General features: G+C 41.9%; 1 protein-coding gene across 20 annotated transcripts; it reads left to right on the forward strand.

Annotated features, from left to right (window-relative positions):
- The first annotated feature begins 1,553 nt into the window (after nt 1–1,553).
- On the forward strand, nt 1,554–112,519 carry TRIM9 (tripartite motif containing 9). Of its 20 annotated transcripts, none has more exons than XM_065872664.1 (13): nt 1,722–2,543; nt 63,877–63,972; nt 66,221–66,343; nt 79,884–79,994; nt 81,123–81,276; nt 89,311–89,468; nt 90,660–90,798; nt 102,799–102,987; nt 105,527–105,568; nt 105,996–106,019; nt 106,847–107,150; nt 109,455–109,617; nt 111,625–111,687. In XM_065872664.1, exons 1-13 carry the CDS (start codon nt 1,722–1,724, stop codon nt 111,685–111,687), a joined length of 2,388 nt encoding a protein of 795 aa, XP_065728736.1. The 20 variants fall into 20 exon arrangements, with proteins under 20 accessions (XP_065728748.1, XP_065728736.1, XP_065728741.1 ...); XM_065872669.1 differs by having other exon boundaries at nt 106,847–107,096; XM_065872667.1 differs by having other exon boundaries at nt 102,835–102,987.
- The last annotated feature ends 18,876 nt before the right edge of the window (nt 112,520–131,395 follow it).

Here is a 131,395-nt window from a genome sequence, read left to right on the forward strand (position 1 = left end):
CCTAGTTTACGGACTATTTCTCCAAGGGCAGGGTTATAAAAAGTCCTTTTTTTTTTCTGCACAGTAGAGTGATTTAAGTGAGCTGCATATAATCAAGTTATCTCTTTTTTGGAAGGCGGAAAATTAGAAGATTTGTTAAAACTTGGAAAGAAATTTTGTCATTTACTTCATGAAACACTCAGCAAAACAGCCATGTGCAACTTCAGATAAGTTATTACCTCAGAATATCACTAAGTCACTTAACATAAATATGAGTTTTTTGTTTTTTGGATTTTCTTGTTCGCCATCATCAAATCAACAGTTCTGCAGGCAAGGGGCAGGACCAATTATCTCCAGCGATGTTTGGGGAGAGGGAGAAGAATGGAGCTTAATATATGAGGACTAACACTAGAACTAGGCCCCCACCATCACCATCACCTCTCGCACTTCACTAGAAGAAACAGAAAGAATCCATCATTCTGGAAGCTGTGGTAGATGCTCGGGCCACATAAGATTGAATAAAGCTATTTGGAGTCACACACTGAGACTCGACAGTGACACAGTGATTCATCTACAGAGCTAGTTTACTAAACTACGGGCACTCAGAAATAAGCAACGCATTCCTGCCTCAACTGAACCAAAGGTTCTACTGGCCTTGTGAAAGCTTAGCCAGGTGCTGAGAGCTCCGGTGAGAGGACAGCTTTGGGGGGAGGAGGACTGAAGAGGGGACAGAAGCTCTTTTACATGAAGAGGGGATATAGAGACACGTTCACACCGCAAGGTAAGAAGCCTCTGGGCCAAGCCTGAATTGAAAGCGTGAAATGAAGGGGGCATAGATTTTAACTAATATATTGAGCCTTTACGTGGGTCGCGTAGTTTAAATCTCACAGCAACACTAGGAAATCGATACTGTCAATCCCCTTTTAGACACCAGGAACAGGGAGAAAAAGAAGCAAGAAGCCTGTTGCCAGGCCTGCGCCGTCAGACCCCCGGGATGCAGGAGCGCAGGGGCCGGCTTTCGCGAGTTCCTGAGCGGGAGAATGGCCCGGCTCGGGTACAGAAACCTAGGCCTGGGTGAGGCGCCAGCAGCGGAAGAAGGTGGGGTCTCCCGCGCGGCGCAGCACTGGCGAGCGGAGATCGGCGCGGAGACTACAGCTGCAAGCCAAACGCAGACTTCGGCGCCAGGCACCAGCCCCTCTACCAGCCCCCTCGCAGCGCGGAGGGGTTTCTCACGCCCCGCTCTTGGGCGACTGAGCCGGAGGTCGGAAGGAAGCGGGGCGAGGGATGAGTCATCCCGCCTAATCCCTCCTTCCCGGTCCCCTCGCCTCCGCACGCCGGCCCCCTCCCGAGATTATGCAGCCCGAAACGAAGACTCCCCTCATCCTCAGAATCCTCCACCAAACCCCCCGTGGCCTGCGGAGGAGAGGAGAAGGACGGGGCGTGTGGCCAATGAGAGCTTTGCTCTCTCGCCCGCCGTCCAATAAGCCGCTGCTTACAGGCTGGGGCGGGACTAGAGGGGCAGGAGGGGGCGGTCCCGGGTTGGCGCTCGGCGCCGCGGTTCGGTGGCTCACAGAGAGAGCGCCTCACGGGGAGTCGGCGCCTAAGCGACGCGGGAAGGCGCCACTGCCAACGCCACCGCCGCCGCTGCTGGCCAAGGTGCTGGACACGACAGGCCGGCCGGCCACCTCGTCAGTTCAGGATCCAGTTGCAGCCGCCGCTGCTTCGCTCCCAGCCAGGTCCCCATGGAAGAGATGGAAGAAGAGTTAAAATGCCCCGTGTGCGGCTCCTTCTATCGGGAGCCCATCATCCTGCCTTGCTCTCACAATATATGTCAGGCGTGCGCCCGCAACATCCTGGTGCAGACCCCGGAGTCGGAGTCGCCCCAGAGCCGACGGGCCTCGGGCTCCGGGGTCTCCGACTATGATTATCTGGACCTTGACAAGATGAGCCTGTACAGCGAGGCGGACAGCGGCTATGGCTCCTACGGGGGGTTCGCCAGCGCCCCCACTACCCCGTGCCAGAAGTCCCCCAACGGCGTACGTGTGTTCCCCCCGGCTATGCCGCCACCGGCCACACACCTGTCACCGGCCTTGGCCTCGGTGCCCCGCAACTCCTGTATCACCTGCCCCCAGTGCCACCGCAGCCTCATCCTGGATGACCGGGGGCTCCGCGGCTTCCCCAAGAACCGCGTCCTGGAAGGGGTAATTGACCGCTACCAGCAGAGCAAAGCGGCGGCCCTTAAGTGCCAGCTTTGCGAGAAGGCACCCAAGGAGGCCACCGTCATGTGCGAACAGTGCGATGTCTTCTACTGTGATCCGTGCCGCCTGCGCTGCCACCCGCCCCGGGGGCCCCTAGCCAAGCACCGCCTGGTGCCCCCGGCCCAGGGCCGCGTGAGCCGGCGGCTGAGCCCGAGAAAGGTCTCCACCTGCACAGACCACGAGCTGGAGAACCACAGCATGTACTGCGTGCAGTGCAAGATGCCCGTGTGCTACCAGTGCTTGGAGGAGGGCAAACACTCCAGCCACGAAGTCAAGGCTCTGGGAGCCATGTGGAAACTGCACAAGGTGAGTCCTAAGAAAACCCACCCCTAACTCCCCGCGCCTCCGATCCTCCGGTTTTGCAGCAGACGGTCCCCCTCTTCTACGCACAGAGCCTCCCAACTGGGGCGCAATGCAGGTGCCTCCAATATCTGCTTCCCCCGTCTGGTGCATTGCAGGAAGCGCAGGGGACCGTAAACGGCGCACAGGGGAGTTGAACCTCTCCAGAGAGTTGAACCTCTCCAGAGAGTTGTTTCGGGGATGCGTAGAGCGGGTCTCCCGGTGCACGCTGCCTGCGAGCCAGGCTTAGGGCGCCCCCTCCCCGCCGCGGACGTGCAGCTCTCGGCGGCCACCAGCGTGCGGGAAGGCGATGAGTAGCTGGGCCGATCCGCGACTGTGCTCAGGGCCGCCAGGGAAGCTCCAGGGCAGAGCCGGTTGTGGGGCTCCGGCCGTGGTCCCCGGGGAGGAGGTGGGCGCGGCTGGACGGCGCGGACCGCTGGGTGCTGGAGCTGCTGGATAGGCTGGAGCCTGGATTCTCAGAGGGGGCGGGGAACACGCCGCGAGCTGAATGCTGATAAGTCGGCGCTGGCCCAAGCCCAGCGGCAGCGCAGTAAGGATGCGGGTCCGGGTGCTTTGCGCACAGAGGTGTGCGAATGTGGAGTGGGGTGGAGAAAAAGAAAGAAAGAAAGAAAAAAAAAAAATCCTGTAGTCGCCATGGCAACACGGCCTGAAGGCTGCGGCCCTGACCCTCGCGGAGGGGATCTGGGCTGGAGTAGCAGGACTGGAGGTTTCTGCGCGTTCGCGGCCTGAAAGCTAGGCAGGTGCATCTCCCAGTCTCCCAGTGTAACCCCCTCCTATCGATCACCCACACACCTATTTGTCCAGAGTCCAACCCTTTTCCTCACAGTCAGTAGTTGTCTGTGAAAATTTGGGGACACCTGTTACCAAATTTATCTTTCTGATGTCATTTGATAGTACCTCCGCCAAAGCTAGCCTCCGGAACAGGGCCTTTAACGACTTGTTAGGTGATGCCACTCCTCTGTTCAAAATCCTCCAACTGCCCCCCGCGTTTCTTAGATGGTCCTTAGGGTAGTCCACCAGGACCTCACATGACCTGTTCCCACTTGGCCTCATCGCCCTCATTTCCTCCCATTCCCTCTGCTTCAGCCACGCAGTCCCTCTTGCTGTTCCTCCACCAACACCAGGCCCCTTCTGAACCCGGGGCCTTTGCATTTGATGTTCCTTCAGCCTGCATCTCAACAGTTCACTCTCTTGCCTCCTTCAGATCATTATTCAGATGTCACCCTTGCAGTGAGACCTTTCTGAACCCCTTGGTTCCCTCCCCGCTTTATTTTCCTCAGTAGTACTTACCACTAACTGGGATGCTATACATTTTAACTATCATGTTACTTTTGTATTTATCTATTGCCCTCCCGCACAACATACACAAACAAAATAGGCTTCGTGAGGAAAGAGATCTTTATAATGTTATTGCCCACACTGCTTAGGAGGAAGGGAACCACTTTTGAGGAGATGTACATGAATTGGACTTTTACTTTTTAAATAATCGACTTAGTTGGGTGTGCAAAGGGCAAGGCAGGGGTTCAGGACTCTTGTAGGGAGGTTTTCTTCACATCATTGCGTTGCAAGCCCCAGGATGAGGCAGGGCAGTAGAGATGGTGTTCAGGCATCAGCTCTGCCCCACTCAGGGTTTCCTGGCATTCCTTGGAGACTAGAAAGGCTAGCCTTTGAGAGAGGCCTTGGGGTTAAGGAGGAGAACATTGATATTTTATTTGCAGCAAGAAAAAATAAAATAAAATAAAACATCACCATATTCAGCCATCTGGGAGCTCAACTCAATACTGAATGGGATCCATGTTTACAGTCATTTATGCTCTCACATATAGTCTATTAAACTGTATTAGTACTGATGGAGAGACTTAATTCAGCACAAATTTGAGCTCCCCTCCTAGGTACATGCCACTATTTTTTAAACACTTCAATTTGTTTAAATGATGTTTAATTTTGAAAGTTTTCAGAACTTTAGTTCATGGCCAATTTTTTCTTCATATTATGATTTCACTCTTAAACTGCTAACTATAGCCTATGTTAAATTGCCCTACAAAACTCTCCTTGGAACTAAGAAACTAATCACCTGTCTGGAAAAAGAACTTAGAGGCACATGCTAATTAGGATGGTCAAACCACTGCATTATTCTTCTATGAAGAAGAGCCTATACTTTATCCATTAAGACCAAAGGCAGCCTTTAAATCTCCGCCAAGCCCCATGTAGATTTGAAATGTTAAACCATTTGTTTTATCGGTAATGGACATTGTGAGTAGACACTGTGGTGTGGACAGGGTTGAAATTTGGATGTCTGCTAAAAAAGAATAATGTAAAGCCCTTCAGACATGACATAAGTAGGCTAGGAAGGGAATATTGGTTCATTTTTTAAAAAGACCATTTCTTCTCTGATCTTTTGCACATTTTTTCAAAAGAGTAAATAGTTATATTTTTGTTCAGTCAATATCAAGATTATTAAACTGCCAATAAATATAAGGCAGAAGGATGACAGATTTTAACATTTACTTATCATCTGTTAGATGAACAACAAACATTATTCCCCCACCTTAACTCCTTAATAAGGTAATGTGATAATGTGCGATTTTCTCCTATGTCTATTTATCTTCCATCCTCACAAAAAGCTTATGGGCCAGAGTTTCTATGTCCTTCAAAACATAGGAGAGCAAAGAATTACACTAAGTAGTTCTCCCAAAGTTGGGCAGTTAGTTATCCACACAAGTTATCACCAGACCTGAAAGTTTTCATTAATATTTAGTCATTTCCAGGGATAAAGAAAACCCTGTAAATAACTGTTTCCCTCAGAAAGTCATCATCTTACACATTTAAGACAAAATGGCTGAAGTTTATCTTTTAAATGGTATTAAAAACAACTAGTTGAAATTCATTAGTTGTCAATTGACTAAATTTAAATACGTTTCAGATATAGATGGCCTTCAAAATCCATGAAAAATGATGCAGGAAGTGGCCTTATAGGGCAAATATCTGGTGACACTTTTTATTTAGTATCAGCACTTGCTCTATTCCTTATCAAACTTGGGTTGGTATAAAGAATTGCTACTCACACAAAAAAAGATTTTGTAGACATTTTCATATAGGCAATTGGAAACATTATTATTACTTTGTAATTTTGGCAATTCATATTTCTAAATCTAACATTATCCTTGAATTCTTGGTGTATTTTATCCATCACTGAATCAGTAATACATTTGTAACCGTTCCTTTGTGTTTGTACTGTTGAGCAAGAATTTTCTTTTCCTTTGTACTCTAAACACTGACTATTCATTCTGAATCTTGTCTCAAATGTTATTTCTCTATTACCTTCTTTTTTTTAAACAAAGATTTGCAAGTTAAACATTTTAAAATAAATCATCAGTTATTATGGTTTCACCTTCGAAGACTTCTGGAAAAAATACCTGCTTTGTAGTATGGTGGCATCTCATCAAAAATTTGTGTAGTAAATGTGTTATTTAATGTAACCAAAGTGGTGTTCAGTTTTATATATATATATATATATATATATATAAAATATATATTATAATTATATATTATGTTATTATATATATTATTATAATATATTACATATATTATAATATATGTAATATATATCAGCAGTAAATACAATATAATCTAGATGTCTGTATGGTAAATGTAACAGGTAACATATGTTCATGTTTTTAACTTCTTAAAAATTTACTTTTAGTATAATCAGAACGTTCTGTGAGCACTGTAAATATTCTTACAGGTATTAAGGAGAATGTTGAATTCAGAAGAATGAATTGTTCCTCTTTGTGCTGAGGCAGAAATAGAAAGAACTAGATGAGGTTCTGGGTTCCAGACCAGATGCTGCCACTTACTCGCTGGTAATTTTAAGCAAGTCTATAACCTCTCTGTGCTTCCTACACACAGGATGTAAAGCACCTAAAACTATATTTGTGAAAATATTTTGAAAAAGTAATTTAGATGTTTATAACTTACTAATTTCAGTTGGCAAAATAGAAAGTTTTTGCATAAAACGGAAGTTACTGTCTCACTAGTCAACAGTTACTGCATAAAAATCTCATCCCCCAATTTGGGATAATTTGCTTGCTCCTTACAGAGCACAAGGTGCCATACAAAGGCTACTCTTAAAGGTGGCCTAAAAGAGTGAGCCAGATCCTCATGCGTCCTTGGAGAATAGTCAGTTGAATTAACCCCAAGGAACAAGGACACACACAAAGATTTTTTTGTTTTTTTGTTTTTTTGCGGTACGCAGGCCTCTCACTGTTGTGGCCTCTCCCATTGCGGAGCACAGGCTCTGGACACGCAGGCTCAGTGGCCATGGCTCACGGGCCTAGCCGCTCCGCGGCATGTGGGATCTTCCTGGACCGGGGCATGAACCCGCGTCCCCTGCATCAGCAGGCGGACTCTCAACCACTGCGCCACCAGGGAAGCCCTTATTTGTATATTAAACAAAGGTATTTTGTTTTTCAATTACAAAGCTAAAATGATAACTGATATGATTCAGTTTTGAAGATATTATCACTTTTGAAGCAGCAGAAATTTTTCTTCCTGTATATACCATGAAAAGATGCTATTAACTGGAATTTCAGATCAACTCACAGTTTTCATAAAATTAGAGAAAACTGTCACAGCCATCTGTCATTGAGTAATAAATATAATGCACAGGCAAAAATTATCCTTACCATGAGTACAATAAATTGCACTTCTCTCACCTAAGCACCTTTCAAAGTGTGTGTATTCGTATAACTTAGTCTTGGCACAGAGGAGGCTAGAACCTATTGTATGATAAATGTTTAAGAAAAAATAGTTCTAAATAATATTGTTTTTTATCAGTTTTATCAGAGATTGTTGGTAGTAAGGAACAGAAACCCACTTAGGGGATCTCAGAGGATTTCATGGGAAATAAGATCAACTCACAAGGAGACTGGAACTGGAAATCTAGAGATTAAATTCACTTCTGTGTATCAGTCAGCTTGGACTAAGTTATGCTGCAGTAACAAACAATTTTTTTGTTTTAAAAAACAAAAAAATAATTTTTTAATTAAAAAATTAATTTTGTAAATTCTCAATGAATTACAACAATATCATATAATTTCTTACAATAATACCCACTGAAAGTCAGCTCTGGCCCTTCTCCACATCCTCCTTATTCTTGAACTTAGGCAGAAAGAGCATGTTTGGAACACACCAACCTTAGGGCAGAGAGAAGGGAGTAGAGCAGAACCACTCAATAGCACTTAAAGTTTCCACTCAGACATTGCATGTCTCTTCTGCTTACATTCCATTGGCTAAAACAAACCATGTGACCAAGACTGACATCGGTGCTACAGGAAATTCACTCTTCCAACAGAGAAAGGCACCGAGAAGAGCCTTGTAGAGGAGGACAGAGAATATTTTGAACAAATAATACAGTCTGGTGTATGCCTAACTCTCTCATGCCTGCTTCTCTCTCTGGATGGGCTTCGTTGGGCTGCACGAGGCCTGACATGACTCCTCCAGCCCCAGTGCACCATGACCTTTCTGTTCAAGTATCCACTCTCATCTAACGACTGTCTCTGTGTCTCTTAGGCCACATTTTGAAGTTTAGAGAAAGAGTGTGATTGGCCCAACTTGAGTCAGGGGTCTACTGATGACTGCCTAGGTCACAAGCCTACCCCTTTAGTGAGGTGTATGCAGAAGACTTGGGTGAGACAAGTGAGGCACTCACCTTGGGTGAAAAACATAAGGGGGTACCAAAAACTCAGTAATCAGGATAAAAAATATTGTAAGGCAATGTCTTAAAAAACAAAGATGAATACAAAAACTCCATGATGAGCAGAATATCAACATTTTAAATGTTGATCAGTAACAGTGCCATGCTAAAGCCATATTGGAGCCTGAGTCTGAAGGGAAAATCAGTAGTATTGATCCTATCTTTGTTTAAGATTTTGCTCTTCTGTTCATCATGTATTTTAGGGCATTCATTTTTATTTTTAAAAATATTCCATTAAAATATTAGTGTCGACTACTGAGGTTTTTTGGCACCCTTTTAAATTCTGCATCAAGGAGAGTGCCTTACTCCCCTCACCCTAGTCCTGGCCCTAATGAACAGACACTTGATACAAACCTGGCTCCTGGTTTCACTGTTCAGCTGGAGGAAAGCCCAGGGCAGAATGCCTTTGTGAGCAGCAGGGACAGGGAGGCACTGACCGGCGCCTCTTGTACAGTCTAAGAGGAAACCATTCTGAGTGCAGAAGAAAGCCTTTTTGCTCTCCCTGGATCTTCTGCATTTTAAATACAGCACTAATTTCTTGAGATGCTTCAAAAGTGGAGCAACAGGGGCTTCCCTGGTGGCGCAGTGGTTGAGAGTCCACCAGCTGATGCAGGGGACACGGGTTCGTGCCCCAGTCCGGGAAGATTCCACATGCCGCGGAGTGGCTAGGCCCGTGAGCCATGGCCCCTGAGCCTGCGCGTAAAAAAAAAAAAGTGGAGAAACAGAGTTGATGAAGAAAAAGAAGACAGAAGAGGGTAGAGAACACTGATAGCTATAGCTCAGTGCTTCCTCTCCCCAGTAATGCTCCACCACCAAGCAGCTTGTGTGGTTATTCCTACTGCTATTATATATTATGGTAAATGTGGCCACCTAAGAGCAAAGTGATCCCTCACTTGGCTTGTGTATGAGTGAAGGAAGGAGGACAGAAGGTGCCAAAACACAATTTTGCACTAACTTCAGGTGCCTCTTGAAAAGTATGTGATTGGGTTGGGAGTGGGGGGAATCATATAGTTTCATTTCAGTAATTCCATCTATTTGTTAGAAGAAAAGCGTGTATAGCAACCATAGAGTTTAGTGTTTTGTGTTGTTTATGTTTTGGTCTCATAACGGCAGTATTCTTCTTACTTAGTTAAGTGCTTCCCCACACCACCACATTCCTGCCTCTGCTCAGTCCTTGTGATTCTGGTGGGCTGCCAATCCAGTGCTCTGCCTTACCTGGCCAAGTGGGAGGACATGTGACATAGGCCTGACCAAGTGTCACACCCTATCCCACTGGCCAAAGTGATTAATTCAAAAAATGAGCACATGAAGAAAGCCAATCCAATCAGAGTCCTCTTCTGAGGTTTATAGATACTGAATCAGGGACAGAAGAGCATTGCTTTCCTCTGGGCTTGTTGCAGCTAGAATAAAAGCCAGAGGTGTCTGTGTCCCTGACTCTTCCTCTTCCTCTTCCATTAGTAGAAGAAAGTAAGGCAATCCCCAGAGTTACAGAGGTAAGAAACAGAGACTTCTGAGAACACTGTTGAGTCCCTGGAACCCTTCATAACCCCTTTCTACCCCCTCCTGCCTTTGCAGTTAAGTGAGTCAGCAAACCTCCCCCTCCTTTTTCTCTTTGGCTAGTTTGTATTGGTTTTCTGTCACTTTCAACTGAGATTTAGCACGTATAAACATTTGTATCTGAAGATACTAATTCTTATTCATTTTAAGTATTATCTGTAGAATACTATAGTTGGAAGGCTGCATTCTGATGCCATAAATACAAAAAAAGCAGTTTTGATTCAATGAAGCAGAAATTATATAATATTTAATCTAACTCTGTCTACTCGTTGACCACTGTGTAATCTTCACTAGTTTTTGGCTAGTCTCCTCTATTCTTATTGAGAGATTGCTTACAAAGAAGCCTCAGGGATTTTTTTTTTAACCAATTCTAAATTTCTTGGCATATATGGTGATGTTATGGTTAAGACCAACAGGCTGGACAGGGAGGTTCTGAAATCAAACTTCTGCCCAAAATCAATTTTGTTTTCAAAGGCAAGAAACTTCTGAAGACATGCATGTTGTTTTGACCCATTCTCTAGGTGGGAATTTTTTTAAGTGTATTCCCTCGAAGTTTCCATAATTAAATAAGTTTGAGACTCTCTACTCTACACATGCTCTTGGTGATCCACATTCTGCATTGTTATATCCATATACCGATCGATCCTGAAACAAAGAAACCTGCTTGGTTCAACCTAGAATTTTCCAAACTTATTTGACTTTGGAAACTCTTTTCTGTTTGTTCGTTTCCTTTTTTTTCAGCTTTATTGAGACGTTATTGATATATATATAAATTTAAGGTGTACAACATGATGATTTGATACATGTATATGCTGTAAAATGATTACCACAGTAAGATTAGTTAACACGTCCATCCCCTCGCATAATTATCATTCTTTTTTTAACTTTCAATATATAATACAGCATTTTGAATTATAGTCACCATGCTGTACGTTAAATCCCCATAACGTTTATCCTATAGCTGGACATTTGTACCCTTTAGCCAACATCTCTCCACTTCCCCCCACCCCCACCCCACCCCCAGCCCCTGGCAACCACCATTCTACTCTCTACTCCTTTGGGTTCAGATTTTTTAGATTCCACATATAAAGTGAGAACATACAGTATTTGTCTTTCTCTGTCTGACTTACTTTACTTAGCATAATACCTTTGAGGTCCATCCATATTGCCACAAATGGCAGGATTTCCTTCTTTTTATGACTGAATAATGTTCCATTGCATGTATGTGTGTAGGTGTGTGTGTGTGTGTGTGTATATATATATATATATATATATATATATATATATATATATACCACATTTTCTTTATCCATTCATCTGTGGATGGACACTTAGGTTGTGGAAGCTCTCTTTGCTTCCACACAAGTTTGGGAGACATCATTCTAGGCAATGACTAGCCAATAAGTCAGTAAGGAGGTCAGTGTTCTTAATTTCTTGTGTGTGCAGAGTAGACTACTCTAAAACTCCACCCTGTGGATAAATGTCCCTAATTAGCCTATCCTTAAATCTTATGTTAAATCTAAAATATTAAAAGTTAAATTTATATTATTCCTTAAATATTAAAGTCAAAGACAAAGAGGTAAAGCAATTATATAAATTTTGTAGTATGTATGTACATATATTTAATATATGTTGCTTCTCTTTCTATTATAAATAACTAAAAAATGATTTTGGACATCAGTAATACTAATGTAATATAATTAAAAATAACTGCTTTGATCTACTTCTGACTACTTTTACACTTTGTATACATGATGCCCAATGACTGGCTCGATTGAGTTTTTCATTAAATTGTGATAGAAATAGATTGTTTTAAACATTCTATAAAGCAAAAAAGGACAATTTTTTTTTTTTTTTTTTGCGCTACACGGGCCTCTCACTGTTGTGGCCTCGCCCGTTGCAGAGCACAGGCTCCGGACACGCAGGCTCAGCGGCCATGGCTCACAGGCCCAGCCGCTCCCAGCAGTATGTGGGATCTTCCCAGACTGGGGCACGAACCCATGTCCCCTGCATCGGCAGGCGGACTCTCAACCACTACTCCATCAGGGAAGCCCAAAAGGACAATATTGAAAGGTCAAAACTGGTGCTGCTCTTGTAACAACAGAGCAGAACAATGTGTGAAAGTTAAGAGTAGTACTTTGCCTGTTACATCCCAGCCTTTCTAATATTTTCATATTGACATTCAGGATCAATTTTTAACCTTGGAAAAGGAGTTACTATAAAATGGCCACCAGCAGAGAACCTAGATTATCAGAGACCATCTAGGTTTTGTCAACAGCATGTCTAATTCATCCCCTAAAACATCTCAAAGCCAAAAACCACTGTCCTGGGGTGTTCTCACAGCAGTTTTATCCCTAACCTGAAACTGGGCCCCTGTCTTAAACTGAGAACTATCTCAGAGTAAGATTACTAGGAAAAACCCAAGCGGAATGCACAGAAGGCACTTGACATCATTGTCAGGGAAATTTTCATTTCACTTCTGTTTGGCCCAGACTTTGCCATCTTTTTAACTTTTCTGGTTTATGTTGCAGATACAGCCATAGTCCCACCTGCCTGTCTAAGTTACCTCTTCCTTCTTGACCTTCATGGCCTTCCAGCTTCCCCACCAGCCCTCTCCTGGTCCACCAGGACTCCCTCCACCATTTTCTTAGACTAGACCTTCAAATCACCCCACTAAGCTTGCCAGGCCCAGCTCACAGGAGCCAGCCTCAATAGCCTTGCCCCAGAGCAGCATGCCCACCGGGAACCTGGGTGCAGCTCTGTGTTCCAGCAGAGCCTCTCCTGCACCAGCAGAACTCCCACCCCAGCTGGGTTTAATTACAGACACTTTTTTTCCTTAACTGTAGAAAGAGTTTTCTTCATTTTGACTGATTGATTTTAAGCTGAAAGAGCAAGAAAACTCATCTTGAATTTCTAGTCATGAATAAAGAAACATCACTGACTTTTCTGTTCTCAACACACCTGTCTCTAGAGACTCATCTACCCCATGGCTTCAACTCCCACTTGTACCTGCATGTCTGGAACAGAACCGGTCATTTCAGTGCCCTGCCCGTCCACAGTGTGGTCCCAAACTCTGTTCTACCTTCTGTGCGGCCCACCCACCAACCCCCGCAGAGCTCCCATCTTTGTGTTCTAACACTGAACATCCTCCCACTGTATTATAATGGCATATTTTAGAATCTCCCATTGGACCCTGATAACTCAAAGTCATAGACTTTTCTTATATATCTCTGTTTTCCCCCATTTCTGCACTCAGAAGATGTTTTAAAAAGGTTTGTTTAATAAAAAAAAGAATCAGTACGAAAAAGATTAATGATTAGCAACATATCCTAATATTTTGTTTCTCATACGAGCCTGACTGTAATAATTAGACTTGAAAACCTGTATTTCACACTTTTTGTTAAAAATGTACTGAACACTGGGACTTCCCCGGTGGTCCCGTGGTAAAGAGTCCGCCTTACAATGCAGGGGACATGGTCAGGGAGCTGGTCAGGGAGCTAAGATCCCACATGCCGCGGGGCAACTAAGCCCACGTGCCACAACTACTGAGGTCTTGCGCCTCAACTAGAGAGCCTGTGTGCCGCAAACTACAGAGCCCACGTGCTCTGGAACCTGCGTGCCACAACTAGAGAGAGAAAACCTGCAGGCCACAACTAGAGAGAAGCCTGCACGCCGCAATGAAGAGCCCGCGTGCCGCAGCTAAGACCCAATGCAGCCTAAAATAAAATAAATAATAAATAAATAAATTATTCTCTTTAAAAAAGATGTATTGAGCACTTACTACATGCAAGGCACTGTTCTAAGCCCTTTCTAGCCACTTTCTCATTTAATCTCCAGAATTCACATATTTTCCTCTGAGAAAACTGAGGCACTGGGACTTTAAAGGTTATAAAGTCCTACCGGTTGTAAGAAGCAGAGCCAGAGTTTGAATCCAGGCTGACTCCAGAGCTCCTGTGTGGAACTGCTTTTCTGTCCTACCTTCTGATAATCCCAGGAAACATATGACTGCAAAGCACAGTTTTATGTTCTTACAAATTCAAAGACATAACTGAGATCTTTTAGTTCTCGTGTATGAAAATTAGTGAGAAATTAAAAGTCATTTGTCTCCTAAGTCCCCTTGTGACAAAATAAATTTAAAGAGCAAAATAGGGGGTAGAGGGAAGGGAGAGACAAGTACGTTGAGTGTTCCATAGACCAGATCATTGGAAGTGTGCTGGATACCTCGGCCTTGTCAGAACCAAGCAAGCGACAGATAGGCAGTAAGGTTCTATCAGCTCAGCCAGGGGGTTCATTGTGCTCTTCTAACAAAATAATCATCTTAAAATTTATAGGCAGAAATGATATAAAAGAACAAGTAGATATTTTGGCATTTTAAGTATATTTCTGTAAATCTAAAACATTTATAAGTCTATCCTGGAAAACATCAAAATGCATTCAAACCTGTAAGCAGTTATTAATTCTGTTTACTTTCAGTTTTTTCTTGCACCTTTTGCCAAGATGGTTAAAAAAAATTATGTGTATTCCTGTTCAGGAAAAGACCTAACCTGCCTTTTACCATAAATATAGAAAGGAATATGTGACCTGGAAAAGCCTATTGTTTAAGAATGGATTAAAGCACAACCAAATAAAACGGTTTTTCATAAGCCTTGCATAGAACCAGAACTGCACATTTTATCCTAATAGCTCTGATCAAAGAAGAAACTGTTCCTTAAAAAATTAGCTTGGGAAGTAGAATGCTGAACCTTGTGCTTTGGTATGGGAATAACTACCTTCTGTCGTTAGCCAGTACACATAGATGGTTCATCCTCATCTACTGCTGATTTATTCATTGAAGCTGACTGAGATTTTTCTTTATCCTCTCTTTACTCTTACTTTCCTTGCAGCTTGCATGTTAAGAAGCAACTGTTTGACACCAAGCACTTATCACTCCCTGCCACGCTCCAGGAAGAGCCTGCGAGAGGGCCGTGCTGCTCTGACCTGTGTTGTATATCAGTCTAAGACATTATCTAGTCTCTGAACAAAGCCAGTTGCAGAGAGAAGTAAATGTGAACGTGGGGGATTAAACAGTTTCTACCTAAGGCAGGTCTTCATGACAGGCTTTTTGATTTTGTAAGGAACAAATGCTCAGAAGGTCAGATATACACAGATTCAGCTATAATTATAACTCACCCAAAGCCCAAGGGAAGTGACTTTATAACATAATCTACCAGTTTTGATCATCTGTACTTTAATTTCTTTTCATCAGTGCACATAATCAACAGCTGATTTTACTATAGATGTGCTACTTACTGAGGGTATTTATGCCATCACCCAGACACACCAATTCATGAACTTGAGAAGATGGTGTCACTTGTGCTGTGCCATCCCTACCCCCACGTCTATGAAATGTTATCCCAAGAGCATTAGTCACATAAAATCAAATGTAATATTGGACTTCCATCCAATCTAATAAATCTTACATGGCACGGATAAATCTGTGGTGCTTTTAACAAGCAGTTATTATTGATTTTATTGACCATCAATCATCTGGCCCAGACTCAGCAAGGAAATACGATAAACAGCTTTTAGCACACAGTCAGTGCAGTGTGAAGAAGCTCCATGTTTACATTCAACTTGTGTTACCTGGCTACCTTCTGCCATTATGGAAGCAAATCTCCCATTGGTGGAACTAAAATATTATTCAGAATTTAATAAAATTTTCTCTACATTCTACTTGGAGGAACAAAAAATATGGAATATAGGAACTTGTATGAGCACTGAATTTCCAGGATAGCTTCAAGAAGCATGATAAGCAAGTGTAGAGTGTAACTACCATTCCCTTACCATTCAAAAATGACACCTTTCCACGTGAACTAAGAATGGCTGCTCTGGTCACTGTATATAGAAATTTTGTGGAAAAGTTTGACTTGACAGTAAGGTCCTGCTATGTAGGTTAAAAAACATATTAATAAATATTGGTATTAATTGGCAAGTCAACACACAAATATTTTACATTAATTTAAAAAAACAGCAAGCCAAAGAGAAAGTTAATGCTTCCAGCATTGAGAATATCCTTGATTCTTGTTTTCCAAAGAGGCTGCATCATCTTACATTCCTACCAGCAATGGATGAGGGTTCCAATTTCTCCATATCCTCCCCAACACTTGTAATTGCCTGGTTTTTTGCCTAGAGCCATCCTAGTTGATGTGAACGGGCGTCTCATTGTGGTTTTGATTTGCAATTCCCTAATGACTGTGATGTTGGACATCTTTCCATGTGTTTACTGGCTATCTTTATACCTTTTTTAGAGAAATGTCTATTCAAAGCCTTTACCCATTTTGAAATTGGGTTACTTCTCTTTTATCGTTGAGTTGTAAGAATTCTTTATATATTCTGAAGTTTACTCACTTTTTGAATGAAAGGAACAGAGGTGTGAGCCTCTCATCTCTCAGAGACACAGGAAAAAAAAAAATCAGACACAGATATGAGTGGGAGAAAAAACTTGTCAAGACTGGCCTACCAGGACCTACTGCTGCTTCCTTTCCCAGTAACCTCTATCAGCCAGTTCTGAAGCAGAGCTCAGATAGGCTCTACCAGGATTGGCTCATGACAAATAAGAAACATGGAGAAATCCAAAAGCGGGGGGAGGAAATAATTTCGTTATCAAAATCCCTGAATATGATGGCTGTGTCTCCTCTTTACCTCAAGTTCTACTCCTCCCGACTTTAGTGATGGAGTTCACTTTAGTACAATATCATAAAGTTCCAGTGGTTCTGCGGTTCCTGTTACTTACAGGTTACCATTGTGGTATTCAAACAAGTCACTTCAGGGTGTCAAAGTGGTGGACGTTTCCCCTATATTTGAGAGTTATAAAATGATAGAATCGGGATCATTTGCCCAACCCCCTCAACAGTCAGAGAAATAAATCCCAGAGCACTTCAGTAAATTATGTACAGTATGTATTACCAAAAATGCCTTTGATTTCTTAGAACTTATATTAATTGTTCTGAACAACCAAGGACCTATTTTCAGTTGCTTCTGTGTGTATGTGTGTGTTTGTGTGTGTGTGTTTGCACGCACATGCGTGTGAAGCTCAATTGAAACACCTTTTCTCTCTTTTGGAGGCCTTCCCATGCCCCCAGACAAGCATAATCACAGTTTTTTTCCCACACTCCATGACTACAACTATCAAAGTTTACCTTAACCTTGTTGTTCCCTCTTGAAGGGGAAATTATATATGTCTGTACTATTGAATAATGTTCCTTCATTATAAATGATAGTCCTTTTTTAACATTTGCCTTCAATACGCAGTGCCTTTGCTCAAAGCATCGATCTAATGGTAGGAATTTCAGCATAAAGGCTGGAAAAGGAAGAATTTGTAGGCAACAGGCTTTCCTTTGTCCCTCTCGCAGGGAGAACTGCTGCATTGCAGCATGGCTGTCCCCTGATTGGCTCCTGCCCTGGCCAAAAGCACAAAAGAAGTTTATGAGACGATGCGAAAGAGTCTCCTGTTGCCCCTCCCCCCCTTCTGGTGCACTGCTTGCCAGCTTTGTTGGCACCTTACTGGCCACCACCCCTTTCTACTCCTCCCCCCCTCCCACTCCCACTGTGGTCTCCTGTGAATCTCCTGGTTTCTGCTCACCTGTCTGGGGGCCCAGCTTTGGTTTCAATGTTTGTCCCTTCCTTCCAGCCATCTCCATGCCTTGCTCTGACCAGTGTGTTTCCAGTCCGCTCATCTAGCTTCAGACCCTTGATAGCAACTTCCGGGGAGTCTCTCTGCCCAGCCCATCCGGCCTGTGCACCCTCTGCCTCCAACCTAACACTGACTTTCCCAGCCCTGGCTTCCTTCCCAGTAAACGTCCCAGTGCTGACAGCTCCTCAGCTCATACCACGTGGGTAGCAGCTGCAGGGCCGGCACTGATCCCAGCAAAAGATTACTGTAATGTACTTGGCCGATCACCTGTAATGTTAAAATAAGATTACAACGTATACATCTGGGTTGTATAAAAATGAACTCACATGACACTTTTCTTTCGAAACATGCCATAAAATGATTTAACTAAATACAAACACAGAATCCATTGACTTATAGCCACCACTGAAATGAAATATGGCAGCTCTTTAGTAGAACCTGGAAGCTCTGCTTACATTGAAGGCAGGAATTAAAGAATAATTTATAAATTTTATCTGCAAAACTGGGAAGGAATGAATTAGTAGGTAGAAGATTATTACCCAGTTTGGAGGCTGGCCAAAGACTGGTCAATTACTCTCTTCTGAGTGGAGCCAAATAGTTCAATTATATTACAATTTCACTCCCTTAGGTCTTATATTTACTTTTATAAGAACAAAGTCATCAATTTGCAATTCACATTATTTAATTTGCATGTTATGAGGGCTTTTGGGTTATGGTCAGTTATTAAGTTTTCTAAAACTATGTATAGAAGGTTATTATTGTGAGATACAGCCATCAAAAATTAACCCAGTGTTTTTAGAGAAATTCTATAGTTAGTATATCTGAAGGGATTGGTATAAAATTTGCATAAATATTAGATTTGAAAATTAATTTCATTTAGTATTTGTTCGTATCACATGATTTTCTTCAGGGATTAAATCGTATTTATCAGTGGTCTACTAAACCCACTACGTTCCTACTGTTCTTTAATCTTCCCAGCCATGTTAAGGAGTTTCGATGGTCTGTATTCAGAGCTCAATCCTCACTGTAACTTCCTCAAGGCCGAGTGTGGGCTGAGTGAGGACCTTACTGTTGTTGAATCAAGTTCAGGATACTGATGGTGCAGCGTGAGACCACTGGCTGTTTAGCCAGCTCTGAGCTCCGGGTTTATTCAGCTGCTCAACTGGGGAAACTCATACAATGAGGGAGATTTCCATTTTGATCATAAAAACAAAGCACTTTTATGTACCCAGAAAGAGGAGTGGATAATGGTTACACAGATAATGGCGTGTGACCATTTTAACTCCCAAGCACCTCTGAGAAGAACTGGTTCTTGTAATGTATTAAAACAAAGGTCACGGAACAGTTGTTGCTAGAACAGGATTTGCTGTGTGAACTGTGCTATGAGATGTGATGTCGCATCAGTGTCTTTTCCACCATGAACTATTTCTTTGGTTTAACAGTGATCATCAGTATAACTGGGTTAGGAGGGCTTCATCCATGTTGAAGTTGAGACTCAGGGCCAGGACTAAAGTCTGACAGCTCATGATCACCTTACCTCAAACCTTAAAATACCCTATTGAGGCCACCATGTCACCTACCAGAAACATGAGACTCCTTCCTCCCCACTCCTAAAAGCAGTTGACCATGTATGCCATTGTGAAGTTGCCACATCAATGCCTTGTTGGCTGAGAGCAAATGATGGCAAGCATTTTAAAACTACATATAAACTAGAAGAATCTGAGTTGCACAGCAGGAATTCAGGTAACAGACAATAAAATAGGAGAAACAGGAAATAGAATGAGCATGGCGGAATGTAAAGACTAGTCTCTGGTTAAGCCCTTTTATAGTAAGCGCTGTAACGGGAGTTAGAACCAAAGGACTAGAGCCCAGCTGAAGAGGCCTTTTCATGATAAAGCTGTAGTGGAAGTGCCTGCATGGTACTGGGCCAGAAAAGTTAGTATAGGGCCAGAAGAGCTGTGTTCTGTTCCTGGGTCTGCTATTATTCAGGCAACACAATGGAGGAGTTAAGAACACGGACCTTGAAGCAGACTGCCTGGGTTTAAACCCTAGATTTTCTACCATTTAACTGCATGAACTTGGGTAAGTTACTTGACCTCTCTGTGCCTTGGTTTTCTCATCTGTAAAATGGGGATAATAATCAGATTGATCTCCAAGGATTGTTGTGAGGATGAAGGATGAAAGGAATGGTAGATACAACACCCTTGGAACAGAGCCTGACCAGAATAAGTGCATGATTAATGTGAGCTATTGTTACCTATTAAATAGGACAGGAAATAATAATAAGTCATATATGTATATGACTTATTTTTAGGAATTGGCTCACACAGTTGGAGGCTGAGAAGTCCCATGATCTACCAGCTACAAGCTGGAGACACAGGCAAGCTGGTGGTGTAGTTCACTCTGAGTCTGAAGGCCTTCGAACCAGGGGAGTTGATGGTGTAATTCCCAGTCTGAGGGCAGGGGAAGAGCAAGGTCCCAGCTCAAGCAGCCAGTCATAGAGAGCAAATCCTCCTTTCCTCCACCTTTTTGTTCTATTCAGGCCCTCAGTGGATTGGATGATGCCTGCTCACACTGGGAAGGGCAATCTGCTTTACTCAGTCTACCAATCCAAATGCTACTCTCATCCCAAAACATCCTCACAGGCACACCCAGAAATAATGTGTAGCCAAATACCTGTGATCCAGTCATGCTGACACAGAAAATTAACCAGCACATTGGGTTAGTCAGAAGCTGGCCAAGAGCAGTGAGAAATTCAGATAGGCTTGAGAGTGAGGGTAGCGCAGCCATCCACATTGCCGTCTGCTCTTCCCCAATGGCTGCTCCAAGGATTCCTGACTCTCTCACTCACCTCTGGGTGTTTGTGAGGAATTCGGGCCATGACTTCAAGGAGGACAGCAAAAATGGAAAAAAAGATTGACAGGCAACAAGCTGCTAAGGACTGCTTCCAAAATGCAGCCCCAAGTGGGCATGTGTTCCTGTAAACTTCATGTAAACAAAACCATATTTAAAAAAATTTTTTTAATTAATTAATTTTATTTTATTTTTGGCTGTGTTGGGTCTTTGTTGCCGCGCGTGGGCTTTTCTGTAGTTGCGGAGAGCAGGGGCTACTCTTCTTTGTGATGCGCGGGCTTCTCATTGTGGTGGCTTCTCTTGATGTGAAGCACGGGCTCTAGGCACGCAGGCTCAGCAGTTGTGGCTTGCGGGCTCTAGAGCGCAGGCTCAGTAGTTGTGGTACATGGGCTTAGTTGCTCTGTGGCATGTGGGGTCTTCCCAGACCAGGGTTCGAATGCTATCCCCTGCATTGGCAGGCGGATTCTTAACCACTGAGCCACCAGGGAAGCCCAACAAAATCACATTTTAAATGTACTAGAAACATTTCCTACAAAGAAATCTCCGGTATATATTTTTCAAATGTAAATATCTGTTGTAAATCTACATTGCCTAGATTCTAGGACACCAACAAGTTAATAACAGGCTTTAATTTATTTCTAGGAAAAAAATGATAAACAAGAAAAAGAATTTTAAAAAGAATTACAAGGTACATCCCACATTCAGAAACATTAACATGGGCTTTCCTGGTGGCGCAGTGGTTGGGAGTCCGCCTGCCGATGCAGGGGACACGGATTCGTGCCCCGGTATGGGAGGATCCCACGTGCCGTGGAGTGGCTGGGCCCGTGAGCCATGGCTGCTGAGTCGGCGCGTCCGGAGCCTGTGCTCCGCAACGGGAGAGGCCACAGCAGTGAGAGGCCCGCGTACCGCAAAAAAAAAAAAAAAGAAACATTAACATGGAGTAGGAGTGGGGGAGAATTCCATCAGGAATTTATGAAAGTGGCAACCAAGTCCCAATATAAATAGAAAAAGCAAGAGACACAGAGTTAGAGGCCCCTGTTCTGACCTTGTGTCTACCTCTTGGGCAACCCACTTGGCTTCTCTGGACATCCAGCTTCTTATGTATAGAATAAGAATGTAAGATTAGACGAGAGCTAGAGTCACCGTCAGTGTCAAATTTAATTGGGATCTAGGTTTATTGATGTTTCTCTGGTTCATTTCCTGACAAGAGTTTCTTGGATAAAACTGTCTGCTGCCTGCTACTTGTGCCTTTGTGAAGAGACACTTTAATTTTCCTACTGTTTCAAGTTTCTCAGTTGGGGGCTTCAATATTTGGGGATCAAAAGAAGATGGACCGGGTAGCTGCAGCATCTTCCGTTCCCCTCATATTACCCTGGCCTTGGAAGTGCCCCAGGGGCTCCAGAGCCGTGTGAGAGGGAGGCTGACAGCACAGGGTGGAATGGGCAGAGGCAGCTAGGCGGGGAGAGGGGAGCACGCGTCACCCAGCTTTGACTTCTGCTTCTCTATCCTGAGTGGGACAACCCACTGGCGGGTCTGTAATGACCCCTGTCTACAGACGACACTCACTGTCACCTCCTTGCAGAGAAAGAAAAGGGCAGGGCGGAGGGGGTGGTCAAAAAGGAACAAAAAAGCTACTTTGATTATTTACTTCCTAAAATGAGAAGATTTGATTGAGAGAGATAAAAGGTGAAAACAAAATGGGTAAATGTGCTTTAGCCTTCTCCCTTACCCACCATGAGGATTTTGAAGTTTGAGTCTTGATGTGGAGTTCCTTATCTCAGTGCAAGAGCCAGTCTGGTGCTAATCTTCTAAGGGGAATGTTCATTTTAGATGCCAAATTTCTTCAATTTCAAGTGATTATTATTTATGCAGAAGAAATTTATCACTGCTGTGGTTCAGTGGCACACTGGAAAAGAAAAAAAGTAAAGCCCTGATTTTTAGGGTTTGCCATGTCTGACTTCAAGCTATCCTGATGTGAAAGCAATGACCTTGGAGCTGGGATGAGAGTCAGAACAAGCCAGCTCCAGCACACCACCACTCATTGTTAGTGCTTTTGCTTTATGTCAGACCCAGGAAGTGCCAGATTGCAAGTTTTCTGAAATTACTTCTAAAATTATTTGAGTCTGCAGCTGCAAAAAAAAAAAAAAGGAAACGTTACAGCAAGTTTTAGTGGAGAAATCGTGAATGTACAACTCAATGAATTTTCACAAACTGATCACACCTGTGCCTGCCAAGGGTCCAAGTATCCTGGCTTCTGACAGCATGTTAATTGTGCCCGGTTTTGTATTTCACATGAATGTAATCAGACAGCACACGCTCCAACATGGCTTTGTTTTTTGTTTTTTTTTTTTGCTTATCTTTATGTTTGTTGGATTCATTGGTATTGTTGCCTGTAGTTTTAAATCATTCATTTTCATTGTTTTATAGTATTCCATTTTAGGAATATTCCACAATGTATCCATTCTACCATTGGTGGACATCTGGGCAGTTTCCAGGTATTGGCTATTACGAGTAGTGCAGTAAACATTATACTACATGTCTTTGGGTGTACGCACGTAAGCAGTTCTGTGCGTTATATCCCTAGGAAGGGAGCTGCTGGGTCATATTGTACACGTAAGCTCACCATTAGTCCATGCTGCCAAACAGTGTTACCAGGTGGCGGTACCCTAGTGCGTTCCCACCAGCAGCACCCCCTCATTCTCACCAACACTTGCTATTAATTGTGTTTGCATTTTAGCTATCCTGGTAGGTATATAGCGGTATCACAGTGTTGTGATAGCCAATGGTATTGAAAAGGTTTTCATATGTTTTCTGGTCATTTTAATATCTTCTTTTACATGTAGTCAGCTAAGTAATTTGCCCACTCTTCCACTGAGTTGTCTGCCTTCTTATTACTCACTTGTCTTTTAAATTTCTTTTCTTTCTTTTTTTTTTTTTTTACTCACAGATACTAAAAGAACCCTAATTCTGAAATAAGCTGCTTTTCCTTGGGGCCCAGAGGTGCTAATTAGAAAAGATTTGCCACCTGCTTTCTCTACACTGTACATCTCCCTATCAAGTCATCAGATTTTGTGCATATTTCATAGTGTCACTTAGCAGTATTATGAAGCAATTTAGGGAGAAGGGCAAATGCAAATACATTTTCAAAAGAGAACAATTCTTTCTTAAATGAAAGTAAGAGCTATTCAAATAGTCTGTTAGAAAAAAATGAGTTGAAACCTAAATAATCTCAAAAAAGTAATTCTGATTCCATATTAAATATGAATTTTTTTAAGTTTCCAGAGGTAAGGCTTCTTTTTCCTCTCAATTATCTCTATATAAAGGCTTTGTTCCTTATCCTCAGTCTTTTTTTTTTTAGAACCTTGTCCACTAAAAATTGAATTCCTCTTACATATTGTGTGAGCTGTCTTATTTTTTAAATCCTTATTTAGATATGGGAGTGCAATCTATTAATCCATAGCTGATTCTATGGCAAGAATATAGAAAATTATAAAGAATAGTTCACTATTTCAGAGCTTAGGGAACTTTCCTTGGATGGCTGGATGTGGGACAGATATACCAACAGGTTTGCCATAGAAGCCTAATTACTTTATCCTCCTTCAGTATTTTTTCTCATGTAATAAGACAAAGTATGAAGGTAACTATTTTGGGAGTGAGAGTTAAGTTTCCCTATGAGAAGGCAGAAATAAATTTCTTGAAATATTTCAGAAAGAATTGGGGATATTCCCAGTAATTTGAATTGGATCATAGACCTAAAAGTATAAGTTGGAACCATAAAGCTTCTAGAAGAAAATGTAGAAGAATGTATTTTCAGTTTTGAAAAAGCAAAAATTTCTTAAAGAGGACACAAAAAATGCTAACCATAAAAGAAAAAAATATAAATTAATGTCATCAAAATTTATAATTTTTCTACAAATCAAAAGGCATCAAGATGTAGACTAGGAAAAAATAAAACATATATCAAAGAATTTGAATCTGGTATATATATTCCTGTAACAAAAAGCAAACAATCCAATTTTAAAATGACAAAATACTTGAATAGACACTTTACCAAAGAAAATAGAGGAATGGCCATTAAGCACATGAAAAAGTACTCAACATCATTAATCATTAAATAAATGTGAATTAAAACCACAATAAGATACAATTTTATATTATATTATACATTATAATTATTTTTTACATTATATTATATTTTATATAATTTTTATACAATTAAAAAGACTGACAATACCAAATACTAGCAAAGGTATGAAGCAATTAGAAATTTCATCCATCACTGGTGGGAGAATAAATGATTTTTGGAAAGCTGACAATTTCTCATAGATTTAAACGTGAATCAATAATGAATTGATCACTATTACACTATGAATCAATAACACCACTCTTAGGCATTTACCCAAGAATAATGAAAACATATGTCTACAAAAGACTTGTGCAAGAATATTTATAGTAGTCATATTCATAATAACCTAAAACTGGACACAACTCAAATGTCTATGAATAGGCGCGTGGATAAACAATTGTAGAATATCCACATAGTGGAATACTACTCATCAACACAAAGGAATGAACATGCAACAGAACGAATGAATCTCAAAAACTTGATGTTGAGGAAAAGCAACTGACACAAAAGAACATATACTTTATGGTTCTATAAAAAAAAAGAAAAGTATGATATGTGCAGAGAATGTTATGATGTTGACCTAAGAAGTAATGAAGGAATAAAGAGGTTGGCAAGGTGGTAACAGGAAGATTGGCTGATATAGGACTTTGAAGGGTAGTCTAGAGAATGAGAATTGACTAAACAAAATAATAATATTTAGACTCTTGACAGGTAAGTAATATGATAAAAATGCTTTCTGAAGACTATCCTACCAGTCAAGTGCATTTTTCTTTATAGAAGAAAGAAACAGAAAGCTAGAAAACCCATTACAAATTCTGAAGTTTTCCAGGCAGGAGGTGATTCGTCTGTGTATTCCAGTTTAGTGGAATTTTTTTTTGAGTGAAAGAGCCATAAAAATCTTGAAACTGGGACAAAACATTTCTTTTACAGAATTTATTCCACATTTTCCACTTAATGAATTATTTGGAACCTGGTTTTAGAGCCTTGCTAGTAACCAGTATTCTAAAGAACCTACACTGATAGCTGTAGCTAGAGGAATATTAAATTCCCTAGTAAAGCTGTATTTTTTCCCCATTCTTCTCATTGTGCCCCCAATTCTATGTCCCCAATTTGTGGTGAACAATCGAAAGTAAATTTTGAAAGACAGGACTACCCCATCATGTATTTTTAGCAGATGGCCTGTAACTTCCTATTACTAAGGAAGGCACCTGGGTAAACGCTATGCTTATGGGGTCCACTATTGCTCTTTCTGTAGAACTTAATTCAAAAGTCATGTGGTAACCATGGTAACATCAGGCAAAGTTGTAGAAGTGGTGATTAGGGGAAATGAAAAATCCCAGCCTTTCTTCTTATCTCTGATTTTCTGTGCTCCACTGTTTCCCTCCTTGGAGGAAAGAGCTGATTTCCCAAAAACCATTATGGGGAGGATGGGCATTGGGCTGGTCCTAGGCCTAGCTAACTTAGCCTCCATTTCATCACTTCTTCCTTAAAAACACATTCTGGGGGACTTCCCTAGTGAATCAGTGGTTAAGAATCCGCCTGACAATGCAGGGGACATGGGTTCGAGCCCTCGTCCGGGAAGATCCCACATGCCGCGGAGCAACTAAGCCTGTGTGCCACAACTACTGAGCCTTCACTTTAGAGCCCACTAGCCACAACTACTGAGCCCATGTACCACAACTACTGAAGCCCGTGCGCCTAAAGCCCGTGCTCTACAACAAGAGAAGCCAACGCAATGAGAAGCCCGCGCACCACAACGAAGAGTAGCCCCCGCTCGCCGCAACTATAGAAGGCCCGCGGGCAGCAATGAAGACCCAGTGCAGCCAAAAATAAATAAATAAATACATTTATTAAAAAAGAAAACAAACACATTCTGACCTGCCCTACAGAACTTGGAGACCTGTGCAGTCAGCCCATGAGTCCCAAAATCCTTGTTTCCTACTATGATCTCCGAAGAAAAATGCAAATCATCACGAGAATTCTTACTTGTATGTGGAGAGCTAAGAATATAATTTTTAAGCTTAAGAAACAGCAATATTTTTCTTATTCTTTAAGCATCTTATAACAAATCCCATCCAGAATTTTCAGGGCATAGGTCATTCATATTTAGTGTGATTGGGACACACCACATGCAGCTGAATTGAAGGCACTTAAACATGATGGGAATTTTCTTCTTTTACATGAAAGTCTGAGCTGAGTATACCTGTTCTGCTGAAGGAGTCATCAGGAATGTAGGTCCCTTTGGTCTTGCTGCCATTATCCTCACAGCCCAGGATTGCTCACCACCACACCTGCATTCTCACCACCACCATGGCCAGAGTTAGTTCTAGGGCGACACCCAGAGGCTAAGAAATACAGTCTTTATTCTCGTGGAAAGAATTCACATGCAGCTGAATCAATAACCTAATACATACGTGATCTCATTTAGTCTTCCCAACCTGTAACATTGATAGAATAGGCAACGCAGGAATAACTCTTCCCATTAGGTGGATGTGAGACTCATAGCACCGCAGTAACTAGCTCAGGGGCACTCAGATAATAAGTTGTTATGTCTGAACTAGACTAGCATTTCAGCTCTGAGTTCCAGTGCAAGACTGTGTTGTGCTGTAAGTCCAGGACCCTCTCAGCCGTACTGAGGAAGGTTGAAATGTGCTAGCCCAGGCCCCTAGATCACCGTGGGACTTTTCTTCATTTTCACTTGTTTTTCAAGTCTCTTTACTAGGCTATCAATTGTTGCCTCTTGCTGTAATCTGTTTATGGAAACGTTACTTTCAGTGAGTCGTAGACTTTGAAACAAAACAATCAAGGTTGTTAGAATTTAATTTAAAATCAGAGTAAATTATCTTGGAATCAGGGCCCAACTTTCTCTCCTTTGAGTAAATTATCTTGAATTGATCTTTAGCAGATAAATTTGTGTATCAACTTGGCCCTGTCGACATCTTTTCCAACCCACCTCTTCTTTCTTACTGAGTTCCAGAGAGATGGTTTAGCCTTGTACAAATGTTTTGGTCTCAAAAGAATTTTTTTAATTTATGGATTTTATAACCTTGGTGATTTTTTTAGTCAACAGAGTATATTACTAGAAGAAAGATTAGTAAATTCAGATTAAAATACCATGATTTTTATTTTATAACAAAAATAAAACATGATTTTCATATATTCTGAAATTTGCTGATGTGCAATGCTATTCTGCCCATGTACTGTATGTCATATTTTCAGTGGGTCACAAATGAACAGTTGACAAGCAGATTTTAAAGACAAAATCTAAGAAAAAATTTCAAATCTGACAAAGCAATATTTTTAATTTAATGTATTTTATTTTAGCAGATAGAATATTACTCTAAAAGATAGGAGACTCAAGTTTTAATAATATTAATTATTATGACTTCCCAGAAAACAAATCCCTTGATCTTTAAGAGGAAATAGTGTGACTTGCATTATAACCTTCCTGAAGACAGATAAAAGAATATTTGTAAATTTCTTTGGGTTATTTTAGAAAACAGAAACATTTCAATTCTGTAATATGAGCAGCACTTCTAATAATCAGGCTAATAACAATAATAGAACAATTCATTGGCTCAGTCATTTGCTGTTGAGACCACCCAAGCAATTTGCTTCCCATTGAAAGTGTGAGCAGCAATTCCTGTCAAAGTGGGGGGTGGCGGTTAGAGTGATGAAATAAGGATCAGAAGACTTAGAGCATAGCATCAATGGCCATGCAGGTATAATATGTCTGAAACCCCATGCTGGCTTCCCAAAGAGCCTTATCAATAAGTGCTCCAAAAAATGAACGTCTCCAGAATGATTCTGTTAGTGAATGGGAAGTGGGTTCATTTACTCATTTTTTTATCTGATGGGCAGAAGCTAAGCCAAGCCAGATGAATATTAAGGTACAAAATATTGCCTTAAATCTCTATTTCACCGTAATAAATATTTGCTTTCTGATCCCAGAAGCTGGAAACACTGACCTTCGATTTGAAGAGGATCAGGGAAAGGGTTGGGAAAATTGCATTGTGTATGACAAGACAACAATGATAGAGGAAACAAAGAAATAAAAAGAAAAAAACTTTTGGCCAGAAAAAACAAGATCTTGGCCCAGTAACAATTAAGATCCTTCCTGGAATTGTGAAACTTGAAGGATAATGGCATAAGAATAACAAAAGAATAATTTTCTTTGATGGTTTGCTGAGCTGGTGCTCCAAACCAATGCCTAGGTCATCTATTTTGTACTCAGAGTACTGTGCCCCCTGAGGGATAGCTCACTGTGCCCAGGTGAGGTGACATTTCCAAATTGCCTGAAAAATGTTGGACTCATTTGTTTAATGTCAAGGTTTTATACATGAGATTATGAGATCTGGGATCTAGAGTGTAGTAGACCTGGTGCTGGGGATTATTCAAAGATTAGTTTGTTTATTTTGTTTTTAGGAATTCAGCTTTGGATTTAGGTAGTACAGTTGCAAATTATACATTTGTATAGAATGAATGTATTATGTGCTAGACTGAGGGCTAACACAAAGAATTTGATATTTAAAAATTTTTGAAACCAAATAAATACCAATTAATGTTTTTCATTCCATTACATGATAAAGATTCACTGACTAAAAACTAATATCTGATCTGGTTAGAGAGGTTTTAATACTCTGGAATATTCTAATGTTTTAGCTGGATCAGTGATTATGAATGCATAGGCATTATTTTGTCCCATTGTAAAGGGTTTTTTCCCATGTCTGTAATAAATAGAAGCGAGCAAAACATCAGAGACAAGTGAAATGTTGAGTGGTAAGGTTGATTCCTGAACGTGTTTATCTGAATTTATACATCCTAATGAAGGTTGTCCCCTATGGGGAAGGAGTGCATAATTAATCTTTTCAGGCTTGTCTAAAATTGTTTATGAATAACAATGGATAAGTCTCACGAATTTATATATCTAGTAAAATATAAATATTATAATTTCAAATTTGTACAAGTTACATTCATGGATTCTAAGATGTACATTGTATTAGCTTCCTATCCCTGCCATAAAAAATCAAACAAACTCAGGAATTCCCTGGCAGTCCTGTGGTTAGGACTCCGCACTTGCACTGCAGGGGGCACAGGTTTGATCCTTGGTCGGGGAACTCAGATCTCACATGCCGCACGACCAAAAAAAAAAAAAAATTAATTAAAATAAATAGTAAACGACAACTCACTAAAAAAAAAAAATTGTACAAACTTGGTGGCTTGAACAATCACAGGTTTATTACCTTTTACAGTTCCATGGGTTAGAAGTTCGATACAGATCTCTCTGGGCTAAAATCAGGGTGTCAGCAGGGCTGCATTCTTTCTGGAGGCTCTAGAGGGGAATCTATTTCCTTGCCTTTTCTAGCTTCTAGAGGCTACCCACCTTCTTCACTCATAGTTCCTTCCTCCATCTTCAAAGCCAACAACGTTGCTCCTCTCTGACGATTCTTCTGTAATCACATCTCCCTCTGACCCTTCTGCCTCTGTCTTCCACTTCAAGGACCTTTGTGATTATAATCCAGAATAATCTCCCCATCTTCTGATTAGCAGTGTTAATTCCATCTGCATGTATTCATCTATATGAATACCTAACATGTTTGTGGGTTCTGGAGATCAGGTTGTGGACATGTTTGGGGGCCATTATTCTGCCTACCACACACATTTTTTTTCACACTTCATCATTTCTGCAATCAGGATATGACTTACAATTAATGTGATTTTAAACAATTGCTTCATAGTTTAACTGGCAATGCTTTTCTTTCTTACTGGAACATAAAATGATGGTGTTTTTAGGATCGATGGCATTTAGACCTAATGAAATAACTTATGGTAACTTCAAAGTAATATGCCAAATGAGTACAAGTAATGTTTAATCCTTTCTTTTCTGTGTGAGTCATAAATCATACTCTCAAAATGATGTCAAACTTCTTTCTAGAGAAAGATGAACTAATTCTGTGATGGTCCCTGGACTTCAATTACTAAATTTTAAGATAATGAATTTTTAAAATTCAGGTTGACCATTCATCTATCTTTAGAGATGATGGCTGATTAAATTGACAACTTCTTTTATTAAAGATTTTAAGAAAGCAAATGCTTGTAGGTTCATTTTTGCCCATAAATATTTCCTGTACATTTGATAGTCTTTATCTTCAGGTGACAATTTGTAACCCCTCTCATCCCTAAGAATACTCGTTCTGATCAATCTTGCAGTTGAGCTTGTGTGTCTGAGAAACTCCCAAAGAGTGTGAAGTATGAACTACAGACTGAGTGTTGAATGAACTTTTCTGCATTTGAATTGAATGAAGCCTCATCCCTTGTTGTCAGTGTGTACAGGGCATCGCTTCTCATCAGTAAGAGCCTCCCCAGCTCCATAAAGACTAAGCTCTTTAAAAGAAAGTACCAGGAAGAAACAGATGATTTCCCTCAGGACTTTGGGAGGAAATGGGCTTGACAACTTGACTCATCTTGGGACCCTTAAGAGTCTGATAAATAGTGTGAGAGTACCTGAAATAAAGCTCATCTAATTATTATTAATAAAACATTTCATAAATGTGAAATGAGTGCTCAGTGCAAGGTATTTTTCAAGATTCTTTTCAATTCTTAGTTTTTTGTTGGTTTGTTTAGTCTACAGAGAGTAAAATGACAAGTTCTTTCCATCAGTGTCAGGAATGAGGTATGGGGCTTATACTGTGCACCAATAAAGTGATGTGACCTGTGAATCTTAACTCTCAACACTTAGAGATTTACAGCCAACCATGTCTGTATCTGGGGTCAAAAATGAGGGTTAAAGAGGAATCTGCTTAAGTAATGGAGTCTGAGTGCATAGTGGCATCCGCTAAACTGAATTATAGAATCTTGGCGATCTCTGTGCCTATGTCAAAACTCTGCTTTGAAATCGGGGACTTGTATCAGTTGAAGAGTGTTGACATTTCAGAGTACGCTGCTTCAGGCAACAGAATCAGTGTCTCCTTCCCATTCAAAATAAAATCCATAGGGATTAAACACAAATTAAATGTTGCTAATAGCAACGATAGCCAAAATACTAAGGGACGAGACTGTTGATGATTAAATTTAATTCTCCCGAGAAGAGGAATTCCAGCAGACACACAACAGGGGGTAAAAATGTTTTGAAGACTCTTTATTAACTATAAAGCAATTCCTAATCTTTTTCACAGACCTTGGCTCTTTTGTTATTTGTACAGTGTCTCCTCAAGTGTTAGGGAGTTGGCAGTTTGCTTTACAACATTTATAGATCTTTTTTCCACCATACTAATGATCTTGGAAAAATACATGTTGAGAGAATTAACTTAATGACAAGCCACATAAGGTATTAATAGAATTCAGTAGCTGGATCATTGTGCCTGTTAGATAAAAAGACCGTAAGTATGGCTTGTTTGACTGCTCCATCTTTTCTTCAGGGAGCCTACGTTTATACCTCACTATTAACCCAACTTTAGGATGACTTAGCTATTTGCATTCTACTCCTCTGCTAATTACACCCACACTGGCAAGTCAGGCGAATGCATCTCTTCCTGGGTGTTTTCTGTAAACGTCTCTCAATCTCAATGTGCGGCAGAGGACTGCCTCCCCCTCACCACCCCACATTCCTCTTCAATCCTTTCCTCAGCGGTGGTTTGGCTAAGAGAATCACAGCTCCCCCGAGTGCCACTGGGGAGGCCAAGGAGGGAGGGAATGCGAGTAACTGAGAGAAAGTAAAGGAGCAACAACAAGAGAGAGGGGCATTAAAGAGACAGCACGGGTGAGAGAGATGAGATAAAGCGACAGGAGGAGGGAGAAAAGATAGATACATGTTCAGGGACAAAGAGGCTTTCCTGTAGTTATCTGGTTATGATAATATTTTTTTGTAACTGGCAAATCAGAGCATGTCAGTTCCTTACTAAAAACCTTCCGATGACTTTCCATCGTACTTAGAATTAAATCCAGGCTCCTTACCATGACCTGCAAAGGCTTACATGATCTAGCACTTAGTGACACCACTTAGTGACTAAAAACAATTCGTCGTCTCTCACAGTTTCTGTGGGTCAGGAATCAGGAGTGGCTTGGCTTCGTGATTCCGGCTCAGAGTCCCTCATGAGGTTGCAGTCAGATGTTAGCTGGCACCAAAGTCATCTGAAGGCTTGTGTAGGGGTGGAGAATCCATATCCAAGGAGGCTCACTCATATGGCTGGCACATCGGTGCTGGTTGTTTGCAGGAAGCCTCAGTTCCTCTCCATCAGCTTCTCCAAGGGGTCTGGTCTTCCTCACAACCTGTCAGGTGGGTTCCTATGGGTGAGCACCTCTGGAGACGGGGAGGGAAGGAGGGAGAGAGAGAGGAGAGAGAGAGGGAGAGAGAGGAGAGAAAGAGAGGGAGAGAGAGATTGGAAGCGAAGCAGAAGGAAGCTTTATCCTCTTTATGACCTAGCCTTGGAAGGCACATAAGATCACTTCTGTCACACTGCAATGACTGGGACAATCCCAAGCCCCTCTCTAGCTTCAAGGAGAGGGAACATAGACCACTTCTCTTGGTGGGTCACGTTGTTAGAAGTACATCTAGGAAGAGATAAGTATATAGATACGGCCATCTTTGAAAAACACAGTCTTCCATGGGGAGGGTTCCCTGTGGTTATACGGTTATAATAACTATTTTATGTAAATGGTAAATCAGGTAATATCAGTTGGTCTAATGGCTCTCCATCAGTTACTTTCAAGAGCTCATTACCTAAAAATCCCTACATGACCTAGCCCTTCACTGTGAACCCTTCTTCTACTCCCCTTATCCCACCCACACCCCTCTCCAGCCACGCTCATCTTTTTGACACTTCTCACACCTGCTAAGCACATTCCCTCTCCGCGGATTGGTTTTCTCCCAAATTGTCACATGATTTGCTTCCTGGCTTTATTCAGGTCTCTGTTTAAAGGGTACCTTCTGAGAAAGGCCATCCCTGTGACCCCTCACTACATGCCGACATACACACTCACTTTCTGTCTCTCCTATCTTTCCCCTTACCTCACTCTACCTTTCTTCAAGGCACTTGTCACTACCTGACATCATGGATAGAGAGATAGATGGATAGATGGATGGATAGATAGATGGATAGAAAGAGAGAGAGATCTATATCTATATAATGTCATATATTAGATACAGATACAGCTTTGTTCTCTTGCCTCTCAGCAGAATATGTGTTCGATGAGGGCAGGAACTCAGTTTGTTCACCAAATGAGTTCCAATACACAGAACAGTGTCTACCCCAGAGTAAGTGCTCACTCTGTGCGTGTGTGTGTGTGTGTGTGTGTGTTGAATGAGTGAATGAAAATAAAAAGGGATGGCACCTCTTCCTGAAGGCCATTCCCAGGTTCCTCTGATCAACGTTGGCAGCACCATAACGAGTGTGTCTGGGAGGATCAGGAAAGGCAGCGCTCCACAGCATGTACACCTTCTAGCTGCTAAGTCACAGTGAGACCCAGTGTAATCTTTTCAGTCTTGATGAAAGAATAAGAAAAGCCCATCATGGTGCTTACACTAAACTAAGTTAACGTAAATGATAAGACTGAGACGGGATGACTTTTAATTTGTGGATTCAGAGTCCAACCCAGCCCTTTGCTTTGCTTTTGAGTTTGTTGATTGTGCCAAAATCAACAATCTCTGAGGCTTTTTGCAGTAGTGGAGCACTGTCTTAATGATGATATATCAAAGAGTTAAAACTTCAGGGTAAGTAGCATTCCGTAATGGATTTTAAAGGCAGGCTTGCCTTGCGTATCACCGGGTTCAAGGGAAATGGTACTGCTAAGGAGCTGAGAGTTCAGACCTTTTCTGAAAGCCAGCAGAATAAAAGCAAGAATAATGCCTATGCTTACTCATTTAAGAAATTTGGCGACAACTTGATCAGTGATGGGAAGCAGAGAAAGCATCAGGATATCTCTGGACCAGGTCTCCTCACTGCTGTGCTGCAGCCATGCCGAAAGACTCACAGTTCCCAACTAAGCCGGGCCATCTTATCCCTCCACACCTTTGCTCACTGGGAACGCTACAGCTCTTGAGCTTTACCTCCTGACGCTCTCTTAACCCACACCCCCCAAAGTAGAACCAGGTGCTGCATTCTGTTAGGCCCACAGTAGCCTGACGCACACCTCTCACAGCACCATAACACTTTTTTGCCTTTATGTAAGTTCGCATGCCTGCCTCCTCTCCTGGATCACCAGCTTCTCCAGGACAGTCTGGGGTCATGCTGGTCTTTGTGTCCCTACTAACTAACCAATGACTTTGACATAGGACACAGTAGAAGGATTTGATGGATGGACAGGCAGACAGACAAGTGCGTGAACTTTCTTAACAGTACTCTGTTGAGAGCGGCTCTCGAAAAAATGAGCACCCTGCTGTCATTCTCACTGGGGAAAAGCATTAGTGGCTCTCTTCCTAGACTGTCACGTTGAATGTGGCTCCTGTCTGTAAAGTCTGTGAGATGAGAATTCTCAGGACAGGCCTTCGGGGGCAGAGCTGCGCGACCTCTATATCACCTGCAGTCAAACCTTCACGCGGCAGGGACTTCCCATGTGATGATCCTTCCCTAAGCTGCCAGACATCCAGTTTAACCCTGAAAACCTCTGCATGTGCAACAGTTGGAGAATTTAATTTGGTATAGCTAGATATTCATTTTTCTAACTTTAACGATAGAGCCTTGTGGGAGTAAAATTTAGGAAATGGCATCTTGGAGCAAGCTATTAATCAGGAAGGAAAATATTACCTCTCAGGGCCTGAATGAAGCACGGACTGTACAATGATAAGATTAGCTAAGGGGACTTTTTAAAATGAATAAATTATGTAAGAACATATGTATGCGAAATAGATTGTTCTTTTAGGTGTTTCTTTAAATTACAATGAAATATAAATATTTGTTAAAAGCTATGTATTTCCATTGAAAATATTTTTATATGAAATGTTGCTAAAAGCTATATACTTCAATTGAAAGCTTAGCTCTTGTTCTCTAAAATGTGTTGCATTATTCTCACTTGGGGGAAAAAAAAATGAATCTCTCAAGATTTTCCCATAGTATTTGGTTGGTACCCTTCTTTGGCCATTTTTCTTACCAGATACAGATCATATGTGCAAGTCTTGCCTATACTAGATCTCATGTCCCTTGTCCTGTTTGTGTTTGTACAGCAGGGCCTAGACCAGTGCCTTGCACATGTTAGATGCATCTGGAATATTTTAATTAATTACCAATCAAATAACTTGCTGCAGAGTGTTAACCGTCCTCTCTTGCTTCCTGACTTTGCAACACTGCTGGTAACAAATCAGCCCCATGATTTCATCATCCTACAGGATGGTTTTCTAAGCATTATGTTCATTCCTCAATATTCAGCCATTGCCCAGTGGGCCTGACCTTGCCATCAAGGAGCTCCGGTGGGGACACAGCCATGGAAGAATGAGTGCTGAGGCAGGGGTAGATGAAGGTGCTGTCTGAGTGTGACTGATGGTCTCACCTGGGGCAGGGCAGTCAAGGACAGCATCTCAGAGGAGGCGATGTTTGAGCTACAGGACTCAAGAGATAACACACTATGCAGACAAATGATGCTCTCAATATGTGCCTCCCCAGGGACATTCCTTTCCCCGTTATCGGAGGTGACTCTGTCCTGAATTTGTATTTATCACCTCCATGCATTTCTTTATAGTCTTACTATAAATATACGTATCCCTGTTTTCCACCTTTATATCAGTGGTACCATAGTGTCCATGCAATAAGAACCAATGATTTACTAGGCACCTAAGATACGCCAGCACTGTTGTAAACACTGTACATATACTGAGCCAGTTAATCCTCACAACAACTCGATGATGTGGGTGCTATGGTTATCCCATTTTTACTAAGAAAGAAACAAAGGCTCATAGTCTTCCATTTGTCCAGGGTTTCACAGATAATTAGTGGGAAAGCCAGGATTCAATCAGGCACTTGTAAGAAGTAATATTGAGAAATCCCTTCTACACTTTTTCCAGTTTCCTCAGTGGTAACATTTTGCAAAACAGTAGTACAATATCACAATATAACAGGATATCGACACTGATACAATACACCAATTTTATTCTCATTTCCCAATTTTACTTTTACTTTTGTGTGTGTGTGATTTCTATATAATTTTAGCACTAGTATAAGTTTGTATAGACACCATCACACTCAAGATGATCAATAGGTTGGACCCCACAAGTCTCCCTCCTGTTGTACTTTTAAAACCACACTTTCTTTCTCACCATCCGACCCCCAACCTTCTCCAACCCTCACCTCTAACCCCATTCCTAACCAGTGGCAACCTCTAAACTGTCCTTCATTTCTAAAACATTAGCATTCCAAAGCCCAAATTTTTAACCTCTCTATTATATTACAATTTGCTTTTTTTCCAATGAATATTTTATTTTCAAGATTGATACATCGTTTTTTATCCTCTTGTTCATTCATTGTAACTGTGGTGTGCATACTCGCTGACTTACTTAACTTTTCTTCTGTTGATGGACATTGAGGTTGGTTCCAGGATTTTTTTCACCAGTACAAACAATTCATGAATATATCTCCTTGTGCAGACTGTTGCTTCTTCACACTTGAATTGGGGTCTGCTTTTGATGACCAAAGAAAGATGAATGAGAAAAATTATTTGTTACAGACAATGCACCTATTTGTTATAATCAAACTCACCAGAACTGTCTTATCAGAGTCATTCACTGTCCTCTTTCTCACAAATATCCAAATTACTAGCTCACTTCTAATGAAGGTGTTTGAGTTAAGGCAAACAATGTCACAATACAATGACAGTAGCGTCACATGTCCTCTATTTTAATGGGGATTTATGTTACAGTCTCCTTAGTCTGGACTACCTGGAAGGTCCATCTAGTTGGAAGGGACCTTCCAGGTAGTCCAGACTAGTTAGGTCTTGAATGCCCTCTACAATCTTCCCATCAAAGCTTGACATCCTATACCAAATCTCCAGGGTCAGGTAACTCTGCCTCTCTCCAGGCAGCCCATCACACCTCCTGATAGCTCGGAGAGTTGAAAGTCCTATTTGACATTAAAATGAAATCTGTCTAGGCGCAGCACTGCCATCACCGCAGCTGTCGGCGCCGGAGACCATGGCTCCACGCAGGCTGCGCTCGCGCCTCTGCTCCCCGGCCAGCCCGCGCCCACCCAACTGCCAGGGCTGTCTCCAGGCTCCCGCCGCTGCCGCCGCATGGTCAGCAACACCGCTGCCGCCGCATGGTCAGCAGCGCTGCTACTCGCCTTCCAGTCAGTAGTGAATCAGGCTTCTGCACCACCCATTACAGATAATATTCTCAGAGGACAAAAGTGTCCTTCTGGCAGCCAAATCCAGTGTCTTAGAAGCAAGAAAAACTACAGTCCTGTAGCCTGTGGAACAAAAACCACATTCACAGAAAGGTAAACAAGATGTAAAGGAGAGGGATATGTACCAGCTGAAGGAACAAGATAAAACCCCAGAAAAACAACTAAATGAAATGGAAATAGGCAACCTTCCAGAAAAAGAATTCAGAATAATGAAAGTGAAGATGATCCAGGACCTTGGAAAAAGAATGGAGGCAAAGATCGAGAAGATGCAAGAAATGTTTAACAAAGACCTAGAAGAATTAAAGAACAACCAAACAGAGGTGAACAATACAATAACTGAAATGAAAAATACACTAGAAGGAATCAATAGCAGAATAACTGAGGTAGAAGAACGGATAAGTGACCTGGAAGACAGAATGGTGGAATTCACTTCTGTAGAACAGAACAAAGAAAAAAGATGAAAAAAAAATGGAGACAGCCTAAGAGACCTCTGGGACAACATTAAATGCACCAACAGTCACATTATAGGGGTCCCAGAAGGAGAAGAGAGAGAGAAAGGACCCAAGAAAATATTTGAAGAGATTATAGTCGAAAACTTCCCTAACATGGGAAAGGAAATAGCCACCCAAGTCCAGGAAGCACAGAGAGTCCCATACAGGGTAAACCCAAGGAGAAACATGCTGAGACATATAGTAATCAAACTGTCAAAAATTAAAGACAAAGAAAAATTATTGAAAGCAACAAGGGAAAAATGACAACATACAAGGGAACTCCCATAAGGTTAACAGCTGATTTCTCAGCAGAAACTCTACAAGCCAGAAGGGAGTGGCATGATATACTTAAAGTGATGAAAGGGAAAAACCTGCAGCCAAGATTACTCTACCCAGCAAGGATCTCATTCAGATTCCACGGAGAAATCAAAAGCTTTACAGACAAGCAAAAGCTAAGAGAATTCAGCACCACCAACCAGCTCTACAACAAATGCTAAAGGAACTTATCTAGATGGGAAACACAAGAGAAGAAAAAGACCTACAAAACCAAACCTATAACAATTAAGAAAATGGTAATAGGAACATACATATCGATAATTACCTTAAACATGAATGGATTAAATGCTCCTACTAAAAGACACAGGCTCACTGAATGGTTACAAAAACAAGACACATATATATGCTGTCTAAAACAGACCCACTTCAGACCTAGGGACACATACTGACTGAAAGTGAGGGGATGGAAAAAGATATTCCATGCAAATGGAACTCAAAAGAAAGCTTGAGTGGCATATCATATCAGACAAATAGACTTTAATACTAAGAATGTTCTGTGCACACTGAGACAAGGAAGGACACTACATGATGATCAAGGGATCAATCCAAAAAAGATATAACAATTTATACATATATATGTTTCCTTTTAATATTATTCTGTTTGGATGATCTGATACATTGGCCTGTAACAGCTATAAAGAGGAAATCGACAGTAAATATAGTGGGGGCTCACTTACACCAATGGACAGATCATCCAAACAGAATATTAATAAGGAAAAACAAGTTTTAAATGACGTATTAAACAAGATGGGCTTAAATGATATTTATAGGATATTTCATCCAAAAACAGCAGATTACACTTTCTTCTCAAGTGTGCACAGAACATTCTCCAGGATAGATCACATCTTAGGTCACAAATCAAGCCTCAGTTAATGTAAGAAAATAGAAATCATATCAAGCATCTTTTCCGACCACAATCTTTTCTGAAATCAATTGCAGAGAAAAAAACATAAAGAACACAAACACATGGAGGATAAACAATTCGTTACTAAATTACCAACAGATCACTGAAGAAATCAAAGAGGAAATCAAAAAATATCTAGAGACAAATGACAATGAAAACATGATGATACAAAACCTATGGGATGCAGCAAAAGCAGTTCTAAGAGGGAAGCTTATAGGAATACAATCCTACCTCAAGAAACAACAAACATCTCAAATAAACAATCTAACCTTACACCTAAAAGAACTAGAGAAACAAGAACAAACAAAACCCAAAGTTAGTAGAAGGAAAGAAATCATAAAGATCAGAGCAGAGGAATTCTCTGGTGGCGCAGTGGTTGAGAATCTGCCTGCCAATGTAGGGGACATGGGTTCGAGCCCTGGTCTGGGAAGATCCCGCATGTCACGGAGCAACTGGGCCCATGAACCACAACTGCTGAGCCTGCGCGTCTGGAACCTGTGCTCCGCAACAAGAGAGGCCACGACAGTGAGAGGTCCATACACCGCGATGAAGAGTGGCCCCTGCTCGCCACAACTAGAGAAAGCCCTCGCACAGAAATGAAGACCCAACACAGCCATAAATAAATTAATTAATTAATTTAGAAAAAAGAAAAAAAGATCAGAGCAGAGATAAGTGAAATAGAAACAAAGAAAACAATAGCAAAGATCAATAAAAGCTGGTTTTTTGAAAAGATAAACAAAATTGACGAACAATTAGCCAGATTCATCAAGAAAAAGAGGGAAAGGACTCAAATCATTAAAATTAGAAATGAAACAGGAGAAGTTACAACAGACGCTGCAGAAATACAAAGCATCCTAAGAGACTACTACAAGCAACTCTATGCCAATAAAATGGACAACTGGAAGAAATGGACAAATTCTTAGAAAGGTATAACCTTCCAAGACTGAACCAGGAACAAACAGAAAATATGAACAGACCAATCACAAGTAATGAAATTGAAACTGTGATTAAAAATCTTCCAAAATTCCAGGACCAGATGACTTTACAGGTGAATTCAATCAAACGTTTAGCGAAGAGCTAGCACCCATCCTTTTCAAACTCTTCCAAAAAATTACAGAGGAAGGAACACTCCCAAACTCATTCTATGAGGCCACCATCACCCTGATGCCAAAACCAGACAAAGTTACTACAAAAAAAGAAAATTACAGACCAATATCACTGATGAATATAGATGGAAAAATCCTCAACAAAATACTCACAAACAGAATCCAACAACACATTAAAAAGATCATACACCATGATCAAGTGGGATTTATCCCAGGGATGCAAGGATTCTTCAATATATGCAGATCAATCAATGTGATACACCATATTAACTAATTGAAGAATAAAAACCATATGATCATCTCAATAGATGGAGAAAATGCTTTTGACAAAATTCAATACCCATTTATGATAAAAACTCTCCAGAAAGTGGGCATAGAGGGAACCTACTTCAACATAATAAAGGCCATATATGAGAAACCCACAGCAAACATCATTCTCAATGGTGAAAAAGTGAAAGCATTTCCTCTAAGATCAGGAACAAGACAGGGATGTCCACTCTCACCACTATTATTCAACATAGTTTTGGAAGTCCTAGCCGTGGCACTCAGAGAAGAAAAAGAAATAAAAGGAACCCAAATTGGAAAAGAAGAAGTAAAAGTGTCACTGTTTTCAGATGACATGATACTATACACAGAGAATCCTAAATATGCCACCAGAAAACTACTAGAGCTAATCAATGAATCTGGTAAAAATGAAGGATACAAAATTAATGCACAGAAATCTCTTGCATTCCTATACACTAATGATGAAAAATCTGAAGGAGAAATTAAGGAAACACTCCCATTTACCATTGCAACAAAAAGAATAAAATACCTAGGAATAAACCTACCTAGGGAGACCAAAGACCTGTATGCAGAAAACTATAAGACAGTGATGAAAGAAATTAAAGATAATACCAACAGATAGAGAGATATACCATGTTCTTGGATTAGGAGAATCAATATTGTGAAAATGACTATACTACCCAAAGCAATCTACAGATTCAATGCAATCCCTATCAAATTACCAGTGGCATTTTTTATGGAACTAGAACAAAACATCTTAAAATTTGTATGGAGACACAAAAGACCCCAAAAAGCCAAAGCAGTCTTGAGAGATAAAAACAGAGCTGGAGGAATCAGACTCCCTGACTTCATACTGTACTACAAAGCTACAGTAATCAAGACAATATGATACTAGCACAAAAACAGAAACATTGATGAATGGAAGAAGATAGAAACCCCAGAGGTAAACCCACACACCTATGGTCAACTAACCTATGACAAAGGAGGCAAGGATATACAATGGAGAAAACAGTCTCTTCAATAAATGGTGCTAGGAATACTGGACAGCTACATGTAAAAGAATGAAATTAGAACACTCCCTAACACCATACACAAAAATAAACTCAAAATGGATTAGAGACCTAAATGTAAGACTGGGCACTATAAAACTCTTAAAGGAAAACATAGGAGAACACTCTTTGACATAAATCACAGCAAGATCTTTTTTGATCCACCTCCTAGAGTAATGGAAATAAAAACAAAAATAAACAAATGGGACCTAATGAAACTTAAAAGCTTTTGCACAGCAAAGGAAACCATAAACAAGACGAAAAGGCAGCCCTCAGAATGGGAGAAAATATTTGCAAATGAATGAGCAGACAAAGGATTAATCTCCAAAATATATAAACAGCTCATGCAGCTCAATATTAAAAAAAGAAACAACCCAATCCAAAAATGGGCAGAAGACCTAAATAGACATTTCTCCAAAGAATACATACAGTTGACCAAGAAGCACATGAAAAACTGCTCAACATCACTAATTATTAGTGAAATGCAAATCAAAACTACAATGAGCTATCACCTCAGACCAGTTAGAATGGGCATCATCAGAAAATCTACGAACAACAAATGCTGGAGAGGGTGTGGAGAAAAGGGAACACTCTTGCACTGTTGGTGGGAATGTAAGTAAATTGATACAGCCACTATGGAGAACAGTATGGAGGTTCCTTAAGAAACTAAAAATAGAATTACCATATGATCCAGCAATCCCACTACTGGGCATATACCCAGAGAAAACCATAATTCAAAAAGACATATGCACCCCAATGCTCATTGCAGCACTATTTACAATAGCCAGGTTATGGAAGCAACCTAAATGCCCATCAACAGATGAATGGATAAAGAAGATGTGGTACATATATACAATGGAATATTACTCAGCCATAAAAAGGAATGAAATTGGGTCATTTGTTGAGACGTGGATGGATCTAGAGACTGTCATACAGAGTGAAGTAAGTCAGAAAGAGAAAAACAAATATCATGTATTAATGCATGTATGTGGAACCTAGAAAAATGGTACAGATGAACCAGTTTACAGGGCAGAAGTTGAGACACAGATGTAGAGAACAAACGTATGGACACCAAGGGGGGAAAGCCACGGGGGTGTGGGTGTGGTTGTGTGATGAATTGGGCGATTGGGATTGACATGTATACACTGATGTGTATAAAATTGATGATTAATAAGAACATGCTGTATAAAAAAATTAATTAAATTAAAAAAAATTTTTTTTAAATGAAATCTGTCTTGTCATAAACACTCATTAGCTAGTGTCACCCTCCTAGGGCCACACACACAAAAATTTGTTGTCTTTGAATATTCAGAGACAACCTTCATGTCCCGTTCCATCATGTATCCCCCAGTTCTTCTCAGAGCATAATATCCAGAACCAAACCTGGTGCCCAAGGTAGGATGTGAATGATGGCAGGGAATGAAACTGGTTCCTCACCACGGACCTGAGCTCATGAGCTGAGCTGGAGCTCGCAGACTGAGGCCAGCAGATGCATCTTGAAAAGCCCCAACAGGGTCAGTCAACACAGTAGTTAAGTTTTCCATATTTTCACATGATGACAATCAACAGGAGGTGAGAAGCAGCCACTCTCTTATACAAATGAATTCTCTAGTTCACCACAATCCTCACCAATGCCAAGTATCTCTCAGGTGCAATATTAGGCTAATGTTAGAGATAGCCTGGATTTTTCTTCCTTAAGCAAAACAAAACAACTACTACTATTAGTAGAAACTTCCATGTGGCGGAGATAATACGGAGTGGCCAAGTAACAGCTACTCACCTAATCCATTTCATTCATTTTTCACAAGTTAAGATTGGATTTAGCCACATAATAGGAAACAAGATTGGATTCAATAAAATAAAATTTTTTCTCACTTGCATAATATAAACACAGAGACAGGTAGTCAGCTTATGGTGGCTACACTGTCATCAGAGACCTATGTTCCGTCTATGGTTCTGCTCCACCATCCTTATTGTGCAGCTTCTACCCTCCAAGTTGCCTGATAGTTCAAAATAGCTGCTAAAGTTCCAGTCATCGAGGTCATGTCCCAGACAGGAAAAAGAAGAAAGGGAGGAAAGGGCTAAATGGCACCTGAGTCAGTTCCCATTAAAGAACTTCCTCAGAAGGCCTCTCAGAAACTTCAGCTACCTCTCATTGGCTAATCACAGCTGCAAGGGAGGTTCAGAAATCATTTTTAGCCAAACACATCATTGCCCCCAATAATATAGTGATCTGTTAGGATGGAAGAAGGAGGAACTGGCCATTAGGAAAGCAATTAGTAGCCCCTGGAAGAATTTGAATTGTTGACCTTTCTAAAGATGCAGATCTATATCAATGCATCCTGATTTTTTTCCTGCATTCACATCATTCTGTGACCTCTGCTGAACCTGTTTTCTAAAATTCCTAAACCACTTTTTTAAAATTAATTTTTATTGGAGTAGAGTTGCTTTACAATGTTGTGCTAGTTTCTACTGTACAGCAAAGCGAATCAGCCATACATATACATATATCCCCTCTTTTTTGGATTTCCTTCCCATTTAGGCCTAAACCACTTTTGACATTATTCCGCAAAATCACATCTTACAATCTTGGACTTGTGCAATTTTTTTTAGATTTTATCAAGGGCAAAGCATATAATCTGGTTCATTTCAGACTGTGGCTCCAATCAGAATCTCTTTGGATCCTCAGTCTGTCTTTTAATTTAAGTATATGCAAATATAGTATCCTTTTTGCTTTTAAGCCATCCATACTCCATTGAAATCTAAAAGATAAACCAAACAGGACCAACATTATGCCTGAACCGTGCATTATACCTTCAGAAATCTCCCTTTGTTATTTAAAAAGTTACGCTCCACCAGCTAAATAATAAGCTAGTTAAATTTCCTTTTCCTTTTCTAGAAAGATATCACACTAGATTCATTCAAATGCCTTTTTAAAATCATACTATCAAGTTGGTTTGACAGTATTTATTTCCTGTGAACCATTATTGGCTTCTGGGGATCACTGTTTTCCTTCTAAGTAAATACAACCCTACATTTAATAATTATCTTGAGACTTCATGATTTCTATTAGCTTATACTAAAAATAGAATTGCCTACATTTGAAATTTTATTTAGATTTTATATAGCTGAAACTCTGCTTCATTTATCAAAAAGACTTTGAGATTGATTTCTTAAGCAGTTGCTTTATTGAGATATAATTCACTCACCCTTTTAAAATTCACCGTTTCAAAGTTTACAATTCAGTGGGTTTTAGTATAGTACGCACAGACTTGTGCAACCATCACTACAATCTAATTCCAGAATATTTTCATCACTCCAAAAAGAAGTTCTGTACCCATTAGCAGTCACTCTCATTTCCCCCTCCCCCAGCCACTGGCAACTACTAATCTATAAAACTTTCTGGCTCTACAGATTTGTCTATTCTGGACTTTTCATAGAAATAGAATCATACAACATGTGTCCTCTTGCATCTTGCTTCTTTCACTTGGCATAGTGTTTTCAAGGGTCATCCATTTTGTAGCATATGTCAGTACTTCGTTCCTTTTTATTGTTGAATAATATTCAGCAATAATACTGCATAGATATAACATTTCATTTATCCATTCATTAGTTGTTGAACATTTGGATTTTTTTCACTTTTTGGCTTTCATGAATAATGCTGCTGTGAATATTTCTATACAAATTTTTGTGTAAACATATGTTTTCAATTCTCTTGAGTATATACCTAGAAGTGGAATTACCGGGTCATGTGGTAACTCTGTAACTTTTTGAGGAACTGCCAAGCTGTTTTCCAATGTGGCTGCACCCTGTTACATGCCCACCAGCAATGTATGAGGTTTCAATTTCTCCATATCCTCCAACACTTGTTATTGTCTGTCTTTTTTATTATATGCATCCTTGTGGGGATGAAAGGGTACCTCGATGGGTTTTGGTTTGCATTTTAATTTGATTTTTATACACACAGCGTTCTTAGCATTAAAGAAGACTTTATTTGCTTACTCTAGAACTAAATGTTTTTCCAATCTTTCCCTTCTATATCAGCCAGGGTTCAATCAAAGAAGCAGAACCACTAGGAGATATGCCAGTTAGTTAGTTAGACAGGGGGATTTGTGACAAGGATTTGACCTCACACAATTGTAGGAGGAAGTGATTAAGCAGTCTCTGTAAGGCTGTTATCTGAATTCATATCTGATCCTGGAACTTGAAGTCCACAGGGCAGAACTAGAGGAGACTGAAACACACAAGCGCAAGCTGGAGCTCATGAGGACGGACGGAAACCCATGTCAGTTCTTCTTGCTTCTGACCTTGGTGATGTGATGCATGTGTCTTGCAGAATCTGGGGCCTTTTGTCATAGAACTAAACCACACACACACCTGGCCCAGGAATTGGAGAAGCTGGAGGGTCCAGGGAAAGGTGGAGCGATTGCTGGCTCAGTGGCTGCCTCATGCCAACTAGTTGAACCAGCATATAAGTGACAATGTGTGTCAGTTACCAAATGACTGATAATTCCCTCCCCCACTCCAAATCTCCTTCAAGGATCTCTCTTGTGGCCCACCCTAACTGGGCATCCAGGAAAGGGAATTCTGGAGAATGCAGTTCTACTTTCCTTCACACATTTCAAAGCCACCACCGCTTCTCAGTTTCTTTCTACAAGCATAGAACTGAAAAGTAGTCATATAATTAGTGAGATGCCTAGTTCTATTAACTCTGTATGCACATCCTATAAAAACAGGTAAAGGATCTCTAAGTTATAAATCCTAATATTTGGTTTCCTGACCAAATTTCACATAAAACTTCTGTAGATAAGTGTCCATCATCGGATGAATGGATAATGAAGATGTGGCACATATATACAATGGAATATTACTCAGCCATAAAAAGAAATGAAATTGAGCTATTTGTAATGAGGTGGATGGACCTAGAGTCTGTCATACAGAGTGAAGTATGAAGTAAGTCAGAAAGAGAAAGGCAAATACCGTATGCTAACACATATATATGGAAGTTAAGAAAAGAAAATGTCATGAAGAACCTAGGGGTAAGACAGGAATAAAGACACAGACCTGCCAGAGAATGGACTTGAGGATATGGGGAGGGGGAAGGGTAAGCTGTGACAAAGCGAGAGAGTGGCATGGACATATATACACTCCCAAACGTAAAATAGATAGCTAGTGGGAAGCAGCCGCATAGCACAGGGAGATCAGCTCGGTGCTTTGTGACCACCTAGAGGGGTGGGATAGGGAGGGTGGGAGGGAGGGAGATGCAAGAGGGAAGAGATATGGGAACATATGTATATGTATAACTGATTCACTTTGTTATAAAGCAGAAACTAGCACACCATTGTAAAGCAATTATACTCCAATAAATATGTTAAAAAAAAAAAACTGTAGATGGAATTGATCAAGAATGCTTATGAGTCAACAGGCATTTCAACACTACCCCAGATGGTCTAGTATTTGATTCTAACTTGTTCTCTATCTTCTCTTTCTACATTTCTATCTTGTTCTTCTCTCCATCGTTCCCACCATTCTCTGCCTTCCCCTCTTGGATGCCCCCCCACCAGCTTGATGTCTCTGCTGTGCTCTGCCCATGAGACCACATATTCTACCCACTCTGGTTTCTTCCTTCCCCAACACCTCTCCTCTCTCCATACTTAACTCTAATCAATTAGCCATCAGCATACCAGAGCTCTGTCACTTTAAATATATAACTAGAAATAGACGGAAGATGATATTCTAAATATAAGACATTCAGGTAGACAATTCCCATACAGCTGATTCACTCTAGTAATAACATTCTCAGTCAGAAATTCAGAAATTACTCAGTCAGAAATTCAGAAACACTATAGGAGTTATAATGTATGCATTTTAGGACCTCATATAAGCAAGTTAAGCTGTTAACATTATTAACCATGAGCTTAATATTTTATGCTGGGAATATATATGTGTGATATATATGTAATTAGAAGTGGCAGAAGAGGAGGCCAGCCCTGTGTTCACCCAGAGAAGGTTGAGGCCAGGTCTAGAAGAAGCAGGCAGGTCTGTAGCAGAGCAGGCTTGGCTCAGCTCCTGGGAAAGGCTCACGATGAAGGGACACCAGTTCCTCCACCCACACCTGCCAATTGGACCAGGCCCCCAAAGGCCTCAGAGGGCTGCTCTTACCCTAAGGAGGAAGATGCCCAATGGGAGGGATGGGAGGAGAGAAACTTTATCCTAAAAAGATCATTCCATGTTTGCCTTTGTGGCCAGCACATTTGTAAAACTAATGTAACTTCAAGGTCCCCTTTCCTCATCAAAATTCTTCCCAGTTTTCTCAACATTGCCAAAAATTCCCTTAACTACAAAGTCTTTCATTTGACAACTAGAAATAAAAGATTTAAAAGGGAACTCTTTGGTTTAGATAAAATTTTAATGTGAATGAATTTCAATGACAGGATAATGGCGTATTTGGTCGATCATTCGATCATTCTTAAGTGACTGGTATCCGATCCTCCCTAAGCTATGAGAGGAAGGAGAAGAATTGACATCAGGGGACAGGATTAGGGGACAAGGAAGGTGCACAACGCAGAGAGGCAGACTTTACCAGATTTGGCCATAATTATCGTCTGCTGGGTGGGGAGAATGACAGGTGGGATACTGAGGAATTGCTGTGTAATACTTGCAATGACATTTAAAACCCCCTTAGCATAATGCAACTTAGTCTGGGGAGGGAGGGGTTGATTTAGCTATCAAGTTCACACTTTGCAGAGGGTCCTCATCACAGTCTTGAATAATCAGCATCCTTATTCAAAGCTGCATACTCATTCCCTTCTCCGTTCTCTGCTGAGGACACCACCTCACTCCAACAGAACTTCCTGCTCCAGGAGTGAGTCCCACGGTTCAGAAGGAAATGTGGCTTAATGGATTCAGGAATGGAATTAATGGAATTCGCTTTGTTAATTATATACTGCTAGATTGATGGCAATTTTTTTCTTACAAATAAGAATTAACCATTATGAGTTGTATAAATGTTATTAGGAAAATATGTTTATAAAATATTATTTGAAACTCTGAACATCATGTTAGGTTTTGAAATGAAAATTAAAAACCTGAAAATGTTCCTACATATCTTAACATATAGAATAAATAATATATTTTAAATTATTTTTGATTGATAAGATTACTAAGGAGGAGAAATGATGGTAAAGAGAAAAGAGTATTCTTGGACAATAGCAGCACCTTATTTTAACAGAGATAATAAGCAATTAAATTCATATCATACTTAAGAACAGCTCCGGGAATCTCGTCTTTTGAAGAACTAATAGTTTCTGGAAATAAGAGGAAAGACATTTGGGGGTGAACACTTGTCATTTGCTGTGAGGTGCTCTAAAATCTATTCCCTCTACCTCGGATGAAAACAGCATTGAAATTCACAGGAGGGCTAGGCTGTGCAGCCCACACGTGGCGGGTGCAGAACGCAGCGAGCTGCAAGCTCCAAACAGGCCTTTCCCTGCACGTGGCTCTGTCTGCGTGATGTCACCTCACATAACCCACCCTTGCTCGTGCAAGCTTTTAACAGGCTTTTCTTTGGAAATGATTGCACAGTTATTTAGTCGTTTACAAAATCAACCAATTCCCATGGTGAGATTTATTTCTGCGGGAGTCAAATCTTAGATTCTAACTAGCAGAGCGAAAAGCTGTCGTCATGGAAACCATTCCCATTTCACTAGGCAGGAGCTGCAGTTCACTTGCCTGGAGATGGATTGACAAAGACGCAGAGGGAAAGGGTAAAAAGAAATCAGACATAGCTTAAATCCATTTTTCTGAACAATATTGATGATCGCTACTAATCTTACTTTGGATGGAAAATTGACCTGTAAATACTGGATCCTAACAAACCTTTCAATGCTGGGGGGAAGAAAAATTGAAGTATGTTTTAGAAGCTATTTAAGATAACCCAAAGAGTTGCTCTTTTGTCAATGAAGAGGATCATTTATTAGAATAATAAGATTGTGTTTTAATTTGTTCTCAGAATAATTGAAGCCATGGTAGTGAGAGAGAGAGTTATGTTAAGGATAATTCAGTGTCCTTATATTTAGGCTTTATAAGTTAAATGTTAGGACTGTCAGAGAAGTAATATGTGGATTTATCATGAATATGAAAGGATCGCATGCATCTCAAACTCATAGTCAAACCAAGCACGTCTGCACACAAGTTCTTCTTCCTACAAACTTATGGCATCGTGAGTTGACCAGAAAGGACATGTGTATTTCAAGCCTTATGGTCTTCGTGCCTTCCTAAAGGACGGGACATTTCTAAGAGTAGGTGGAGGTACTAGTAGAGGTGGTGTGAGCCATCCCATTTCGTACTCCATGGGCCCAATCATTCCTCCTCCCTCTGAGAAATTACCACTTTTCAGATTAGGCATACATTTCCTCCTAAAGGACCTTCAACCAGACACATCCTTTATTTTATTTTATTTTTTATTGAAGTATAATTGATTTACAACGTTGTGTTAATTTCTGCTGTACAACAAAGTGATCGTTATACATATATATGCATTCCTTTGTATATTCTTTTCCATTATGATTTATCAGAGGATACTGAATCTAGTTCCCTGTGCTATACAGTAGGACCTTGTTATTTATCAAACCAGACACATCTTTTAAATTACAATGATGTCATTGTGAGAGGGCACACAGATCAGAGTTAGCGGATGCCATGTGGCCAGATTTCAGGTGCTGCTGGGTATCTGCAACAGAAGTGAAGTGACAACACGGTCAGAGGAAGGGTTGAGAGATGACAGTCTTCATCCAAGGCAGCAATAGCTCCCAATATCAAGTATTACAGAAAATTGAGTGAAATATTTCTAGTAGTCAACTGTAAGATCCTTGAGGGTTTTGTGGGTATCTGTTTAAATTCAGAGATTCAGTTGAAAGACAAACAAAGTCATCTGAAAAAATACTAACCCCACAGCATGGGGTCTTAGTAAACAAAGATTAATTATATACAAGGAGTATTTATCCTTGGGGAAAAAAATGTTCATTTTAAAATAAAAAGCGTAAAGTATCTCCAGTAAAATATACAAACCTTAAATTTACAGCTCGATGAATTTTTATATATATACAAACTTTTACACTTATATATGTTTCCACCACCCAGATCAAGATGTAGAACATATCCCTACACATAACACTTTCACCATTTTCCTGACTTCCATTATCATGGATTAGTTTTGCCTTTTCTTAAACTTTACATAAATACAATAGATATATTTTTGTGTCTCACTTCTTTTGATCGACATAATGTTTTAAAACTCATTTATGCTTCGCTTATATCATTATCTTGAATGTGTTCATTGCTAAACAGTATTCTATTGTATGAATATACAGAATTTATTTATCCATGTTACTATTGATAGACATCTGGGCAGTTTCCAGCTTGGGGCTATTATAAATAAAGCTGCTATGAACATTTTATCTAAGTCTTTTGTGGACATATGCTGTCATGTAGGGTAGCTGTATATTTAACTTGCCTAGAAAGCGTCAGTTTTCTCAAGTGGTTTTGCCATTTTAACTCTCATTAGTCTCTGTGAGGCTCTCCATCCGCACCAGCACTCAGTGTTGTCAGTCTAGTGGGTGTGTAGTGGTCTCTGTGTGTGTGCCCTTTTTTCTAAAGAAGCTTTTTAAAGAAGCTGTGCTAATATCTGCCTCAATGTTATAGGAGGGTCCTGAGGTCAGAATAAAAATTCAGATATTGTGATTAACACTTCCCAGCCTCCCAATGACCCCATGACTTTGAAAAATGTAGCTTTTCCAAGATAAGTAAAATTTCAAGTGAGCTGAGATTTCAGGGTATATATAAACTGATGGTCATAACAGGTTCAAGTGGAAAGGAACACTGGTATCCAAAACACACGTCAGTTTAGGCTTGAACAAATAGCCACTTGCTCTGAAGAGACCAAAAATCTGTTTCCGGTCCCTGTTTTAAAAGAGCTGAAATTCAATAGCTGACTCCAGCCTCATGGGGAAGCTTCGCCCTTGGTGATTAACCACAGGGCTATTGAGACAGCTCAATCTCCCAGAATTTCTAGTTTATGAGGAGGTCAGGTGCCTCAGATACTTCACATGTGTATGTAAAGGGCTGAATAGCCAATTATGGTTCCTTAACCTTGAAATGTGTCCACAGATTTCACTGGGCCAAATTCTTTGTGGTCATTCTACTTTTCTTTGGAAGCTAGTCCAATGTCAAAGGGAAAACAGAGGATGCATATTCTAAATACATTTACAATATATAAGATGAAGCAATCTGGCCATTGCCCAAGGGAGTGAGCATCCAGCTTCTAAGTGACTGCCTTCTCAGGTGTGTTAGGTTTCTATTACCACAACCCTTCATGACTTAAGACAATGCAGATTTTTTAATCTTACAGTTCTGTAGGTTAAAAGTCCAACACACAGGGCTGAGTCCCTTCTGGATACTCTGGGGAGAATCAGTTTCCTTGCCTTTTTCATTTTCTAGAGGCCACCTATGTCTGTTGGCTCATGGCCAGCTTCAGAGCCTGCCATGGCTTCTCCCTGATCCTTCTTCTCTTGTCACATCTCTCTCTCATTGACTGTAGCCCAGAAGGTCCTCTACTTTTAAGGACTGATGTGATTAGAATGGGCTCATCAAGATAATCCAGGATGATCTCCCCAAACCAAGGTCCATAACCCTAATCACATCTACAGAGTTTTTTTTGCCATGTGAGGTAAGATGACACAGGTTCCAAGGATTAGGGCATGAACATTTGGGGAAGGGGCATTATTCTGCATACTACATCAAGAAATAGAATCGACACCCAGGGATTGAACCTGGTCACCCTGATTCTGGTGGCTGAGCCCTGCTCTCAGTGACACTACTAAGGCACAGGTGCTCCCTTGGAGTGAACATTCATTAATGCTGCTTTATGGTGTAGATGCCACAAGTGTGGCTTTTATTCCTCCCAAGCTGTCACAAAAGCTGAAGAATAGATGGTATGACACCTCTTGTATTTGTTTCCCAGTAAAGTTTAAAGGAAACTTGTGACTTTAATCTCAGTTACAGGATTGCTTAGCTGTGAGCTATTCTTTGATGTTATGAAAAATATTTTTAAAAGAGTTAGAGACCACTGTGTCTTGCCATGCAACTCATAACTTAATACTGGAAAAAAAGACACTGAAATTATTGAATGTTCAGAACATAAGAAGAGTCTGCCAGAGCCATCCTGATGTAAGCACTTAAGTGCAAAAAAGCCTCTTCTTTCTTTTATGATCTGGCCACCATTGTGATTTACCTTTGAAAGTATATTAGAGTTGGGAAGGATTCTATTCTGGGTCTAGGAGGTACAGGATAGGGAGAAGGGAAAAAAATATTGCTGGTTTTCCAAGTTCCATCTAAGAACAATATTTCTAGTAGGAACAATGTTATAAAGAGTGTGTGGGTTTCCTACCTCACCCAAATAATCATATTTTTGACTGTAATATATTTTCACAAATTATTTCTCCTCATTAATATCTAGATAAATTATAAATTCAGTTTCAGTTTCCAGTTTGATCCAAGGATTATGTAGAATGGTATTTTTTAACTTCTGAGAGATACATTAAGTGAAGCATTTGGGGTACTGTAGTGGGAAAGGAGAGTCAAAGTTATTAGTTAATTTTGACTCAGTAATGGACAAATGTAGGTTTACATGTGATGAAGATGGAAAAGTAGCAGCTTGCAAATGGAAAAACGTAGCAAAACATCCAAATTAATTGGTGAGTGCGATTAAGATATTAAAAGAAATCTGATAAAGCCACACATTTTTTAAAAAGGAAAAATGGATTATAACAAAGAGAAATATAAACAATATTGATGGAATACAGTCAATTATTACAATAAGTGTAAATAGCCCAAATTTCCCTATGGTAATAAAAAAAAGTCAGATTGAGTTAAAAACAAATGTAGTTTTAAAATGAAAGATGAGCAAAATTTTACAAGAGAGACAGGAGGGTACATATATAGTAGTATCATATGAAATTGAATTCAAGGCCAAAAGAATTAAGTGAAACATAGAAGGATAAGATCTAGTGTTAAAAGGTATAAAGAAGATATAACAAAGAAGAAAGCCACAGATACAGAAAGCAAAAACTCCTAAAAATAAAGGAGAACATGATCCTTGTGGGAAATTTGATATCTATTTGTTTTAGAAAATTATGTCAAGTAGACACATAATGAACAAAAATATAAAGTATCTTAATAACCCAATTAATAAGTTCAAGTATGTTTACAAATATGTTACAAAGGTTTATATTATGCATATCATCTTTATAGTATATACATATCCTGTCCTGTAAGAAGAGAGGATATTCATCTCTTATGCCTGTTACATGTTTACCAGAAGCTATCATGTACTTGTATCTGTCCACAAAATAATGATTATAAATTCAAAAGAGTAGAGATTTTGTGAACCAGACATTCTGACCATAATCTACTAAAACTAGCAACCTACGACTTCACTTCCTCTCCAACAGGCAACCTGAATTTTCCAGATCTCTTTCCAGTTTTGGGCCCCTAAGGTAAGCAAACACATGTGGTGAGGCCAGCCTTGTCTAGTCATCAGCAGTGGGAAGAAACTAGCTTCTGTAATTAAACACTTAGGTAGCACCCCATGGACGAGGACCTCTTCTAAGGGCTTCACAAATAATACCAGTGAGAACTTATACCTTAACTAGGAAAAGATCAATAAGAAGCTTTTGAAAAAAACCCACCCACCCACGCTGGTAATTTTAAAATGCAAATTTTAAAAATGAGGTTCCATTCTTTGCCTATCAGATTACAAAGATAGATACAAATTATAATATTTAGAGTGAGATATACAGACAATAATACTTGCCTATATATTACCTTCAGCAGGAGTGTAAATTAGATGATTACTTAGAGGGACATTTTGATAACATGATTTTTAAAACCTTCTAACTATGAAAGTTTGCTGATCAAGCAATTTCACTTTTGGAAATAATCAAGAATGTGTCCAAATACTTCCTACATGAATTTCATTTTGGCTGTTTGCAACAAGATGGAAACAAACTAAATATCCTAAAATAGGAGATTATTTAACTAAATTATGATACACCTGCACAGTGGGTTACCCTACAGTTTATCGGTGAATAGTACAGATTCTGGCCGCAGACTTCCTAGGTTTGAATCTCTGCCCTGCTTCTTAACAACTGTATGACTTTGGACCACTTAACCTCCCTTGCCTTCAATCTCTCACCTGTAAAAAATATGAATAACAATAATAACCACCTTTGCTGGGTTATTTTGTGAAAAAAGATGAGTTAATATGTGTAAAGCTTTGTGAGAAGTGTCTGCCATGTAGTAAATGTTATCAAAGTGTTATATAGCTATTATATAGTCAGATAGGTAGTCAGTGTACTTAGTCAGATGGAAAAATATTTATAGCATATTAAACAAAAAGGTCAGATTTCAAGACATCAATAAGTATATGACATGATCCCAATTTTGTTGATATACCTATGTAATTGACTATAAGTATATACAAAATTTCAAAAGATAAACATCAAGGGTTCATTATCAAGGCTATTAGTAGTATGTCTCTGGTGAGATTGAGGGTTTTCTTTTTTCCTTCTAAGTCTCTTTATTCTCTGATTTTTCTGAAATGAGCATATTCTGCCTTTGAAATAAGGTGGGAAAAGTTTTTTCTTAAAACAAATAAAAAGTCTTGCTCTTGCCAATTCTCCTCACTGGAAATTTGAAGGGGTGAGTAAGAAGTCATTCCTGTTTTGAGCACTTAAAACTTGAGTCTCTGAAAAAGCACAAAGCGTTTCTATATGAAAAATAGTTCAGTGCTTTTTTACCTTTTCATGTATATTTCTAAGATCATGTTTTAAACTATTTAGTGAAAAGTGCTTATTTTAGAACTGAGAGTTTCTATCTGAGGTATTAAAATACTATTAAGAACTGAAAATTTATAGATCTTAAATCTGTTTTGCTTGTCTTAAAACAATTCCCTGGTAGTAGCAGACAAAGCAGAATGCTGTAATACCACCTGGAAGAACATGATGGACCAGTGCGGACGTGAAGGCAGCCAGGGGGATCCACAGAGAAAATAGCTTTCTGTAAAATCACTCAGAGCCTGCTGGTTGGGGCCCTAGAATTCTCCTAGGAGAAAAGGCAACACACACACAAAGGAGATCTATCCTGTACTCCATCTCCAGGATGTAAAATCCAATATTTGCACGAAGGCTTAGCCCAAGGAAGGCATATTTCTGATTCTCGGCTGTAAATACTTAGTAACTGCCTAACAACACACATGTGGTGGCTTAGAATATCCACAGAAAGGCGAGCTCTGCCTTGGGAAGCGTGGTGTTGACCTTACAGCCTGTGTGCCTGCTACTTTATTAAAGTTTCAAGCCTTCAATCACAACAGTTTCTGCATGAATTCTTTCACAGCTTGCAGCACTCTAAGCAAAAGCCATAGAGACCTTGAAAATCAATTTCCACCAAGAAACTATGAACACTGGGGTGAGGCAACAGTTATTTTGCTTTGCGATGCGGTAAAAAGTGGCTCCTCTATTTCATTGCTGAAAAAACCTTCAGTGTTGATTTGCATCTCCATTTTGAGTGTTTTCTGTCTAAGACAGAGAAGGATCTGAAGTTTGGTGGATAAAGGCTGTGCAGAGAACCTCTGGAATCAAACTCTGGCCAGAACTGGCTATGTCTTACTAGGAAAGCAGATACTTCTCATTTTCCCTGAGAAGTGGAGAAGCTACATTTCTGTTGTTAGTTGTTAGAATATTCCAGCTTTCTTCTGCTTTATTAGAGAGCCTATGGGAGAGAACTTTTAAAGGGGACATTATTAAGCTCAGAATGGTGGAAGTTTCAATGCAATGATGGTTCCTTGAGGCAAGAGATTATGTCTACTGTCTTTATTATTGTTTTCCTGGCATGAATCACTGTGCCTGGATGGAATGGGAGGTTGATTAAATTAATAAATCATGAAGGGAAAGTTATAATTGCTATCTGTATTAGTCAGTTTTGCTGCAGTAACAAACAACCCCAAAATCTCAGTGGCTTATAAACCAAAGGTTTATTTCTTGCTCATATATATATATTATGCTCATATTATATCATAGGAAGTAGTCTGAAGTTCCATTATACATGTCTTCTTTCTAAGGGCCACAGCCACCATGTGGGATATGCCCTGTGGCATGCTGACCTGACTTATACCAGCCCACAGCTCAAAAGAGTTGATGGTGCACATCTCTCCCCAACTCTGTTCAGTGATGCCATGTTGGTGGCCTAAAATTAACTATGTATTTACACCATGGGAATTGGCAAACACTGCAAATCAAAATTTGTTTGTTTCTTGGTTTTGTTTTTTGAGGGCCAGTTTATCAATACATCCCTGGATCTGTGTGACAAAGAGCAAAAAAGCTGGTAGAAAATCACAAGGCCTCTTTAAGCTAAAGCAAACCACATGTCCAAGGATGACAATGGGGCAGGAACACATGCTCCATCTACAGGAGGTCCTCGAAGTCCTGTGGCAAAGATGGGGAGGGAACAAACATTGTAAATACTACAATATACCCCACTGTCTAGATAATTGTAATTGACCAAACCCCACATTGGGACATGTGGTATGACAAAGTGTTTTAATGATTTATGTATGTGTATTTTAACATAATTCTCATTGTAAAAGCAATACTATTTATTAAATGCTTATAATATGCCATGTGCCAAGTTCTGTACATAGAACTTTATATAGTACATAATCCTCACCACAGTACTATGATACAGGTACTGTGATTATCCACGTGTTGCAGATGAGGAAACTGAAGCCTAGAAAATTATTTTTTTAGATAGGGTCCCCTGGACACAGATTCAGAGAGTTGAATAGGGATGGTTAGTTGCTCAGTGGTCTCCATAGATCCACCTCCAAGGAAGTGAGAAGGCCAGGATTGAGCAGAGGGAGGAGTTGACCTGCAGGAGCCCCAGCCAATCCTGCAGGGAGTTCTGGAGCTGGGATGACCCTTCAGCATTATTCTCAAAACAAGGTAAGGGGGTCCCAGCTGGTCTCTATCCATGGGACATCCCTGAAAGGAGGCATAGCCTTGAGCAACCCAGTTTGCTATGGCCAAGAGCAATTCCTAGCGTAATTTATCAACAGCAGATAGTCCCAGCTGGAAGAAGGATGCAGCAGCCTGGAAAGGGAACCTGGGCAGAGCACGAGAGAATGCACTGTGGTTAGGTGATATGTCCAGGGCCACACAGCTAGTAAAAGGCTAGGATTGAAACCCACGTCCACCTGCAAAGGAGGCAAGAGTATACAATGGAGAAAAGACAGTCTCTTCAATACATGGTGCTGGGACAACTAGACAGATACATGTAAAAGGATGAAATTAGAACATTATCTAACACCATATACAAAAATAAACTCAAAATGGATTAAAGACCTAAATGTAAGGCCAGATACTATAAAATTCATAGAGGAAAACATAGACAGACAGACACTTTAAGGGAGACTAGGGTCATCCTAGGGATGCAGTCTTGAGCTATTAGAAAGTATGTTAGTGTTTGTTCAAGTCTTTGTAGGCCAAAATTGAGTCCTATAAAGTAAACAAGAGGGCTCAGAGGAGCCTGGCTAGATAGAGTTTGGTCAAGGAGAGACTCTTTGTCACAACCAATTAGCAATAAGCAGCAGTTTAGTGGACCAGTGCCCTACCCTTAAAACCACCGTGATACAAGCCTCATCCAAAGCTAAGAGCCTCCCCATACACCACTGATGAGATAGCTCATACACACACAGTCACATACTCTCACACATTCTATACTCACATTCACACTCACGTATACACTCACATTTACATACAATCACACGTAGGCTTTCGCACACACATGTGCATACACACATACACAGCCTCGCACACACATGTTCTCACACTCACATACACTCACACACACACACTTGCCCCTGGACTGTGTGTTTCAGTTCCCAGGCCCAGCTACCCAGTTTGTAGATTGCAGCCTGTTCGCTGCCCGAGCCCTGCTGTTAAGTAAGAGACAGGGTGGCAGCTCCAAGCAGGCCAGCCTCTGAGGCCTCCCACCCATCTAACTACCGTGAGCTGGGGCTGGGATAGATCCAGGATCTCCCACCAACAGACCAGAGGAAAGAGCCCTTCGTGGGGGGGAGGAAAGGTACAGGCAGGAACTGAAGTTCTAAGTGGAAGGAGAATCAGGCCCCTCGGGTAGCTCAGCTTGGAGGTTCCCCAGGTTCTACTCACTTTTCTCTTCCTTGATCTCATTCCACACTCAGCCCAGTCTCTGCCCGAGATCTCAGGTCAATAGGTGATAAAGCCAGCATTGGACCCCAAACTAAAGCTTCTGGCCCTCTCCCATGAGACCCCTCTCTTTGACAGGGGTCCTTTTTAAAGTCACTAAAAATGCTTTATGAAGGAAAAAAGTTGACCATTTCATAGGGTAATTAGTCTTGCTGTGGTTTACATGTAAGCTGACTGTTAAGTATAACCAAATTCCCTAATAATCATAATCCCCTCCTCAACTCACATTCTTTCATTTTACATACTCTCACCATGGGGTTGTTTTTGTTTCTTCCTCTGTGGGTGGGGAAAGAACTCTCTTCTCAGGAGGCTGGAGCAAAGAGCACAGCTCTGGAATCAGACTAGGGTTTGTGTTCTGGCTCTTCCTTGAACCAGTGAGTGGTAAAGCCTTAACTCAGGAGTATCCACACCTTTGAACCTCTGCAAAATGGCAGGGAGGTGATTGGGGTTAAATAGGACACCTGATAAAAGCACCCATCAGAGTTGGTGGCTCATAAGAAATGACCAATAGGTTGACACCATTTGAATTTCTTGTTTTTACTTTTTAATTATATAATGTCAGTAATGTAGTGAGAATCAAAAATCAGTATTTCTTCAATAAAAATTGTTATCCTTCCGGTGGGGGGGGGGGGTGGCGGGGGGCGGGTCCTTCTGAATCGCATTGCATCGATCCTCACTTTTCTCCTGTGTTTTGTGGTGACCTTGGTATCTGGCAAAGAGGTGGCGTGGGCCACAGTCCCAAGCGGGGTGCACTATGTCAGAGCTGCCCAGGGTGGCAGCAAGGTCGTTTTGGGGCCATCAAGGTGCCTTTGCACATTTGCCGCCTCACCTATTTTGTACCAAATCTTGGTTGACCCTTTTTTGACCCATCTCGTGCTTATAACTTCAGATCCCAGACAGCAAGGAAGCTTCCTTTCATTTGTTCCAATTTGTCTCCATCCAGTATTTGTAGTGAATTGAGGGGGGGAAATGACAGAAGAATAATGTTCACGGCAGGGAAAGGAAAGAAGACGTGACTTTCTGTCTGGGAAAGCTTGGTATCTGGGAGGATGCACTGAATCCGTTACCGGTTTCCTGAACCTAAATAATAGTAGTTCTGAAACATCCTCCACAGGGGCTCCCAGACTGAGCTCTGACCTCTTATAACATACACTCCTTTGCGAGGCTAGGGGAGCCAGCCAGGGTAGAAGCTGGAGGGGAAAAAGCCCGGGAGAAGGAAGGGAGGAGGTGGAGTTCTTTGTTTCTCTCCTTCAAGCTCCAAACAACTTGCCATCTTTCTGGGCGATCTTGGTTATTCCGAGCATTCTCTGAGCTCTGGACTGGAAATTTGTCAGTGCTTCTTTGGCTACATCATTTTCCCACTCCCATTCACTTTCTGATCATGACATCTTTTCAAAAGTAAATTGGAAAACAAATATCCAAGAAATCAGGATGTCATTGCTTAGGCATTATAAACAGCTTCTGATGGCTACAGGTACAGCCAAAGATGCCAAAATGAAAACACATACTACATATTTTCATCTTCAGTGTTCTGGTGTAAATTTACAGGGCTGCTCTGTGGTCCTGAATACAGAAAGAACATCTCTGTTAGCATAGAGCAGGAATTTAAATGCTTCTGGGAAACGAAATCAATAAAAAATAATGTTCTTCTACATCAGATGTGGCTTATAAATGTAATCAAAAGACTGTCCTATAAAAGCAACACACATTATAAATCCTTATAAGAAGAGCATTGTCTAGTGATAGTTTCCAGGATTTTTCATTGTCTCCTGCTCTGTTTCCACAAGGTGGCAAGTCTTAAGAGAAAGGTTTCTAGATCTTTATCTTATAATGCAGTTGTTTATCAAATACCAGAACAATCATTAGCCAGGTAGAAGGCCTGAACATAGACACAAAGGGAGGAAATCCGCTAATAAGTTGAGTTTTGCAGTTTATGTACTGCTTTACTGTATAAAATCCAGGGAATGGTTGAGGCCAGCACTCTTTTTCTACTATAGTATAATTTTCTTCTAAGTATATAGCAGCACCTGGTCAACAATTCTTATTGGGTGTCAGGTCTGACTTACATTATATACACACACATTTAGTTGCAAGGCTGGACTGTAAGAAATCAGGTAGCTCCAGTTCTGTGCGGCTGAATGAATTTGACTTCTCTACTCAAACCTCCAAATGTGGTTACTAAGGCCTGGGCTACAAGAAAAGGGGGAAGAAAAGTGTGGTAGCCCAGCCAACTCTGACTCATTTAGAAGAAGAGAGAATATGAGTTCTAAAGTCACAAGAACAAACTTTTTCCTTTAGAATATGATTCTCATTCTATTGCTCACTCTTCCAGATAAGACTCTCTTTACCTTTTTCATCCCCTGGGCTCCTGAAAAAGTTCTTGAGACAACTTTTAACCCAAGTTATAGTGCAGCTGGGACCCAGTAATAAATCATTGAGTAGCCCTTTCAGCAACTTAACTGTAGGCTCGCTTTCTACTTTTTCTTCCTGGGCTGCATCGGTTTAGACTCCCAGAGTTTGAGTACCTCGATCAAAGTACAAGTGATGAAGGGTATCCTCCAAAAGATCCTGTGCCAGGATCCTGCCCTGTGAATCCCACCCCAGTCAGTTCACAGGTGTTTGTGGGCAGGAAGGAAGAGGTGAGTAAGAGTTAATAACAGCTGACATTTATTAGCATGCACCATGTGCCAGCAGGGTTCTGGACTTTAGATACAGTATCTCATGCCGTGCCCACAGCGCCCAAGAATCATAGTGTTCTTCTCATTTATGGATGAGGTCAAACTATGTGTAAGATATGAACAGCTGGTAACTGACAGCATTTGAGAATTTGGAATAGTTCCCCTAACCACTGTCCTTTATTAGCAGGAGCCTTCAGGCTGATGAATGCCTTAAGCCTTCACAGTAACCCAACTACAAAATATTATTATTCCCACTTTTTCCATTGGAGTAACTCAGGCAGAGGTCACTTTCTCAAGGTCACGTTTAGGAAGGGACAGAGCCAGAATCTGAACCCTTCCAAAGTCTGTGCTCTTACTGCCTCCCCACAGTGCTTGCACCAGGCCTGTGGCATGCACACTTTTAAAGAGATTCAGTGCCTGACTGCGTATGTAATAATGCAAATATAAGTGAAAAACATCCATAGGACCAAGAGATATAATTTTAAGATTCTGCCCTTTAGCCGAAAGGACAGAGTGGATGAGGCACTGTGTTGGCAAGGAGGAGAAAGGGCTTCAGTGTTCAAAGAAAGTGTTGTGGGGAAAGGCAGCGTGTCTCTGTAATTTATAGGAGGGATGGAAGGACTTGCCCAGTCTGCCAGGAGCAGGAATTTTGTACCAAGTACAGTGGTAATGGCTGCAAGTAACGGTAAACTCCAGTACAGGGATTAAACTCGGAGGTAATTTTCCCCCCACCATAACAAGAAGTTTGGTGGTAGGAGACTTCAAGTGTTGGTTCAGATGCTCAAAGATGCCATTGGAACCCAGGCAACTTTCTCCTTTCACCGTCCTCCCTTACCACGTTGGCCTTCTCTTCTTGAGAGTCACAAGGCATCTGCCATAAAGTCAGCAGCGAAAGGGAAAAGGTTGCACCAGCCACAATGGTCCCATGTTAGCAGAAAAGCAGAATCTTTCTCAGACCCCTCCAGCCCCCATCCAACTTCCACTTAGGTCTCGTCAATCAGCAACAGAGATTGGGAGCCCGTGTGGAGGATGTTTCAGAACCACTATTATTTAGGCTCAGGAAACCGGTAATGAATTCAGTGCATCCTCCCAGAGACCAAGTGCCACCCCCCAGCAGCAAGTACTTACCTGGACACCTGGCCCCCGCAGCAGAACTGCATCCGCATGTGGACGGGGTGGGGTGGACAGTCAGAAGAGAGCGCACCTTGCTTTAGGAGGCTAGTGTGGAGAGGAGCTGGGGCAACAGGGCTGTACTTGAGAGAAGGACGAAGACGCCGATGAGGAAGAACATCATCCTGCCCTCTGTATCTGTCGTTACATTTAAGTGACCCCAGAGCATGGCACGGGCTCTCACCCTTTCTTCCCTCATCCTGTTCTTAACTGTCTTCATTCTTTCTGCCCTAATCCCAGATCAGTAGCACATGGAGCTAAATAATATTGATAAGTATCAGATCATCTGACTCACTGTTTTTCTTTTAATTAAATAAATTATTGCTGAATTAATTAAGTAATTAATGAGATGAGGAACTTCCAGGCAGATATCAGCTGGGAAGGGCCTTTGACTGCGATGGCCAGAAGTTTTCACCTTCTCAGAGGAGACAGTCCTCAGGGGCCTCTGGAAGGAGTCGGGATGCCGTTATTACCTGCATCCTCAAGTACCGATGTTGGCTCAGTGGCCCAGCTCAGACAAGAGGAATCTGAGGAGGGCGAGGGCTCCTGGGTCTTGGATGAAAACCACCCTGTGCGGCCTTGTGGATGCCTCCTATGGTGAGAGCTCCATGGTTTCCTTCTTCATCTCTGCAGAGCCAGCTTTCCCAGGCACTGAACGGGCTGTCGGACAGGGCCAAGGAAGCCAAGGAGTTCCTGGTGCAGCTGCGCAACATGGTCCAGCAGATCCAGGTATTGGCAGCACCGGAGGCGGAAAGCACGCCCCGCGGGTTAAGATGTAACTGTGGGGCCGGCGGGGAGGGGTTGTCTTGTCTCTTTTATTTTCTGTTTTGTGGGAAATTTCCTATGTCTTTTTTTCCTGATCTTTCTCTTCTAATACATACGAACACACATACAGGCCAACTTCAAATATACCCCTTCTCAAGGTGGTTACGTTTCCCCAACAGGCCGAAGACACAACCCCGTTTTCCAACTGGTTCCCATCTTCCACACTGAGCTCCTAATTCTCTGCTGCTGTGCAAAGAAAGATACCTATTTCTTTGTGAATGCAGTCATTATTGTTAAGTTTTTTTAATTCTATAGGTTCCCAAAGCACCTTGCAATCATTATATCTTATCTAACGGTACCAAACAGGTCACATTTTCTTTTTTTCGTCCTTCTTTCCTTCCTTCCTATCCCATAATAATGCTTCTCCTCTACTTAGATACTTAAATGTTTTTCAGCCGTGATCCCCTGGCAACTAGAATTTGCACAGTGACCAACGGATCAGCTGACATTTGAGAGCTTGTGAGCTCTCTACTATAGCTGAAGGGGAGAAGCCAGAAATTGCATGAGATGCTAGAATAATGACCTTCTTCACTGTTTACTGTTCTTATGTTTTGAGGTTTGCCTCACAGAAATAACCTTAGCTCTGGCCTCCAATAGATTGGCGTTCTGAGTTAATATTTAACCTGTGTCAAGGCAGAAATGGCTTTTTAAATGTAAGCCTGGCTTCCAGAGCATCTCACACTGATTTCTTTGCCTTTAGTTGGCGTGCAGGCCCATGTTAAAACTTTTGATTCCCTAACAACCTAACAGTTGTACACTTCCTCCTGTTTTCCAAAGCAGTAGAGTTTATCAGTTGGTCCTTTCTTTGCTTTTGCTGGCATAAAGTGCGCAGCCCCAGGCTTGCCTCTGCACCTCACCTCTTCATCAGAGCAAAGCTTTCTTTCTGCTTTAAATCAGAGCCTGTATGAAGACAGCTGCCCCCTCCCTACCAATATTACCCTGCTTGGGACATAGAGAGCTCTTCAATGATGTTTTCCAGGACAGTTCTGTGAGAGCTCAAAAGCAATTGCCACGAAAACCAAAACCTAACATTTGTAGAAGTCATTGCTGAAGCAATTACAAATGCACACCTTATACAGGCGTGTATAAGACCTTGCGTTTGAGACAGTGACTTAATACCCGTCCATAGATCCTTATATTAAGAGACAGAGTTCTTGATGACTTTGGGAATAAATTAAAATTTGATAGGCTAAGCTGTTCCTTCCTTTCCAGTCCCCCAACTTTTACTCAGTTTACTCAGTTAACTGCTATTTTTTCAATACTATTACTGTATATGTGACGAGTTTTCAGCTTTCATTTGCTATAAATTACAATTGTTTTCCAGATTATGGTTTGAGAATCAAAATTACATATGTAACATATTGAAAGGGTTACCTTTAATTTAGGGAGAGAATTGCTTAAAAGAAATGTCTGTAGCATGTGCAGATTTAAATCACGTAAAAAATTTTAGATCCAACATTCAATTTAAACGTCATGGGAAAGCTATGATCCATTTAGAACATGCTTACTGTTCCCCACAAGCTGGTTGGTTCACATCTGATTTTTACAGCAGGCTGATGCCTGTTACGTATACCAGTTATTCTTCACTGCCTACATGCACTCATGACTTGCTTTTTCAATGAGAGGAGCAAGTGCTTTTACCCATGATTATTCTGTCGTCATTGGATTATTGTTTAATATCGAAGACGATTGCCATCCGCTTTCTTCTTTGTCCCCCTGGATTCGATGATTCTTTCTCCCTCGTGCCTCAACAAGACCCCATTCCCCCAGCAACCAGCCTTTCTGAATGCCACCTTCCACCATGCACAGCTGGGCGCGTGCCAGCCCTCAAAAGGATTCATGTTCAGCTCTACAAACTAAAACTTTATTTTACTTGATATAAGTCAAACTGTGGAGATGATTTCCTTCTGATAAGAATAAATGTATGAAGTAACATTTATTCCTTTGAATCTAAATTTAACGTGAAACACCACCACTGTTGAACAAAATTTATTCCGTTATTTATAAAAAGCAAATGTGCACTGTGGACGGGGCTCCTCTTCCTTCCCTTCAGCAGGGATTTCCACCCCACAAGTGGACAGGGGTTCTGCTGTCTCTGGCAGCCCCAGGTGCCCAGGCGCCTCGCGGCTGAGAGCTGTGCTCTGTCACGCAGGAGAACAGTGTGGAGTTCGAGGCCTGCCTGGTAGCTCAGTGTGACGCCCTCATTGACGCCCTCAACAGGAGGAAAGCCCAGCTGCTCGCCCGCGTCAACAAGGAGCACGAGCACAAGCTAAAGGTGAGCGCTGCGCACCGGGGGAAGCAGAAGGCCCGCAAGCCCGGCTCCCAGGCTGGGACAGGCAGGTGTACGCCCGCCCGCAGCCTTGGATGGCCAGTAGCCCGGCCGGGGAGAAGCAGGCACGTCCCTTCATTCACCACTCACTCCCTCCTTGACATCACCGATACTCACTGAGTGATTTCTCTGGACCAGGAATTGCTCTGGGTACAGACATAATAAATAAATAAAAATCCCTGCCCTCCTGGGGCTTATGTTCTACCAGAAGGGATAAACGGGAAGCAAGATAAGTAAGTAAAATATGCAGTATGTTAGTAAAAAGTGCTAAGAAAAAATAAGGAAAAAGGGATGGGGAATACGAAGGATGGGGGTTGAAATTTTAGACAGAGTGGCCAGAACAGCCATGCAGAGGCAAATGTATTTTTGAATTGGGAAATGGAATCTGTACTTTCCAGAAAGCAAACAAGATTTGTCTTAACTTCTGAAGCGAACTATGCAACTGAACAGCTGTACAGACTTTGGTCATCACACGGTAGAAGCAATTGATTGCAAGTCTGGGGCCCTATTGGCAGGAGGACTGATCTTCCTGGAGACATCTGATACCCCATCTGTTGCCCCCTTGGAGCAGGGCAGCAACACGTGAGAGCAGGCTGGATAGACATAGACGGGCAGCGGCCAGCCGAAGGAAGCAAGAAGTAGACCATCCGGGGAGGGCCACATACGTGGCCAATAGCCTCAGGGTGGCTACCAGTGGGTAGTGGGTGGGCAGTGTGCCATGTTGGCCTGGCATTGGGGTGGAGGGAGAAGTGAGGTCTGACCATTGGTTCTCTGTTGGGGTCAGGCAGTCAGCATCAGGGAGCTTCAGTATTGGGCAAGAGTGAGGGGACACAGCCTCGGGGGAGCTGGGGACTGGTGAGCAGCCCAGGAAGTGGCAGATATCCCCAGCAGGCTTGGAACAGGCTTTAGTCCCTGAAGAACAAAAGGAGATCCCATTTCTAAAAGAGTGGGATTCTAGTAGGAGAGCCAAGGGAGAGTTTCAAAATGAAGAACTAAGACAACAGAGCTTACAAGATTTGGGGCCAAAGCTTGGTGGCAGGGAAACTTCAGACAGGGCCAGTGCCCAGTTCATGGTTACTAGAAACAAGGCAAGAAACTAGTTGCTAACTGGGGCACGAGACCTCAGCAAGACCTGCAGCAAGACGGCAGTGCTGAGCCCTGAGCAGCGGAGTCACCGTCCTTAATCTGTGCCCAGCACACAGCAGCACCCAGGGCCCAGGGGACTCTGCTGTGAGCACGGGGGGCTGGGCAGCACGAAAAGAGAAACATTTCCCCAGGGAAGCTTAACAGATCTCTCCAAAGTTGAAGGAAACCCCAACTCTATCTTCTTCCTTAAGGTTCCCTCCTCTGCTACCCACCTGCAGCTCCTCGAAACGCATTTAGATCCACATACCCACTTCTTCCTTCCCCAAAGCCAGGGCAGTGATGTGGCCGGAATAGAAACCTTTCTCCCCTGCCTTTGTGACTTACCAACCTGTCACTCTGAAGGTGCCTGTGACATGGAGGCTGAGCTGCGACAACAGGGTCCAAGCCAGAAAGGGCCTGTGAGGGCTGTGCCCTACAATAAAGTTGGCCGGCCTGACCTCACTGGTGCTGTGTCAGAGCCATGTCCCTTTGAGTGTTCCCGATGTGACACAGAAGAGCAATTGCATCAAGGAGAGGCACAGCAGATTCTTTGTTAAAGAAAATTGCATGTCTCGAAGTTGCAATCTGAACCAGGAGTTAGGAAAGAAGGGTGCCCAGGGATTGAATGGTCAGAGAGCCTCAGTCTGTTGGCTTGGACAGCAAACCAAGGCTGGGGATCTTACCGCTTCTTCCAGAGAGGCCATTGCTGTTTTGGGGTGGTGGGCCTAACTGGAAGACCCTCTCAGTTTCATCTTAGAATGAATACAAACCCCTGAGGGGCACCACACCAACCCCAGCCCTGTGGAGCCTTCGCACTGAACTGCAGGTGATCGAGAGAGCCCTGGGTTTTCCTCGGGAGACACCCACACTGACCCGTGTCATGCATGACTCACAAAGTGCTGACTCAGGGCGAGTTTTACTTAGACGACTTTCTCTAGCTCATCACTTTCCAGGCTCCTGTCCCTTAGTGTCTGTGATCAAGTTTTTTGCTTTTGACTTTTGTAAAGGGCCACTGGACTGTGTGTGTGTTTCATGGTAACATATGTAGTCATTCCTAAAATGTGCGGGAGACAAGTGTGGGTGTATTAAAGATGCTGTTTTTTTACCCAGAAAGTTCTCTGAAGGTTGTACTATGTGGATGCTAACCTTATACATTTAGCCGCAACAACCTGGGAAATGGGTTTAAATCCATAAGCATTTTCATCCAAGGTAAGTTAGGCCTAAGTGAAAAATTCTTCTGGAGTCACCATTTTTTTTTTTTTTTCTTGTGGTATGCGGGCCTCTCACTGCTGTGGCCTCTCCCTGCTGTGGCCTCTCCCGTTGCGGAGCACAGTCTCCGGACACGCAGGCTCAGCAGCCATGGCTCACGGGCCCAGCCGCTCCGCGGCATGTGGGATCTTCCCAAAACGGGGCACGAACCCATGTCCCCTGCATCGGCAGGCAGACTCTGAACCACTGCGCCACCAGGGAAGCCCTGGAGTCACCATTTTTTATCTGAATTAAAATCTAGAAGTGCTGTGAAATGTGATTCTGTAGTTACCCAGGAGCAACACAGAATGAGCATCCTTGATGACCAAGCCCTGGCTTTCATAACGGCAGTAGCTGACGTTCGGGGATACTTTCTTTGAGGCAGCACTATACAAACTGTGTTACAGGGATCAGCTCCTCTGTTCCTCACAACAACTCTGCAAGGTCATTATTACTATTATCCACATTCTAGAGATGAGGAAACCATGGCACCACGACGTTAAGAACTGGTCCAAGGATCCAGAATTCCAGTCCTGGCAACCTGGCTTCAGAACCCAGAATCTGACCGTGGCCCCCTGCTGCCTCTGGCTGGCAGTACAATGCAGAGAGAAGGCGTAGGGGGATTTACCTAATCCGTTCACCAGTCAGCCAGCACCTACCTAATGCACACCTGCTAGGAGCAGAGTGCTGGGCACAGGGGCAGGGGGAGGGCGACACAAAGGTGACTCAGGATGATGGGGCTTACAGTCCTGTGGATGAGATCAGTCACACCCACAGATGACTCCAACACAGGTAGAAAGTGAGTTTCCAGGAGAAGGTGGCCCATGTCGTTAGAGTTGTGAGGAGGGCAAAGTTACTTCCAGCTAAAAGGGTCACAGAGTGCCTCATGGAAAAGCTGGCATTGGAGGAGCCCAAAGTCTGGGAGGCGTATGTTGATGGCGACTTGCATTCTTGCCTGCAGGGATGGGCCAAGCTGTGCGAGAAGAAGAGGGTGATCAGCAGAGTGCACCCTGGTCTTGGTGCACCCAGTTAGTCATGAGGACCGATGGGTGCTTTTTCTGTTTCCATCTCCTGCTCTAACACTACTAAAAGCATTATCACCATAGCCCTCCCTTTTATCACCCTTCAGAAACCCAGAACTTTTATTGTTATAGTGGAACTTAAAATGTCATTTGAACCACATAGAGTAATAGAGTATCTAAAATAAAACCACAGCTGTCTTCGGGCAATGAGCTGGACAGCTGGGATTTTCCCTCTAATAGTGGACCAGCCGTTTTAATATGTAGCCATAAAATTTTAACTTTTTCCTTAACGGATGTCTCTTTTGTGAAACGTTGCAGACACTTTCCTGGCATCTTTAAACAGAAACTGGGAACAGTTTGTGTTAAGTCATAGGGTGACGACAGTGGCATCTCTGGGCTTTCTATACGGGAGAGATGTAAGGGCAGCAATCTGGACAGATAGGGGATCGAGGATTGAGAAAACATCATTTATTCCTATCAAAAAATGCAGAGCCCCCTGTCCCCCTCTCCTTAGTGCTGCCTCTGCAGGACGGGACTGTGTGGAAATCAGTTATAGGCTGTGCTGTGGGGATGGATGGGGATGGCACAGGAATAGCCGAAATGCATCTCGGGGACCCCACGTCCAGCGTCAGTTCATCGGTGCTGGTGGTCTGACCGGCCAAGCACACTGATACACTCGGGGACCACTGAGCAGAGGCAGCTGCCTGCCCTCATTACACCCTGCCCGGGGTGGAGTTCCCTGCCCCAGATCCCAAAGGGCTACTGAAACGAGAGACAGGTGGCTGGCTGTGGCCCACGGCAGCAAAGCTGTTCTGTCTTCTGTCTCGAGTGATTTGTTTCTCTGCTGTTTTCAGCTGATTGTATGTCGCTGCTTCTGAAAACAGCCAGCAAGGTCGACACCGCGACTGCTGATGTCAGCCTCCGAATGTCTCCCTCCCTCTGCTTTTCTCCTCCTGCCTCTTCCCTTTCTTCTCACTTCTGTTGCTCCTCAGATTTGTGAGAAAAGACTGGCCTTTTATAGACATCGCTTGCCAAGCACAGTACTTCTTTCTGTCTTTGTTGGCTAGCCCATCACTCACGGTCTGGCAGGGGTAATCTTATGGTCTTCCGCTTCCCTTTGGCAGAGTTCTCTTGGGGGCCTGCTTTTTGCTGACAAAGAGGAGAGTTGTATGTGTGTGTTTTTCTGGCAACCTTCTCTTCTTGAGCCATGCAAAAGACTAGGGGAGCTGGAAAGCAAGTGTGCATAAAGGCAGTCTTTATAATCTACTCATGCCCCTCTCTGAAAGCACTGATTGCTTGAGCAGATTGAACAGTTCTGGTTCTGAGGCAAGATGGAGCTGAGGGATGAGAAGCCCAGATTCTGGGTCATAGAGAACGGGGCGTAAGGACAGACTTTATCACTTACTAGGTCTCTAACCATGGACAAGTCTACAGCTCCATTTCTTTCACCTGTGCGTAAAATAAGGCTAGACGTAGTTGACACCTCACAGGGCATTGTGAAGCACTTAGCACAGTACTCAAGATATTAGCTTTATGGTTGCTGTCATTGGAAGACTGGAAATATGGTCTCACTCAGCACACTGAAGAAGTGCTCCTAGGGACTCATTTTCCATAAGACCAGAGTTCATATTGTAAAATTAGCCTATGTGCTGGTGTGATTGTCTCTGAACCTAGGAAATTCTTTAGCGGCTTGAGTATAATTGATCATCGCATAAACTAGTGCACCAAATTTGGTGAGCTATTTTTAAAAGCTGAAAAAAAGGCTTTGAGGCATATGCAGATGTGACCATATTTTAGGAACACTGTCTGAAATATAAATTATAGTTAATGCTGTCCTGTGGTTTGAAAACACACTGGGAGCCAAATGTCTGTTTTCAGGGTGTGGTAAACTAATCAAATGTCAGAAAGCTACTGGAGGGAAAAAGTGCTTTTGAGCTTTCAAAAACTATTACTAACTCACATTTGGTACTACTTGGGTGATATTCCCACTAGCAGCAGAGTTAGCTGCGTCCCCAGTTTTCTTGTACGAACTGTGTATTTTGTCAATATCCTTCCCGGGTCTTCCTTAGCTGAGTAAGGCTTTAAAATATCTTCATTGCCTGTGATCCTCAGAGGGAATTTGTGACAACACTTAAAATGTGCCATTAATGAGATCTATGCTTTTTATTCAGGAACTTTACAAATGTCATCTTTCTTTTGGTAAGCCCAAAGAAATATCTGAGAATTATTTTTATTTATGTAGCATTCAGAATTTGAAATAATTCCACAATCATCTTAAATGTGTTCTCTCCCCAATATTTTAGAATGAATTCATGTGTTGAATAGTACACAACTATGATGATAGGTGATAAGTGACAGGTGTCTTCTTGGTTTCTTGGTTCCCTTGCAACTCTAGAGCCTCTGAAAGAAAAAAAAATAGTTATAACTATTCAAATATAGTCTGAGAAAATCTAATCTTTAATTTCCATGTGTGGTTGGTAAATTAACATACCAATGACATTACTCAGTGAGAATGCTGAGGGCTAATCATAAAGCTTACTGTTTTACAGAGCTTTCACTTTTACAGAGGGCTTCCATGTCCCAACTGTAGTTATCTATGGAATGCTTGATTTTGAATCCAAGTGTACCATTGGGTTTTGTTAGATTCATTATCACGATTGGCATTGTTATCTTTGTTATTATTTACCATGTATTGCCTGTATGTCCCCATTATGCTAGCAAAAACATTAGTTACAGGGCCATATCATTAAGAGTAGAAATTTACACTAGGGATATTACTGGCTTACTTAAGCCATTTTGCCAATGCTTCATAACAGGCAAGTAATCCTTTGATTCAGGTTGAGAGAGAAAGAGAGAATGGAAGAAAAGGAAGAAGGTAGTCAGGAAGGAAGGAGGGAAGGAAAGACGACCAAGCTCACAAAGAATTTAAAAATAATTAGATAGGATTTAACTGTTACAGTCATTTCTAGAAAGAAAAGCAAAAACTAGAAAGAAAAAGTCAATAACCCACTCAATTCCCATAAAACTACTGGGAAGGAGTTCCATTAGTTCATTACAGTGAAGACATTTGGAAAAACTAGGCACACTGGAACACTTGAAACCTTTGCCCTCACAGAAGTCTTTTGGGGGTCAACTTTCATAATTTAACCACAGTTATTATTGATTACAAGCCTATCATTAATGGGGAATTCATTCGGCAAATTCTGTGGTCCTCTGCTTCCCACCGTGTAGGAGCAAAAGTCACAGAGGGCGTGTAAGGAATAGAGTGCCCAAGGTGCCCGTGGAATCGTCAGGATGCCATCACACACAGTTGGAACTCACCAAGGTTAGAGGACATACCTTTAAACACCCTCAACCCACTCTGGCAATGCCAATGAAGCATAGTCACAGAACTTGTTTAATGCCCTTTGCCTAAACCCATATATGAGTGACACTCTTAGCTCCAGAAGACACTTAAAGCACACTGTGAAGATGGTGGAATAATCCACCGTATCTCACATCTTACAAAACACCATACTGGATGCATCACTTTCATTGCGGAACAGCATAAATTGTAAATGTTCTCCTGTGTGGGTGGGACCACACCAGGATGGTTCTCTCTCTCCAAATACCTTGTATTTCTTCCTTCATTAACTTCTCTGTACAAGGATACAGTATTCTATACACTAAGAGCATAATTTGGATATTCCACTCAATGTTTATTGATGAGGTTATTGGCATTCACACTTCTGAGATAGAAAGTTCACACTTTTACTGTTAAAATCTCAAGCCTTCCTCAAAACAGGTATGTGTTTTATTTATTTAATAGGCCTAAATGATCCTTTTATTTTATTTATTTATTTTTGCGGTACACGGGCCTCTCACTGTTGTGGCCTCTCCCGTTGCGGAGCACAGGCTCCAGACGCGCAGGCTCAGCGGCCATGGCTCACGGGCCCAGCCGTTCCGCGGCATGTGGGATCTTCCCGGACCGGGTCACGAACCCATGTCCCCTGCATCGGCAGGCGGACTCTCAACCACTGCGCCACCAGGGCAGCCCAATGATCCTTTTATTGATTAAAAACTCAAAACCTCAGACTTGTCTTTGAAATAATTAGTTGCCAGTGTGGTTCAATTAATAACACTAGTACAGAGGATGGTATCTAGAGAATGGGGGAAATAGCTGCTGTATTTCCATAAACCATGTGGGAGAATGGTGGCATGTGAGAAATTAAAAATGTCCTTCCTTAATTTAAATGCCTCTAAGTTTCAATGAATGTAATAATATAGGAGATAATATTCTACTCTAGGAGAAAATCAAGAGAATTATTTATTTTACTAGATGAATCTAATGGTCAAAGTACTTCACCTGTAACTCACCAATGAGTTAATTCCAAGTATCAGTTGGGCATCTTGCTTCAGGACATTATGGGACACATAGAAAAAACTATCCCCACTGACCAAAGGGACCTGTGAAGAATGAATTCTTCAAGACTGTATCTTGAAAGTACTTGTATCTTAGAAAAAAAAAAAAAGAATCGCATTATACTTCGAGGAAATTGTTTTAAATGGTGATGGAAATGTATAGATTCTATTTAAGAAAGACTATCTTGAAATATTGGAGAGAGAATGTTAGTATTTACTTAGACTAAAAACTCATTAGTCTTATCCCTCCAGACCCCATGATGAGAGAAAATACTATGAGAAAAAGTATTTATTAAAAAGAAGATTTAAAGAACAATTTTTAAAGAGCCACATGTAAGAGGGAGAGGTGAATGGAGGTGGAGGAAAGGTGTCAAGGTCAATATTGGATAAAATAATGAAATTCCCCTTAATTAATCTCAGTTCTTGCTGCTCTTTGTATCACCTGAGCTGAGTGGCGAGAGAGTGGCCTGTTCAAGGTATGGCGGGAAAATGTAGTTGTGGATAGGCAGAATTAAATTTCACATTTGTACTGTATAAGCTCTCGTGGGTTACTCTCTGACACTAAAAAGTCTAAGCATTCAAAGGGGCACAGCAGTCTGTTCTCAAATTCTCCTTTTCCGAAAAGGTACAGTGTCATATCCTGACCCAAGAAATGACCTTTATAAATTTGCCACTCAACAAAATAAAGCTCTTCAAGTGATCAGTAGGATTTGCCATCCAGAAGAGATGGTGACTGCTTATAAAATTGTGGAAGCCTTCTCTGAAACTGTGGACCACAGATTAATTGTCCCCTGAGAGCTGGTTTAGGCTTTAATGCACATGAAAACGGGAAGATTGTTTCCAAGTTCCTATTTGTGTCACTCCTGCAACTTGTACATTTCCTTCTTAAGAAAAGAAAATCCAGACTTCCCTGGTGGCATGGTCATTAAGAATCCGGCTGCCAATGCAGGGGACACAGGTTCAATCCCTGGTCTGGGAAGATCCCACATGCCACAGAGCAACTAAGCCCATGTGCCCCAACTGCTGAGCCTGCGCTCTAGAACCTGTGAGCCACAACTACTGAGCCCACGTGCCGCAACTACTGAAGCCCATGGGCCTAGAGCCTGTGCTCCGCAGCAAGAGAAACCACCACAAGGAGAAGCCCCCACACTGCAACAAAGAGTAGCCCCCGCTCGCTGCAAGTAGAGATAGCCTGCATGCAGCAACGAAGACCCAACGCAGTCAAAAAAAATTAAAAATAAATAAATAAAAGAAACTACTTAAATCCAGCCAGCTGCAAACATGGTGCCAAGGGTTTCTCCAGAGCATCAGAGCCACTGCACAGAAATGTGGAACTCAAAGAAAAAGTGATATGGCCTGGCTTCCTAAGAATTGTTTTTCATAAAAAAAATATAATGTAAAAATAAATAATAATAATGTGGTAGAAATAACACAGAGTAAAGAAGGTAGCAAGTAAGAAAGCTGATAAAGACACTCAGAGAGGGACTCCCCTGGCGGTCCAGTGTTTAAGACTTCGCCTTCCAATGCAGGGGGTAGGGGTTTGATCCCTGATCCGGGAGCTAAGATCCCAAATGCCTTGTGGCCAAAAAAACCAAAACATAAAACAGAAGCAATATTGTAACAAATTCAATAAAGACTTTTTAAAATGGTCCACATCAAAAAGATCTTTTAAAAAAAGGGGGGGGGGCTTCCCTGGTGGCACAGTGGTTGAGAGTCCGCCTGCCGATGCAGGGGACGCGGGTTCGTGCCCCGGTCTGGGAAGATTCCACAAGCCGCAGAGCGACTGAGCCCGTGAGCCATGGCCGCTGAGCCTGCGCGTCCAGAGCCTGTGCTCCGCAACGGGAGAGGCCACAACAGTGAGAGTCCCGAGTACTGCAAAAAAAAAAAAAAAAAGACACTCAGAGAAAAAAATATTTATACTCTTAAAAGATTTAATTATCTGGCTGATTTCCATAAGATGGGAAATCTTGCTAGATTAATTATTTGAGAAACTAAAAGTTAATTATGAGGGACTTCTGTGGTGACGCAGTGGTTAAAAATCCACATCTCAACGCAGTAGACATGGGTTCAAGCCCTGGTCTGGGAAGATCCCACATGCCGCAGAGCAGCTAAGCCCGTGCACCACAACTACTGAGCCTGCGCTCTAGAGCCCGTGAGCCACAGCTACTGAGCCCACGTGCCACAACTACTGAAGCCCGTGCACCTAGAGCCTGTGCTCCACAAGAGAAGCCACTGCAAGGAGAAGCCCACACACTGCAACGAAGAGTAGCCCCCACTCGCCACACCTAGAGAAAGCCCGTGCTCATCAACGAAGACCCAACGCAGCCAAAAATAAATAAATAAATATATAAATAAATAAAATTTTTTCAATCTTATAAAAAAAATGTTAGTTATGAAACACCCAAAAATGCTGCTTCTGGGAACCTCACTGTTTAATTTTTAACAGTGATTTTTATCACAGGCTACTGTGATATTGCGAAACGGTTCATTAAAATGCTTTAAAAATGGACCAGCATCCATTGTGGCAACAGAGGGAGTTGAGAGCCAAGAATTTAGGGATGTTGAGTCCTTCCAAGAAGCTTGAACCATGGACTACAGGAGCCAATGGCAAACAGCCTTGAAACTCACAGACTCTTGGCAGTGCAACAGCAAAGCTTCTTAAGAGTAGTCAGAGCCCCCAACATTCCCACAGCTCCTGTTGCACCAAAAAACCTTGCTTGAGAAGGAAATTTATAGAGGCAGACATAGAATTTTATGAGGCCTGAGTAATGTATTTATTTCAGCACATTTAGGTCATAAAATTATCATTGAGCTGAATGTTCTGGAAAGTAAACACAATTCCGTCTTTTTTGCCTCAAAAGCAGACTTACTTTGGGTTACAGCGCTCAGATCCAGTCTGTGCTTGTTGTTTGGACTTTCAGTACCAGTCAGTTCTGCATAGTCTAGAGCAGATGCCATTTGGATAGTGAATGGTGACTGCTGAGGTTTCTGCTACCTAGCAGCATTGATGCACAGGTGGCTGAAATGTAAAAACATTTTCTGGGAACAATTTAGTCAAGCCTCATATAGCAGAGAGGAGTAGCGTATTAGCTGTAGGTCACCTGTGTTGCATTTTTAAGGGTTTAACCTGTGGGTGTTTTTTTTCCCCTAAAAAGCAGAAACTTAACCTTTCTTTACTTTCCGATTTTAAAGTAAAATAATAAAATATAGTAATTTGCATTCCTTGAGCCCAGACCAATAGACGGTGGTGGTAGTTTGACAGAAACATACTAGATGTCAGAAGAAAATAAATCAAACAGTGAATTTAAAATTTGATCTCTCCACCCCCGCCAATCAAAATCACAAAACAATCCCCACATCAAAGTTGGTTTCTTTCACCAATTCCGATAAAGAGATTTTAAAGCCTACATTTTATTTTTTATTTTAATTATATTAAAAGTTTAAAAGCAATAACAAATCAGCTGTCAAAATATTAGGAGACTCCAAATAGTCAAAACAATCTTGCAAAAGAAGGGCAAAATTGGAGTTCTCACACTTCCTAATTACAAAATGTACTGCAAAGCTATGAAGTATAATACTGGCATAAAGACAGACAAAAGACCACTATTGAATAGAGCCCAGAAATAAACTCTCACACATATGGTCAAATGATTTTTGACAAGGGTTCCAAGACCATTCAATGGGAAAAGGAAGTTTTGTAACAAATGATGCTGGGGAAACTGGCTATCCTCATGCAAAAGAATGAAGTTGGGCAGGTATAAAAATTAACCCAAGGTAGATCAAAGATTGAAATGTAAGAATGGAAACTATAAAACTCATAGATGAAAACATAGGGCAAATGCTTCATGACACTGGATTTGGCAATGATTTCTTGGATATGACACCAAAAGGCACAGGCAACAAAAGAAAAAGTAGACAAATCGGACTTCATGAAAATTTATAAACTTTGTGCATCAAAAGATAGGAAGAAAACCAAACAATCCAATTTAAAAATGGGCAAAGGACTTGAATAGACCTTTCGCCAAAGAAGATACACAATAAGCACATGAAAATATGCTCAAGGGCTTCCCTGGTGGTGCAGTGGTTGAGAGTCCACCTGCCGATGCAGGGGACACGGGTTCGTTCCCTGGTCCGGGAAGATCCCGCATGCCGCGGAGTGGCTGGGCCCATGAGCCATGGCCACTGAGCCTGCGCGTCCGGAGCCTGTGCTCCGCAACAGGAGAGGCCACAACAGTGAAAGGCCCACATACCACAAAAAAAAAAAAAAAAAAAGTTAAAATAGTAAGTTTTATGTATATTTTATGAAAATAAAAAAATCAGAAAGGAAGATCAACAATAATGAATGGATGAACTGTCAAAAAATTAGGAAGAACTTTGTGTCAAAAAAATAGGTTAAATTATGATAAGCCACGCAATCAGATATTTATGTAACCAGTAACATTTATTGATGGCAGCAACACGGGAAATGCCTATGATATGGTGTTAAGTGGGAGGAGATAAAATTGTCACATACTATAATTGCAGCTATAACTAAATCTAGCTCGGAAAGAAAACTGAAAGGAAATATCAAAATGCTTTAACAATTTGCATTGGAGTGGTGAGGTGATTTGCTTCTTTTTTTTTTTTTTTACCTATTTTCCTATTGTTTTTGAAAGAGGATGTCATAATCTTTCATGGAAAATAAATTTATAATGAAAACTGAAAAGAAGGAACAAGGAAAAGTTTTAAAAATCATTGTTATTAAAACCCCTTTTAGTTATTACCCATAAAATCCAGAATGGTGGTTATTTTTGAGGCTTTTGCCAAGTAGTATAAATGTAGAGGATGAGTAATTGAGGTTCCTAGAAAACCCTTGTTCAACTCTATGCTTCAAAAACTGCTTCAGGATTTGGGTCACTGAGCAGAGGACACAGAAGCTGAACGTTTCTAAAGAAGGAAACTTTTCAAGGACTGCCATGCCCTTGACACTGGGCAAAGACAGCTTCCTGGAGAGAAAAACTGCATGTTCAGAGAGATGCCTCTCTAGGTTAAGGTAGACTCATCTCTCGGCAAATTGCCTTTGAAACTGCTTTCCAAAGTGAAGCAGTGAGTAATGCTAAGTGGATTATAACGTGATTCTGTATCCATCTTTCTCTGGCATACTTGCTGTCATTAGCTCATTGTCTTTCAGCAAGTTCCACCTCTCGCCCTACTCTACCACCCACCCAGGGAAAAGAGAATTGGAACAAGAGAGGATCTGGGTTCAGATGATGTCTGCTCTTTAGGAGGGACCGGTAGAGGGCTTCTGTCCCAGAGCAGAAGCTGCAGCTGCGCCTCAGGTTACTCAGCTCCTTGACAGGCTCTCCACGACCTCCCACTTAGAGCAGCTCCCGGAAGAGGGGAGTGAGGGGGACCTGTGGAAGATGTCCCTTGAGGCACCAAGGTAACCCGCTTCCCAGAGGTCCAACATCTGTGTGCCTTTCTGATGGGTCCAGTTGTTATAAGCCCCTCCCCATAAAAGCCATTATCTAATCCGTCTTCCAGAGCCATTGTCCACAGCAGACATTGCCACACCACAAATATTCTCATAAATTTAGTTCCATTCCATGATGCTCTTGGATTCTGGTTGAAAGAAGCTTTCCAAAGTCCCAGTTTGCTTTCTTTTCTACCCTCTGCCATTTTGAACCATTCTGTTGTCTCATCAATCCTAGGTGGTTCGAGATCAGATCTCTCACTGCACAGTGAAATTGCGCCAGACCACAGGTCTCATGGAGTACTGCCTGGAGGTGATTAAGGAAAATGATCCTAGTGGCTTTTTGCAGGTAAGTGTCAACTAGTTTCTGCTTCAGATTCTCAATGCCCCACGAGACTGAGTCTACAACGCCAAGGCCAGACTCCCAACGGCCCTGGCTGGGCATAGGCCCCTGCACATCAGAACCCACCTTTGTGTGGCCGTGCGGACATGGGTGCCTGCAGAACTTCACTGGCTTCTCAGAAGTCTCTGCCACCACGTGCTACAAGATTGAGAAGTGCATGGGCTTTTAAATTTGTTTTTGTTTATGTTTGATCATGAAAACATAATTCCCTCTAAGTTCCTCCAAAACAGAGTTATTGCCTTGCTTAAGAATTGGGTTCCTTTACTAATATCCTGGACAGTTTTGTCAGCTAGAGATGTAATTATACAAGGTTTCTACCTTTTTTGACACCTCCTTCTGGCCAGTAAGTCAGTGATTTCCCAAATAAATTGAAGTTTTTTCATTCCTTGGATGTCTCATGATTTCTTCAGAGTTGTTTTAGTGACATGTTATGATGTCAACTAAATTTTACCTGACTTTTGATCCCAGTGATTAAGGGACCTTTTATTAAGGAACGTGTAGATTCCTTCCAACTGACATTCTACCAAACTGGCCAAGAACAACAGAGGGGACCTAAATATAAGAAACAAAATAGTTCTCTACCAAAGAATAAAGTCATACATGAAGATGATGTGCTTAAAGTGTAGGAAATTCTATATTACAGGTTAGCATATGCAGCCTCTCTGAACTATTTAATAAAAGTAATTTCTAAGTCTTGACAGGATACCCACAGCTCATATCAGAAACTTAGGGCCATTGGTTCTAGTAGGTTTAACTAATTGCTAACATATCATTATTTAGTGTTGTTGGCTTTTAGTTGATAAGTCATAAACAGCATGATCATATATCCAGATCATATATTAGAGCAATTAACAGCAGCTAATTATATATAGTGCCTCCCTCTGACTCCCAAAAGTGTTCAGATTTTCATGGTAAATCACGGGTCACCCTCGTCATAAAAGGCTCCTTGCTGCCTGCACAGAGACAGGAAGGGTGTGAGTCCCGAGGCACTCGGTGGGCTGCTCTGGGAGAGCCGAAGAGCTCTGTGTCCATTGTGGGGATGTATTTCTGAGGCTGTGGTCTTTGTTGCGATAGATTTCTGACGCCCTCATAAGGAGAGTGCACCTGACTGAGGATCAGTGGGGGAAAGGCACGCTCACTCCCAGGATGACCACGGACTTCGACTTGAGTCTGGACAACAGCCCTCTGCTGCAGTCTATCCACCAGCTCGACTTTGTGCAGATGAAAAGTGAGTGCCTGTGCCACCCCCCTGCCCAGTCATAGCAGTACCCCAAGTGGATCCTGGTGCTGGAAGCAGGATAAAGGCGGCTTGCCAGATTGCAGCAAACAGAAGGCAGCCTCCAGGTTTATAAATCAGCCGAGAGGTGGGAAAGTACACACACACACACACACACACACACACACACACACACACACACACACACCCCTCTCTGGTTAATGTTACAAAAATCTGGAGTGGCTCCTGTCTTATCATGTAATAGAAATGTACCCTTTTAGCTGGGTGACCTGCCTCTCAGAAAGTCAGATAAATCCAGATCAACTCAATGCTTGCGTCTTTGAGAATCTTAGGGATTTCACATGCTCAGCATCAGAGAATAGCTGACATAAAAAGAGGAAGAAAGAGAGAGAGCTGTACATAAAATCTTGTTACAGATAGTAACCCAGATATATTGATATAAATCAAGGGAGTTAGAATTGAGACTGCTTCCGCAGGAGTAGAGATAGTGGCAAACAATTGAGTGTAGATTAGCGGGAATTTGAGAGGATCAGTCAGCCTGCCTATAGTGGTCAGGAAAACGAGAGCCTGGACACAGAAGGAAAATGAAAATATGAAATAAATTTTAACTTTTTAAACTTTTTGGTCCATGCAATTAGGGGATATGGCAAGATCTGTTTGAGATTTGGGGTGGCTGAGGGGAAGTACAAGTACTTAAAATTATCTTAAGGAAAATAACTCTTTGAAAAAAAGCTAAAAACTCAAACCAAACATGCAATGATATTTTTATGGCAGTGTAAGTAATAGCCCATTTGAAAAATATTTCTGATTTTTAAAACTTCTTATTGTGAAATAATTATACATTCACAGGAAGTTGCAGCAATATTAAGGAGAGGTCCCCAGTACCCTTCAGCCAGTTTCCATCAGTGGTTACATCTAGCATTTAACTATCACATAATATCAAAACCAGGAAATTGACATTGGTACAGTTCTGTGCCATCAGGTCACATGTATAACCGCCTCTGCAATGGAGATACAGAACTATTCCATCACCACAAAGATTTCCCTCCTGCTGCCTCTTTTAGTTACACCCACACGCCCCCCCTCCCCCATCCCCAATCCCTGGCAACCACTGATCTGTCCTCTATCCCTCTAACTTTGTCATTTTCTAATCTTTTTTTAAAACTGAAGAAATTGATTTGCTCTTTGCTTCTCCCAATTTAAGCGTCCGTGTAATAAATAACTTAGAATTCAGTGCTTTAACATTTTTGTTTCTTAAGAAAAATCTGCATGCGTCCTTTTATTAGACAGAGAGAGCCATATAACCCAGCGAGTGTTAGGGCTACAGACTACATCATGCAGTTACACTCATCCCTGTCCCTGGTACATGTACTTCCCTCATTTTTTTAATGGATTTTGGCCCTCTTTTATTTTCAGTTTTCTCATCTTTTTGTTTCATATGTATTGCTTTGGGATAATGCCTTAATTTTCGAAGTAAGTAGTGTATAGATTATAAATAAAAATGCTTCGTTGTAGTAACAAAAATAGTTAGCATTTACTGACTGCCTACCAAACCAGACACACTCCTAATTGCTTTCCATGGATTAACTCATTTTATTCTCACAATCCTAGTAGGCAGCTGAGAAAACTGAGGCACAGGAAGACTGGGTTACTTGCCTGAGCTCACCCAGCTAGTGAGTGGCAGGGCCAGGATTCAAACGCGGGAAGCATGGTTCCAGAACCCACACCTACAACTTCTGGTTTGTGCTGTAAAGTTAATGCCTTACTAAGTGGCTTCTTCAAGGAATAACTGAAGTCTTCTCTTAAACTTAAGAAATTTAATTTTTTGTTGCAGCAGTGCTTTCAAGCTTTAAAATTTTTTTTCTTTAACACCTACACGGTAGCCTGTGATGTGTCACCATCCAAGTCGTATAGAGAGCCTGAGGTAAAGCCCCCTTGATCAGCCTCTCTCTTTGCCCAGTTCCTTCAAGGAGGTAGAATCATTGAAAGGTTATGTCATAAGTAGCTCAGAGGAGAAAATGTGTCACAAAAGGGCAATGTAAGGGCTTTTGGTGGAAGAGAAAAAAAAAAAAGAGCCAATCCAATTAGCCTTGGTGATGGGGCAGGAGGAGGGGCTGGTAGAGGATAGAAGCCTCAGGGCTTTCAGATGGTTTAATCAGCTGGAGAGCCCTCTCCTCCCCCATCCGTCCTGAGTCATGTCCATCTGCCATGGTGGACTCCAGGCCAGCTGGCATGATATTAACTATTGTACTGGAGTGAACTGGCCCTTCATCTGATGTGGGAACTGCAGGTTCACGTGTTGTGCATCACAGACCACATTCCTAAAGCATTCTCACTTGGCCATTTAGGGCTGCACACAGGAGTTAAGTGTGGACACAACTGTACACACAGGAGAGAATGTCACACACGCTAAAGGCCAAAACGCAGAAAACTCTCACAGCAAAAATTCACCTGGAACACAAAATTATCCAGAACAGTTATTTATGAATTCAATATAGCAGGTCATTTGGTATGAGAGTGGATTATTCCATTTTCCTTTTCAACACTTCATGTTAATTTAATTTACTTCTGTTAAGTATCCCTCTGCAGAGTTCATTTATAAGCTTTGCTTTGTGCTCATTAAGTTTAATTAATTCAGTGAGAGCCCAGTCCTCTTTAGAATCTAAATAATTTTTATCTGTCATGCTTTCAATGGAAAGAAAAAGCCAAAAGGTATGACACAGTAGAACTTGATTGACGGTAGTTAAGACTTCTCCTACTGGCCCCTTTGATATCTGTTAGTATATACACAACCTTGCCTTGTGTAGTGTTGGTCTTTTTATTTTCTTAGGGTATTCATAGTCAGTTTAATAAACTGTGCTTTCACAGCTTGTCAGTAAAAATATCTCAAGAAATTACACCCCAATATCCATGTACAAATGGCCAAATTTAAGTAGCATTTGGAATGGTGTTAATCTGACCATTGTGAGACTAACAATACGTTAGTTTCAGTATATGATATCTAATTGTGCGAAGTGGATTAGCAGAAACTTTAAAATATTTTCAAAGTTACTAGAAATATGTATTTAAAGCTATGATTCAAACTTACAGCTAGAATATCTGTTTAATGCCTGACTCAAAATCTGAGCATCTCTCTGGTTTTGAAATTTCATCTCAGGTGCCTTTTTTTTTTTTTTTTTTTGCGGTACGCGGGCCTTTCACTGTTGTGGCCTCTCCCGTTGCGGAGCACAGGCTCCGGACGCGCAGGCTCAGCGGCCATGGCTCACGGGCCCAGCTGCTCCGCGGCATGTGGGATCTTCCCAGACTGGGACACGAACCCGCGTCCCCTACATCGGCAGGCGGACTCTCAACCACTGCGCCAACCAGGGAAGCCCGCCTTTCTTTTTTTAATATCAAAGAAGGTAGGTCTGTGGTTGGTTTTTAAATATTTCCACTTAGGCCAGCTGCTACTCAGCTAAAATGCATTGCCTGAAATTATTCTCTTATTAGTTAAGAATTTAACTGATCTGCTCTTTCTGATTCCATATCACCCTCAGGCAATTGAGATTTGAGTAGAGAATGCTGGTACCCCCTTTGTTCAAATATTCCTAAATTGTGATGGCATGTTTTCCAGTTGCATTTTGATTAGAAAATCATCTTACCCTCTTTCCAGACTATGGGAGTTGTGCTTGATCTCTCAGGCTTTTCTTTTGTAGAAAACAACTGATTAAACTTTGTTTTCTGTTTTTATTACGGAGTAATGAACACATTTTTCCTTAATTCTAAATGGCTATTTTCAATGCTTACCAGGTCATGGGAAGGAAATTTTAATGTTTTTTTTCCCAGTCTATCAAGGGCTCTGCTGCTTGGCTCAGAATAGACTTCAGACACCTACCTTCTCCCAGAAAAATATTACCCCAGAATTGCCTAAGTACACAAAGTGGGCCAAGGTTCATGAGTCAGTGCTGAAATGAAACACCAGTGTCTTCATTCCAGCCCAGGATGAAACATTGACCTAATGGTCTATCAAGCGTTTTTAGCACATAGACCAATGGCTGTTAATCCCTTGAGTGCCTCTACTCACCTAAGGACACATTTATCTTCATTAACTAGTGTTGAATGTTAAAAGCCCTGAGTATGCACCAAGGTCATGGGCAAGGACAGTATGATCTGAACAGACCCTCCTATAAATCATGGAGAACGAATGCACAGAGCTTTGGCAGTGATGGGAATGAGCACACGTGCGGACTCGTGTGGAATCTGTTCATGGTCTGAGGGCCTGGAATCCGTGTCCTCAAAGCCCGTGTTCACATTTATCCTTAGCAAAGTACTAGTGATAGCTTTCAGAAACAGCCTGTCCTTCCTCTAAAGTCTAAACTTTCCTCAGATGCCATTTGTATTATTCAACCACCATAAAAAGGAAAGACAGTCTACAAAGGAACCTTCAGAGAACATGACGGAGTAAAATTGCTTTCCCAACCACCATAGCTCTTAAGGTGAAATGTTTCTTTAATCTATACCAGCAATTCTTGAGAAGCTTTATTGTTCACATTATAGGAACCAAAAATGTTTCATTCTCTTGGAATTAGGCCTACACTTTCCGTCTCATTCACTATTACTGAACCCCAGAATGGAGAGGAAATAAAAACATCAAGCCCCTGGAACCAACCAGCTGGGCATCAAAACCCAGCTCTGCCACTGACTAGTGGTGAACTCTTTCTGTGTTTCAGTTTCTTTGTCTAAAATAGGGATAATAACAGTATCTACCTTGTGGGGTCGTGCTGAAAATTAAATGAGTGAACACATGTAAGCCTCTGCCCACAGTCTGGCCCTCAGCAGTGTTTCCACAGCAGGGGATCTCTTTTCTCCCATTGTCCTCACCACACTCCTGTGAAACCTCACAGAGGAATTCTGGATGGTTGTGAGTGCTCTCAATCTGAAAAGTACTGGGAAGAGGGAAAAGTAAACAAATGTGAAAAACGTGAGAGATAATTTGAACTAGAATGGCCTTTAAAAGGTAAGACATTTGAGGGCTTCCCTGGTGGCGCAGTGGTTGAGCGTCTGCCTGCCGATGCAGGGGACACGGGTTCGTGCCCCGGTCCGGGAGGATCCCACGTGCCGCGGAGCCTGCGCGTCCGGAGCCTGTGCTCTGCAGCGGGAGAGGCCACAACGGTGAGAGGCCCGCGCACAGCAAAAAAAAAAAAAAAAAAAGGTAAGACATAACAAGCCACTGTGGCAGAATTTAACTTTGAGATGAGGCTCCACCAGACCCCAGGGAGGTCAATAAGAACACCAACCCTCCTGTGTCGAAGAGAATTTTTAGCCTGAAGCTTGATTTTACAGGCTAAAAGGATGCTGAGTACTAGAATTCTGATCAGGTCAAGGGAAACTAGTTCTTTAGGAAAAATAAACATGTCCAGGAATGATCATGAAGGAGTTAAGATAGTTATTGTAGCTCCAACTATAGGAATTTCAATAAAATAAAACCTTCTCTCTCAGAGTTCAGCCCAGGAACTGTAATGCTGTCCATTTCCAAAACACAAGAGATAAATCAATTTGAAAATACTTTATATTCTTGTAGGTCATTTATTTTATACCTAATAAAGTGAAAAAGGGTAATAATAATATAACACCCAGTATAAAATCCGTTGTTCTGAAATGCCAGCCTTAGTCTTTGCTAATGAGGCTGTAATTATGTCACATTTCCTTTTATATGCAACATCACTTTGGGGTAAATAAGGAAAAAGAAAAAATAATTCTCAGCACATTGAGAATAGATTTAGGTACATGCAAATGTTTCTGGGTTCCTTCCTTCTCTCTCTTCCTTTCTCTTTCTCTCTCTCTCTCTCTCTGTCTCTCACTTTGCTTTCTTTGTTTGCTTGTTTGTTTAAATTTGGGACACTGTTAAGATCTGAAGATTAGTGACTGGTTAGACTTTTTTCTCTCTTCTTGGCCTTTTAAAGTGTATCCATTGAGGACTTATGAATGAAGTTCACATGCTTTAATTATATATGATACCATGTATTTCAATTAATCTTTTAATTATACCTATGTCTATATGGGAAATTTGAGGTTTCTTATCAGAGACATTGCAAGTATTTGTATGATTCAAATTGAAAACGTCTTGTGATCTTATTCTTTGATTTTAAAATTGATGAAATGTAAACTTGCCTGAAACATGAACAAAGGGAAAATGAAGACTGATAGGGCACATAATGAAATAGAGTCCAAGAAATTGTTGTTTTATGGAAGGCTGTAACCATTAGGCACAGCTAAGAGCAAATGTCCCCAGGGAGAATCATTCCATGTCTCTAGAAGCCCTCTGAAGAATGGTTTGCTTAAACTTGTCAGATTTTACTCCACTGTTGATATGTTAAGATGTATTCTGTTTATACGGAAAAAAATTTAAATGACAAAGTAAATTCCTAACTGGAATAATGACCTTAAGTTAACCTCCAATTACAACTCCTAGATGATACCTGTTACATGTAGATGGTCATTAGAATCATTTGAAGCAGCTCTGTCTTCTGTCTCCTCTTCCCAGCCGGTCCTGTAGTCTATGTATTGAACAACGCAGTGCGTTTATTTCCTTTCCTCCAATTCCAGATTTCCTCTGCAGCTGCAGAGCCATTGTTCTCTGATAAGATTCCACCTGAACCCTGTGCAATTGAACCTTGAAACATTATTTCCCTTCCTAAACTGATGACCTCCAATTACCTGGGGGTAATTTTGATTTAATTATGTTTGATCTGGTAACTCAGGCATGGTTTTCTTGTCATGTACCAGCCTTGTTAATTATAAGATAATAGACCTGCTTCACCTTCATATCACTTATAGTCACTGCTTTTGTCTTCTAGGTAATCCACCACAGAACGTGTTTTCTAAACTGCTGTTAAATTAACCATCTCAGTCAGGGTGACTGGCAAGGAGATTTAATTCAGTGCATGACACTCCAAGTCCAGTTTTGGTACAGCATACCAGGTGTTCCACAGTTAACATTTGTTCACCTGAATGTCCCTGGACGTGGTCCACACCATTCTCTCCTGTGTTAAAGTGCTACAAAAATAAATTCATGTTTTGGTGCTGAAAAATAATTTTAAGCAGTTAGTAAAAACACTGCTCCCAGATACATAAATTGAGTTCATATGTTAGGAGCTAGGATTATTCATTCGCTGACATTTCTATGTCTGTATGTCTGAAGGCTCAACTAATCTGCAGTTTTAAGTAATACAAGACTCAGCACAAAATGGGGGGGGTGGTTTTGTGACTAGTAACACTGTGACAGATTCTCACAAGGTCACAAGGACACTCTGACCTTCCCTGCCAGGCCCCATCTGTTCCCATACTCCTCTCTAGGTTCACAGTTCACTGCTCTACACCTACAGAAAGAACAGACTTGAACTAGTGCCATTTTCAAGGTATAGCTGCTTTGAAAGAATGGTGTCAAATTCCTCAGAAGTTTCAAAACTGAGAAATCACTGTTTGTGTCACTTGGTACCAAATTTTCAAAAATCCAGAGCTATAGCTACTTATGTGCACAAAACCTTGAGTGGAATCACTAATAAGAAATGATAGAACCTTAGAAATATAGTGGTTTCAGAGCTATTTCTCAGCATAGGCAGTTCCCATTTTATTAAATGTGGTTTAAGGCTCAGAATAAACTCTATGATAAATTCATCAGCCGTGTTATGGGGGTGAAACAGGCTTCAGTGGGCTGGATGGGACATCCATTTCCTACGTGGAACACTTCTCTTAGGGGTGATGTCTTCGGTGCTCAAGGGGGTGAGAACAGAGCCGTTGTCTCCCCGCCAGGTAAGGTAGGAAGTGCCACCATGAGCTGGGAAAAGGCAGCGCAGTAGACCAGAAACCACTGCCACTCCTGGAGACTCTAGGAGGGATCCTGTTCAGGCGCCCCCCACCTCCATGCACCCCAGGCTAGCTGCTTAGCCCAGCCACTTGGCCTAAGTAAGGGTGTGCTTCTCATTCCTAGATACTGAAAATGTTGGCAGCTCGACAGAAGCCAGTGTTACACTAATTTCTGTTTAGCTTCCTCTCCAGTCCCAGCGACTCCCATCCTACAGCTGGAGGAGTGCTGCACCCACAACAACAGCGCTACGCTGTCCTGGAAACAGCCGCCCCTGTCCACGGTGCCCGCCGAAGGATACATTCTGGAGCTGGATGACGGCAATGGTGGTCAGTTCCGGGTAAGTGGAGAACCTACGGCTTGTCAGCCAAAACCGGTGACGACCTCGGAGGACCCACCATGGAGTCTCCGACCCATCCCGGCAGGGCCTGCCTGCTCTTCATCTGAGGCCTGCTTTCTCCATGTCCCATCAAAGAAGGACAAAGGAGTCCCTGAACAGAAACTGCTCCACTCTTCTGAAGAGAAAATATTGATACGTGCAGTACTGCCAGCTCTGGTGTCAGATTGGCAGCATTCAAGTCCCAACTCCCCCACTTGGCTCTGGGACTGTGCCCATTTCTCAGCTCTCTGAGCCCTCAGGTCCTCATTTGTAAAAGGGGGATGACAATAATACGTACCTCGTGCACTGTTGTTAAGAGCCACTTAGATAATTCATATAAAATTCTTAGCATGCTGCGATCTCAGACCCCAGTCTACTGAGTATCTCACTGACAAGTTGTCATTTTAAGGCTGTGCTTTTGATGCAAATTATTTTTACTCATTACATCAGCATAATGTTGCAACGTGTACAGCTAAAGAGAGAGGCATCTGCCTAACCTATGCTAAGGATGCATTATGCTAGGATTTATTTTAAGCTTTTGAAATGTCATTCTTCCTCCCTTCCCTGTTTCCTCCCTCTTCCTTCTGTACTGTGGTGAAAATCTGAATACTCATGATTTCCCTTCCTAAACTTCAAAACTCCTATGCTTTGTGACAGTTTCTGAAGTTATCAGTGGGTTATAAACATAGCATAGAGACCACTGCGTGTTTTCAAACCTGTTTTTTACAAATCATACTGGTGAATAAAGAGCTCAGTAGGTATAATATACTGAATAAATGCCAATAATAATAATAAGCATAATGGTAACTGTAAGTACCCAGTTTTAATCTTTTAAGCCCTATCTGCTAATAACTAGCATTCAGTAAGCTGCCAGACCCATGCTAAACACAAGGCACTATGCTAGTCAGTTTGCACGTACGACCTTATATAATCCTCACACCAACCTCATAAGGTAGGTATTTTTGTCCCCATTTTGCAGAGAAGGAAACTGAGGCTAAAAGAGGTCAATTCAGTGCCCAGTAGCTCACAGGATGAGCTCAGATCAGGCAGACCCCAAAGCACCTGCTCCTGTCCACCCTACAACATTGCCTCCTGACCAGCCCCGGGCAAGGGTTCGAGTTAAATGGTGGCCTGTTCTTTTCTGCCCCTCAGGAAGTGTATGTTGGAAAGGAGACCATGTGCACCGTGGATGGTCTTCACTTCAACAGCACATACAATGCTCGCATCAAGGCCTTCAACAAAACAGGAGTCAGCCAGTACAGCAAGACCCTGGTCCTCCAGACGTCCGAGGGTAAGGCCCTTCAGCAGTATCCCTCAGAGCGAGAACTGCGAGGCATCTAGAATGGCTGGCAAGCCCGGAGGTAACCCCACCACTGCCCACATTCGCAAGTGTTTCCATGATTTGCCCTGCATTCTGGCACAGAGCCGCTGTTTCTCTCCTGCCTTTAGCGAGCCCATGGTATGTGGACGTGATCAAACCAAAGAGTCCACAGCGGCAGTTCCAATGGCCTTGGCTGGTGGCTTCCTTTGATAACGCTCTAAATAAGCTGCAGCGGAAGAAGCTGAAAAGTGAAGGCCTCAATGTGCCGCGGTGTGTGAGACAGATGTATGTAGGCTCTAGGGCAGGCTCCCATTCTCCACGATACACACCACTGGCCAGTTTTGCCCAGACGATTCTCAATTGCTTTGTAGCGCTGGCTTGTGTCTGAGGGCGGGGTTGAGGTCCTTTCCAGCTGCGGATTTATCTGACTGAACGTGTTTCCAAGGGGTGTGGGGCGCAGGAGCCTGTCCGAGAGGGCCTGTCGGCCACTCCTGGCTTAACCAGCAAGTTCCGTTTCACACGCTGGGACCGAGGCTCCCCGTGGGTACCAGCCAGGAAGAGGCCAGCGCCTCTGCGTTACCTCGCCATTTTCACCTTTGCCAGTCCCTCTAGGCTTGTTTAGGCTGCCCGGGGCCTCCGCACAAGGTCCATCTCCAGACAACTTTCGCTTCTTGGCTATACTGTAAATATTTTGGCCATCAAAGGCAACCCGTCCATGTCAGGAGAGGGGCTTGCATTTGATGGCCAGGTATAACCTCTGAGGCTGTTAACATTTTCACTCTAAAAGCAGTTGCAACACATGAAATGAAACCTATGACGAGGTATTTGTGGTCGGTGCCAAAGCATTTTCAGACCTTCTGGGTGTCACTTTAATCATAGAAGCCACCCCCATCCCGTGGCATTCTCCGTAACTTCCCTCTGCAGAACTGATTATGTTGATTTTGTTCACATTCAAAATGTTAGCAAAAAGAACTGTGCTCCGCTTCCCACAAACCTCAGCATGTGCCAGTCACCCCTAAAATGGTTCACATGGTTAAAAATAAGCACAACTTCAAATCCCACAGCCAGGTTGAAAGGCCCCTAGTCGTGAAAACCACGCTTGGGGAGCACTTGTAAGTCTGAATGATGCTACTCAAAGAGAAGGATCTGGTGAAGGGGAAATGCCCACATACCTATCCCGCTTTGGGTTATGGGGATGTGGTAGCCGAGCCTCCCCTGGGATGATCATTTTAGCAACTTCTCTCTGGGAAGAGACCTATCAGCTTGAGAGCAATTGCCTCTTTTCCCAAAGCACCATGCTAGATGCTAATGCCCTCCAGAAGTGTTCCTAGGTGCAATGCAGAAGGCCCTTGATGGGGATGGCCTTGTTTCCCGTGTGTGTACAAAGCGGTTTGATTGAAGAGTGAAGTGCATGCTCTCAGAGCAGGGAGACGATCTGCAGCAACGTTGTTAATCTGTGTCACCAGACCTATGGGAAATCTATTTCTATTCATAATGCATCATGGAAATCATACTATTCTGCTAAAAAATCAGTTATTAGCATAGCAGCCTGAGCACTTATGTCTCTCTTTTCATCCTGCAGGAGGATGTAGTTTCTAAGTTTCGATTAATGTTCATAAGATTATGGTGTCTAATAAATTACAGGATTGGAACTGCGATCCTTGGTACCACAGTCACAGAACTGGGGGTCATTTTCTAAAAGAAACTAACGGAACAAGTCCTCTTCCAACAAAGAAACTGTACTGTAGAAATTAATTTCCTCCATGAATTTTATATATTGTGTACAAATATAAGGTATGTATCTAAATACAAAGAAAACCCTATCATCGTGTAGATATCAGTATTCTCTGTTACTGCACAGAAGTGATTTTCTCATGATGAAATAAAGTTCACACACATACTTTCTCCATAACTTTGGTTTGTTCTATTTGTTTCTCCCTCATTCTAATTCATTCCAACAGTGAGACAAGATTTAGAAAGCAAGAAAAAATATAACGAATAGCTTATTAGGAAAAAAAAGATTTGATCGATCTGTAACAATCGAGAAAGCCTGTAGAACTAAGGAATTATACCTCTTTTTTTGTTTTTTAGAAACCAATGAGAAAAATGCCATTAACAGAGTTTTAATAAGTTAACTGAACTTGTACTTTATTAATCTTATTTCTTACCATTCCTGGAAAGATTTGCTTTGGAGATTTTTTTTCTTTGCCGCTATTGTGGGTGATGGGATGGTTGGTTTGCTTTCTACTTTAATAAAATCTTTTATGTTCTTTTTAGCAAGAGTTGACCCCTTTCCAAGGTTCAAAATAAAAAATCTGTATCACAGAAGGGTACGATCTCGTATGTGATAGCAAGTCTAACTCGTATTTACATGCATTTAGTCCAAGGTTTAAATCACTTATCACTTATACTCTCTGAACTATTAGAGAACCTTCTGCTGACCTAAAGGTAACTTTATGCAGGGGAGATCAAATGTCCACATTGTTGTGAATTCTGACCTTTTTTTTCAAAAGCAAATTTGTTTGTCTATTTGTTGGGCAGTATTTGATAAGTGTCTGATATGGGTATAGAGTGTTGAGCAGAGGTCACCCCAGCTGTCACGGAGCTCACAGTCTAGGAAGAGAGACAGGCCTTAAAGAAACAGACATGCAAATATTGCATACTTACAAATTACGATAAACACTGTGAGAGAAGGAAAAGGGACCGTAAGGAAGACATAATTTATATAAGGGAATCAGTCAGGAAGACAATGAAAAATAATTTAATGCAATGGAATTATAAAGAATGTGTTATCAAAAGAGAAAAGGAAAGGAAAACAAATTAGTATATGAGTTCAAGTTTGCTTAGTTCCCCGAAAGCAAAGTTCTTGGGAATGTACCTAGCACAGCCATAAGAATAAGGCCAGTTGCAGATCTAAACCAAATTGCCCTGACTTAAGAAGAAACTTAGCCGTAAGCAATTAATAATTTTAATGAAATTTTAAAATAAGGCCCACAACCTGGTTGCATATATCTTTAAAGTAATTCATTTAATAGCTGTGATGGCTGTGTCATGGTCTCTGAAACCATCTACAAAAGAGTATTTGTTTAAAATATTATGTGACAAGGCCTTGTTAATACATAGAGTTCTAGGGCTCATTCTGTGTCTGGGAGACTATCCTCCTGCCCCCCACCCCCAAAGAAAAATAGACATGGGTGAGAATAGGACGGAAAAATTTTTGTTCATTTTTCTCTATTTTCCTTCTACCTATCTAAACAGACTACCTTTTTTTCTTCTTTTCAAATCTGGAGAAAAAATAAGATAGACCAAAGATAATATTCCTGGTGCTCAAATAATTCACTGAGACTATTATCTGGCTGGAGAAAGGTCTTTCTCTGACTTCCCTCAGCTCTCAGAGCCAGGGAACTGCTTCACACAGCCTTCCCAGCACAGGAGGAGCTGCAGCTCACCAATCCTTCAGGGGAATTAGAACACAGAGGGTTGCGCCTTCTGTGCAAAAAATACTCTTTAATCCAAATCTTTGCGAAAAAGATCATTTCACTGGACACATTCTTAGAAGCAGAATTACTAGACTAAAGAGTATGAACGTTTCTAAGCCCTTGATCTATGTTTGCAAATTGCTTTCCGGATAGATTTTACACCAGAAATGTATGAGCCGTTCCATTTTTAATATCACCTTAATTCTACTATTTAGAGTTTAATTTCGACTAACAAGCAGCCTCTTCTAAAAGTAAAAATGTTTCTAACAGAGGGTTTTTTAACTCGTATTTTCATAGACATAATATTCTGATTGTCTTACATCTAATAGCTACATGAAATACAACACACTACAGGGAAAATGTACATGATCTAAAGGGAAGGAGAGACTTCTCAGAGAAGGGAGAGAGAGAAATCCTAACAGAGGGAATAACTGTAGGTAAGGTAAAAACTTCAAATTATGCCTTGAGCTGACTTTGCAAAGGAGGCCTCATTCGCTCAAAAACATTAATTGAGCGAGCCGATTTGACGATCACAGCGATGCATACAGCGTGGCCCTGCCCAGTGACTATGGGCTTTACTCTTCCTCCTTCCCTGAACTCCATGGCACCTGGCTCAGAGTGCCTAAAACTATGGTACCACCTCACCCCTCGAGAACTAAGATCTCCACCCTACAGTGTAGGCAGTCATCTTACAGTCAGGATGTAAGCAACAATGACCTGTGATTGGTAGGAAAAGGAAGGACAGAGTTCAGGCACGGAAGCTCCTACGTTGTTCTCATGGCAGAGCCCTTGGTGTCACTCGGCTCTCCCTCTTTTTATGCACAATTCCGCTGAGCTCATTGACCCATTTGCAAAGAGCACAGCAGACCGGAAACCTCACATTAGAAGAGAAAGGAATTTGGTATAGAAGTGAATTGAGGCTGTTGGCAGCACTGAGCAAGGAAGGTAACTGGAAAAACTGTGAACAATCCAAAAAAAAAAAAAAGGGGAGAGAAAGAGAACGTTCTGTGGCATATGCTCAGAAAGTCAGAAAGTATATAATGCATTTTAGAAAGATTTCCACCTAATACATTTAAAAGTCAGTATATATTCTGGAACTCTTGATAATGGAGTATTAAGTATATCAGAAGGCTTTATGGAATTACAGTATAAGTACCCCCCCCCAAAAATACTATGGTAATTTTGTGTAGAGCTTCCAAGAACTTTCTTCATTGCCCATTAAAAGATTCCATGAAAAAAGACAGCAATTTGAAAGCCAGCAAATATTTTTAGGATACTGAAATCCAGCAGAGGAATTGCATAAAAGCTATCCATTTACTATAAGGTCCTAAAAATAGGGATTCTTTTCTCTTCACCCTAAGACTGCTATATACCTCTGTACCCACTGCTATTGTTTAAACCTCCCTTCTGTTCTGTTGCTGCAACATTCCAGATTTGCCCTATGTATTACTTTCCCATTGCTGCTTTAACAAATTACCACAAGCTTAGCAGCTTAAAACAACACAGATTTATCACCTTACAGTTCTAGAGATCAGAATCCTAAATGGGTTTCACTGGGCTAAAAGTGAGGTGTCAGCAGGACTGCGTTCCTTGGAGGTGGTTCTAGGGGAGAATCTGTTCTGTTTCTTTCCCAGCTTCTAGAAACCACCCGCATCCCTTGGCTCACGGCCCCTTCCTCCATCTTCAAAGCCAGCAGCATAGCGTCTTCCAATCTCTTTCCGACTCTAACCCTCCTGTTTCCCTTTTATAAGCATCCTTGTGATTTATTACCTTGGGCCCACCTGCATAGTCCAGGATAATCTCCCATCTCAAGATCCTTAACTTGGTCACATCTGCAAAGTTCCTTTCGGCATGTTAGGTGCCATAGTCACAGATTCCGGGGATTATGACATGGAGATTTTTTGACGGGCCATTGTTCTGCCCACCACACTCTATGAGCAAAGTGTTATTATTATTATTCTACTCTACATATGGCAAAACGGAGCCTTCCCTCTCCTATCCTGGGAGAGGATAAATGACGTGCCAGGTCTGGGCCTTTCAGCTCCAATGCCCAGCACAGTACACTTTGATGCTGACATTAAAACAGTGCTATTTGCACTCAACCAAAAAGAGGAAAAGAGGAAAAACTACCCTAAGTCTGTTTGCTAGATGTCTGAAGACAGCTTGTAGAAGCAGTACTGTGTAGCTGCCTTACATGTTCATCCAGAAACCCCAGGCAGAAATTGGACTTTAACACTTTCAGTCATGTTAGACTTTTGCTCTAAAGAATAATATTCCTGCTTTAAGAAGGAGATGTGAGAATGACGGTCATTTCCAGTATCCAAGCACGTCCTTGGGTCCTGTCCTTTTTCCATGTCTTCCCTCTGGCTCCCCAACCCCCCGGGCTGAGCTTCTCTCCAACGTGGACACTTTCAGCTGGCAGTGATGGGTCACTGCCTGGGAAGGAAAAGGATGTCAGAGCCACATCTCTGAGGTCCTTGAAAGACCCCACCAAGTGAGGTCTGGGACTGGGAGCCCTGCTCGGGTTGAAACCACAGAGCTATTTATTCACAGAAGCTCTCAGCCCTCCAGATCTCAACTGTGAGGAAAAGTGGGAAGCATAATCAGGGATCATGAGAGAATCAGGCTGTAGATAAGGCTGTAAATTGTAGCATTCTCTGCACACAGGTGCTCAGAGCACCGAGCAAAAGTGCTCTCAAGCATTGTCTTACTTGAACAGCCGTAAAAGCCATCTCCCCAATGCTTTCCAGGATTGTTTTATCTAATGACAACAAAAGGGTTGGGACTCTTGAAATCACATCTTAGAAACTGCTTTCTAAAAGGGGACATAGAAGGTGTTATTCATAAAGATTAAAATGCCTTTTTCTTTCGCATTAGGCTCTCAGCATCACAGCACCCTTTCCAGTGTGCTAGCTTCTTGTCCCACACATCACAGAAAATAACCCAGAGAATATTCAGTGATGCAGGCAGAATACAGGCCCAGAATGACCCCAGATGCATCTGTTCAAAAGTCTCTTTGCAGATATTTTATAGTGATTTGGGGCCAGGATAAGCGTTGTACTCTTAAACCTTAATGTACTGAGACACACACCCACCCCGCTTCCCACCAGAGAATATGTAACCTTGTGTCAGGAAAAGAACCTCATCTGATCTCAGCCCGCCCACCCTGAGTGGTCAGAACCCCAAAGGGGAGGGTGACGTATTTGCCTTTCAATTCCTAACCACCACAGTCCACGGAACCACTCTATATAGACAAGAAAGATTCATCCTCAGTATAATGCAGGGCATGGAGAATGATAATTAGGTCCTCCACACAATCCTTGGTCACCCCTGAGACCACTGGAATGTGCCCCATGACCTATAGCATCGACCTTACCTTTTATACATTTCCAAGGCACAAAAGAGAGCAATGGCCTTGTCAGCCACCAAATTTTATCTACCAGGAATTGATCTGCCTGGGGCCCTTATCCTGTCCCATCACAGCTGGCAGTGTGACTTAGATGTGTCCCTTAATCTCTCTGGACTTCAGGGTTTTGTTTGGGGGTGGGGGGTGGATTGTTTTGTCTCTAAAACTATATACTTAGAGCAGATGACCTCTAAGTTCTTTACAGTTAATACCCCCTGGTTTTCTTCTGTGGCTTCTCTCTTCAAAATCACAGCCGAAAGCTGTTACTATTTCAGGAAACGCTATGGACTGGCGTAGCCGCCTCCTGCTCCCCCCAGGGGTTCTAGCGGGTCTCAGAGGTTGCCTGTGACACGGAAAATTCAACACTAGTAGGAAGTAGCTGGTAAAGGGTCACACAAGGAAAAGCGTATGGTCCACTCTGCCTCGGCTGTAGTTTTCGTGACTCCGAGCACCAGAGCCGTCCCTGCAACCCCAAATAAAAGTATCTAGTTGGAGGGATATGCATTTCCAGGACACATTCCTCAAGGTAGGTAAACCATACCTGAACAAATCCGGGTAGATTTTATGAAATCCAAGGTGAGAGGCATCGTGACAGCTTTCAGAGCCCAGAAAAGAGGTGCTTTGCTCTTTCTAATTTTGACAACATGCACGACATCCCAGAGAATTGCCTGATTTTCCATAGGACCGAACTGGATCCAAACCCTATTTTCGCTTTTGGAGAATGTGCTTTGCACTTGACACTCTGGGGAGCAGTTTAGTCCTTTGGAATCTTTTGTATCTCTTTGAAATATAGGAATTTTCAGTTCTGATGATAGTTCCTTATGAATAATGCCCTAAAGTGTTCTAAATTGGAGTGGAGGACTTGGTGACAGAGTGGGCAGCTGTCCCAAGGGTGGAAAGAGGCTATTGCATTTCTTCTTTTAAAAGGAGCTTTTCAGAACGGAAGTGTTTCTCACTTCTCAACTGCAGTTAATGCCACACTTAAGAAAGATTATAATACCACCTTTCACTGTAAATTATGTACCAGTGGGACATAACTGTGACTTTGGATGCTTATTAGATTATTTAAGGACACCCAACCCCTTCATTCATTTCTTTGTCTCTTTTCAAGTCTTCCCAACAAAAGCAAATTATTTTACAGCTGGTTTATAATTGAACTGAAACTCATCTTTAAAGCTGCTTGTGCAGTTCTTAGTGACATATCTTGCCTTACTGTACTCTGAAATACAACCGTCTTGTTGAACCAGGGTCCAAGGACTGCTTAAGTTATGCAGCTGTTCACTACCAGACAGGAAGATAACCAAGAATTCTACCAGAGCACAAAAGAAGCTGGGTTAGCATATGGAATCCCTGTCAGCTTGCCTTTCCTCTTTGAATTCCAAAAATAATATCTCAAAGACTTGACTTTACATTTCCAAATATTCCACATCTGTAGAAATCTTTAGTGTACTGTACATGTTGGAATCAGTCAAGAAATTCTACCCTCAGAAGTATAAAAACCAATTAGTAGTATAAGATACAGATTTTCTCTAAATACGGTCAGTTCTCCCAACTTCATGTGTCCCATTTCCCAGCTGCTCAGGTTTAATGCAATGTCTGCTAATGAACAAATAAAATAAATATACAGTAAGGCAAAAAAGGAGCACACCACTTAAATATTCTTCTTTTGCCTCAAACCCAAAAGTCAGTAAATAATAAGTGTGGTCCCCAGCCAATCTTTGCTTTGATGATTCTTGATTACTTCTTCCAAGCAGAGGCCCCAACTCCAGAGTCCAGCCAATCCAGGTGGGAAGGGAAAGCAGTCCAGGCAAAGGCAAGAGGAGAGTGATGGTCACTGACAGAGTTGAGGGAAAGTGTGTCTTGTCACACTCCCATTATAAACACTGTCCTCATCCCAGAGTTACTGATATGCCCGGAGCTGCCACACCAGTATTCCGTTGGCGTTCTGTTTCCCTTTGCTCTTCCCTGCTAAACTGCTTTTTGCTCAGCAAAGCTCTTCGGCAGACAGGATCACTGCATGTGATGAAACATGACAAAAAATTAAAAATCTTTGAAGGGGCTATTTTTCTTCCTCCAGCGACCTATACATGAAAAATTAATAATAGTTATCCTGGTTATTAGCTATGACCTGAAACATAGCTTCATATCATGTATTCTGAAAAAAGCACTAACCCAATTCCTCTTTGTCGTGACTGACAGAATATTAATGGCTGAAAAGCCTTCTCCAGATCTCAGTAATTGTGCTTTGAAGGAGAGGTAAGGAAGTGGCATGTACATCCTTCCTGCATCCTGGGTATAACACAGAATACACTCTTGGGTAGCTATGTGTAGGCTCAATGTTAGTTGTGTGATTTGGCTAAACATGGGTGTGGCACCACTGTTCCCAATATTGTCTTACTGTCTTTGATTCATGTCTTTGAACATGTCCAGAGGGGCACGATGAGGAGAGTAAAGATTTGAAATCCACACCCTAGAAGAAAGGTTGGAAATCGATTCTATTTATCCCAGAAAAGGGATGATTTAAAGGGGACCGGTGACTGCTCTCAAATATTTGAAGAACTAGCGTGCTGTTCTGTATGGCCCCAGATAGTAATGGTACGATTAAGGAGTCGAGTTCCCAAAGAGATATATCCAGACCCATGTAAGCAATGACTACAAATAGGAGGGGGCTGCCGGAGGCCATGAGATCCTCAACCTAGGGGACTTCAAGGGGGAGCTTGTGATTGCTGCTCAGATGTTATCGAGATAAGTGTCTTCCCTCTTAGACTCCTGCAACCTAAGGTAATATCAAGTGACTTAGATGACCTGTAGGCAACTGACCCAACACTTGCACCATGTGCCCATGGGGAAGGGCACAGAGAGTCTGCTGGGATCAAGTGGAAAGTGCTCTCTTGCACTTCATTTGGACAATTTTCATGACAAGGTAGGAAGTTTTTTTTAGGAGCTTCTTAGGGAAAATGGGGTAAGAGCCCAGCTGGTAGGGTATGGGAGGCCATAGGTGGGAAAAATTCAGAGACAGAGATGGAGTGATTGGGTAACATGTATATTAAATAAGCTGGCTTGAATAGAGAGCATGGTTCAAGACTGAGAGGAGTCAGGGACAATTGGGTCATCAATAAATAATGGGTCTACATAAAAGGATAGAAAAGCTAACCATTTTAGTGTCAAGTTATTAATCCCATGAATAACCATGGCTGTCCTCAGCCCAATCCCGCAGAGTGGTGCCATCACCAACTCTAAGTGCTTCTTCCTGGTGCTGAGAATAGAAAAGGTGAGTATGATGGGATTGGATATGCTCCCTGAGTCTGGATTCAGTACACGTCTCTTCACTGGTTTTCAGATGATTACTTGAGAGTTCAATATACTCTGAAATTCATTCTACTGTATGTGTCCTTTCCCTTAATTTTCAGGGCAACAAGTATTTTAAGGATAATGAATTAATTATTATTACTTGGTGAAAAATACATTTCCAAGCAAATTCTTGTTAAAAATGTTTTACTGAGATAAATATAGTTGTAAATTCTCTCCCTAAAAGAAGCCCGTAGCAGTTTGTGGTGCTGTGCAATTGTCTTTCAAATTGTTCCATTAAACTAAAAGACTAATTCCCCCCTGAGATCATTATAATGTAAATCATTTCTGAACCAGGAAATGATCACACATGCCAAATTACCCGAACCATTTGAAGTTTAGGTAGAAGAAAATTGGAATGTATTATTATTGGGAACACAAAGCCTTAACTCCATAAGTAGCCATTTCTTTTCTCTGAAAATCTGCTTTACACTTTTCTGTAAAAAAGAAAAAGAAAAGAATTTCCCCCAAGGATAAGTCTAAAGCCTGAAAAGCTAATTTTAATATGTTCACAAATGAAAATGAGACCGGCTTGGCAGTATTAAGCTGAAATGCTCCGCCAATGCCCTTGCTCTGAGCCCTTCAAATAGAATCCCGTTCTGCACACACGTGCTCCACTGAGCATGTGCAGAATGGCATTTGGATAGGATAAGGATGTGTTCAACACAGAGGAACACGCTAACAGACTCAAACCAGAAAAATATTCCCAGGAACACTCTCTGGCCACCAAAACAAAATTATTTTTTCAATGAGAAGAAAGTTCCTTGGTGGTTTTGGACATAGAATACTACCATCGTGCCATCTGTATTTCCTAAACTATTACTATCAAACCAAGCTCTACGAAGGCCCCTATTGGTAAAACATCTGACTCTGACCAGATAACCCTACTGCATACAACCACCTATTGTTCAACAAAAGAGAAAGGAATGATTTTAGCAATTTAGAGGAACTACCTCTAAATTACTCTAAATGTTAGAACCAAATCATGTAATGGATATGTCCTGACTCTGGGATAATAGTGATCTTCATGCCAGACCTGACTATCCGAAAATAAAGACATTTTTGCCACAAACGCACCTCACCACTGCCCATGGTCTGTTTATTGTTAGAGAACCAGAGATGTTCAAGGGCATCCCTAGGGTCTCATCTTAATGCAGAAACAAAGGTAAGGCTCCTTCCCTGATTACTTGTTCAGCCCTATCTTCCTCTCCTATTCAAAGACCAAGTCTTGAGTGTGCTGGTATAGAAAAACCATCTTGTCCATTTAGAAATGGAAAAAATAAGAGACAAAAGGAAAACTATGGAACAGCAAAGAGTTGGTCAAAATCGTCACCTCCTAAATAGAAACTCTTTAAGAGGCCATTGTTGTACAGGGAGTAACATCCAAGGGAGCTGGAGAGGGTGAAGTATTAATCTCCTCTTGGTCATCAATGGGTAAAATTTACCTCTAAGGTTTCTAAATTCAACTCTAAAGGTATTTAATTAAACGGAAACTTCCAATACCTTCTCTACCACTAAAAATTGGGAGGAGAGAAGACAATTGTCTGTGATATTTGAAGTATCCTCTGGTCATGGGTTCCGACCTGCCGAGAATTCCCTCCCAGTCTCAAACCACATTGGCAACTACGGGGTGGATGAGGCTTTGTGAAAATGCATTCGTAAGGCAGGTCTTGGGGAAAACCGTGCACAGCAGGTGGCAGATTTCTGATCTCTAGTTTGCATTGATCTTACATTTAGACACAGATTCAGAAGAACAGACAGTCCCTTTTCCAGTGCCTTCGGAAAGATTGCCGCTCCGTAGAATGAGTCCTTTCTCCTCCACCCTTAATCTACAGCCCAGCTTCCCCAGAAGATCCTACTTTGATTTCCGATCCTCACCCCATCAGCTGAGCTTGCATTCCTCTTTACAGTCTCTCAATGCACCGGGTGAGCTGAGCTCGTCTGACCTTTCCTCTTGATCTCTGTGCCTTGAAGGCATCTCTGAATACCTGTTTCGTTCTTGGCGTCCATGTGCGTGCAGAGGGTGATGAGCTAGTCTCTATGTCTGTGGCCTGCTTCCGGTATGAGGAGCATTTGGATGAGGGAGCTTTGTGGCATTCTTGTGTGTGTGGTGTGAGGACCAACCCATCGAGCTGTGGTCAATGTATATAATGGTGTCGGAAAGTGATGAGTGAAGTTGTTCTTTTTGCACAAGCTGGTACCACCATGGGAAACCTGCTCTGTCATCACATGCAGTGGCATAGCACGCGCAGGTGCTGGCTGAGTGGAGTCTGTGGCCTTAGTATGGAGGTTTGCAGCCCTGCTGTATCCAGGAAACCAGCTGTGTCTGGGAGACTGGATCAGTGCACCCAGCCTGGAGTGGTCTGATTAAACATAGACTCAAGAGATCTTTATTGAAAAAATAAAAGTAAAAAACTTGCCAACAGCAGAATGCATCATACAAAGCAGACACACCAGAGAGCAGCAAGTGAAAGTATTTCCTGCCGAAGCCTGTGCTCACTGGTCAGACAGACGGGGTCATGGCTGATTTTTTTCTAAGCAAAGGGGAGGAACCACCACCAGCTAAATCAGAAACCCTCAACTAGCCTAAGGCGCAAAAGATGGGAGTCACTGAAAAGTCTGGCCTCCCGAAGTTTCCCACAGCTAAGAGGGTTGTGACACGGCTTCAGGCTGATTTCAGGAAGCTGGACTAGTGATACTATGCCATGAACTCTGTCTAGCCAATAGAATCTTAAAATATCTAAACTACAGTCCTATTTGATCTCTTCAGGACTATATTGTAATCAGGGATACATATGATGCACATTTCACATTTCCAAAGGTTTCTTTTGTTTGTTATTTTATTCTGTTTGCTCATCCCACATCCTGGAATGAAGAAGCCCACAGCATGACAGTGCAAAAAGGATGCAGGGACTTCAAGCTCTCTTTAAAATGACATTTTTCTTTGTGCTTTTATGTTTCTTAATGTTTTTCTGTGCGCTATTGGCTTTTAGACATGCTTTGTTATGGAAGCCTTTTCACTTGTGTCTAATGTACTGAAATATTGTTGTAGTCTTTGTAATGTATATTGTCTCAAGAATAAAATATGTGGGTTTGGGGATATCTGATGGCTGTATTTGACACCATTGTTCTAGTTGTATCGTTGAAACTTAAATGTACGATGGTGTGTTTAAAGTAGTGTAAAAAAGATTTCAGAAAACTTGTTTTGAAAAAGACTTGCACAAGGCATGATTCATTTAAAAAATTTAAAAGCCCTATTCAGATTCTACAAATTTATGTCCAAAGCTGGATATCAGATTCAGTTTTAAAACTCCAGGTGTTCTGTACTCACTAAGTTCTAACCTGTGAATAGGAATTGAAGTGATAATTGATACAAACTAAACATAAGTATTCAGCCATGAGTTGGAGAAAATGATTATTCTACATATCAATTCACCCCAGAGGAGAAAAAAACCAAAAGTAATATCATAATCTTTACATTTTGTTTTTAATTCAATCATTAGTCCTTTCTAAGGTGCTTTCTTAATTCTTCTAAAATTCTTTTAATTCAGTGTATTATCCTTTATTTAGCACATAAGGGCCTTACTGAATTGAAAAAACATTAAATGATCCTTTCTAGGAGATACCCTGGTGCTCATCAAAAACACATTTCCTAGATCAGTCACTGACAGCACTTGAAATTGTAGTTCACACACCTTTGACCATTTTAAGACTAGACTGCTTCCTCCACCCTGATGAAACTTCTCACGGAGTAGGTAAGGGTATGTTAGGGAAAGAGGGGGATGGTTGCAAAAGTCACACAGGTGATTCCAATACATCTCTGAGGTCACTCCCACCCCCTTCAGCACCATCCCCCCTCCCTCCCTTAGGTGAAAAGGACTCATGTCGTAAAACAATCTGAGAAAGAGATGAGGTCCTTTTCATATTTACGACATTTAATTCATGTCATTATTAATAATTACCAGATGTATGTATTAACATAGGGATTACATTACACATCTAGTTATATAATTATCATGTGACTTGAGCCCAAGTCACAGCAAAGGCCTCTGGGCATAACCAGAGTTACGTACATGGAATAGTGACGTAGAATGGAGTTTTATCAAGATTCAGTGATTTCTCCATTTCAACTGGATGAATTTTTCTCATTTTCTTCTGAATACAGAAACTTTAGTGGAAAAGATTAAACTCGGAAGATGATGAAAATTTAAGCTGTACAGTTCAGAAACAATTGGAGGAGATTTTATTAAATGAAAAAAAAAAAAAAAAAGATGTACTATTCATTTTGAAAGAGCAGAGAGGCAATTTTTACCCAGGCAAGTAAACCAATATAGAAAGGGCTTTGGTTTTTCATGAATCAGGCCTCTGGTGACTCTCTTCAGCTGGTGCTTTTTACATGTATACAAATAATTTTTATTGACCTGGTTGTTGTTTCGTAGCTTTGATGTGTAGTATCTCTTTATAGGATGCAATTTTGAGACACAACCTGCACCTTACTCTCAATTAGGCAAGTATACCTATTGTAATTGTTATCTTTTACATATGTGCTTGGTGTGCTCCACTCCCTTCACAAAATAAATGGTGGCAGCTTATTCTATGTCAATAAAATTGTCTAACTGTCATTCAAATCCCATTATAGCAGTTTCTCACATGCGCAGAAAAAATGAGTCTGTATTTTAAAATTTTATGCCTCAGAGAAGATTACTTTTCCCCCAGATTTCTTATACATCAATGCAAAGCACTCTTTATAAGCAGAGCACTTGTGGGCAAAGGTACTAATCAGACCGATACAGTTTCAAACTGAGTAGCGTATATGCAGTTTTAAACTGAGCTCTTTTTTGGTATGAGTCTATCAAGAGAGACATGTTTTCTTATCAATGTCAATTTTGCTTCCTATTTCTCTCTCCCATGCCTTTCACTTGGAATGACAACAGTTGATATTAAAAAGCTGTTGGCAGGTATGGAATAACCTTATTCTGTTACAAATAGCAAAGACCAAAGTGCATGTGTGGTGGCCCACAGATCTGATAAATCAGCAATTTCGTCTGTCCAGAGCAAGTTCTGGGCAGGTGACACTTAGAACTCGGGCACAGCGCTGCGTACAAAGACGTCATTCCATCTGCACCTAAGGTCCAAAACGTTTTACACGGTAGTTTTAGGAGTAACAGGGAGACTGCATTTGTGGTGAAGGAAGCAACCTGTCTTACATCCAAGTCACAATCACTCATGAAAATTAGTTTCTGTTGCTGATAGCTTCGAAGCTTTTGAGCTTTCGCTAACACTGAGGACATTTTCAAAACTAGTAGACCTGAGCACTTCTGCAGAAGGGATATTTCCTTGTTTCACTGAGTGTGTTTTATCCCTCCTCCATCTAGGACTCTAGCTCCTAGCCTCCCCGTCTCAGGGTTACACAGGCATCTTAGCGCATCCCTCTCCCCTTATGTCTCTGGTGTACTGTTCTGCCAGTCACCGGGTGAAGGGACTTGCACCTTCCAAAATCGATGCCACTGCGCTTCCGGATCACCCGGCTGGGAGTGCAGGCTGAGCCGGGTAACCCCTGCTGAATCGGTCGTGTGTCCTCCGTCTGCTTCTGGGCGCAGAGAGCCCTAGCTCCCAGGAAGTGCCCCCTGTCTGCTCACTCACAGCCCCTTCTGGCCCTGGACACCTCCTTCCCGCATGGAAGCATGAAAACGGGACAAGACGCTCCTCTCCGGCCCAGGAGTGCGTTATGGCGTGAGCTCAGTGGGTCCTTCTTAGTAACCGCCCTCCCTTCTGTTGTTCCCAGTGGCCTGGTTTGCTTTTGACCCTGGCTCGGCGCACTCTGACATCATCTTCTCCAATGACAACCTGACTGTGACCTGCAGTAGCTACGATGACCGGGTGGTGCTGGGGAAGACTGGCTTCTCCAAGGGTGTCCATTACTGGGAGCTCACGGTGGATCGCTATGACAACCACCCAGACCCTGCCTTTGGCGTGGCTCGCAACAACGTGATGAAGGATGTGATGTTAGGAAAGGACGACAAAGCCTGGGCAATGTATGTGGACAACAACCGGAGCTGGTTCATGCACAACAACTCGCACACCAACAGGTACCCTGCAGCCCCCACCCCCCATGCAAGCCTTCTTCACGTTGGCTTCTGGTCGAGAACGAGAGCCCAAGTTCAGAGACCTGTTAAACAGACAACATGAAGGAAGACAGGCAGGCGATCTTTATGCAGTAGAAGTCCTACTGCTCTTGGCTGAGTCCATCCTGGAGTTTTATTTTATTTTATTTGCATAATGACAGAGACATGAGTACTTTCCTAGGTCCCTCATTGCTACGTTCCACCCAGGGCTGGAAACTAAGAATCCTCATGCATATGTATTATAGAAAAACATTCCAGGATTCTAAAATCCAGACTTACAACTTCCCAGAGAAGCACTGTTGGACAAGATACTTAGTTTTTCTGAACATCGGTTTCCAAATCCACCAATTAGGAAAATCATGTTTTTCCATGCATAGACGTTCCCATGATTACATGAATCATGCAAAAATGCCTCCCATCCACCTGAAAATAGAAGCCACTGTTCTTCTTATTATGATTATTATCAATGCCACTTCTCAGAATAGTAACCATTCATTAAACGAAGTCGTATGGATGCCAATTTGGATAGTTTTGTACTTGAAGAACTCTCTTATTATTGTATGGACTCAGAGTACCCAGTTTGCTGGGGAAAGAGAACAAAGGTAAATAAAGGTTTTCCTTTAACACCAAAATATAGGCAAGTATAATTGAACCCATGCTATCATATTTTTTCTAGACCTCCTTTTTCATATGGTTGGCGTTTTCTTCCTCAAATGTATTTGTCACAAATTTCCTAGGTAGAGAAGTGTCTTTTATGGATCCTGGTCCACCTTATTCTCAAAGATTTCCCCAGGATACATTCTCATTGGTGTCTCTGGGAAAAAAACAAAAATACAGTTGTAGTCAGTTGGATCACAAGGAAAGTGAGTCAGGCAGTAGTAGGCAGTGGACTCCACTGTCTCAGCTTTTTCTGTATGCTCATCACTGCCCCTTTTCTAGCCAGTAGGACTCCTAGGTCCTTCAGTTCCTATCCCCTTGGTTAGTTTCTATACATCTGCCTTCAGTTGTGTATTATTCACCATCACTTGAAGTGAGCACACATGCCATTCCAGCCTGATATCAAATCCTACTAGATGTATATAAGCCATTGTCTTCAGTAATTCACATTTGGGGGGACCCTCTGTCACCAGGTTCCCTGATGCCATGTTCCACGCTTACTTTTCCCTTTTAGCTTCTTTATTTTGGAGTGAAGGAGTGAGTAATAACACAACTGCCACGCTATGCAGAGAAACACTTTCTTAAGACAGAGCACATCTGCTTGCATGCAAACTGCATGTCACCAGTGCACTCACTGCTGAAGCTGTGAATTTCCAAGATGAAATTGATACCCCTGTGTTTTAACCGCTATGTGCAGAATGTGTTCTGCGTGCCAGGGGGAAAGAACAACACTCTAACATTTCTGTGCTCTGCTGAGATGAGGCTGAAGTTCAGTATTGCTAGCTCTCAAAGAGGAGGAAAAAGACAAATCTGATCATCCATGCTTAATGGCTTTTGTGAAACCATCAACGGAAGCGTAAGACACAATTCGTGGTCAAATGACAGTCACTCCACCTCCTACAGTATAATTAATTATTTCACCTTACAGAGAGGAGATTCCTCTTCTTCGGTGTTGGCGTTTTATGAAGAGCCTCCAACTTCTCCAAATTCAGCATGCCCCAAATTACCATCTTTCTGGAATGAGCTTTTCTATTTCATGGAGAGCAGAAGGGCCCAAATCCAATTTTTCATGCATGTGTTTTAGGTTCAGCTTAAGTGCTTCTTTGACTTTCAAATTAAATCATTTTGTGTTTAATGATGTTTAATTCACACCATATGTGCAAAGCGTGAGACCCAACTCTAGGCAGAGCTCTGATAGCCCAGAGGCTACTTTTTGCTCCTGGCCTTTGATGCTTTGTTTTCTACTAGACGACAGCCTGTAGAGACCCTGTGTGTGAAGGAGTTCGCTCTCAGCAACGGCAGAGCAGCGCGGTGAACCCATACATTCTCAACAGGGGAGTGAGAATTGGTTTTCCAGGGAGCGAGCAAAAGATCTTACTTCTTATATATATAAAGCACAGATATACGTACAGCCCATCAGCAGATACACAGTGTATCTGAGGTATTAAAATTGTAAGTGAGGAGGGGCGATTAGGGGGGAAAAGGCTCCTGGGGTGGGGATGAGGAACAATACTTTTAAACAAATTAAAAAATACTGGTTTAACCATACAAAACGGGAAGCTTCCAGAATGATGACAGGCAAGTGAAACCCCATGTTTTCTCTTCCCACAGAACTGAGGGAGGGATCACAAAGGGGGCCACGATCGGGGTCCTCCTAGACTTAAATAGAAAAACCTTGACATTTTTTATCAACGACGAGCAGCAAGGTCCCATCGCGTTTGAGAACGTGGAAGGGCTGTTCTTCCCGGCAGTCAGCCTGAACAGGAACGTGCAGGTGAGCTGCAGACTCTGCTTCTGAGGCTGCCCGCGGGCAGCGAGCGAACTCAGCCCCTGCCCACCGAAGGCCCAGACCGAGACGCGGAGGAAGGGTGGGGGAGCGCCGGGTGGGATGGACGTGACAAGTGAGATGATTCCAGACCGGCGTGAGCCCGTCGGTTATATTTAGACACAATCTAGTGAACAGCAGATGGGAAACTGGGATTCTCTGCATGGCTGGCTAATGATTGTCCCTCTGAGCCCTAGATTCCTCTCTAGTAGAAAGGAAACTCTTGAATCAGCTGGCATGAAAACAAATGAAATGACTGATGCAAAGCGCCGTGAGTGCCAGAGAAGTGAAGGTGTGAGCCTGAAGTGCTAGCACGATGCTCAGAAATTTGGGGCGTTTTCTCTGCACTCTTATCAGTTCTGTCAGGCGCTTCGGGGACAGAAAACACACACTGATGATTTACTGTAAATAAAAACAACAAGTTCTTCTCATTCGTTCATTCAACAAATATCTATTGAGTGCCTTTAATATGTCAGGCACTATTGAAGTATTATGATTATTGTTGTTTACCAGTGAAAACAAAACAAAAGTCTTTCCCTCTTAGGGCTCACATTCTGGTTATAGGAGACAGACAGTGAATAATAAGCACAACTGCTATGTTAATTATATAGTATGTTAGAAGGCGATATCCAGTGGAGACAAGACCGAGGGAGGGCAGTGGCCGTCTTAAGCAGCGTCGTCAGCATAGGTGGACCTTATTGTAGTCACAGGTGAGCTGAGCCTTGAAGGGGGTGAGGGAGTGAGCTGTGTGGGGCTTTCCAGGCAGAGGGAACAGCCAGGACAAAGTTTCTAAGGCACGAGGGGCCTCACTTAAGCAAGGAAGGGCCAGGAGGTGGCAACTGGGGCAGATGAGGGGCAGTGGGAGAGAAGATCAGAGCCATGCGGGAGGGTGTGCCCTGCCAGCCTCTGCCGGGACGGGACCTCTCACTTCCGTCCTGAGCTAGAGCTCATCACCGACCGTGACCCTCATTCAGCAAATGGCTGCTTTACGATAGGATAGATAGGGCTTGAGAAGCAAAACACTGCTGGTGATTTTTGCTCTATATAAAACCACGTCTTGGGAGCTATTTTAAAAATCCGTTGTTGTTTATCAGTATGTGCAGTAGAAGTGATTGCAACCCCGTGACCTCTGCCCTTCTGTCTTGCTGCAACTAGATGGGTTTTTCTGGATGGCTGACATCTAATCAATCAGAGTGCAGCCTCTACATTGAACAAAAGAAAGCTATAGATTTCCCTTGAAGCGTGTCTTAGAAAACCCTCATTCAAAGTTTTCCACATTTTCAGCTGTTTCCCTTGCAAAGAATATTGTACTCGACGCTCTTTAGGGGTTTCTGAGTATCTTTAGAGAAAGACTCTTGGGCTGGGGAAGACAGGGACAAGACAAGAAGGGGAGAGATGACAGACAGCAGTGCATGAAATGTTTCTAGCCTGGTCCATGCAGCTGAAGTATGAGGTGGGACAAAATTCAGTGAAATATTACATAAGTGCCCACGTTTCTTCATACCTGGCAATCATGTAGTCCATCCCTAAATGAAAGGCTTATCCTAACTGGAATAACCAGTGGACAAATAACAGGGGAAGGGTTGTCTGCGCATCTGCTTTCTGTCCATGGACATGGCAGTGATCACCACCGTGTGGCCAACAGGCTTTTCTACCTTCATATCCATGCCTGTGTCTTCAGTCATAGGAACACAATCTCCCCAGAATCCTTCGAAGAAGCAAGTGGCTGTGAACCATATTATCAAGTGTCTCCAAGAGTGGGGAGCCCAGCATGGTGGCCAGGTTCTAAGCACCGGCTGAACTCTACTAGAATTCTCTTTAATGCCTGCTAGAATAGATGTTACAGAAAACTGAACAGATCCCCTTTTGAGTGAGGAACACACCCGCTGTGCTCTGGGGAAGGGGTGCAGGGGGGGATCCTGCAGTGCCTTTGGGACTCACAGTCTCTTCCCGCAGGTCACGCTCCACACGGGGCTCCCAGTCCCCGACTGCTACTCCAGCAGAGCATCAATAGCCTAAAGATGTGCTGTGGAGGCGCCAGCTGCCTGTTCTTACCTCCACCCGAGAGCAACAGCAAGGAGCTCAGCCAGAGCTGGAGGGAGAGGGAGGAGGAGAGAGATGCTGGTCCTCGCACCCCGCAGCCCCCCTTTCCCTCCAGCCTCTCTACTGCTGTAAAGCCTGCTTTCTCTTCCACGTTCAGCAGTTCTAACCAACGGAAGACCTAGACAGCCCACCATGTCACTTTGTTTCCACAGCCAGATTTTGCTTTTAGTTACATTGTTTTTTTTATGTAGGTGAGTTATCTTTTCTTTCTCCTTTGATCATGTCATTGGTGACTTACTGACCTGGCACTGTCAAGAGAAAATTCTCCTGATAACTTTTTTCTTAAACTTTCTGTCAAGGAGGTAGGTAGTAGGGAGAGCTAAGGAAGAATGAGCTGAATTCGGAGCTTGCCGTTTAGAACGTTCTTGAGTGTTCTTACCCTGCGACCTCTCATGCAGCGTTAGCTCTGCAAAGCTAGTCTTTTCAGCAGTGAAAAGTTTTACTATCCACTAAAGCACAAAGATATCAGTGACCCGACTACGCAAAGACGAAGGGGTAGAGGCTCACAGGACAGCTAGGTCATTAGGACATGCCAGAAACCCTGGTCACTGAATGAAATGGGAAGGTCTCTAAATAGAGGCAGGACAGGGGACTTCATGATTTGGTTCATTCATTTAATACAAGTTTTTAATTGAAAACCGATTCTGGACCAGGCACTGTTCTAGACAATGGAGACAGAGTGGTGAATACACAGGTGTGGTCTCTGCCCTCCTGGAGCTTATATGGTCCTAGGAGAACAAACCAAAAATAAAATTATTACAAATTGTTATTAGTCTTAGGAAGGAAATAAACAAGGGCCAAAGAGGCTCCTTGGTAAGATCTCTCAGATCCCCTAGAATGATGCTAAAAATCCATACATTCTGGCCATAGCACCAGAAACATACCAACTCAATGCCTTTTCAACTGTGCTATTTTAATTATGGTACTTGCTGCCATTCACCAGAGTCCTTTTTTGGTAGAAATGATGTCAGCATTCTTATTTGTTAATACTGCGATGATACTAAGCCTTAAAAATAAATGTGAAAAAAACATAATGACCAGAAGGAGGAAGACTCATTGTCCATAACGGAGGATCTTAAGTTGCAGTTCACAGCATTCACATTCTCAGGATTAATGTGCTTGTCTCCGTGTAGACTCACTATCTGTGCCTGTTACAAATGAACAATCCATCCTCTCTGCTGCCATTCACAACCCAACTTTCTGGAATTGTTCAAATGTTTGGGAGGAAATGAAATTGTAGGTCATTGCTATGATGGATAGCAGAATAATAAGCTTATTACTTCCGTGTCGAGATAGACTTATATAAGCTACCCTTCCGATCCTTTGGTTTGACATGAAGTTTTAGAAAATGTAGCACCTAGAAAGAGGTTCTGGTTAGTTGTCTAAATATTTGCCAGGGAGCCAAGAAATCCACCATAAAAAAAAAAAACAAAAACAAGAATAACAAAGGGAAGAGGTAGGATGGGAAAGCTAACAAATTAAAGTTTGGGCAAAAAGTAATATATGTAAATAGCTACTAATTTACTTTTGGGCTTACGTTATTTAGATTGTTTCTATCAGCTGTGGTGTTTTTCTAGTTAAGTGTACCTGATTTATTGAATGGGTGCTATCCTATTTGTGTCCACCTTGGTTTTTCTTGGCTACAGAAACATTCTGTTGCAGGCCAACACTAATTTGATATATGATTTATTCTTCAGTGAGACTCGATGGCTGGGCCGCGGTAGACTCATAGTTACTCTTGTTCCTTATTAAATTCATCCTGCTAATTAGATTTCTAGTGACCGGTAACACGTAGTTTACACAGAATTGCAGTTATAGATGCATACAGCTACTGTACTAGAACAGATGGATATTTCTGGTGTGCCAATAAATGATTTTTATGAGAGAACATCCTATGTGTCTTTAGAATTTCTTAGTTTTTGCCTTTTGGGGACGACAGTTCGCCTTTGTCAGAGCAAAGTGTCATGGGAAGGTCCCGCAGAGCTCGGGAAAACACCTGCACTTCATTCCATCTCCTCAGGAGCCTTGCACTGTCGCCTAGTGGTGCTGACCACCTGAATCTTAACTTAGTATGAAACATTAACAGTGAGATGCTGTTGAGGGTCTGCCTCCAAACACTGGGCACTTACCTTAACAAACCTGCTCCTAGAAGCTCCACAAACTTGTACTGCAAGATACAGTGTCACTGACTTTTTCTAACCTGGTTCCTTCACCACTTCTTGGAGTAGCTAAGCAATACGATTGTTTTAAAATAATTACAACAACTAGCCTTTTCAAATGAACAGCCTCGGTTTTATATTAAAAGGAAAACATGACCTAAAAGCATATCGAAAGCACGGGTTAAATCCATTTCACCTGCCTTCCCGAATCTAGGTTGTTTTAGGAGCCTAAACTATAAGGTGTTTGAGGGAGTGGTTTTCCAGGAACTTGGCATCAGCTGTGTCTAATTCCGGCTGAGCTGATTAAGACTGGATAGGATTACCAACCCCTCAACTGGGCATGCGTGAGTGTCCTCTCGGTGACCTTCTGAAGGCGCAGAGGCCTGTAATTAGTTACAGCTGGGCAGAAGGACACTTACCGCACCTTTTTCCAATCACCTTTCCCCATGCCCCCCACGCGCCCCACGAGCCCCATACCTCAGACCAACCTGCTTCCTTATGCAGTTATCCCATAAATACCCCAGCCCCTTGCCTTGGGTGGGGAGGCGGGTTTGAGATTTGTTCCCTCCTGTTTGCTTTGCTGGAAACCTCAGCATCCCAGCGTTTTGGTACGCTGTGCCATGGGCAAAACAAACCCGGTTCAGGGCTTCCCTGGTGGTGCAGTGGTTAAGAATCCGCCTGCCAATGCAGGGGACATGGGTTCGAGCCCTGGTCCGGGAAGATCCCACATGCCACGGAGCAACTAAGCCCGTGCGCCACAACTACTGAGCCTGTGCTCTAGAGCCCACGTGCCACAACTACTGAAGCCCCGTGCCGCAATTACTGAACCCCGTGCGCCTAGAGCCCGTGCTTCGCAACAAGAGAAGCCACCGCAACGAGAAGCCCGCGCACCGCAGCAGAGTAGTCCCTGCTTGACACAACTAGAGAAAGCCCACGTGCAGCAACAAAGATCCAACGCAGCCAAAAATAAATAATTAAATTAATTTTTTAAAAAACTTGGTTCGGTAACAATATGATCCAGGTTGTAACCTGAGTGGAACCTCAGGCAGTTGTTAGGAGCTGCTGCTCCGTGTCCGTCCAGGTTTCTGCACTCTTCTTTCCTCACCGCCTACCCTGATATTTTGTTCTTCTTTCTCTATTGGCCCCATCTTCTGGTTTCCTTCTCTTCTGTTTGCTACCTAATGGAACACTTTAGCCATGTTTTCCTCTTCCCGTGGTGTTGAGGTTAATAGAACTTCTGATCCCCCTCGAATTTCCTCATAGTAGTGACTAAGTGATGTGCAAGAAATCACCTTATTTTCTGGAAATGAGATCCTCTTTTTCTGCCTCTAACGTGTGCGTTCATCTTTTGCCCATCTATTCAACTCACTGATAAGAAAGGAGGGCTTGTCATTGAATCAGAATTTCTGATTATGGAGCAAAGAAACTATAGTAATTAAAGAAGATCTTAGATCACACTACCTTATAAGTTTTATGAACATGCTAAAGATATCTGTGTATATTCTTCAACTATATGAGCCAGCTACTTCCACTGAGACTGGTGTTTAGGGAACCTTGGGTCTGACATAATACATCACACATAACTGAGGCTACTTATATCGTGTCTTTTTCTGAAGAACCAGTTTTGGGGATACATACAGAATTGAGGGTATCAAATAGGAATGAACAGTTGGAAGCACCTAATTAAATACACAGAAACATCAGCCTGGTCATTTGGACTCATTATCAGCTCCACTCTGCCACAGCTGTGCTAGGGAAAGCTGCATGTACAGAATTAGATAAAACAGAATTAGATAGTGGCAGTGGTCGCATAACCCTGTAAATACATTAAAAATCACTGAATTGTACACTCTAAAGGGGTGAGAGGCCATGTTGGACATGACCAGGACTCTCCTTACAGCCTTTATCAAACTACTTAATAGTCTGTTCCTATTTCCCCAAACCTGTCCTCTGAAATAAAGCCTAAGGCAGAGAGGGAGCGGTATTGAGGACTGAGGCGCCGACCTCCTGGCTCTACCTTTTCTTCCTCTTCCCATATTCCCTCAGTCAGTGGAAGGGCTTTGGTTTGCTTCCTCTTCCTGTGTGTTGAAGACCGCCTCTACATTTCGTCCTTGGCCTTCCTATCATGGACTTTAACCCGCCCCTTTCCTGAGGGTCATAGTGGTGGAGAGAGTAGAAAACCTGACTACCATTAAGGAAGCAATTCAAAATAGGTCTTACATCCCCCCGGTGGGTATGAACCTTGCTCACATCTTTTTTCCTTCTCCCACCAGGTAGAAATAAACATTCACCATGATATCTAAAGGGACTAATATTTTGGTTTGTGTTCTCGCCCTTTTTCCCCCAATATTTTTTCCTAAAATTCTCTAAGCAATGAAGATAATAAATTATAATTCCACTAATAAGCATGGCTGAATGTTCAATCACCTGTTAAACTACAAAACGTGTTTTGCTGTATGGCCACGATTTTTAATGTGTATGATGAAGGAAACCGTAAAGCTAAAGAAACCACCTTGATGAGAGAAACTTCATGAAGGTATAAACCAGTGAGTCATTCTCCACCCTGGCTAAAGCTCTGTAATAAGAGCAATATGTCCAACTATGCATTTATATATGTTCTGCACAAAGAAAGGGGCACAAAGCAAAGCATGTAAAAGTGCTTTGTGCAATAGAGATGAAAGACATGTTAAATATAATTATTAAGTGACCTCTATCCTCTGCACTGTCAGAAAACATGAGAGTGGTCAGGTACAGCAGCTGAGGGCACAGCATCTGTTGGTGACCGTCTGAATTCTGGTCCTGGCTCCAAGGTGTGCCAGCTGCACGCCCTGGAGCAAGCAATGAAAACTCACCCACAGTTTCCACATCTCTAAAGTGGAGGTAAAAACAGAATTTTTTTGAGGGTTAAACCAAATAATAACTGTAAAACACTCCGAACTGTACCTAGCCCGTAATGAGTGTTATGAACTGTTAAGTATTATTCTTTTCTGTGCCATCTGTTGGTGATGTCAGTTCCATCCCTTCCCTAAGATACCAACTGAGTGTCAGTAATGATTCTTACCGTCATCTTCTTGAGTGACAATGCCTGTCTTTAGAACTTGACAAAAACTCTTTGTCAAATTCTTCCACAACAATTAACAGAAGAATGTAGGCAAGGAAATTCTGAGAAAAAGCAGTAAGTTGACTTATATGACACATTAAAATCTATTTCAAAGCCACAGTAATCAAAATGGTATTGTATTACTAAACTCAGCTATAACTCAGAAATAGATATTTCAATGAATGTTGAACACAGAATCACAAAGGAAGAAATGCAAATTATTCCAAAATGTTGAAAAGTATTATCTGAAATTTAGTTAACTATTTGGAAACTATATTTTTAATCATATCACATCTCAGATATTAAGATGTTAAACATGAAATATTTAAAACTTTAATAAACCAGAAGACAATGCAAATATTCATCTGATCTTTCTCAAGGAGGCTTAAGTCACTGTGGATTACTTTATGCAATAGGTTTATCAATTTTCTAAAACTCCTCTCCAACTTATATTTTACGTTTTAAACCCTCCTTTGTTATTCCTGCCTATACACCATAGCCATCTGTCTTCCTCTTTAATTAACTGGGCCCATCTTTATCCTGTCTAAACCCACTTTCTAGTACTATAGATTTATTGAACGTATTGATTTATTGTTATGCTGCCATTTAACAAACTACTTTTAAGGAAAGATGGAGTTATTAAATATGAACTACTCTACACTCCGTTTCTGGACTGTATTTTCAACCTAACAGTTAATGAGTTTCTAATGAGCAAGTCATATGAAGTAAATGAGGATCCTAATTGTTCTTCTGTAAAGGCTGATTTCCACATGTGATCTGTGAGAAGACTACTCCACTCAATATATTTTCCTAATTGCCTGGTGAACAGCGTGGCTGTCAGATGTGAAGAAATAAGTCTCCAGGCTTATCGGTTGGCAGGCTTAAAATGATGAGCAGGTGAAGGTTAATTGCAGCTTCTCAAGAGGTTGGTTTCATGCTTAGCAATAAATGGGCTTTGCAGAATATGCAAACTTTATCTAGGTGTAGTGATGCTCTCAGACCTGCTATGCCTGCAGAAAAAACAAATCTCAAATATCTATCAGAAAGAAATCAGTTAATCTTAGAAACTCCTGAAGGTCAGTCAAAACTCCATGCCACTATTAAATTCCCTGTCTTCAAGATTTCAACTAAGACCAAGAATTAAAACAGTGTAGTTATGTATACTGTGTGTGTTAGTTGTCCATCATCCAAGTTGAGGGGACACTTTTCCTTGATGTTGAGAGAATCTGAGCATCTGCTCTCCATGGCTTGGAGAGAGAGAATCCCAGCGGATCAGGTGAAGCACTGAGAGCTAGTTCAAGGGCAATCAGGATGCCACATCAGGGACCCAAAGGGAACAAGAGAGAACAGGATACAGGGGCACACTCAGCAACAAGGAGATTCAGATGCATTTCACATGTGCATTTTTTTTACTAGAGGTCTCAAGTGTTAGGCTTCATCCTTAAGCCTCTTGTCGAGCCTTTGGCAATAACCATTGGAAACTCAATCACTGGGGCACATTCCTAGTAGAAACTTTCAAAGATACTATAAAGGACAACAGAGAAACATCGGTTCTTCCACCAAGTGGGTCTGACTCAATACGAGATTTTTCATGGTCTGAATCATCTCGGGGCTAGGCTAATAATAACATCACCATAATAATACCCTATTTTCTTATTTCTTGAATACAAGGGTGGTTTGTTTTTTTATTTCTGTTTTCCACACTTTAACATCTCTGCAATGAAGATACATCTCACACGTATCAAAAGAAATTCACCACTGGTAAAGTGGTGATTCTCAACCTTCGCCACGCATTGACGTCATCTGAAGGACTTTAAAAATACTGATACCAGGCTACTAATTTAATTGGCTTGAGACGCAGCCTGGGAATGTGGGCTTTTTAAAGTTCCCCAGGTGATTCTAACATGCAGCCAGGGTTGAGAATGAAGGGGTAAGGGATGAGGGGGTGGCATGCACTCAGAGACAGTTTTTATTGCCTGTACATTTGGGAAATTAATAAGATGTGGGGATGGGGAGACCATCAGTTCATCAGTCTGTTACTTCTGTGGAGTTATTTGCATTGATAACTTGTAAACTTAAATTCACATCATAATTTCCACTTAAAAGATCTTCTAAAAGATCCCACTACAAGGCATTCCCTGTAGTGTAGTTAGGGCTCCACACTTCCGCTGCAGAGGGCCCGAATTTGATCCCTGGTCAGGAAACTAAGATCCCTCAAGTCACGTGGAACGGACAAAAAACAAAAAAACTCACTACAATGTAGTATAGAAAAGAAAAAATATATTGTGTGTACACAAAATTCATCACATACTGGATAATGCAACTGAAGGCAATAAAAATAGCCAAAATTCTGAGACCAGATCACAGCTTTTCAATTGTCGGGACCAACAGATGTGTTAAAAAAACTATCCTTCAGATGTCCAAATCTGTCAAAAGCTTCCAGCTACTTTCCAAAAAAGCTCTTTACTTTAGTTATGTGTAATTCAGTTAGCGATAATACAAACAAAATAGCCAAGAGGGAAATACAAACAAGCAAACAAACAAAACCCTACAGAACGCACAGTATTCTTTGGTATGTGTTTAAATTACTCTGCAGCATCACAAAGATGCTGACAAGGTCCAGATCATCAGCAGGGGTGACCTGACCATGACATGTAGCTGCCAGTGGCCATAATTGAGAGATAGGCATTATAGACCCCAACTGTGATTGTCATTCTGAAGAGGAAAGTAGCATGTATTTGTGGGTATAAATACACACTGTGGTAAATTAGATTTTTTTTAAGGTTGTATACATTTTATGTTGTATTTGGTTTTGTCCAAAGAACTGTCAATAATATTGTCAGTGGTGCATCTTACAATCTGTAACAAATTTTCTGACAACTGAGAAATACTCTAATAATATAGTAGCAATATATTGGATCTCATTGTTTTCCATGCAATGCCCAAAGGCTTTAAGTGAATCATCTTACTTAATCTTCATCTTACCTACATATTTTTATTATAACCATTCTAGAAATGAGAAAATTGAAGCACAGAGCAGTTAAGTAACTTGCCCAAAGTCACACAGCAAGCAAGTGCCAGGATTTGAACCTAGATGGCCTAACTTCAGGGCTCACACTCTTAACTACTTGGTGATAGGGCACTGTGATTGCTGCACATAGGGTGTACCCCATGCAATACCTTCAGTAAGTAGTTAATGAGCACCTATTAAATGCTATAAACATTGTCATAATAACTGGAGATACTAGCAAATAAAATAGTCAAGGTCTCTACCTTCTTAGAGCTGATATTCTAACAGGGAAATGCAAATAAGTAAATAAGGCTCAGGGTAATTTTAGGTAGTAATAAATACTATATCAGAAATTGAACAGGCTGATGAGATAGAAGGCTTCGGGGTGGTCAGCAATGGCTTCCCTGAGGAGATGACGTTTGGGCTGAAGAGGCGGGGGTGGGGACGGGGGGGCTGGGGAGTGGGCACAGGGGGCAGGGGGCTGGATTGGGAACGGCAGGGGCAAAGGCCTTGGGGCAAAAATAAGCTTTGTGTGTCCAAGGAGCTAGAGTCAGTTCGGCTGACAAGCAGTGAGAGGAGGGGAGAGAGAGAGGAGAGCAGCACCAGGTGTGTGTGTGCTTGGGGCGGGATTGGGCCAGACCACTGAGGCTCCTGCAGGCCAGGTGCACCAGCTAGGAGTCTGGTTACAAAAGAACAAGCTTGACTCTGGCTGACCTAAAGACACAGAAGGAAGGTACTAGAATGGCAGGGAGCAGCTCAGAAAGATGGGATCCAGGGCAGCTCTAGGTGTCAAGGGAGCAGGAACTGATGTGCAACGGCCTTCTCCAAGCCCCCGAGACCGTATACTCCCGCAGTGCCTCATCTCTTAGTCTCTGCTCAAGATTTGATTCCAGAAGACAATGTCTGCTTTGGCTTCGCTCCAGTGTCTGCCTCTTAGCTGACGTCAGGACGTAGAACCCCAACTACTGCATCCGATCTGTGTGCTGTTTCCAGAAAGGTAGGGGACGCGTGCTGGCAGCCAAATGAACAAAGCAAAGGGACAGGTTCTATCCAGGTCATGTTTTGAATGAATGAATGCTGCTTACGTCTGTGCCTTCAGTTTCTGGGATGCAGGGTCGGGGGTGGTTTGGGGGGCGGGCGGTGTGTGTTTACAAAAGCAAATGTTTTAGAAATGGTAGGAAGAGAGGAGGCTTAATTTCAATCTCTGCAGAGAATGAATAGTGAAGGGGGATGTTCTCTTCAGTACTGACTTTACGTCTCAGGATACTAAACGCTCACAACTTATTTAGCTCAGAAAACAGCAGAGCTTCTATAACTCAGTCGAAACTGGGACCACAGCCAATTTTACCTAATAGAAATTTCCAAGCAATGAACACAGAAATCGTTGCCTCTAAGCTACTCAGAACTGAGCTGGGAATTTTTTCTCATGGCATAAAGAGTCACACAGTCGATTTTTAAAAATTATTCTTTGGGTCCTGCTCATCTGAAAATCTGCCTCAACATGAGCTGTAAAGTCACAAAAACCAGTTTCCCCGCCCAGATCAACCACTTATTAGATATAAGCTTAGACACGTTAATTAACCTCCATCAGCCTTAGTTTGTGATAAACTGGAGATAATAATGCCTACACCATAGGGTGATCGTAAGGACTGAGTTAGAAAATACGTTGCGTACCTAACACAGCACTTCTTTGGGATTCCTCTTGATTAAGCACTTGTTGATCCTTGCCATGAGAATGCTCTGCATACAATTAAAAAATACACTGCCAGGGGCTTCCCTGGTGGCGCAGTGGTTGAGAGTCCGCCTGCCAATGCAGGGGACGCGGGTTCGTGCCCCGGTCCGGGAAGATCCCACATGCCGCAGAGCGGCTGGGCCCGTGAGCCATGGCCGCTGAGCCTGTGCGTCCGGAGCCTGTGCTCCACAACGGGAGAGGCCACAACACTGAGAGGCCCACATACCGCAAAAAAAAAAAAAAAAATTGCTAGTTTGTTTACATTAGTGTGGATGTGGAGGGGGAAGAAAGTTGACACAAGGTTTTGGCCTTGAATAAATTTAAAAGATTTACATTCCTCGGGAATATCGTTCATGCCAATGTTTCATCGTTACTATTACTTTAGTGCTCACAATGTCCCAGGCACTGTTCTAAGCACTTCATATTTATTTACTTATTTAATCTATACAACAACCCCGTGAGGTTGGCATTATTATTATCCCACATTTTAAAAATGAGAAAACTAGAACAAATAAAGTTTGTGTATGTCTCCAAGGTCACACAGTTGGTGGGTGACAGAGCTGGGAGTTGAACCCCTACGTGTCGGTTCTGCGGTCTTCACTCCTAACCATTCTGCTTCACTTTCCAAATAGCAAAGAAGCACCAGTATGCACACTACCTCACCCATGGGCAACTCCCTCCTTTGCATGCAAGTTGTTCCATTTGGAGTAACAAATTAAGCCTCCAGTTATAAAGTTATGTGTGTTGCATGGATCCTCAAAGAAATCAAAGAATGGAATGGTGGTTGCCAGAGGCTGTTGGAGGTTGGAATGAGGAATTGCTAATCAACAGACATAAAGTTTCAGTTAAGCAAGATGAATAAGTTCTAGAGATCTGTTGTGCCACACTGTACTTATAGTTAACAATACTGTATTGTGCACTTAAAAATTTGCCAAGAGGGACTTCCCTGGTGGCGCAGTGGTTAAGAATCCGCCTGCCAATGCAGGGGACACGGGTTCGAGCCCAGGTCCAGGAAGATCCCACATGCCGCGGAGCAACGAAGCCCGTGTGCCACAACTACTGAAGCCCGCACGCCTAGAACTACTGAAGCCCGCACCTAGAGCAACAAGAGAAGCCACCGCAATGAGAAGCCCACGCACTGCAACGAAGAGTAGCCCCTGCTCGCCACAACTAGAAAAAGCCCACGCACAGCAACAAAGACCCCACGCAGCCATAAATAAATAAATAACTTAAAAATAATAATTTGCCGAGAGCATAAATCTCATGTTGTGTTCTCATCCCAATAAAACGAAACAAAATAAAATTAAGTAATAAAATGAGAGGTTTATGCCCAGGACCTGGAGGAATTCTGAAGGAAACCTGGTCTCCCTGAAACCTGGCCCTTGGCCTTGGCCTTCTTGGAGGATCGCTAAGCTATTGTAAAGAGGCTCTCTTCTCTAGGCTTTATTGTCCTATTTCGTGTCCTGGAGGATAGAGGACAAAGCCAACTCCAGGCAAAATTCCAAAGTAAACAAGGTGTCTCTTTGAGACATTCTCTTTCCTTTCTGTGTCCATCACTCCTCACCAGGAATACAGTATCCAAAGTACTGAAAATTTCCAACAGTGACAACTTACCCCATGCCTCAGGAGCTCAATCTCTTTTCCATTTCCCTCATTTATCAAATCTCCCAGTCTTCAATTTCCAGGTTATTGCTGTGACAGGGTAATAAACTCCAATATAGTTTCTTGCAACTTCCTACTAAGATATCCATATAAGCTTCTTAACATATGAACGTTTCAACAGCATTAAAAATCCTATCAACGATCTGACAGTGCCTAAAAAGAATTCACACCAATGTCAGCATAAAGGGGGCTGACAATTGTGGCCAAAATGCAAAAGGAATTTATTGAAATAAACAGGCTTTACCCCCTGGGACAGAGCAGCATGGTCACCTGGGAAGGAGAGAAAAAGAGGCTTGAGTCACTCCACTATCAACACCCAGCTCAGGAATGCAGGTCCTGCACAAAATAACACCCAGGGACCTATGCCCTGCTGCAGCCAAGAGGGGAACTACCTCTTTTTTTTGGTTTTTTTGTTTTTTTCCAGTACGCGGGCCTCTCACTGCTGTGGCCTCTCCTGCTGCGGAGCACAGGCTCCGGAAGCACAGGCTCAGCGGCCATGGCTCACGGGCCCAGCCGCTCCACGGCATGCGGGATCCTCCCAGACCGGGGCACGAACCCGCGTCCCCTGCATCGGCAGGCGGACTCTCAACCACTGCACCAGCAGGGAAGCCCGGGAACCACCTCTTTTTGTATCCATTCACGACTATACCTCTCAGCGCACACATGACAGCTGTATGCAGACAGGATGCTCTGCCATGGAGGTGATGCTGGCACCTGAGGGCAGGGGCAGAAGATCTTCAGAGGCAAGCCATGCTCAGGGTGTTTTGCCAATATTTTTGAGGACAAAAATGATCTTCCTTAGTAAGACAGAACGAAAAAGAAGGAGTTAGGAGCAGGGTGACTAGAGAGAAAAGAAGTTTTTAAGCTGCAGCCATTGCTGGCATTGAGGACACTGTAAACAACTGCTTTGGGTGAAACTGCTTTTTTTCTTCTTTTTTCCCCCTTTTTTGTTAAAATGCCTTAAAGGGACCTCTGATTATACAACACGAAAGCCCCAGCCCATCCCAGTAGGGATGGCTGAGAGAATGCGGAGCTAAATAGCTCTGTGCGGTAACGTGAGTGTTTCATCTTTGTGCAGGTAAGGTTTGGGGAGAGGGGTTTGTTTGTTTCATTTTAAGGGACTTCTTTTTTTCTCCTGGCGGCCCAAAGATTACACTTGATGGTCCCAAAAGAAAGAGGAGATGGAAAAAGCCACTCTAATCGAAAAGGGTGGTCTCTAGGAACATGGAAGCAGAATAGGACCCAAGGAAAGAAACAGTCAGTAAGGAATTCCCTCTGACACCGTTTGTCTAATGATCTCTGGCCTCGATGCTGTCTAAAATCTGATTTCAAGATATCTGCTGTGTTGCGACATAATTCTCTTCTATTATCACCCTCCCTGCCGAGTCTTTAGAGAAGCCTAACTTATATAACCCAGTGCCAGTTTTAAGCGAGAGGTGCCTCACTGCTTGAGAGTGAGTGATCTGGGGATCGGAGAGTTAAACTAAAATGCCCAGGAATGACTGAATAAGCCAGCACCCAAGTAACATGTATAGTGATTCTTCCAACACATGTAGTGTACTCAGTAAGGAGGACTCTAGAAATAAAAATTATTTAATTTTATTACATATTTGTAATTATTTTTAAGTTTCCTTCTGTTTCCTATATTAACTCTTTTTTGATTGTGTGTCAGTTCTGTCTGTTGAATCCATGCGTGTCCATCTGTTGGCTTTCCTTAAATGTTTCGCTGCATTTGTGTTGAGGGTATGTTGAGCTATACTGGTAGCAGCATGTTGTCTTTGCTTTCATACCAGTGAGACTGCTCCCCGCAGCAGAATTGTTCAGGGCAGAGGAGGCTGTGGATGGAATAGGTTGGCTCTTCCTCAGGAAAAGCATTCCCAACCCTCCTGTGGCTGCAAGGTACCTGGGACATTAATCCATTTCTCTTGCCCAGATCTCCACTCCTGGAGCATCACGTTTGAGGAGACTCACTCCAGGAGTTATATTCCCAGCTCTGCCCTAAAGGTCACCATAAAAGTATAGGTAATGACTCACCTGGTAATTTAATTTCCCGGGGGGGGGGCATTCAGGTGTATCAGGTGTCCCCCAAGACCAACCTCATGTTCAGTGATTTGCTAGAAGGACTCAGGACTAAGAGGTAGTTATACTCACAGGTACAGTTTATTGAAATGAAAGGATACAAAACGAAACCAGCAAAGGGAACAGGCTCATGGGGCAAAGCCTGGAGGAAACCAGGCAGAAGCTTTCCAGAGTCCTCTCCCAGTGGAGTCGCACAGGGGGCGCCTAATTCCTCCCATGGCACCGTGTGGCAATACTTGCAAAGTGTGTCTGCCAGGGAAGTTCACTGGCCTCATCGTCGAGCTTTTTATTGGAGGCTGGCCACACACAGACCCTCTGCCAAACACGTGTCAAAATTTCAGAGTCCCAGAAGGAAGCACGTGCTCAGCATGAACATATTGTTTGCACAGTCTAGACACAGTGAACTGTCCTTATCATTAGGGAATGTTGGGAAAACTCCTGAAATCCAAGTTCCCAGACGCTAGACAAGGGCCAACCTTGCAAGAAGGGCTTGCTAAGAACAGGTGTCTCAGGGCTGCTATGTCAACTCTTTTCTACACAGTCTCCCAGAGGCCCCTCTCCCCAGCCCCCATCGCCTCTGATCTTGGACTTGTTCCGGATTCTGTTGGGTAAGCTTAAGTCTTGGAAACCCTGTAAGATCTCAGGATCTCTGGTTTTATTCAGTTTTGCCATTAGTACATAAGAAGCTCTCAAAAACATGTGTTACATAAATGAGTCATGTAAAAAGAAAAAAATTGGATAATTTAAAACCTGAAAGAAAATACTCTGAAATATATTAACAAGGGAAAATGCTATTACATGAGAGTTTTATTTGTTGTATTTTTATATGCCTTCCAAATTTTTTAGAATAAACACATACTATTGCTATAATTAAAAAACAAGTAGAAATAAATGTTATTTTCCAACAAATCTGAATGTTGGTCCTGTAGATTAGATGCAGAATCTGCAGGGATCGGCCCAGATCCACTGGATAACTTTGACCTCAGGGATATTTTTGGCCACAGGCATTCTGAGTGAGGCCCACATCACAAAGCATTTGTCCTTTGGGACCCAAACTTAGTGTTGTTCTCTTCCATTCAGTCTTCATAAATAAACTCGGAAAATACAATGGTCAACACTTAAAGAAGATTTGTCAACTGATAAACTGAAAATAAACACTCAGAAGATCCACTGATGTTTCTCAGCTTCCAGTGGCAAATGCTACAAACTATAGTGATGCAATCAACTTTTAGCGATCTCCACTGATGGATGGAAACAATTTTTAAAAATTTTTAATTACTTTCCAAGCATATCTTCCTAAGGTTAATATTAAAACTTAGCTTGTAGGAGGAGGAATCCTAGACACATTCTAGGTAGCAGTGGGAAACGATCCTAAATGTTTTTCAGTTTGGCATCAGCAATACAACAGTTTACATTGTTACCACTTATTATGACTTAACGATAACCAGCAAGGATTCAACATTAAGTACCCAATCTGTCAATACCCGGCTACTCTGAGTAATGTCAACTCTTTATTTCCCCCCTCATAGATGAACTTAGTTTCTTCATCACTTCAATCCCTTTACGGCAAGAGAACTGTACATCTATAGCTAAACTACATTTTCCACAATGGGCAGAAAAAAATGTCATTAAAACTATAGATCAGATCTAGCAATTATATTCCCAACAGAAATGGGGGGCCTGAGTGCAGTAAAAACATATCCAATATCTTTATGGCGGCTTTGTTCATAATTACCAAAAACTGGATACAACCCAAATGTCCATCAACAGTGGATACATAAAACATGGGTAACTAAAAAGAGGGATAAAATTGTGCTACATTCATATAACGGAACACTATACACCAATGAAAAGCTATGAAGTTTGGCAAGAACACAAAACATACAGACATAATGTTGAGTAAAAGAAGTCAGGCAAAATAGAGATGCACTGCATAATTAATTCCATTTATGCAAAGTTTAAAACAGGCAAAAGTAATTTGCAATATTGGAAATCAGGGTAGTGATTACCCTTAGAGAGGGAGACAGGGAAGGGGCACAAGAGAGGCTTCCGAGCTGCTCGTAATATTCTGTAGCTCCGTCTTGGTGGAGTTTGCGCTAGTTATTCATTTGTAAAAATTCACTGTGATAAAAACTTAAGATTTATACATCTGTCTGTATACTTTACTGCTATAAAAATATTACTCATGGGGACTTCCCTGGCGGTCCAGTGGTTAAGGCTCTGCGCTTCCAAAGCAGGGGCACGGGTTTGATCCCTGGTCAGGGAACTAAGATCCCACATGCTGCGTGGTGTGGCCACAAATAAATAAATAAATAGATAAAATTGTAAAAAATAAAATAAATATTAACCAGAAAGGAGGGTTTTACAAAGAGCTTATACATCAAAAACAGACATAGTAATTACGGTTCTTTTAGTAAATGTTCAATAACTCTAAGAACCTGACCAACAGTGTATATGTAATGCCTATTTCTCCAGATTTTATGCGTCTTTGAGTCGGAGGAATCTCGTTAACTCCAGCGCAAATGTCTGGGTCTTGCTCCCATTTTCCATAGCAAACCTCCACGCCCTGTGCACCAAGTCGTGTGTTTCTGGGAGCCTCCATGCGCTCCAAGTCATGCTGGCAATTCCTCTGCCCATTGAGCCAAGTGCTTCCTCCAGACCCTCTAAGCTGTGCAGGAGTGAAGCGCAAGAGATTGAGTCACCTGCTCAGGTGGGATGTTAAAACAGTGTTTCTTGGATCTGAGTACTTTTTATAAAGCTCAGTGAGAAAACTCTTTCAGTTTTTACTGACGGCCTTCTACGTGCTCATGGAAATCATGCGTCTAGATACTTAGACCAGGGTATCAAGAAACTGCTACAGTGCCCCAATCAGACTTACTGCTCCCCTCTGACAGCTAAGGTTTCTTGCTGGCTCAAGCTCATCAGCAGATTCCTTCTACCCTTAGGGTGATTTCTTGCCCAGGAAACTCCTCAGCCTCCAGCAGCCTCCCACAGCTGGACATGCCCTCACCCCAGCAATGGGAAGGGCATGACTTCCTTCCCCATGATTCCAACCTTCCCTGGGTGTATTGATGTCACTCAGGCCTGTCTCACCAGTTCTCTGATGTGCTCAGACAGGCCTGAAAACCTGTGATAGACCCCAGATAAACCAGTGTAGCAATCCCTCTACTCTGCTACTTTAATATTTGCAAACTCAGATGCTTCACTCATATGGGAGCCCAAGCCACCAGTATACCCAACTCTGAGTGTGTTCTAAATCTAGCATAAGAATGTTAAGATTCTTAAAGATGCAGATGTAGAGAATGGACCTGAGGACACGGGGAGGGGGAAGGGGAAGCTGGGACGAAGTGAGAGAGTGACACTGACATATATACACTACCAAATGTAAAATAAATAGCTAGTGGGAAGCAGCCGCATAGCGCAAGGAGATCAGCTTGGTGCTTTGTGACCATCTAGAGGGGTGGGATAGGGAGGGTGGGAGGGAGATGCAAGAGGGAGGGGATATGGGGATATATGTATACGTATAGCCGATTCACTTTGTTGTACAGCAGAAACTTACACAACAATGTAAAGCAATTATACTTCCATAAAGATGTTTTAAAAAATGTAAAAAAAAAAAGAATGTTAAGATTCTTAACAGAATATTAAAATCTTCTTTTTTAAAAAGACTTCTTCAATGTTCTGTGTGAGAATAAATTATTACTTTAGATGTCAATACATCTACATCTAAGATTTTGAAAGGGAGAAAGTGCCATCTATTTTATGCTCTGGCTAGAGGGATGAAAATAGTCAATTTTGATTCATCTTCTTCAGAATACAGGTAATTTTTGTTTGCTTGTTTTTCTTTTCTTTTATTCAAGTATAGTTGATTTACAATGTTGTGTTAATTTCTGCTGTACAGCAAAGTGATTCAGTTACACACACACACATATATATGTATATACATTCTTTTTCATCAGAATATAGGTAATTTTTTCAGAGTGCATAAATATCTGGAACAAAGAAAGAGAAATAAAGCAATAATTAAAATTGCAATCACATCCTCTGCTGAACCACTGGATGGCCTGAGATGTTGAGTTCAAATAGAAAATTCCTCCACCTGCTGGTATAAGCTTGACTCTGCAGTTCTCACACTTAAATCTCAAGAATATAAAATGATGATTTGTCATGAAAATTATGGGTGGAGTGAAACTTCATGTTTTCATCTTAAACTGGAAATGTACTGTGATCCCATGACTAATATACTATGATTCAAGGGTGTGGAGGAAGAAATAGCACTTCCAAGAAGAAAGAGAAACAGCTGTTTTCATTTGGCTTCAAGACGAATACAAGATGCTCTTTCCTTCTTGTGAACTGAGCACTTAAGTTCTGGGCTAACTGTTTTTTCCTTCAGCGTACTCTGCCTTGTATTTCCATGTGAGTGTGATGCCTTAACCTAGTTTAAAAGTTCTTGGTAAGGCAGAGACCGTGGCCTGTATTTTTTGTACCATTAACAGTGAGCACAGTTCCTTGCATACAATGGGTGCTCTTTCAATGATTGATTTGTTGACTTTCCAAGTTGGTCCATCCTTCCAGTTCCTTCTTTCACCGGGAACAAGACCAAAAGGGAGTCCTCTATAGTCATTGTTGTAAAATGACCACTCCCACGATATACTTAAGTATAAAGGGGAGAGGGGAAGCAGATAAAGAGAGGGAGTGAGTTCCCAAGAAACCAGGGACTGGGGAAATAATGTGCCTGGATACTCTGTCATCAGTTTGGTTCACTGATGTATCCCAAGTGCCCAGCAAAAGGCTGGACACATAGTAGTTTCTTAACAAATATTTTTTAAATAAATCAATAAATTAAAACATTGAATTTGAAAAACAGAGATAGGCTATGCTATGCAAACCTATGCTGAATGAACTCTAGTACAAACAACAAGAAATGCAAAAAGAAAAGCCCGACATTTGTGCATGAGATCAGCTTTTAATACATCATCCAGACTCCCAGGCTCCATCCTTGAAAACATTAAATGAAAAGGAAGCTATTTTTTTCTCTGTAATATGTCTTAAGCTGATAAATGTTACCTCAAATCCAAGCATCCTATTGGTTAGAGCTTTAAAGATGGATGATTAACAGCTCAGAGAAGTTAAAAGTGTTTGCATTTGAGAACCTGGTGTTTGTGATTCCTTCAGTTTACTCCTTAAGAGAACAAAATTCTAAAGAACAGTAATATTTGTATGGCAGCTATATGTTTTATAGGTAGTCCCCGCAATAAATCTATGACGCACAAAGAACAAGTGAAAATGTGGACCAGGTGTGGTCAGCACGACAAAGGCCCTGAGGCAAGGTGGCAGGGAGGCTGTCTCTAGTGCATGCTGCATCCTGATTATCTGCTGAAACCCAAGGCTTAGCACACTTCTCGCTTCCCTTCCTCTGTCAGGATTTGTTCATATCTCCTTGTAAAACTTTCCCAGAATCTATCTCCTATAAATGTTATTCATTCCCATAACAAGGTGAAAACTTTTTCGGAAACATGAGTCTTGTTGCGTTAGTAATAATACCAGAGGGTAAAGCAGATACAAACAGTACGAAAACTCAGGTGTGTACAAAGTGCAGCTTTATTTTTTATACATAATTTGAATTTCTAATTGGAACACTCATTCCTCCAGGAAAGGGAAAATGTGATCTCACTTAACTGGCCCATTCACTCCAAGCACCAGTGGCAGGGGATTGGGGGTGGGAAGCCCAGGCCTTGACAAGTCTCCCCCTGGGTATTTTCTGAGTCAGCCTTCGGCATCCGGTCTTCACCCAAGGGCTATCCCACGCCTCCCTGGGGATGGGGAGTCTCTGTGACCGTGTCTAAGCCCTGACTACTGACAGCCTCCTCCCTGAGGTCCTG

Source organism: Phocoena phocoena, chromosome 2, assembly GCF_963924675.1.
Source record: "Phocoena phocoena chromosome 2, mPhoPho1.1, whole genome shotgun sequence".
Taxonomy (NCBI): domain Eukaryota; kingdom Metazoa; phylum Chordata; class Mammalia; order Artiodactyla; family Phocoenidae; genus Phocoena; species Phocoena phocoena.

What these genes read in the sequence shown, in the direction of transcription:
- TRIM9 (XM_065872664.1), top strand. Translation starts at nt 1,722, where the DNA reads ATGGAAGAGATGGAAGAAGAGTTAAAATGCCCCGTGTGCGGCTCCTTC. An exon ending in CCATGTGGAAACTGCACAAG is followed by an intron (nt 2,544 to 63,876) that starts GTGAGTCCTAAG and finishes TCATCTCTGCAG; the next exon opens with AGCCAGCTTTCCCAGGCACT. An exon ending in ACATGGTCCAGCAGATCCAG is followed by an intron (nt 63,973 to 66,220) that starts GTATTGGCAGCA and finishes TCTGTCACGCAG; the next exon opens with GAGAACAGTGTGGAGTTCGA.